At 49.9% G+C, this 141,147-nt stretch overlaps 4 protein-coding genes and 2 long non-coding RNA genes across 10 annotated transcripts; 4 read left to right on the top strand and 2 right to left on the bottom strand.

Moving 5' to 3' along the window:
- Window positions 1-671: 671 nt before the first annotated feature.
- On the top strand, window positions 672-10,025 carry POLR3GL (RNA polymerase III subunit GL). Of its 4 annotated transcripts, none has more exons than XM_050929746.1 (8): window positions 672-741; window positions 3,125-3,302; window positions 4,513-4,642; window positions 5,710-5,778; window positions 6,402-6,458; window positions 7,035-7,108; window positions 7,593-7,706; window positions 8,319-10,025. In XM_050929746.1, the coding sequence occupies exons 2-8, from the start codon at window positions 3,180-3,182 to the stop codon at window positions 8,403-8,405; spliced, it is 654 nt and encodes a 217-aa protein (XP_050785703.1). In that variant the 5' UTR covers window positions 672-741; window positions 3,125-3,179; the 3' UTR covers window positions 8,406-10,025. The 4 variants fall into 4 exon arrangements, with proteins under 4 accessions (XP_050785703.1, XP_050785704.1, XP_050785702.1 ...); XM_050929747.1 differs by lacking the exon at window positions 672-741 and adding an exon at window positions 2,410-2,564; XM_050929745.1 differs by lacking the exon at window positions 672-741 and adding an exon at window positions 2,586-2,750.
- An 11,194-nt stretch (window positions 10,026-21,219) lies between these two features.
- Window positions 21,220-23,449, top strand: LOC127038471 (uncharacterized). Its single transcript, XR_007770658.1, has 2 exons — window positions 21,220-21,293; window positions 22,507-23,449. It is a non-coding gene; the product is annotated as an uncharacterized LOC127038471 (long non-coding RNA).
- Window positions 23,450-52,237: 28,788 nt separating this feature from the next.
- On the top strand, window positions 52,238-61,217 carry LOC127038206 (uncharacterized). The gene is made up of 2 exons (XR_007770602.1): window positions 52,238-52,281; window positions 60,901-61,217. It is a non-coding gene; the product is annotated as an uncharacterized LOC127038206 (long non-coding RNA).
- A 4,371-nt stretch (window positions 61,218-65,588) lies between these two features.
- Window positions 65,589-70,777, bottom strand: TXNIP (thioredoxin interacting protein). The gene is made up of 8 exons (XM_050930703.1): window positions 70,176-70,777; window positions 69,024-69,096; window positions 68,768-68,915; window positions 68,177-68,279; window positions 67,561-67,817; window positions 67,046-67,202; window positions 66,537-66,688; window positions 65,589-66,092 (listed from the first exon to the last, which is right to left on the bottom strand). The coding sequence occupies exons 1-8, from the start codon at window positions 70,423-70,425 to the stop codon at window positions 66,057-66,059; spliced, it is 1,176 nt and encodes a 391-aa protein (XP_050786660.1). The 5' UTR covers window positions 70,426-70,777; the 3' UTR covers window positions 65,589-66,056.
- A 13,165-nt stretch (window positions 70,778-83,942) lies between these two features.
- On the bottom strand, window positions 83,943-108,383 carry HJV (hemojuvelin BMP co-receptor). 2 transcript variants are annotated; one of them, XM_050930702.1, is made up of 4 exons: window positions 108,086-108,383; window positions 91,652-91,811; window positions 89,429-89,931; window positions 83,943-86,242 (listed from the first exon to the last, which is right to left on the bottom strand). In XM_050930702.1, exons 2-4 carry the CDS (start codon window positions 91,743-91,745, stop codon window positions 85,622-85,624), a joined length of 1,218 nt encoding a protein of 405 aa, XP_050786659.1. In that variant the 5' UTR covers window positions 91,746-91,811; window positions 108,086-108,383; the 3' UTR covers window positions 83,943-85,621. The 2 variants fall into 2 exon arrangements, with proteins under 2 accessions (XP_050786659.1, XP_050786658.1); XM_050930701.1 differs by lacking the exon at window positions 108,086-108,383 and adding an exon at window positions 97,977-98,209.
- Window positions 108,384-138,810: 30,427 nt separating this feature from the next.
- On the top strand, window positions 138,811-140,733 carry LOC127038405 (heat shock 70 kDa protein II-like). The gene has a single exon (XM_050930997.1). The coding sequence runs from the start codon at window positions 138,811-138,813 to the stop codon at window positions 140,731-140,733; it is 1,923 nt and encodes a 640-aa protein (XP_050786954.1).
- Window positions 140,734-141,147: the final 414 nt, after the last annotated feature.

The raw sequence follows: 141,147 nt of genomic DNA, 5'->3' as shown, positions 1-141,147 counted from the left end.
GGTAGAAATGCCTAGAGAGCTGGCTCCAGGTCAGACCATGTTGTCAAACCTGCCACTCCAGGGAACCCCAGTTCTAGAGGCCCGACCTCCAGGGTAGGTTTAACAAGGACAGTAGTAACATAACTCCCCAGCCAATAGGGAATCAGGGGATTTCTCCCTTTGGGGCAGTCCCAGCCCAGCACATGGCAGGTCCCTCCATCCACCCTAACCCTCTCCCCATGCTCATGTAATCCTACGCTGCCCCCATGGGGTTCCTGTGCCCCTGGCTAGCAGGGCAGAGCAGTGTGGGGGGAGAAAGCGGGGCAGAAAGAGCGCTGGGGGCTCGAAGACCCTCCTGGACTGTGCAGGGCTCTGCTCCACCTTCTTTGCTCCTTCCACACCCCCCTACACTTCTCTCTCCCTTGTCTCTCTTTCTCATCCATCCATTTTCCCATCCATCTTTTCTTTCTTTCTTTCTTCTCGTCCGCCCATCCGTCCATCCCTCCGTCTTTCTTCCTTATCCATCTTTAGACCCTTCTTTGTCTCTCCTCCAGCAAAAGTCTCAGGCTCCGCCCCTACGCCCGCCGGCTCCGCCCCTACGCCCGCCTCCTCCGCCCCTTGATTGGCCGCGGCGCGCACCACTGAGCGGCGCCTTTGGGCCACGCCCCTTCGGAACGTTGTGTATCCGAGTCGCTTCCGGGCGGAACCCACGTGGAGTCGTCGGGGAGGGCGGTGCGAGCCGGACTCCGTTAGGCGGACCGGGTAAAGCGCCGATTCGGTTCGGTCCGGTCCGGTCCGCGGCGGCCCAATGGGAGGCGGGGAGCGGCTGGCAGCGCCCCGCCCCCACACACCCCTTCCCCGGGCCCGGGAGCATTTTAATGAGCATCGAGCCCTGCTTGTCCTTGGCCCGGTGCGCCCTGGACCTGGCCTCGCGCCCGAGCCCTGCGTCCTGGGCATGGGGCCTGGCCCGGTGTCCTGCTGGGCATTGAGTCCTGCACTGCAGCTCCTGCACCGTGCATTGTGCAGCCTGGGGCCTGGCACTGCAGCTCCTGCACCGTGCATTGTGCAGCCTGGGGCCTGGTACTGCACCTGCTGTCCTGCACTGCAGCTCCTGTACCGCGCATTGTGCAGCCTGGGGCCTGGCACTGCAGCTCCTGTACCGCGCATTGTGCAGCCTGGGGCCTGGCACTGCAGCTCCTGTACCGTGCATTGTGCAGCCTGGGGCCTGGCCTTGTGTCCTGCTAGGCATTGAGTCCTGCACTGCAGCTCCTGCACCGTGCATTGTGCAGCCTGAGGCCTGGCACTGCAGCTCCTGCACCGTGCATTGTGCAGCCTGAGGCCTGGCACTGCAGCTCCTGTACCATGCATTGTGCAGCCTGGGGCCTGGTACTGCACCCGCTGTCCTGCACTGCAGCTTCTGTACCGCGCATTGTGCAGCCTGGGGCCTGGCACTGCAGCTCCTGTACCGCGCATTGTGCAGCCTGGGGCCTGGCACTGCAGCTCCTGTACCGCGCATTGTGCAGCCTGGGGCCTGGCACTGCAGCTCCTGTACCGTGCATTGTGCAGCCTGGGGCCTGGCCTTGTTTCCTGCTGGGCACTGGGTCCTGCACTGCAGCTCCTGCATTGTGCAGCCTGGGGCCTGGCACTGCAGCTCCTGTACCGTGCATTGCGCAGCCTGGGGCATGGCCTTGTGTCCTGCTGGGCACTGGGTCCTGCACTGCAGCTCCTGCATCGTGCATTGTGCAGCCTGGGGCCTGGCACTGCAGCTCCTGTACCGTGCATTGTGCAGCCTGGGGCCTGGCCTTGTGTCCTGCTGGGCATTGAGTCCTGCACTGCAGCTCCTGCACCGTGCATTGTGCAGCCTGGGGCCTGGCACTGCAGCTCCTGCACCGTGCATTGTGCAGCCTGGGGCCTGGCACTGCAGCTTCTGTACTGTGCATTGTGCAGCCTGGGGCCTGGCACTGCAGCTCCTGTACCGTGCATTGTGCAGCCTGGGGTCTGGCCCTGTGTCCTGCTGGGCATTGAGTCCTGCACTGCAGCTCCTGTACCGTGCATTGTGCAGTCTGGGGCCTGGCACTGCAGCTCCTGTACCGTGCATTGTGCAGCCTGGGGCCTGGCACTGCAGCTCCTGTACCATGCATTGTGCAGCCTGGGGCTGGCACTGCACCCGCTGTCCTGCAGTGCAGCTCCTGTACCGTGCATTGTGCAGCCTGGGGCCTGGCACTGCAGCTCCTGTACCGTGCATTGTGCAGCCTGGGGCCTGGCACTGCAGCTCCTGTACCATGCATTGTGCAGCCTGGGGCTGGCACTGCACCCGCTGTCCTGCAGTGCAGCTCCTGTACCGTGCATTGTGCAGCCTGGGGCCTGGCAGTGTGTACCATAGGACCCCCACCCTGCACCACATACTGTCAGTTCTGAGCCCTATCTCACACACACTCTGGGCCCTGTGTTACTTACTGAGCCGCTGGAGCATTGGGCTTGCACTGTCTGGTAGGAGCCATTCATTGAGCGCCATGCACCCTCAGCTTGAGCTCTACCCTAGATACCATACGTGCTGATTTATGAATCCAGCTCCACGTACTCTGGTTCGTGCCTCATCTACCCTCAGCTCTGAGCCCTGGGTCCCGGATTGCGCACCCTTGTTCTGTACCACATCAGGGCAACTTGTGTGGTTGGCTGATGCACAGGTTGGACACTGTTTAACCCCCCTTAACATGCTGCTAGATATTAAGAGGATGGTTGCAGTGAGTTGTAGGCCAAGCAGCAGAAGGGTGAGTACACCTGACAAAATGGAAGGTGTGTTTCCCTATTAGTGTTGGAAGGAGCATAGAGCAGTGGCTAGCATACTGTTCTGGGCTACGGGAGATCTGGGTTTAAGGCCTTATTTCCCCATAGCTGTCTGAGTCTCCATCCCCAAACTGGGGTCAAGCACCGCTCTAGAGGTGCACAGAATAAATCCGTTGAAGACTTTTGAGGTGCTGAGATTAAACTAACTTCCTCCAAGCGAGGTGGCTCTCATGTTATTAAGTGCAGGGTGTTCCTAGCATGGAGCTCTGTCCCAAGGCTTTCTGGGACGGTGGCTTTGGGAAGATGCCATTCTCTAGGTTCCTGAGGATCAGAAAAGGTTCTCCTATCCCCTGTGCAGGTCTCGGCTGTGTTGGATCCCAGCTCTATGTCCACCTCTTCTCGCAGAGGGAGCCATGGCTGGAAGAGGAGGCAGAGGGAGGGGTCGGAGCCAGATGACCTTCAATGTGGAAGCTGTGGGCATTGGTAAAGGTGACTCGCTGCCCCCATCCACCCTCCAGCCCTCACCACTCTTCCCTGTGAGTGTGTCGCGTCGGGGCCCCGTTAAACACACAGTCACTGTGGCATGGGTGAAAGGTGCTGGATTGGCAGCACTGGGGCAGGGAGGCCCCTGTGCACAGAGCAGGGAGATCAGCGGAACAAACATCCCCCGCATGCTGCCCTACCGGTGCCCCTCTCTTGACCTGGGGGGAGTCTACTTGGCCTTTCAGCCCCCTGCTAGCAAGGCGGCCGACTGGTGCCAAAGGGGGATGTGGAAGTGTGTCCTCTGGGAGCTGAGACCCACCAACTCATGGCTCTTCCCCAGCCATCAGGAGGGAGCAGCTTCTGGTTGCTGCCAGCCTGGAATTTAAGTGAATCCAGGCTGTAGATCAGGGGTTCTCAACCTTTTTCCTTCTGAGCCCCCCAACATGCTATACAAACTGCCTGGCTCACAGCTACTGTTTTTCTACATATAAGAGCCAGGGCCAGCATTCGGGGGTAGCAAGCAGGGCTGTTGCCCAGGGCCCTACGCCACTGGGAACTCTGCGATGCTAAGTTGCTCAGGCTTCGGGTGGCGGGCCTTGGGTCACCGGCTTCAGCCCCATGCACTGGGGCTTTGGCTTTCTGCCTTTGGCCCCAACCGGTCTAATTCCAGCCCTGCTTGGCAGAGCCCCTGAAACCTCGCACCTCCCCACAGGGGGCTCCGGACCCCTGGTTGAAAACCACTGCTGAAGAGCACTCCATAAAATCTCCATAGCCCCACCCCCCCCATATCTGTATACACAAACACACGCATCTGTGCCTACACTCACATACAGACGCACACACCAATGCATGTGTACAGGCACACCCATCCGTATGTACGTACCTGTTCACACCCGTGCCTATGTATGTACACACACGTGCACCCACTTGTACGTATATACATAGATAGCCATGCATATGTATGTACATACACACACCCATGCATACATCTCTATACACGGACATACACTTACACATATGTATGTACACACATACACACACAAAGGTACATACACACGAGTATGTTTATACATCAGAGCTGCGCTCAGACCAAAGCCCTGGATCCTAACTCCCTCCCCCAACTTTAAGGGGTTTGAAATCCAGGTCTGGATTTCACAGCTGGGCCCCTTCTCTCATGATGTTGGACCCCTGTGTACGTATCATCAGCTTGGCAGCCCCAGCTTTGAAGCTGATACTTGCTTCTCTCCCGTCCTGTCTCTGTAGCCCATGGAGTACAAGCCAGTCCCTCTGCAGACGGGTGAGGAGGTGGAATACATGCTGGCACTGAAGCAAGAGCTGAGGGGAGCCATGAAGAATCTGCCATATTATGTCAAGCCGGCCGCCCCCAAGAAAGGTACCGGGGGCCAGCTCCAGTTGATTTAGGACCAACATTTTAACTGGTTTTGTTTCCCCCCACCTAAAAAAAGAAAAAAGAAAAAAAAGTACTTTAGGCAGCTTAATGCAAATGAAAACACTGGGCCTGAATTCTCAGTGATGCTAAAGTCCTTTTACACTTGAGGTGGTGGGACCCAGTGGCTGGTGCGCATGGCTAGGACAGATGAGCCCTGGGTTCTATTCCTAGCTCCTTCACTGACCTGCTGGGTTACCGTGGGCAACTCACTTCCCTGCTGTGTGCCTCAGTTTCCCCATATGTAAAATGGACCTACTGGTGATAAGCAATAGTTTTTTTTTTTATTATTATACCAGTCAGCAAGCATAAAGCAGCCTTAAATATAAGTTATACCCATTTTAAAGGCCCTTTATGCTTCCAGATTGGTATAAAGGGGCTTAAACCTGGTCTGTGCTTAAAACTTATACTGGTATAACTCTGTTGGGCAGTGGTGTGATTTTTTTTTGCCAATATCATTATATCAGTGCAACTCCTAGTGCGGACGCAGTTTTATCGGTATAAAGGTGCCTTCTACTGGGCTAGTTTATTCTGGTATAGCTGTACCAGTATAAGCATTTTATATTGTGTCCACACTACAGGGGTTATATGGCTTTACTACACTGGGTTAGTTAAATGTGTAGACAAGGTCTGAGTTTAACTAAGTCCTGGTCTACACGGAGGGGGGAAGGATTGATCTAAGTTACGCAACTTCAGCTACGTGAATAACGTAGCTGAAGTCGACGTACTTAGCTGGACTTACCGTGGTGTCTTCACTGCTGTGAGTCGGCTGCTTCCGCTCCCCCATCAACTCTGCCTGTGCTTCTCACAGTGCTGGAGTACAGGAGTCGAGGGAAGAGGCCTCAGGGGTCGATTTATCGTGTCTAGACTAGACATGATAAATCGATCCCTGCTGGATCGATGGCTGCCCGCCAATCTGGCGGGTAGTATAGGCATGCCCTGAGAATTCAAGCCCATTTATATGCTTATGATAAAACTACAGTTTTGACCTCTGTTTGTATGTTTCTTTTCAGATGTTGAGCGCTACTCGGATAAATATCAGATGTCCGGCCCCATTGATAATGCTATTGATTGGAACCCAGGTATGCATGGGAATATTTTACAGTCTAACCCTTGCTCACCTTTCTCTTCAGAGTTTTATTCCGGGAAAACTGATTCACAGCTGTGGAGAATTGCGAAAGACACGGCTAGATTTATCACCTTTATAACAACACCAGAGACACAACAATATGGCAGGACAGGAGATCCAGTGAAACTGAAAGGCAGCACATAAAGAAGTGGTGAAAGAAATGTTTTTACATAGTCTGTGGAACTCTGTGCCACAGGATATTCCCACAATAAAAAGCATAGAGGAGTTAAAAGAAGTTTAGACGTTTATGTGGATAAGAACATCCACGGTTACATTAGACAGATTGCTAAATTAGAACAAATAATGATAGGTAGTTAGATAAATGTACATGGGAATGGATAGATGAGTGCAGGTGTGGATGCACAGATACATAGATTATAAACCCTCATACTTCAGGGCACAGACCAATCACTAACTAGTAGGAAGGAAGAAACTTTTGTTCTTCCATCATTGTCCACTCAAGGGTTATTGCACCTTCTGAAGTAGCTGGTTCTGGCCACTCTCAGAAATGGGCTATTGGAGTAGACGAACCATGAGTCTGACTCAGTCTGGTGATTTCCTTATTTGTCTTTGCAGATTGGCGGCGCTTACCGCGGGAGCTAAAGATCCGAGTTCGAAAGCTCCGGAAGGAGAGTGAGTATTAAAGAAAATAATGATTGATGCAAGGTCACCCAGCAGAGCAGGGATTAGAACCACAGCTCCTGAGTGCCTAGCCAATGCCTTATCTACCAGGCTACACAGATTTGATAGTGGCTGCATTTTATTCCTAACAGAAGAAAACAAACAATCCTTAGCCTGTGCTTGCTGTTCCCACAAGAGCTCCTATCTGGCGTCCTCCTAGCTCCCTTCTGGTCCTCTCATGCCCAGAATTGGAGGCAATGAGCCCCACCTGGTCTGGTTTCTAGCCTGAGTCAGCAGAATAGCCCTACCTCCTGCCAAAACCCAACAGGGTGACCTCGCACATAACCCAGAAATGTAGCCCAATAATTAACGAGGTGTGTGTGACAGCATCAGGCCAAGTCCTTATCCCAGCAATGGGAGCTTGGCCCGGTGGTGTGTGGCAGGGCTTGGAGCACGTCAGTCGACTGCAGCTTTATCGTGATGCATGAAGGTAATGAAACTAGCTCTCCCACTGCCCATCGCATGCTGTCCCCCAGGAATGCCCCATTATCTGGCTGTGTTCTGACCTCCTCTCTTCTTCTGGGATAGGAACCACCATTCTGATCCCCAAGCACAAACAGCGGCTCCCGGTGGACAAGGAGGAAGCCATTAAGAAACTGGAGGTAACAATGGTTTCCCTCTGATTTCCTGTGTGGGGAATCCTTCTGCGCCACAGCACTGCTGGGCATCAGAAGGGTATTATTTTCATCCTGGATTGCTGAACTACCCCTCTGGCCCCATCCACCCGCCACCACCATTCTGTGGCACACTTATTCAGGTAGCCATGGGGGCAGCGCCGGGGACATCACACTTGCCATTACTCACTGAGGCATGCGGTACCCCAGGATACACGTTGTAGGTGGCTGTCCGTGCCTGGCTGTGCTCTGGGTATTTGGCCAGAAGTAGCTGCATTACAGCATGGGTCGCCGGGGAGCTGAAGTGGGAAGTGTCAGGCTCTCAGCTGATGGCTCTGCAGGGTGGGATGGAGCCAGCGGGACGCCTGGGCGGAGTTCGCTCTCCACCAGCCTGGCTTGATGCAGGGAATGGCACAGGAGCGTTGCTGCTGCTTGATCATCCTCTGGGCTTTTGTTTCTTATTAAATCCCAGACCCTTGAGAAGAAGGAGGAGGAAGTGACATCGGAGGAAGAAGGAGAGAAAGAGGAGGAGGAGGAAGGCAAGGAAGAGGAGGAAGAGGAGTATGACGAGGAGGAGCACGAAGAGGTGAGGCGCCTCTGGAGAGGCCGGCCAGCCACGCTCTCTGTCACTGAAGTCTCTGGACCCCCTCCTGCGCCCGTTGCTCTCAGTGGTGGGAGCTTTGGCTGTGCAAGGGACTGCAGGATCGGGGCCTTTTATTCCCATGGGAAGCAGCTGGCTCAAGGGTTGAGTTGTTCAGGTCTGATCCCAGTTCCCAGCGGGCAGGTGTCCACGTTGCAAACGTCATCGTCCCAGTTGGCTCCAGTCTCGGCAGAGAGGCTGAGCAAGCGGTTCGTTGTCCCCTAGCGCAGGTCCCTCCAGGGCGGGGTGAGGAACGGGGGCAACTTGGGGAAGCCACGGCCTGTTCTGCGAATGCGCCAGTCGCTGGTCCTGTTCCCCAGCATTGTACTGCAGTGTCTTGGCCTAGACCGGCTAGTTCCATCCTACCTCCCTGACTCCCCGTCCTCGTGGCTTCCATGGGACGTGTCCATCCCTTCCACTTCCTGTCCCAAACTGCAGCGTTGCTGCGCGCTGTTAAACAGCCGCCCCTTCCCACCCAGCAGCGGCTGCACTCCCGGCAGGGGAGATGCCATTGCTTGCCCACCTGGGGCCGTTGACCTTTGCCCTCTGGTTCTGTAGGAGACGGATTACATCATGTCCTACTTCGACAACGGGGAGGAGTTTGGGGCCGACAGTGATGACAACATGGACGAGGCGATATACTGAGGGGAGCTGGGTTGCTCGGATACCAGAGTGGCATGGACGGTGCTTGGACACCTGGGGCCGCGAACCCCAGCTGTCTTCCCGCAGCAGGGACGGACGGGTGTGCCACGGTGCTGACGGCCGATCCCTCGGGTGAAGGAGGGGCCTTGTCTGGGCTCGCCGGGGACACCTCCATCCTTCCTCCAGCTCGGTCACCATTTCTGTCCCTGCAGTGGGAGGCTTGGATTCAGATCAGCCGCTGGGACGCGGCCCTTTTCTTCCTGCCTGGCCTCCACCCCCCTTGGAGTGGACCAGCTGGGGGTGCTGATGGGTCCTCACCTTGGAACCCTCCAGAGGATGATCTCGCGCTTCACCCCTAGGTGGTGCTCTTGATCCATTTTCCCAGCAGCTGTTTCTTGCAGGGGGATGGAAACTTGTGCTGGGAGGGATAGAGAATTGAACTAGGATAGAGAATTGAACTCCGGCTGAAATAACCAGCGTGTCCGAGTGACAGACATCCTCTGCCTTCGGACACCCCACCCACGCACCCCCAGCTACCCCAGGGGGTCCGGCTAGCTCAGCTGCGGGAGAAACTGACCAGAACACCATCATCCTGGGATTGTCATGTCCTGTGTTAATCGGCATCTGCCCCGAAGGAGGAGGTGAAACCAGCATTGAAACCCAGCAGGGAGTGGTGAGCGGCTCCCACTCCCACCTCCCCGTCATTCGGCCTGCTTCACTCCCACCTGTCTCCCCCTGCGATCTGGAACTGACCTCCATTCCAGCTGTTTGATCTGGGCACACGGAGTGGGTGTGTTAGTCCAGGGTTTTAATAGGAAATCTCATTGCACCAGCAGGCTCGTAGAGTTCCAAGGGGGAACATGAATGGAGCTGTTCTCCAGACCCACGTCCCTTCCCAGTCCTGGGCCTGATTCTCCAGGGCCTGATGCCTCGTGCAGCCAGCTGCTTTGCACCACTGTGAGCGGCCTGGTGGGGTGCGAATCGGGAGGTTGCACCAGCGTTTTGCATGGGGGGTAAACAACCACACCAAATGCAGGGCCTCGAAGAATCGGGTCTTTTTGGGGGGTGGTTCACAGAGGATCTTAAACTCATTTCAGACCCCGGGCAGCCACTCGATTCCCTGCCTCCCCTTGCCCTGAGGAGTCACCAGCTGCCTTTGAGGGATCCAGCCCCAATCCTGGAGGTGCCCTATACAGGTTTCTCATGTGGCTGGTGTCCTGACATCTCCTGAGGCTCATCTCAGAATGGGGTCCATCCTGCTTCACATCAGTGACTTGGATCTCCCCAGTCTGCAAAGTTTTAATAAATGAGGGTGTTTTTACTGTCACTTGAAAATATTTTAGAGCAGATGGGTTAATGAATGAGGGAACATCTCCCTCCCCCACAATGATTTTATGCTGCTCAGTGGTTGAGGATGGTTGTAATGTATTCTCCCCTTCCACATCCTGCCTAGCTTATAACCCCCAGGCCCTACAGCCCCCCCCTTCCAGAATTGAGCCAGGCTGCAGGGACAGGTGTCTGGGGGAGGGGCAACCCCTTGGTTTGACCCCCTGTTGAAAGAAACTGGTGAATGCCCCCCAAATGTATTTGGATGAGTTTTAAAGAAAGATTCTGCACACAGAATTTGTGTGTGTGTGTGTTGTGTTTGTATACGGGGTGTTTGCACATGTGTTGTGTTTTGTTGTGGCATTTGTGGCATTCTCGCGTGTGAATTTGTTGAGTTTGTGTGTTGTGTGCTCCTTGTGTGTTTCTGCATGTGGTGTTTTTGCATGTTTGTAAGGGTGGGTGTTTGTTGGGGATGGGAGCTGTGTTGTGTATGTGTCGATTGTATGTTGTGTGCTCCATGTGTTTGCGTCTCTGGTATGTGTGTGGCACGGAGGATGTGCGTGTCTGGTGCCTGTGGGCATGGGGGATGTGCATGGGTGTATGTGTGTCGTGCATATGTGGCACAGGGGATGTATGTGGATGTGAGTGTGAATAGGCACGGGGGATGTCCGTGGATGTGTATGGTGTGTGGGTGTCTCTGGTGTGTGGCACGGGGGATGTGCATGGCTGTGTGTGTGTGTGGTACAGGGGATGGGTGTGTACATGTGTATGGTGTATGCGTGTCTGGTGTGTGTGTGTGGCATGCGGGATGTGCATGTGTGCACGGGGGATGTGCGTGGGTGTGTATGGTGTGTGCATGTCTGGTGCGTGTGTGGCACAGAGATGTCCAGTTTTGGGCCCCCACTACAAGAGGGATGTGGAAAAATTGGGAAGAGTCCAGCGGAGGGCAACAAAAATGATTAGGGGGCTGGAGCACATGACTTATGAGGAGAGGATGAGGGAACTGAGATTGTTTAGTCTGCAGAAGAGAAGAATGAGGGAGGATTTGATAGCTGCTTTCAACTACCTGAAAGGGGGTTCCAAAGAGGATGGAGCTAGACTGTTCTCAGTGGTGGCAGATGACAGTACAAGGAGTAACGGTTTCAAATTGCAGTGGGGGAGGTTTAGGTTGGATATTAGGAAAAACTTTTTCACTCAGAGGATGGTGAAGCACTGGAATGGGTTACCTAGGGAGGTGGTGGAATCTCCTTCCTTAGAGGTTTTTAAGGTCAGGCTTGACAAAAGCCCTGGCTGGGATGATTTAGTTGGGAATTGGTTCTGCTTTGAGCAGGGGGTTGGACTAGATGACCTACTGAGATCCCTTCCAACCCTGATATTCTATGATTCTATGTCTACACGGATGTACGTGTCCATGGTGAGTGTGTGGCATGGGGGATGTGCGTGGGTGTGTTTGTGGTGCATGTGTGCCATGGGGATGTGTGTGGGTGTGTATGGTGTGTGCATGTCCATGGTGTGTGTGTGGCATGGGGTTATGCGTGAGTGTGTGTGGCATGGGGATGTGCATGGGAGAGTATGGTTTGTGTGTGTCTGTGGTGCGTGTGTGGCATGGGGATGTGCATGGTGTGTGCATGTCTGGTGCGTGTGTGGCATGGGATGTGCGTAGGTGTGTATGATGTGTGTCTGGTGTGTGTGTGTGGCACGGGGATGTGCATGGGTATGGGGTGTGCGTGTCCGTGGTGTGTGTGTGGCATGGGGGATGTGCGTGGGTGTGTATGGTGTGTGTGGTGCGTGTGTGGCACGGGGGACGTGCGTGGGTGTGTATGTGTGTGCGTGTGTGGCACGGGGTACGTGCGTGGGTGCGTATGGTGCATGGGCATTCCAGGTTTAGACTGAATCCCGGCAGACCAGCCATTGTTCACCCTCGTTCCCTTCAGTGCCCTCCCAGATGACACCCCCTGTGCATCTGATTCCGCAGGGTGGGCCGGTGGCTTTAGGATGGTCATTCCTGAAGGAGCCTGTAGCCCATGGCCAATGCCTTAAACACTGAAGCCCTTGCCAGGGGGCCTGTTAGCTGCGTCCCACCCCTCCTGCAAATGGGCCAAAGAAATTGGTTTTACTGGGAGCTTGGGGGCTAGGATCGGGCAGCGGGAGGCGCTCTGGGTTTTATTAATTTCCAGAGCCCTGAGATCCAGATTCTCGTTTTGGAGCCATAAGTGCAAGTCCATGGAGTTGAAACGAGCAGAATTTGGTCCCTGGGGTTAATTCGAGGGGAAGGGATGGGTTTGGAATGGAAATGACATAAAATGAATGTACCTAGATTGGAAGCTCTTTGGGGCAGGGCCTATCTCTTCGTTCTGTGTTTGTCCAGCACCTGGGGGCCTGGTCCATGACTCCAGTGCTCATAGGCACTGTGCAGTATAGACAGTAGAAATAACAGGGCCTGATTCTGAGCTTACTTATTCTGGCATAAATCAGGAGTCAGTGAAGCCACGTAGGTATCAATCTGGTGTGAGATGAGAGTCTAAATCTTGAAGAAAACAGAGTCACCCAAGAGACTAAACTCTCGCCAAGTCTGAGCTGAAGCCCTTTGAAGTCAATTGAAAGGTTACCACTGATTTCACCGGGCTTCAGATCGGGCCCCCAGAACAGCACAGCCGCCAGAGATAGGAGGAAATCATGTGGATTCCTCTCTGCAAAGCTGTCGTTGAGAAATTCGAAAGCAAGGCTTCTCCTTTGCGTTCCAAGCAGAGCTGTCTGTGTGTGTGTGTGTGTGTGTGTGTGTGTGTGTGTGTGTGTGTGAGAGAGAGAGAGAGAGACTGTTAGGTGTCGACAGAGTTGCAAAAGCAAAACCCACCAAAGTCCACAACAAAACGAAACACACCAGTTGGAAAAAAGCCTTTATGGTACAGGCTCTGCCAGGTGTTTTTAAAGTAGCAGCCTTTGTTGTCTGGACTCGGACGGTAGGTGGTATCACAGTCTGATTGACTTGTTGCAGCTTTTTAACACTGTCTCTTTTTAACCACGTTGGTTGGAATAAAAGGATTTGTCTGTTGCTAGCCCAGCTCGTTCTTTGCGGTCCAAGCTGGTGGGATCTTCCCCCAACCACTGCTGAGTGGGATTTGAATAATGCCTAACCCTATTCCTGGCTTGTGCTGTGGACCCTGGGCAACTTCCCCCTCTCTGTGCCTCAGTTTCCCCTTGCACCTTCAGTCTGTCTTTCTTTACAGGGGTGTCTCCATGCAAAAGGGGAGCTGCTTTAGCGAGTCTAGTTTAATGGGACAGTGAAAGCAGCCCAGTCCCCCTGAGTGTGGGTGCAGTCATACCAGTATAAAGGTGCTCAGACCATCCCGAAAAGGGGAGAAGCTATACTGGGTGGTTGTACCCCTTTAACTATCCCAGAATAGCTACAGTGGAACAGTTTTGTGTCTAGTCCAGGCCCTAGACTGCAAGCATGTCAGGATGAGGATTGTCTCAATCAATGTCTGCTTCTTCTGTAAGCCCATTCGCGAGGGTTTGACAGTGGAGTGTTCCTGGCGGCCCTCCAGTCGCAAACCCTCCTAGCGGAGATCCAGCTTCACTCTTGCTGGTATCGCTTATACCAACTCCCCAATCGAAAGCAGCTGCGTTTACGCTGGGGCTGTGGCCAGCAGAGTCAGGTGGTTCCAGGAGGGTATTTTTTACACTAACCAGCTGATCTATGCAGGCAAAACTTGTAAGTGTAGACCAGGTTTAGGAATAACGGTGTGTTCCTAACTCAAGGTAAAATGCGCGGGAAGACGAGGCAGTTTGCTGTTGTCACATGGTTGGTGGGAAGAGGGAAAACCTACGTTCCCCTGTAGTCTTTAACTCGACCTGCTAACTGGTGGGACAGCTGCAAACTGCCTTCTCTTCCCTCGGACCGGAACGGGCATTGGGAGCGCATCTTTGTCGCTTGGGGATGTATGCGTTCGGACGGGGGATGTAATTTCCAGTGCCAGCTCAGCGTAGCCTGACTATGTACCGAGTAGCTCGCGGTGGCTAGCCGTTAGTGCCAGTGTGCCTACGCTGCTGTGGTGACTGTGCTCGCTGGATCACAGTTCCATGTGGGTACGTCTGCTCCAGCTGGAAAGACTGAGGTGCGGGGCGATTCAGACCCACCCAGGCCCTCCTGGATCTGGCTTCTAGCCCCAAGGCTCAGCTGTGGGACCAAGCATGCGTGTGAAATTCATCCCGGGTTGTTTGTCTCCCTCTCTGAGAACAAGTCCCTGCAGCCGGGCCTGCACTTGATCGACCGCCAAAGGTTGGATTGTCTGGCTGCAGCTGTCGTGTGCGCGCGGGCTCTGGCAAGGCAGGAGCTGGCTCTAGCCAGAGGTGGCAGGTGGGTGGGAAACGGGAGTTGTTTACAGAGCTGCGCATGCCTTTCTCCTGCAGCGCCCGCTGGAATGTCCTCTCAGCCCTGTTTTCCAGCCGCTTTCCAAGAACTCTTGTATTTAGCCACTTCCAAGAAGCAGCCAGGCATGGGTAAGAGCAGAAGAGGGGAACCGCCCCTTTTCCGGGGCTTATTCCACTGTGGAAAAACAGCTGATGATGGGACAGGGAGTGGAAACACAGGGATGAGGCGAGATTTCCACAGGGCACAGAAAGAGTGCAGGGTTCTCTGCCTTTGCCCCAGACCCTCAATTGGCACCAGTGCTATCAGTCACTGATTTACATCAGCACAGGATCTGGGCCCATTTACCAGTGGTTAATTTTGCCCGTTTATCCTCTCTCCCCTCGTTCGTTTTCTCTCTTCCTTTCTCTCCAACTAAATTTCTTTTGCTTCCCTGGTTTTGCTCTCTCAGGTCTTGCCTACACTCAAGCCGTCCCCCTGCGGCTCCTCCAGGCTAGTTAAAGCAGCATAACCCCTAGCACGGCAGCTGTTCTAGTGGTAAGAAAGTGCCTTGGAGCAGTGTAGTTCATTCCCACACAAGAAGGAGCATTGCATGGAGAAAGCCAGTGGGATTTAGGCACCCAAGTCACCTAAGCTCATTTGAAAATGTCGCCGTTTGCCCACTTTGCAGTGGGGTGGGCAGCTGCCCAAGGAGCGAGGCAATGGAAAACGAGGCCTGGGCAGGGTAAACCTTGCACCGTGCTTTGGGTAATATTTATCTTGCCCTTCAGTAGTGCCTTTTGTCTGAGGCTCTCAAAGCCCTTTACAAGCAGAGGGCTGGTTTAATGTGTCTCACATCCATATTACCCCATTGATGTCAATGGAATTACTCCACTTTTACCCCAGCATAGGTGAAAAAAGAATTAGGCCCCTAATGCCTCCCGGTGAGGTCAGTATCATCCTCCCTGTTTTGTAGGTGGGGAAACTGAGGCACGGAGCGGGTCCATGACTTGCCTATGGTCATAGAGCAAAGCAGTGGCAAAGCTGGGAGTGTCCAGGCTCTCTCCTGACAATGTCACGGCTCCTCTGTGACATCCTGTTTGGATCATGCCTCTTTCCAGCACCCTGTCCCTAAATCCAACACAGTCCCTGCTTGTGCTGCTCCACGGCAAAGCCAAAGAGTCTCAGATGTTTTCCATGCAAAGGGCTTGAGGGCTTGGCAGGCGGCAGCTGGAAGGGGCAGGTGTGGGGCAAGGCACCAAGCTGGGATTTTCAGCGGCATGGAATTTTCCTTTGGCCTGCCGTGGCCGGAGAGGGGGAGTTGGGATGACGTCCAGGGACAATGGGCAGCTGTCGAATCTCTGGGTGTGGCACGGTCACTGGGTGACCTGTGGCTATTCAGCAGGTGATTTGGCCTCACCTGGAGATGCACAGCCAAGCAGCGCTCGGAGTAGGACAGCAGGGTAGCCTGCAATTCATTGGATTAAGGGCTGGTCTAACGGTAAATGCAAAGTTGTAGCAGTTTGAGGCCTGGTGGAGCTGACACACAGATTTTTGCCCTAGTCTAACTATGTCAGTTAGGGGTGTGATTTTCACTGACAGTTACACCAGTACAACTGGTGCGGACACAGTGTTGCTGGTATAAAGGTGCCCTATAACATACCAGTATAGCTTAGTCCTCTCCCCCAAGAGCTCTTCTGTTTTGGCCTGGTCTACACTGGGGTGGGGGGATCGATCTAAGATACGCAACTTCAGCTATGAGAATAGCGTAGCTGAAGTCGACGTATCTTAGGTCGACTTACCTCCCGTCCTCACGGTGCGGGATCGACGGCTGCAGCTCCCCCGTCGACTCCGCTTCTGCCTCTCGCGCTGGTAGAGTCCCGGAGTCCACGGGAACGCGATCGGGGCTGGATTTATCCCCGATAGATCGATCGCTACCCACATGTTTATACTAGTACAACTGCACTAACACCGCGGAGGACTGTACAGTACCGCTTTCCTTACACCGAGCTAGCTACACCCTTGTGTGTATAGACCAGGCCTGTAGGCCTGATTCTAAACCCACTGAAGTGAAACCGATGCAACCCTGTGCACGGATGTCTTGAATTGATTTCAGTCTGGCTTGTTGCCATTCAGCTCACCTGGATACATTTACAGACACAAGCTAAAGCTATGCTCTGGTTCAAAAAGGAATTAATTCAGGGAAGGCCTGTGGTAACACAAGGCAGGTAAGATGATTACAGCTGCCCCTCTGGTTTGATAGTCTATGACATGTTACTACGTACCACGCTTATCGACGGAGTCTCTCAGCTCCTTCCAGACGTGCGTTACGCAACGTGACTGCACATCTCTCACGTGTTGTTTGCTCTCTCATCCTCTCCCCAGAGACAGAGAAAGCAAGAGAATCTACGAAACGGAGGGAACGGAGTTTAAATGGCTTGAAATAGCCAGGCACAAATATGCACCCGTTTCAACTGCATGGTTTTTACACTGATTTCAGTTAATTCAGTGCCACCTCCACCTGCAGGAAATAACAGAGAGCCCCTTTCTGTGGAAAGAAATGTGGGAATTGTCTGTGCTCCAGTTAGAAAGTGCTGGATTCCCTGCGTTCGATTACTCCACAGGGCACCAGGCAGTAGTGTAAGCTGCTGCCCTCCTAGTATCGCTCATCTCTGCCCTTGCACGAGAAAGGGGGAGCTCAGCCTCTGTTCGCCATCCAAGAGGCCAGCGAGGGAGGGCAGTTAGTGCGGAGGGTAGTGGTGGTTTTGGGGAAGTGGGAATCCAGCTGAGACATCCCCTGCTCCAAAACTCATCGCAGCTAAGAGGGGGACAGCTTTAAAGCTCCAGCCTCGCTCCTCGCCTTGTCTCTCGGGAGCCTCCTCGGCCCACTCAAGGGACGGGGGAATCTGGCTGCACAGGCCAGACATGCTGCCTTATCCACACAGCAGCTGGCCGTGTTTATGTGCTCTTGTGCTTGCGGCTCAGGGAACAGGGTGAACGTCAGGAGCTGCTCAGACTGGTCGGGTTCATGGAAACCGTCCCGCCCTTCCAGGGCCTGTCGCCGTTGTTTATCCCAGGCTGCTGAGAGGGAACCTACGTGCAGAGTGTTGTCTTCCCAGGCGGGGCACTAGGGAGGGACTAGCGAGAACACGATCTCCTGGCTCACTGTGCACAGCACAGCCTGTTCCCAGTGGGGTTTACGAATTGGAGCCGTCTGCCCCAGGCTTGGGATCTCAGCCCCTGCCCCCTGGGGCCACCTCCTCCCAACTATCTGCCTCGAGATCGCGCACCATCCCTGCCAGGTCACCTCACCTACTCCTGGTCCCAAGCACGCCCAGAACTGGTTTGTTATTGTGAGCACACTCTGGTTGTTATTGTAGGGTCACTTGTGAGCAGTGATCAGCACACTCTGGTTTGTTATTGTAGGGTCACTTGTGAGCACTGATCAGCACTCGCTGGTTTGTTATTGTAGGGTCACTTGTGAGCACGGACACATGGTGGTTTGTTATTGTAGGGTCACTTGTGAGCACTGATCAGCGCACACTAGTTGTTATTGTAGGGTCACTTGTGAGCAATGATCAGCGCACTCTGGTTGTTATGTAGGGTCACTTGTGAGCAGTGATCAGCACACTCTGGTTGTTATTGTAGGGTCACTTGTGAGCAGTGATCAGCACACTGGTTGTTGTTGTAGGGTCACTTGTGAGCAGTGATCAGCACACTCTGGTTGTTATTGTAGGATCACTTGTGAGCAGTGATCAGCACACTCTGGTTGTTATTGTAGGGTCACTTGTGAGCAATGATCAGCACACTCTGGTTGTTATTGTAGGGTCATTTGTGAGCAGTGATCAGCACACTCTGGTTGTTATTGTAGGGTTGCTCATGCTCAATGACCTGCTCCCGCCAGTTGGCTGTAGTGTGAGATGTGATAACACTTCCCAGCATGCTCCAACCCAGCCATTTGCGCTGAAGAGACGCCGCTTTCATTCCTTTCCCCTCAATGCCCATACAGCCAGCCCGGTAATGACACCATCCCCATCCTGCTATCACATCCCTGGTGGCAGGCAGTTTATGGGCATTTGGACCCCTCCCCAATGCTGGAAGCAGGCAGTCGGGGGGATGAGTTCTGTGGCCAGCGGTGTTGGTGCATTGGTGACACCACCGACAATCACTTCCCACAGGACAGGGACAGGAAAAGCCCAGTGACCTCGACCCCCGCGGAGCCGGCTGAGGCCAAGGCAGCACTGTCCATTGAGGGTCGGTTTGGCATCTGCAGCCCGTCTCCCTGGGAGAAGCAGGGCACTGCCCCTTCAGAACCTGCCTGGGGGAGACCAGCTAGGAAACCCCACGGAGGGGCAGGGAAGGGGGTTGTAAGCTCAGCAGGGGGTGCTCTCCCTTCTGGGCCAGTGCTGGTCCCAAGGGGTGCTGTGCAGTAGGGTGGCTGGCTTGAGGCACCCTTGCTCCATCACTGCTGACCTCAGTGCCCCGGCTGGGCCCTAGACGGTTCTGCCTGACAGGTGGCAGCACCTCCCTATGGAAGGCCACAACCCTGCAGTGTCATGACCTTTGACCTTCAGGCTCAGCTGGACCCATGTGCGATTTGAAACCACGTTGGGTCAGAGGCTCCGCTGGCGAAAACAGGAGCTGGGGGAGAGCTGCTGATTGACAGCAGCCGGGGATCCTCTCGTGTGGCTGAGGCTGTTTTCCAGGGTGGAGCGGGCACTGGGGTGTAAATGTGAATGTTTTCACTTGCAATCACGCCCTCAGCTCTGTCCTGGGCATCCCCCTGCCCTGGATGCTAGCGCTGCTTGGGCAGGCCGATCTGTGCTTCACTCGCTCCGGGCTCTCCTTGCCCCAGCTGGACGTGACTCACAAGCACCCAGGGACTGGAAGCTGCTGTCGACAGCAGACGTCTCTTTTGCTCAGGTACTGGGCAGGATGCCCTGCACATGCTGAACCAGGCCAGTCCCACCTTGCTGGCACCAGTGGAGCTGACACCAGCCCCAGGCTGTCTGCAGGTTCTTTTTGTTCGAGTGCTGGGGTGCTAGGAATGAAACCATGTAACAAGAGATTATTATCGGAGGCTCTTGCCCCAGGGGCGGGGGTGTGTGTGTCAGCACTGAAAGGTGGCCGAGGCAATTGGAAAGTGTTTGCACATGGATTACCTTGTCCCTGCGCATGTGGTGCTGCAGTCAGACAGGTGCACTGTGGTATTGGCTTATTTCTGCCAATTAATGGAAGTGTCAGGTGTTAACGGCTTCTGGAAGGCAGGTACCGTGCCAAATGGGACCTCCAGGCTGATCTGATATAGACAGGAAGCAAGGTATGCTGGACTGCATCGGCTACGGGTTTGATCCAGCGGGCTAACCACCGTCGAGTGTTTTTGTAGGCATCTTGGCAAAGACACTAGGCTCTTGGCCGTCTGGAAGCAGAGCCAGAGTGGGCTCAGAGGGGTAGCCACTGGGGATGCAGGGTCTGCCCCAAAGAGATGCCTTGACACCTGGCAACGCTCTGGCCTCTTTGGCCTGTGGAGATATCTGAAGGCCTGTCTACAGACACGTAGGCCCTGTTCACACCAGCCCAGAGCGCTGCACTTGATCAATTCCTTGCCGTTGCGGGGGCCTCGACGGTTGGTTTAACTCGGTCTCCTCCGTTCTCCGCCTGTGGCACACTACAGCTGTGTCTCCTGAGGGCTGTGAGACTTTGATCTCATCCGGGTAGTCTGGCTTGGGTGGTGTCTGGTGGACCATAATGTGGAGGAGGTCAGACTGGACAATCTGACCGCAGACTCTCAGATGATATGACTAAGGGCTACCTGGGGCACAGGGGGAGAGAGGAGGCGTGATGGGGTAGGTACCATTTCTCAGTGGTCCTTGTTATTCCCAGACCAGCTCGCCCCTAGGAGACTAAATGGGGCTGCACCGGCACAGTGCCATGAGGACAGGGGCTTGCAGCCGATTAGGCCAGGATCTCCTAGCCCCTCGCTGTGGGACGGGGCTGTTTGCGGCTGCCTGGCCCTACTGCAGCCTGTTTCAAGTTCCCGAGCCCCAGGCCTCGAGGAACCTGATCTGGTTACAGCCCAAGGATGCTTCCCAGCTGGGATGGCCACGGAGGAAGATCCCATACGGGCCTTCCTGTTAGAGCTGGACAAAAAAAATGAAATAAAAAAAAACGGCAAAAAATCCAGACACGGCGACACTGAAACGTTTCACAAATTGGCACCAGTTTCATCGAATTGTTCATGTAACACCCTCCCCACTTCCAAAAAAAACCCCAACAAAATCAACCTCCCTCCAAAAAAATTCCGAAAGAGGCCGGCCATCTTGATTTTCTTGACTTTCTCTTTGAAATTGATTTCAATTTTATTTTTCAAACATTAAAAAAGCTCCTGGATAGACTCCCAGATTCCGAGGCCAGAAGAGACCACTGTGATCATTTCATCTGCCCTGCTGGCTAACACCCGCCACAGACCTGCCCCGAAAGAATCCCTAAAAACGGCTCAAAACTCAACACGCACCATTTCATTTGGAGTTGTACAAAATGCTTCGTTTGACTTGAAGCTATTTTTCCCCCCAACTTTTCTATTTGCCATAAAAAATTTGGGGAAAAAAAATCTCGTTTTCACATTAACACCAAAGAATTCCACCCCCCTCAATTCCTCCCCCTCCACACTTTTCAGAAGTGCTCGTCAGCTGAAAAAGCAGCTACAGACACAGCTCTTCTTCCAGGGCACCCTGGACCACAATTATAGCCCAGTCCCATGGCGGTGACTTCCAGGAGTGGCGCCAGGGTTTTTGGTGCCCTAGGCGGGGGTCCTTCCGCGCTCCCGGTCAGCAGCAATTCTGCGGTGGGGGGGTCCTTCCGCAGCTCCCGGTCTTCGGGGCACTTTGGCGGCGGGTCCCAGAGCGAGTGAAGGACCCACCGCAGAATAGCTGCCAAAGACCCGGAGCGCGGAAGGACCCCCTGCTGCTGAATTGCCTCCGAGGGTAGCAAAATGCCGACCCCCCAAATCCTGGTGCTCTAGGCGACCCTGGTGACTTCTCTAGTCGACTCCACCACAGAGCCAGCCCCGTTTCTACATGTATTGTTTCCACATGTACTGCTGAGGTGCTTTGCACAGGAAAGAACATGTTGTTCTGGATGGAGCTTTACTTCGCCTTCCGGAGGAAGCCAGCTCTGCAGCACAGGCCAGAAAGTGGCTTGTGGGCTCGTGATGCAAGGTGCTGTGTGGGCAGAAATGGGTTTCTGTGCTGAGATCTGGCATTTCAGATCGCTTGCGTGGAGACTGGGCCACAGGGGAAGAGGGTGGGGAGGCAGAGTGGACGGACCCTATTGTCGTCTTGGCAGATGGACTAATGCCTCTAGTGGTATAGTTAGTTCAGTGACAGATGCCTTGGGGAAAAAATCGTATACAGATATGAAATTAGAGTATTGTGATAGCTAAGTATCTTCCTAAGCATTCATTTGCCTGTCAACCAGAAAAGTTTGAAGGATTAACCCTTTGTTTCTGTGCTGGGGACTGACTGGATACCTATCTATTACTAAGGTCTTAGCATCCATGATCTCCTGTAGCAGAGAGTTCCACAGATTAACTATGTAGCTAAGGTCTTTCCTTGTATCAGTTTTAAGGGTATTGCCTTTTAGTTCCACAGCAGGCTTCCTGGTGAGGATTCAAACCCAGGCTCCAGATGAAGAGAAGCATGACTGGGGGAGAGAGAGTTCTTTCTTCTGGGCCACACCAGTTGGCATCATTTGCCCTGGTTTATACCTCTCACCAGGCCTCTTCCTGGCAAAATAGCCAGAAGGACAGTGACAGGACAAGCTTCACCCACCAAACTTATTTCACACAGGTCACCTAATGGCCTTCAGGTGGGAATGAGGTTACCAGTCGCTTCCAGGTTAATTCCCATCATTACCAACCCAGGCTGGATTTGACTAGCAAGCTGAGGGGCCAGATCCCCAGCCAGGGTAAATCGGCCATAGCTTCATGGAAGTCAGTGGGCAAGATTTTTAGCTGGTGTTAATTGCTAGGACTCCATTGCAGATATGATGAGTTAGATCACCTGGTGGTCAGGCCTCAGGAGATGTGACCTTGAAAAGTCTCTGCAACCCACTAGAAATGACAAGGGCTACGAAAGGCTCCTGATAGACAGCTCCTCCCAGCCCCCATCCATCACCCCACCCCCACAAGAGCTTGGGTTGCACTTGGGACGTTGCTCCCCTTTTATTTGTTACATAATGTAATTGCAGCTCGCCTCCCTCACTAACTTTTGGGGCAACTCCCCCAAGGCAGCAAGGCTGGGTGAAAGTAATGAGCAGTTAGGAGAGTGAAGCAGTGAATGCACACGCACCTACCCCCCGCCCCGAGTCTGGCTGTGCGTACCTGGGGCACCGACTGCTTGTTAACATCACTCGGCTGCTTGTAATTCACAGGCACTTTGACGCCTCTGTGGCTGAGACAGAACATCCTGTGCTGCACCATTTCACCCTCCAGCTACCTCTCCCAGGGCCAAGGAGCAGAGGAGGGGAGCTGGCACAGAGGGCAGGGGCATTTACTCCTGGCAGCCCCTTATCTAATGGAATGGGACAGGTTGGTGCTGGATTCACTCTGGATCAGAACCAGTGCTAGGCATAAGTAGACTCATCAATTGCTTATAGCCCTGACTAACTCTATTAATTATTCGTGTGTGTGGATCCTCAGATATTCCTGCTTCGGCCCCCAAAGGACTAACACCGGCGCTGCTCTGGATCCCTTGTATATTATGATTTTTCTGTTTTCTTTCTTTCTTTCCCATTTGTGAATGCCCATCAGAACCTCAGCATTCCAGTCGGCTAACCCTATTCCACCTTTCCAGAATGCAGATTCATCCTGCTTAGCGTGGAGCTATGACAGGGCTTTCCATCGTCCAAGCCCTCTGCGAGCATTACCCGGCAAAGCCACTCAGCCAGTGTGATCATGCTGTCAGTGCTTCTGCAGAGGATCTCGAAGTGCTGGAGGAACCTGCTTTAATTAGGCCTTGCAATATATCAGTGAGGTGCAGTAGAGGAGTTAACATTGTCCCCAACTTACCGATGGGGAAAGGGCATGAGTGCACGCACGTGTGTGCACGTGGGTATGCATAGGAGTGTGTGTGTATGTGTGTGGGTACACATGTGCATGTTTGTGTGGGGGGAGCGGGGGGCTGTATACATTTTGTTAGGATATAGATATTCAAGCCTGTCTGTAAAGGCCTATACTTTAAGAATTTAGATATATGTTTATCATTTAGCTAGTTATAGAGGTATACCAGAAAGAATCCGTGTAAGAGCCTTCTTTCACTCGATTTAAGCTTGCCGGAAGTTTACCCCAATAAACATTGAATGGTTTGCACCTTCAGACTTCGGGTATTGTTGCTCTCTGTTCATGCGAGAAGGACCAGGGAAGTGAGAGAGCGAAGGAATATGCTCTCTAACACATGTGTGTACATGATTATGCGTGCGTGGGTGGGGCTGTGTGTGTACGTGCATGTGTGTGCACAGGAGCGCATTGGTGCATGTGCACGCCAGTGTGTGTGTGTCTGTGTGTGCGGATACACGTGTGTGCATGTTTATGTGGGTACAGTATGTGCACACGCACGTGTGTGTATGTACGTGCCTGTGTGTGCGTGCGTCTGTGTGTCTGTTTGCACATCCGCAAGCCCCCATGTCATCAGCCTCCCGAGGGCCGAACAGCAAATGTTCCTTGCTGATAACCACTTTCCCAGCTGCACTCAGGAGATCTGGTGGCCCCAGTAAGAGGAACCATTCCAGCCTGGCTGCAAATTCTCAAAGCCACCTGCCGGCCCTTTGTGATGAGGGAGGTGAGGGAGTAATTGCCTGACAGAAATGATCAGGGACAGACACCTGGCTGAGCAGGAAGGCTGGGAAATTGTTCCTCTCCCCAGCGCTGCATGTCCCACTTGTCATCAGTCAGGCAGGCACTGTAATAACCCTTGGGGAGGGAAGCTTTGATACCTCCCAGCCCCCTGGGTGCTGGATTAACCCACAGAGCGCTGGGCTCAGCAGCCTCCAGCCTATTCTGAATCACGTGCTGATACCCATGGCTGGGGTGACCAGACAGCAAATGTGAAAAATCGGGACAGGGGGTGGGGGTAACAGGAGCCTATATAAGAAAAAGACCCAAAAAGCAGGATGGTCCCTATAAAATTGAGACATCTGGTCACCCTACATGGCCCCCCAGGAGCAGAGAATTGTTGCAGCACATGTACTCCAGCCACACCCCAAGCCACCCCCTACACTGGGGGCGGGTGGTGCAGGACCCTTATGCTAATGGATCCACACTGGCTGGGGAGGTGCAGGGGGGATTGTCGGGGGTTGTCTTCACCCGCTCTCAGGGGGCCCCTCACGCCGCCAGAGAAGCCAAGAGGGGCCCGGCTGTGTTTGAGAACAGGGCCCAGAACGTAACCAGAGAATCAGGCTCTGAGGTGTGACTCAGAATCGGGCCCCTTGTGTCTCCAGGGCTGTCCCTGTCACCAGCCTGCGTCTCCCTGCACAAAGACGATGTCCCAGGTAGGCTGCTGGGGTCCCGGTCCCGCTCCTGCCCAGGCCCTGTCTGTTCACGTGCTGCCAGCTGCCCTCCCTCGGAGCCAGTTACATAACCATGGGGTTATTCCCCACCCCTGCTGCGGCATGGATTTCACAGCCTATGACTCAATGCGAAAGGAAAACATTCCTGGGGACTTTCTCCGAAAGACCAACAGGCCAGATTCTGTCTCAGGGGTTTGAGCATTGGCCTACTAAACCCAGGGTTGTGAGTTCAATCCCTGAGGGGGCCATTAAGGGAACTGGGGTAAAAATCTGGGGATTGGTCCTGCTTGGAGCAGGGGGTTGGACTAGATGACCTCCTGAGGTCCCTTCCAACCCTAATAGTCTATGATTCTCCTGCCCTCTTTGCCCACAATGAGGTTTTATTTTCGTTTCACCTGGGGGCTGGAGCTTGTGAAGCAGATCTGGGTGGATGCAGCCCAGTGCAGCTGGGTACGGGGCCATGCCGGGTACCCATGAGGCTGACCCCTTCAGCCCAGCAGGGAGAGCTGGAGGCAGGGACGATGACGGGGGTTGGAATTGGTCAGTCTGTGGCAACTGAAACGTTCTGCACAACGGAGCCGATTGCCATGAAATTCTGCCAGAAAATGGACAGGTTTCTGGTGGAGCCGGTTCCCTGCCTTAGGGTGACCAGATGTCCTGATTTTATAGGGACAGTCCTGATTTTGGGGTCTTTTTCTTATATAGATTCCTATTATCCCCCACCCCCTGTCCCGATTTTTGACACTTGCTGTCTGGTCACGCTACCCTGCCTGCTCCTCTGGCTGGGAACCTGGAGGCCCTGAGAGTACGACTACACAGGATAAAAAACCCCACGGCTGGCCAGCAAGGATGGAGGGTCCCAGAACTCGGGCTCCCAGCCCAAGCCTGAACGTCTACACAGCAATTTTTAGCCCTAGAGCCAGAGTCAGCTGACGCAGGCCAGACATGGCCGTGCTGCGGGTCTTTTATCCCTGTGTAGATGCACCCTGTGAATCCTGGCTCCCAGCTCCTCAAAGTCCCAGACTCCGAGGGCTCCAGTTACCCTGTCTCTGAGGGAACCCGCCATGTGACTGTCCCTGTTCTGTCAGATGGAAGGGCCCACTGCTAGGCGCTTACCTGCCAGCTTACCCTGCAGTCTAACGAGTGCATCTGGGCCCAATTAAGCCTCCAGACTGGCCCAGCTGCCTGACTGGCTGAGGGGATCAGCACACCTGCTCTTAAGAGCAGCAGCAGCAGGGTGCTGGCTGTTTAAAATATTTGTAGCAGCTTCTGGCTTTGGCCAAGTCCTGTTCCTGCCTTCTCAGATTCCAGGTAACCTGGTTTGGCCCCTCTCAGTTCTGATTTCTGGTTCTGGCTTGGCCTTAACCCTTGGTCTTGTTTCCCTGCCCTGGATGCCTGCTCTGACCACTAGGTGAGACCCCCCTCTGCCTCCCAGCCCCTGCTTCCTAGTCAAAATGGGTGAAGAACGTTGAAATTGTTGGTGTTTGTTCCAAATAGGAATGAAACCGAGTTTTGAAATCTCAAAATCTGATGGAATTGCTGTTCCTTACCCAGCTCTAATTCATGTCAGGGGGAGTGAGTTCCATAAATTAACCCCAGTAATCCTCTGCCTCAGTCAGTTCCCCAGGTTAATATCATGACGAGCATGTGGCCAGGAGTTCCATGGGTTGTTTATGCTGTCTCCCCATATCCAGTCATTGTTACTCTCCCCCTAGCTGCTGTCACTGCAGAGTCTGTTCCTCTTCCTGTAACACGGGATTCAAAAGAAGAAGCTGCCGAACCCTGTTGAACCCCTCACTGTCATATTTTTAAACTGCTACTCAGCAGAAAGGGGCTGTTAAAAGTTTCCTCCTCCGCTCTCTGCAGCGAGACATGCTGAGCTAAGTGAAGCTGTAGGATCTGTGTCTGCAAGGGCTCCGCAGAGGGCTTCAGTCTTGTGGTATGACAGGAACACCTGGGAGAAGGGAACACGCTGTTCGCAGCCTCGCAGGCTAAGGAAGTGGTGCTGTGGCCGGTGAACACGCAGCATCAGCTCCTTTAGCAAGGCAGGGGTCGGTGACGCTGGGTTATTTACACCATTTTGGTGAGGACTTTTACAGCGATGGGTCTGAGATGGAGAGCAGGGACGTTTAGAGATTAAAATTGCCTTGCTCTTATGCAGGACCGCCCAGAGGATGCAGGGGGCTTGGGGCAAAGCAAATTCAGTGGCCCTTTCCATAAAAATAAGTTGCAATGTTATAGACTACTATAGTCTCGTGGGGGCCCCTCCAGGGCCTGGGGCAAATTGCCCCACTTGCCCACTCTCTGGGCAGCCCTGCTCTTATGTAGCGTCTTCCCTCTGTACATTTCAAAGCGTTTCACAAAGGAGGGCAGTATCTTATCTCCATTGTGCCCCAAGGGTCGGTCCTGGGGCTGTTTTTTTTTCAATATCTTCATTAATGATCTGGAGGATGGCGTGGATTGCACCCTCAGCAAGTTTGCAGATGACACTAAACTTAGAGGAGTGGTAGATACACTGAAGGGTAGGGATTGGATACAGAGGGACCTAGATAAATTACAGGACTGGGCCAAAAGAAATCTGATGAGGTTCAACAAGGACAAGTGCAGACTCCTGCACGTAGGACAGAAGAATCCCATGCACTGCTAAAGACTAGGGACCGAATGGCTAGGTAGCAGTTCTGCAGAAAAGGACCTAGCGGTTACAGTGGATGAGAAGCTGGATCTGAGTCAACAGTGCGCCCTTGTTGCCAAGAAGGCTAACGGTATTTTGGGCTGTATAAGTAGGGGCATTGCCAGCAGATCGAGGGACGTGATCTTTCCCCTCTATTTGACATTGGTGAGGCCTCATCTGGAGTACTGTGTCCAGTTTTGTGCCCCACACTACAAGAAGGATGTGGAAAAATTGGGAAGAGTCCAGCGGAGGGCAACAAAAATGATTAGGGGGCTGGAGCACATGACTTAGGAGGAGAGGCTGAGGGAACTGGGATTGTTTAGTCTGCAGAAGAGAAGAATGAGGGAGGATTTGATATCTGCTTTAGACTACCTGAAAGGGGGTTCCAAAGAGGATGGATCTAGTCTGTTTTCAGTGGTAGCAGATGACAGAACAAGGAGTAATGGTCTCAAGTTGCAGTTGGTTTAAATTGAATATTAGGAAAAACTTTTTCACTAGGAGCGTGGTGAAGCACTGGAATGGGTTGCTTAGAGAGGTGGTGGAATCTCCTTCCTTAGAGATTTTTAAGGTCAGGCTTGACAAAGCCCTGGCCAGGATGATTTAGTTGGGGATTGGTCCTGCTTTGAGCAGGGGTTGGACTAGATACCTCCTGAGGTCCCTGCCAACCCTGATATTCTATGATTGTACAGATGGGGAAACTGAGGCCACGTCCAGACTAGGAATTAAAATCGATTTTAGATACGCAACTTCAGCTACGAGAATAAAGTAGCTGAAGTCGAATTTCTAAAATCGAGGTACTCACCAGTCTGGACGGCGCGGCATCGATGTCCGCGGCTCTCCGCGTCGATTCCGGAACTCCGTTCGGATTGATGGAGTTCCGGAATCGATGTAAGCGCGCTCGGGGATTGATACACCGCGTCCAGACTAGACGCAATATATCGATCCCCGAGCAATCGATTTTAACCCGCCGATGCCGCGGGTTAGTCTGGACGAGGGCTTAGGCTGAGTGACTGTGGCCAAGTCCCTACCCTGTGCAAGTCAGGGGTCTGAACCGCTACCTGGAGCCGAACAGCTTTTGGGGTGTGTGAAAGCATTATTGCCTTTGCCTTCCCTGTCTTCAGCCCGTTTGCAGAGACGGCAGCTGCTCTGTGTCCCCCAGGGTGGCTGCACCCCATTACAGAGCAGGCGCCTGCACCAGGCTCTTGCCTGGAGACTTGACATTGGTTCCTTTTTTTTTTTTTTTTTACACACCAGGACAAAAGCCTCTCCCCTCCTCCTGGCCAGAGGCCTTGCTGTCTCCTTGCCTGTGGAAACACCAAGTGCCATCAGCCTCCTATAGACTGAATTAGGAGCAGCTTTTGTGTCGCTATCTGAAGAGCAGGAGTTTCCTATCCTGTCATCCTCTCCCTTTCCTCTTCCTTTGCCCAAGGTTTGTTTCAATTCTAGGGAGGCGATTTTCCTCTGCTAGGTGGAGGCTGGGCTGAAATCACATCCTACCCAGCTTCCCCTGCTGGCCTGCTTTCTAAAGGATCATAACCAGCAAGGAAATGTCTGCTCCTTTCCTAGAGGCCTCAGGGCTATTTGGAAATGGATACACTTCTGGGAAGGAGGGTGCTTTATTGTTAGCGCTTGTGGGAACAATGTTGGCTGGACAGAGCAAAGCCCACCAACAGGCAGCATGGCCTAGCGGATAGTGTGTCGTCCTGGGGCTATGGTCTTGTGGCGTCTCTCTCTGCTGGTGGGTGAGCTTAGGGAAGTGAAGTGACTTGCCCATGCCTCAGTTTCCCCATCCGTAAAATGGGACTGATGTCCTGTGTAAAGTGCTCTGAAATCTACTGATGAGAAGTGCTGTGCTATTTATTCATAGGGCAGTTGCAGGGTGAGCTCCCTTCTCCCCCGACATCCCCCTCCATGCTTCATTCAATCACTGGCCTCCCCGCTGAGGCTACTGACCTGGAGGCCTGTCAGTCCCGTGATGGAGTTTGGCCTACTTGGGTCAGCATTTTGGGTGAGCAGTGTACTTGTCACTTGGAAGCTGGGCTGAGACCACCGAACTTACTTGATAGAACAGCCATCAGCCAAGACTGTTTGGAGAGAGGCAGGATTGCCTAATGTTTATAGCGCTTGCCTGTGACTTAGGAAGCAGAAGTTTGATTCCCTACCTGTCAAGTGTTGTCTCTGTGCTTCTGTTCCCCCTCTGTAAATGGTGATCATATCCCTGGTCTACCTCGCAGTGGGACTGAGGCTAAATCTGTGAAGATTGTTAGGTGCTCAGATAACCATGGTAGCTGCAAAGTACTGTCAATAGACCTCCTTTGATCCAGTGATTAAGAGGTGAAAGGCTCCAGGGCCTGTTCTTACCAGGTTTAATGGTTTCCAAGAAAGCCATAAACACAAATCTCTAGCAGGAGTGGGTGTGTTTATGAGCAGTCGACTCCCTCAGTCAAGCATCCCATGCTTCTCCCAGGGACTGATCTCTGCTCCCCTTGCCTTTAAGAGAGAGCGTCTCTCTTCCCTTAGTGACCCGTGACAGATGCACAGTCTTGGATGCACCCACAATTCTCAGTCCTGGGGTTGCTGGGATGGCTCTGGCATTGGAGACCAGGGGGGGCTTCAGCAGTGTGGTGCATCTTTTGCCAATAGAACCTGTGGCGGCAAGGATGCAGTGCACATGACAGCAGCCAGAAATACGTGAACTCTTGTGAGACAGCCATGGCGGGAGAAATTTGCCTAGTAAAACTTTCTAGATGTGACCCCAGCAGGGGGTGGTTCCTATGATGGACAGCAGGGTTGTGTGTGCGTCAGGATATCGAGTTCCTGGGACAAGGACTCTGGTTACTCTGCATTTTAATTGGCAAGGAATATTCAGTCCCCTCGGTCGGTTGCAAGGACCAGTAGATGGTTCTATGGACCCTGCTCAGTGTGGCAAGCTTAGAAGGAGGGTCTTTGAAGATTCCCCACTTCTAGATCCAATCTTGTTGTGAAGAGCTAATTGCGATCAGTCATTGAAGATCAGAGCCGCTGAGAGTTATAGCTGCAAAATTACAGAGAGAATTCAGGTCCTTCTGTTCCATGAGCACTAATTGCAACTGTTTGAGGAGGGCAAAACATGCCGTGCACAGACATGCACACGGGTTGTAAGTGGGTCTCTATCTCCCTTACCCACCTCTGTCTGGAGAGCTGGGCAGAGGTCTGGGGAAGGGATCTGATACTTGCCAGGGCCCCTAATCGCCACAGAGTGGTGGGCGAGTAGGAAAACTGAATGCTGCCTATGAAACGTGTGCCATGCACACCAGGAATGGAGCAAGGGCATCGTGATGGACAAGCACTCGTAAACCAAACCCACAGGGGGCTGCAGCCTTATTCTGGGTCTCCACCCGCCTGGCAAGATGCCCTCCAACCTTTCGTGTTTCCAGCATCCTGGCAGCTAATTTCAATCTCCTTCTTGGTTGGCAGGAGCTCCTGACTCACTTTCTTTCCCACAGGATTCAGTGCCTCACTCCGCCTGCTGGGAGTTTGGAGTCAGGGAGTGAAATAGGAAAACAACTAGTTTTAGTTTTTAAATTAAGAGCTAAATTCAACTACAGAAACAGGCAAGAAAGATTCTGCCCCCGGCTGGAGAATTTCACTTCACCAGCACATCGCCCACCCCAGCAAGGCAGCTGCATGGGGATTGACTAGCAGGTGCTCTGAGTTGGTACTGGACCAATGGAGAAGGGGCAGGACCTGCGGCTGGTGAATCAGAAAGGGGGACTCTTCCCTCTGGGTTGGGGCTGATGCCAATGCCACGCAGCATGGTAAGGGCCCTGCGCTGCAGGGAGTGAGGTGGGTGGCTCAGGAGGGGGCGCTCTCCCCTCTATAGCAGTGTGGACCCCAGGGGTGCCATGCTGCCAGACACACTGCTCTTCAGAAGTGCCATGCAATCACAAAGGATGCTGAAGGAGCAGGAAAAGGCAGAGGGGCACATACCACCTCCTTATCAGATTTGTGGCTCCGAGTGAATGCACAAAACGCCCCATGGGGGAAAAGACTCTTGGCTGAGACTCCCTGGGCTTTAACCTCAGCGAGTCGACTGCTGGCTACGTTTCCAGGCTGGTCGTGAGCTCCATTCTCTAATGGGGAAAACTGCAGCGCACCAGAGGTGGAAGCTTGCCCAGATCAGTGAGAAGATTGTCAACCACCCTGAAAGAACCACGCAGCTCACGTGTCGGCCAATCAGGAATGTGGGAGCCAGCATTCATGCCCTGGATGCCCTCACCTGCATCGTGGGACTGGGGGCTGATGGCGAGGTCCCACCACTACCGACTCCCAAGAAGAAATCACTATTGAGGCTACTTGACAATTCATTGCTATTAACACTCAGTGACATTTCTGACCCTTATTTTTAGGGTGACCAGATGTCCCGATTTTATAGGCACAGTCCTGATTTTGGGGGGCTTTATCTTATATGGGTGCCTATTACCCCCCCACCCCCGTCTCGATTTTTCACACATGCTGTCTGGTCACCCTCATTTCCACCCACCTTTGCCAGCTTTTAAATCTAGCTGCTGGTGCCAGGATAGATCTGGGAGGGGGTTTTAAGAGGGATTCATTAGGTTGGTATTGGGGTGAGGGGCTTTCTTTTATAGCTCACTAGAGGAGATGGGGCAGGGGTAGGGCTAGGTGGAAAATGTTTGGTTTGTTCCCCCCTGTGGAAAATTCTAGTGGAAAGAAATTCACATTTGTCAATTTTCCAGAGATTTTTTTTTAAGTGAAAATTTGAAGGCTGAAATTTCAGCTGAGCCCTGAAATATTTGAGAACAAATATGAGAACTAGGTCAGTTTCCATGTGGGATGCAGAGAAGCAGGAAGAACATGATCAATAGCCGTGGGGTGGAAAGCTGCAGAGGAACTGAGATCTTTTTGTACCTGCCTTCTTTGAGGTTTCTTAGCTGCGGGAGGCCCTGGCCGCTCAGAATCAGAGGTGCACGCTCCTGCTGCAAAATTCAGGCCCAGATTTTGAACACCATGGCGCAGTTTTTGGCTCAGCTGATTAGGATGACAGAGGCTGTTTGCTAAAAGCTCAGACCTGGGATCTAGCAGCAAACAACTCAAAGCTCAGAGGTGGGACTAGGTCCAGGGGGGTTGATCTGGGACTAGCCCTTTTGCAACCCATCTCTAATATAATTACAATGGCACATAGAGGCCCCGACCGAATGTCGGGGACCCTTTGTACTAGGTGCTCTACAAACTCACTGTAAGAGTAATTGGCTCTTGCTTTCCTCTTCTCTGAAGAACTTGCAGTCTAAATAGATGAAAGGCAAAGAGTAGGAGGGGAAGTGTCCAACACGGGGTCACCTACCAGCTCAGTGGCAGAGGGCAGTCTCTTGTGGCCCAGGCCAGTGTGCTAGCCACTAGGCCATGCTGCCATCCTAACCTGGCTGCATCCTATCCTGTTATGACACTTAATTGTCCATAATTCTCTATAGCTCCGGGGCATTGAGCCATTGAGGGCTGATCGTGAGCTGTGGCTACATTTCTGCCCTCTGTTTGTGAGCTCGGAGGCTACAAATAAGTGCTATTTGTCACGGTGATAAAAACATTGTGGATATCTGTGATTTTTCTCTTTGTCTGTATCTCTTGTGCCCATAATTTTTTTAATAAAATCACCTGCAGCAGCAGCTCTTTGCCTGTGGGGCTGGGCCTGGCTCTGAATATTGCGACCTGGGGTGTGGGGTCGCAGCACCTCCCAGGGTTCCCTTCCACCCCCATTATGACAGGGAAAGTGACTTTGCCAAGATCACTGAGCAGATCAGTGGCAGAGATTTTTTTGATTAAAAAAAATGCTGACACAAATCTGCAATCCTACCTGTGTGTAATTAGTTCTTGCTTCCCCATCCTGTATGCTCCTTTTTTCTGGGTTTCTGTTGCCTAATTATCCCTATGGTATGCCAAGGCTTAGTCATAGCTAAACTCCCCTCTACTTTCAGATTTATAATACACCATGATGCATCACTCTCCAGTAGGCTGCTGATTCATCTGGTATCTATAACATAAATCCTCCTGCTGCATAAGTGACCTCTGATCTGCTATTCCAGGAGCAGCCTCTCTCCAGTGAAGAGTTCCAGATGATCTTGTTTGCCAAAGATTTTGAGATTTTTCTTTGTCAAATTGGTAGAATGGCTTTTGGGCAATCGCTCACTTCATCGACAGATCGCCAAAGAGCTTTTCACTAACATAACACCACCGGCGCGGCAGTTACCATGATCCTTAGTTTACAGATTGGGAAACTGAGGCACAGGGCGACTGTATGACTTGCCCCACACTTGTGGCAGAGCAGAGAATAAAACCTAGATCTCTCAGGAACTGCCAGACTGGATCAGACCTGAGGTGCCTCTAGCCTAGTGCCCCATCTTCCACCTTCCTCTGAAGTATCAGAGAGCTCTGTGGTAGCAGGTAGGGAATAATCTTCCACCCTGCATAGGTCATATCCTGATCTCTGATAGAGATTGGCTCAAACCCTGAAACTCAACCTTTAATATCCCTTCCAAAAGTTGCTGCCAGGGAGGCAGTGTAGTCTAGCGGATAGAGCACTGCATTGGGACTGAGAGGGAGCTAGCTTCTCTTCCCGTCTCTGCCACTGGCCTGCTGGCAATTGGTGTCCCTGCTCTGTGCCTCAGTTTCCCCATCTGTAAAATGGGATACAATGATATTGAGATCTACTGAGGAGAAGTACATGTGTGAGCTAGGAATGGTTACTATTTCAGCCCAGAAAGCCAGGCCACTCTTGAAGGGAACATTGCATTGTGGGAATGTAGTTGGAGGACTGATTATACTGGTATACGTAACATGAGTCCACAGTGCCCCGGTGCCAGTGGAATTCTGCCTGCATGGGGCTGAAGTCCCACTGAAACAGGCAATTAGATTTTCTTTGCCACTACAGGAATCTCAGCTTTCATTTAAAAAAGTTCTCACATCAAGTGACTCCAGGAGCTGGGGCTTTAACAGAAAACACAAAATAGTACAGTACTTAGTTTGCAATAACATGGCAACAGCTGGTAGCACTGGGGGTGGAGAGTGTTTGCCTATATGTCATTGCACTCAGCTTATTAATACCTCAGGTGTCAAGGCTTTGGGGCAATTCTGAGGCTTTTTATTATTGATATGCAGAAGACCTGCCCTTTGCAGAACTTCTATGTCCCTAATAGGCTAGGAGGAGTCAGTGTCATGTAGTTCATTCACCGTGAATCCTATAGGCACGCTGCAGTCCATCCCTTTGGGTCATTATAAGTCAGGTGCTATGCTGCTAGCATACAGGAGGCTGCAGTAGCTGTGGTATAAACCAGGCGCTTTATCATTCCCACTAAAAACCCTAGGGACTAATGAGTTGAACTGGATTCAAACTGCAACCCTCTTGAAGTACCCAGGAGGGGTTAGCACTGGGGGCTGGGACCCACTCTATTCTATTTATATTTCAGTGTTTTCTGCGAGCTCCGACTGAGATCGGGGCCCTGAGCTCTGCACAGAGAGTGAGAGACCGTCTCTGCTCTGAAGAGTTTGAGCTAAATAGGTGGAGGGTGGGAGGGGAAACTGAGGCACAGAGCAGGGGAGGGACTTGCCCAGGGTCACCTAGCAGGTCAGTAGCGGGTGGATGGAAGCAGACTGCATAGCAAGCACTGACCTCCAGGAGAAGGCTTCTGACACTCTTCCCCTGCAGCCACCACTGCATTTCTGTTTATTCCTGGACCTTAGCGTGAGACACCCGCAGAGGAAAATGTGCCATCTGATTGTACGCCACAGTCCCATGGAGGCAGAGAGGAATTTTCTTCCTGACTCTTCCAAGACAATTCATTAATACCCTGACACAAAGGGATGAACAGACCTTGCACTAGTTACCCTATCTCCTGGCACTGTAGATGATGCTCATGAATATCAATTTTTTGGTGTGAGCTCGCTAAGAAATCCCCCTCCTCCCCCCCGGCCACATCCTGCAGCAGGGAGTTCCAAAAGTTGCTCTCAATTATACCCTACAGTAGTTAGACCATAGGCTGACCTCAGTAATTTGCAGCAGTGAGAGCACCACATGGAGTGGGTGTGGCTTAGTCCTTCTCTAGTGGTATCTGGGCCACACACACAGCCTGTTGCCACCTTGGGTAACAGGTTGCTCTTTTAACTCAGGAAGTAGCAGTTCATGTTTTGAGATCCAGAGGGCCCAGGTTCAATCCCCACAGCCGATAAAACATCCAAGAACAGAGTGTGACAGCAACATGTTCCATAGATTGTTCCTCGAATACCCCATGCATATAAATTCCACAGCATGACCTTGGTAACATCCTGCAGCTCTGAGTTCTATGGGTTACTCTTGGTAATACCCAGTAGCGTGGAGTTCCACAGGTTATAGCCTGCAGCCGGGCATTCCCCAGGTGGTTTGTAATCCTTGAATCCATCTAATAACCGGGACCTCTCCTTTCACCCTCCCCCCCACCCCCTGTTTTTGTATTATACAGAAAGGGTAAGTAAGGGATTTTAATCACCACTGCTCCTTATGTGTTTTGCAGGCTGCCTATCTCCGCTGGCACCTGGCCAGAGTTCTGGTTGCAATGTGTCTGTTTCAGGGCTGTGGTATTTTTTTTTTCTTCTTGCTCAATAACCCCCAGATCCATATAAGCACAGTTAACATGCAAATAGGGAGGGGACCTGTCATTGGTGACTTTCTTTAAAGTCAACAAGCAGCATGCGGCTGATGCATGGCTGATCATGTGAAGAGAGGGCCCCCTCCAATCAGAGAGCGGCTGGGCTGAGCTTACCTCGCATGTACAGATGTTGGAGAAAGATACTGAATTTTCTTTCTGCACTCAAAATGTTCTGCTTGAGGCGTCCTGCTTTCTAGGGAACAACTCGTTCAGTCTCGGCTCTGGAACCTCAGAGGGTACGATCAGCAGATCTCCACAGCTAAACAGGGACGGGTGTGGTTAGTACCTAGGGTGACCAGGGGTAGTAGGAGCCTATATAAGAGAGACCCAAAAATCGAGACTGTTCCTATAAAATCAGGACCTCTGGTCACCCTATTAGTACCTGAGCTGGAGAGAAAACAAGGTATTGCAGGAACTATTGTTGACTCCAGCTGACTCTGGAGTCGGTCCTGAATCATTGCCCCGAAGGGGATGCTGTGCTGTGGACAGTAGTACTCGGGGCTCAGTAGGGGGTGCTCTTCCAACAGAGCCCATCAAGCTTGACAATCGCTATGGTCTACGAGCAGCTTTCTGAGCCTTTTGGGGCTAATGGGCCATCTTTCCGCTGAGTCATAACACTAAGATCTCAATCCCTTAAAATCCCGTTGCCGCCTTATGCATCCGTAGCACCAGTGTCCTGGCCAAATTCCAGTTAGCGTAACATTTCTGCCACCTTAAATTTGCCCAGTATTTTCAACTGGATATGGTATATTTTGCTTCATAACCTAGACAATCTTCTATTGTTGCTTTGCCCTGTGTTAAACAGCTGCCATATCCCATCCCAGAAGTGGCTGCATTTCACAGGTAGATGACATGACCCCCTGTATGGTTTGCAAAGGGCTTCAGGATTCTTTGGCACAAAATGTGCTGCAGAGTTGTGGTGATTGCATGTGTCAACAGGTGGCGCCATTGTGCACCTTTCAAATTATTTTGCTTCCTGTGCGAGCAAGGTTTTAGATTGGAATAAATACTTGTGTTTGTCAGATTTCGGTTATAAAAAGTTCTGTATAAAGCTCTGATTGGAGCTATTCCTGGAGTCAGGGCTGTTCTCCAGGACCAGGCTTTGGGGTTGGGCTGAGACTCCTGGGGGAATGACTAGCCCTCCATGCTGTTTGACCACCTCTGTCCCAGAACTTGTATATATCAGTAAGACTTCGGAAGTGTCCAGCGTCTGCTCGCTAATTTCTCCTCCACTGAGCAGGTGATGTGCAACACCCTCAATATTTGCTACCACTTGGCAGCGCGGCGATGCTGGTGCAAGAATAGGACGTTACTGCTGGGAAAAGGGGCAATGATATTAGAACCAAGTCCAGGGCCTGCCAGAGGCAGAGGGCTACTGTCTGACATTCCCTAAATTTTCAAATAAAATGAGATGCAGGTCTTGCCACAAGATGTGAGGGGTAAGTGGGCTGGTTCTGTTCTTTCTCCTTGCAGGGAGGGGAATTGCTTGCCCGGGGCTGGAGTGAAAAGCATATTGTGGGGTGTCCAGGCTGACTCGCACCGAGGCAGGGAATGAGCAGCCAGTGTCCCAGGCCTGGTTGTGTTGCGGCAGTGCTCTCGGTGAGTCTACCGCCTAGCTATGCAGAGCTCCTACCTCAGGCTATGCACTCAGGGGACAGTGGCTGACACCTGACTGACTCATCCTGGGATTTGCGTATGTCTCAGCTTTGTGGAGCGAACAGAAGCAGGTTGTGGAAATGCCAGCACCTACCTGGGACTTCAGCATAGTGAACAATCTCTGTTCCTGCCCTGCCTTTCTTGCATCACTCGAGTTGGTGGTGGTATCATCAATCTAGCCTGACTGCAAGAGGTGCTGAGCTTCCCTGGCCCTGTGGGGTACTTAGCACCTCTCTGAAAATCCGGTGCTTCCTCTGGCACCCTCCATGCCAGGGTCTGCAAGTGCAACCTAAACACTGATGATTTGCAGGTCCCAATTCTCTCTACAGCCAGAATCTCACTTGCCCACAAGCGGAACTAGAAATCCAGGGGCCTGATTTTTCCATCCAGTGTCTTAGCCATAAGGGCCACGTTCTCCTTGTTCCCAGAGCAGCCCTTACACTCGGGACCTAGCAGAGACTGGCCCTGGTTACTGGAGTATCTGAGTGCCTCATCCTCCCTGCAAAGCCCCCTTGTGAGGTAGGGCAGCGCTATCAGCGAGGAACTGAGCCACACACAGATCAAGGCATGGGCCTCAAAGGTATTGAGGTGCTGGACTCTCAGAGAAATCAATGGGCATTAGATCCCCAAATACCTTTTAAGGATCTGGGTCTAAGTGATGTGCCTAAGGTCACACAGGGAATCTGTGGCAGAGCAGAAATTGAAGCTGGGTCTTCCCCTATCTGAGGTGAGAGCCCTACCCCATGGACCATGCTATGGAGATGCTGCAAATGGCTCCTGTGGGTGCCTCGTCATCAGCTGCCCCACGCTCTGGTCAATGAAATTCCGTTCTGAAAACTTCAGGAAAGTTCCTCTCTGCATGAAACTTTGCGGCGCTCTCTCGTTCTCAGGCTCTGTTTATATAACTCGGGGTCCTTTCTGCAATCTCAAAGCCCCTTAAGCCCCTGAGTGGGTAGAGATACACCCCCATTTTCCAGAGAGGAGGGAAACTGAGGCACGGGGAAGCTAAGGTCACCCACTGAGTCAGTGACATAGCTGGGAAGAGAACCCAGGAGGCTGGTGCGGGGTCCGCAGCGTGGTGCCCTGAACCCGTTGCACTTCAGCTACCAGGGACCGCTTCTGTTGCAGCATTGGGCCTCTCGCCAAGGCCTGGTTCCTCTCCTGCGTGCGGCTTTCCCAAGGGGTCAGGCAGACACGCACCCACTCCTCCTTTCCCACAGCCGGGCTGGGCTGGGTGCTTCGCTCCATTCACCAGGGCACGCAGGGCAAGAGGATGCCGATTGGCCAGTTGGTGGGATCAGACGCCTGCTGATTGGCCAGGGCCCTTTTTCACATGGGTGCTCACACGTCGGCCGCGTGCTCTGGGCTGGTTCTTCTTCCAGCTTCTGGTCTGGGTGTTTCTCATCCCTACCATGAGTCACAACCCAGAGGGTGGGAGAAGGAGGGGGGGGAATGCAGGCAGCTGGAGAAACTGGTTGAAAGCAATTTTAGTTTTCTTCCCCCCCCCCCCCCAATACGCCTTCCAGGGGAACTTTGACCGAATCCGTAGCAGGATCCCCTCTCTGAAAAGCCCCATCTACGGGCTGATCATAAAAAGAGCTGAAACCCTCCCCTTGGGCTAGGGCTGCCAGTTTTGGTGGGACGTATTCCTGGCGGTTTCATCCCGTGACATAATCTTTAATTGAACATTAATCTCGAATTGCTGGAGACTCCAGGAGAATCCTGGCAGGTTGATGAACTTTTATAGGGGCTGGTATTTGAATGCAGCGGCAGCAAACACCCATTTTTCTCCCATTGGGAGACTGCGGGTTAGGAAGCAAATGCTCCGTTCCTAACACAGCTTGGATCCCCTACCCCCAACCAAGCTCTGTGCTTCGGTTTCCCCATCCCTGCAACAGGGATCACCACACTGCAAAACGCTTTGGGATCTATCCATTATAAGGGCCATCTCTTCTTAGGGCTTGTTTACCCTTGGAAACAGAGCGGAATAGCTATTCTGGCATAAGTGGGTGGCTTGCACTGAAATAACTATTCCAGAAAAGCAATTTTTGGTAAGTTTCCAAATGTAGACAAGCCTGCACTGTTGCGCCCACTCAAACAGTGACAGGGAACTGAACTCCGAATGAGATGCAGGACAAAGTGTGTAAAGCAAAGAGGAAGGGAGTGTTGTCTAGTGGGTAGAGCAGAGGACTCTTGGGTTCTGTTCCCCACTTTGCCCATGACTGGCTGTGTGACCTTGGGCAGATCAAATTGCCTCTCTGTGCCTCAGTTTCCCCCTCTGTAAAAGGGGTGTAATACCACTCAGAAGCTTCCTGGGGGGTGGGGCAGGTGTAGTTAGGAAGCTGCTGATTAAGGTGCTTTGAGGTCCTTGCAATAAGCACCCCATGTTATAAACGCATTTCACTGAGAGAGAGATTGGAACTTCCCTGAAGTTTTTAGAAATGAATTTTGTTGGTCAGCAGGAGTGTGTTAAGCTCCACCCCCCCTTTCTCCCAGCACCCACTCCCACACCCCTCCCCTAGAGGGGCAGTCTCTAGGGGTGAGAGGTCTCCATGGGCCTGTTCAGGCCTTGGACTATCTGCTGAGAGATGCCAAGGACACATTTTCCCCCCACCCCTGCCCCCCAGGCAGGAAAACAGACTCTGCTACCAAAGATTCCCTGCATAGCTGGCTCTGCTGGAGCAGCTCCCTTGGCAGGCATTGCAAAGCTTAGCTCCTAGGGCTGCACAAATCCAGCTCCAGTGGGCAACCCGCTGGGCAGCAGTGAAGGAAGGGAGCCAGGCTGGCTCAGATTCTGTTTGACACAAACCAGGGAGGTAGGAGAGGAAAATGCAGTTAAATGGGGGGCAGGCTGCATATGTGGGGAAAAGAGTCTCAGGCCTGTTCTACACCTAAAACTCAGGCCAACTGTGTTCTGTTGCTCAGGGGTGACCTTAGACGTTGGCTTTACAATGTCTAAGTCCCAGTATAGACATTGCAAGGTCGAGAGAGGAATTCTTCTGTCAGCCTAGCCACCGTCTCTTCGAGAGGTAGGTTTGCTGCAGTTGCTGTCTGAAGTGTCTAGGCTACACCGCTACAGCCAACGACTTCAAGAGGTGTTTGTCTGGAGGAGAGGATGAGCAAAGGGCAGCTGAATTTGGTCCAAAATAACTCCAAAGCTATGTGCTAAGGATGATGGGGATCATTTTATTATGGCCTCAGTGGCATGCTTGATGCTTTACAGCCCAGCCAGATTCCTGTCCCAAAGCGTTGACCATCTAGGTCCACTGATCTAAGGACTTGTGAACACGCTGGACTGGGCCTCAAGAGAACTGGGCTTAGTTCCTGGCTCTGCCACAAACTCCATGGGTGACCTTGGGCAAGTCATTTAGGATGGGATTTTCAAACGAACCAAAGGTACCACAATCACTGAGCCTAAATCCTTTAGGTAACTTTGCAAATCTCACCTGCTCTGTGCCTCAGTTTCCCCATGTGTCAGACAGGGATAACAATCCTTCCTTTGTCTATTTAGACTGTGAGCTTTTCAGGACAGGGCCTGTCTCTCACTCAGTGTCTGTGCAGGCCCCGGCACAATGGGGCACCGATCTCAGATGTGGGCCTCTCAGTGCTACAGTAATAGAAATAGTACTTTGGAGTTTCTTGTACTTTCCCTCTGAAACATCTGGCACTGGACACTGCTGTTGGATGACTATGGTGGGGTTTCTCAAGGGGTGGGTCCCAACCCCAATGGGATTAGGGGGCAAAATCTTGAAAATTGTATTCCAGTTTAAAGCAAAGCGAATCTCATTCCCTGCACGCCCTTCCTCTCCAAGGTCAAGTATTCCCTGTTTCTCTCCGAACATGCAAATCAGTTAGAGCCCCTTAGAGGGAAGTGGTCTGGTCTAGCTGGTTAGCCACTGGACTGGCGGGGGAGACAGGAAACCTGCATCCTAGTCTTGTTGTGCTGCTGGGTGACCTTAGGCAAGTTACTTTGGCTCTCTCTGCCTCAATTTCCCCCACCCATAAAAGGGGGGTAATGATACTGACTTCCTTTGTAAAGCACTTTGTGATCTGTGCAGGAAAAGCACTAAGGATTGTTGTTGTTTAGCTTTCAAAGTGAATGGAAGGAGGCCGTGGAAAACAACCAATTTTTTTTTTTCAAATAAGGGGTCGCCAACCTGAAAAGGTGGAGTAATGCCAGCATAGATGGGCTATGCTTTGGGCCCACTCTGGCAATTTCTGTATTTGTACAGTGCCTAGCACTGGTCTGTGACCGGGGCTTTTAGCACTACCATAATGCCAACAATGAAAATTACCCCTACACCTCTGCACCAGGGGAAACACCAAAACCTAAAGGCGGCGAGAGCTGCTGAGCCTGCCGTCATTCACATTTTTAAGCAGACTGTCCCTTTTGGCTAGTAGATTTCTGAATGTCTTTTGATCATGGGCGGCATAGTGCTGAGAGGCAAACCATCTGAACCCCTCGGGGTGAGGGTATCAGTAAGCCCCTTGTTCTCCTGCCTCTGTGCTTCATGGCACACGGGATGCCTGAAATGTACCCTCGGTTGTGGGTTGCTTAGTGATGCCTCGTCTGTTACGAAACAGGTGTCCAGGATTAAGCCTTGCTACCCAGTAACCCCATGCCACAATCTGTGTTGACTGTGCTGTGAAGAGACAGGGAAAAGGACATACGTACACCCTCGCACATTGCTCTTGCAATGCTTGCAAGGAAAAAGTTTGTAGGCTTGACAACTCCCCACGTACAGGCCCCGCTGTTGAGCAAGATGTCAAGGAGAGGATCTAGTTTTGATCCAAACCACAAGAAAAAAAAGAAACTACAGTACTTCACCACCACCACCACCTCCTCCCCTCCAAAAGAGCATGCAGGCAGTGAGTGCTGTTCACATGCAATGCAGCTTGCACCAATCTCCTTGCAGCTGATCATCCGCCCGCCAATCCGGACAACTTCCCATCCCAGGAGCATGAGATCAGACATAATAACTGTATCTAGCAGAAAGGGAGGAGGAATTCTGACTCATATGTAACTTTGCCTTTCTATTTTTACCACCTGTCTCATTGGGGATTTTTTTTGTTTGTTTGTTTTGGGTTGGGTATTTTTGTCTTCACAAATAAGATTCAGCATTAGCACTAAAGAATTAAGGGCCAGATCTTCAGCTAGATTAAACTGACCTTACTGAAGTTAGCTGAGGATCTTGTCCTGTGTTTTCTTTTTAAAAAATAATAAAATATATAGCAAAGGGGTGTGTGTGTGTGTGTATGTTTGAGGACTGGGGGAGACTTGCTAGAAATCGATCAGGGTTTGACACCAGAGCACCAGCTGTTCTCGGGTTTCATTTCTTTTTGTTTTTCTCAGCTGAATCACACTGTACTACACATCCAAATGCTCTCAGTGTGGTGGAAGGAATAAGAGTCAAGATTCCTGGGTTCTGCTACTCTCCTGCTACAAATAACCCCCTGGAACATGCCAGACCCCTCTTTCCCCTGCCCCCAATTTGTGTGTTAAGAATTTGGGGCAGGGTCTGACACCCTTATTGACATTGAACTGCGCCAGTCAATCTGCTTGATTCCACTCAGTAGCCCCACAGACTCTGTCAGTGCTTAATATCCTTAAGGATTCCACAATCAAGCCCTTCAGACTTTTAGGGGCTAGTGATTTTGGGGGGTCCAGCTTGAGATCTCTAAAAGGGGCCTGATTTTCAGAGGGTAGGAGCTCAGCACTGGCTGTAAATCAGCCCCCTTTAAAGCGCCTCCAGCAAGGTCACTGAAATAATAAACAGCATTTGAAAATCTTGATCTTTTTTTTTTTTATTATTATTTAAGTCCTGATTACTTATCACTTGGATCATGGTAGCACCTAGAATTCCAGTCATGGACCAGAACCCAATGGTCCTTGGTGTTGTACAACCATAAAGCATAAAGCACTCGAGCATAAAGACAAACACAGCTGCACCCTCTAGATCTGAGCAGGAGAGGCTAGGTGGATACAGACAAGGTAACACGAGAAAATGTTGTCACATCTTTCAAAGCTTTTTTCTTTTTTCTTCAATGCCCTAAGGGCCAAAACAGGAGCTTTGGCCTCCTTTTGACATTGGATGGTGACAATCCTGGGAACAGACCGGTTTCTCCACTATTTCAGTGCTAGAAATGGTTCCCTCAGGGCATTAAAAGGAATCCCACATGTTCAGTCCACCCCGCTATAAAACAGGGCTAATAAATATTTACCTCCCTCCTGGGGTGGCTGTGAGCTTTTATTGACCAATGACGGCAAAGAAATTGAGAGGCTCAGAGATGGGCAAGTTGTTACGATTATTAGAAACAGTCCTTGAAGTCCTTAAGATCTCCCTTTGCACTGTTCTTTTCTGTAGCATGATGCCCAGCCAGATGCTGAATAACAGGTGCCTTGTACAGTCAGAGGGTCTGATTTTTGCCTTATATGGTAACAGGGTCTGATATATTTTTTTTTTTCCCCCAGAGAGGCTGAATCTGGCCCTCACCTTACCACCTATTTGGGTGGCATCCTAGCCTGGTGTGGTGGGTAGGGTGCTGAATTTGGTTGTTCTGGGCAAATGACTATCCCCATCTGTGAAATGAATTAGTCTAACACTTAGATGGAAAGCTGCTATGTATAAGCTAAGAAAGGTATTATGAATGCATCATGCCACCCCGTATCTTGCTTGCCTCTGGTTTCACCTGTCCCACTGTGCATCGCTGCATTGTGTCAATACGTCTCTGATGTCCTGTGATAGGAAAGATGATGTCTCCTGCTAGGAGTCCAGAACCATGACAAAACACATCACGTGGGTGGAAAACTGCCCACCTTACATGTGAGCCTCGAGCATAAAGACAATGCACTTGCCTTTTACCCAAATTGGCTTTGGGCAGGGGCGATACAGCAAAATATCTAATATTAACTACCGTCCCGGCATGCAGCATTAGGTCTCCTACCACGTTTCAATCCCTGGCTGCGGAGTGAGCCGCTGGTCGCTAAAAGCAGACGGAGCTGCTTGAGAATGACCTTGCACAGTTGTCTAGCTGGCAAAACCTGGGGGATTAGTGACGGGCATTAGAGGTTCCTGGACACACTTAATTTGCCTCTTTAAAATGATTATTTGTTCAAATGAAGCTAAAATTAAGACTTGAGCAGGTTCATTGCTAAATTAGTGCTAAAGGTTAGAAGGGATAATAGTGTGTGTGTGTGTGTTACAAACCCTCCCTCCCCCAATCCTTACCCATTTTACTAACATCTTCTAAGATTAAATCTGGAAGGATTTAAAAATCTAATTTGCTTCTCACCCAGGTTATGATGCTTGTTGCTTTTTTATTTTAAAGTGGATGATGACACAAGATTGGTCAGTTTCCTTTTGGAGTCCAGTCTGTTTCATTTTCTAGTATGCAAGAACTACCACAAGGTTGCAGTGTTTGGGTTTCCAGCCGTGGCCCCCTCCCTCACCCTCAAGACTCAGTTTTCCTTGAATTACAAAAGGATTCATGAAACGTTTCTGTTCACATTAGGTTTTGTAAGTCTTTTGGAGGAGGGGCGGGGGTTGTGTGATGTAAATTGTTGGGCTTAGCCTATTTAGACAGCGTGTTCCTTAAGAGACCAAACTGATTTGGATTAAGTATGACCTCTGGTGCAATGTACAAGAGAGGCCAGGAAAGACTGAGGGTGAGTGAATCGCACTTAGGCGGTAGATCAGATCTTAATTCTGCCAACACTGTGCTGCAAAGATGATTGCTGTGAGTAGCTCCATTGGCTTCAAACCTCCATGGGATGGTAACCGTGGAGCAGCTAGTTAGAAGCTTCCTTTGTTCCACATAGGCGGGATTGGAATCAAGAACCAACACGACTCTTCAGTGCCACCCCCTGAAAGGAAAAATGGGTGAAACGAATCCATCCTAGTCTAGGGAAAAAATGTCATCAGAGTTTTGCCCAACCAAAAGTGTTGGCGAAATATCTCCTGCCATATGAGCCAAGAGGGTGCAAAATTATACAGTTTCTTTGCCCTGTGTTCTACATCCCCTGGTGCATGTAACCAAGCAAGGCACAGGGCAGGGGAGAACCAGGCCCTGCCTGTTTCGGTCCTGCTGTGTGCATGTGCTCCATAAAGCTCAGACATAGGCACCTTGCTATATGGCGTAGTCCCATTGTCTTGACTGAAGGAGCTCTAAGTGGGGACCCCACAGCTGGGAGGAGAGAGTCTGTACAGAAGGCTGAGTGGGGTCCCCCAGCCCCGCAGGCTGTGGAGTTTGGCTGCATCTGGTCCCTCAATCCACCTCCTTTGGGAGGCCCTTCACTGCCCCATCTCCCCCACCCCGAGCCCTGCAAACCCCAAGGCAGTGTCTTGCTTAGATTTGCCTCAGTTGCTTTTATCTCACTGCCCGTTCTTTGGGTGGGGCAGCCACGTGCAAAGCAGGGAGGACATCCTCATTCACCATAACAGGCAGCACGTGGGGGAGTCTCTAACTCCCCATTAGCTGTCGCACCCTGCACTTGCACAGCGGGAGAGATGCTAGGCAGCTGTCCAGCCAATCCAATACGCAAGGTCGCTGCAGTCTTGCCACCAGCGGAGACATGGACAGCCCGTTGTGGCGGAGGCTGACAGCTGCTGCTGTTTTGACGTCCCGGTCACCTTTGCCCCAGATCAGCTCTTGCAGGAGGAGCAAAGCAAGCGAAAACCAGATGAAACCGCCCTCCAGGAATAGCACCTGGCTGCAAACCCCCAGGTTGGAAAAAACAAGTTCTGTGCCACATTGCACTGGCCAAGGGATTAACGCCTCCTGTGCTGCTTAGCTCTGCAGAGAGCAGAGTGCTGGGGCAGCAAATACCCGCTGCTATATCAAGGCAACTGATTTTCTCTAATTTTTTCCTGAAGTGAGTCCAGAATGGCTTCCACCGGGGTCAGTTGTTCAATCTATATACACATATGACCTTCCTGCAATACTGGCTGAGAAGTCTGCATATGCTGAGGACAGCTGTATGGGCGATCTGGGAAACCACTTCCAGAGGAATGAAGGGGATCCCAGCCCAGACATGGATATTTTGCCCCCTTTCTTCCAGCAATAGAGGTTTATGGTGGCATCTACTGTCCATCTAAGCAACCGCCTTGCCAATCAACCCATCTCACTCCATGCCCAAGGACGTCTCACTGCCATTCCAGTCAATTAAGAACATGAGAACGGCCAGGCTGGGTCAGACCAAAGGTCCATCTAGCCCAGTGTCCTGTTTGCCAACAGTGGCCAGTGCCAGGTGCCCCAGAGGGAATGAACAGAACAGGGAATCATCAAGTGATCCATCCTCTGTCGCCCATTCCCAGCTTCTGGCAAACAGGTTAGGGACACCATCCCTACCCATCCTGGCTAATAGCCAATAAGTAATTAGTAAACAGCCATTCCGGTAATCACTGAGTGATCTCCTGTTGTCCACTCCCAGCTTCTGGCAATCAGACGTTAAATAACATTATTGTTACATATGGGGAGTAAAATTTGGCCGTAGCCTGACATACCAGCCTCACCTGGAACACATGAAAATCTCTTCCCCTACCGCCCTGATATGAAAGCTTTTGGGAGCCTCCTGGGGAGCAGATCCGTCCGTCCTTTGTATGTCTGTATTGGCCCTAGGGTTTGGCCAGATAGCTGCTGCTCTGCAGGCTGCCAAGCTCAGCTACTTTAATTCTATCGGCAGAATTAAGATCTGATCTACCGCCTAAGTTCAATTCACTCATGGCTGTTTGAATTCTCCCCCAACCTCCAGTCTGTGCACGCTCGTGCACTTCGCTCCACCAGACCTTCAAGAGGCCATTCCTGCAAAGTCCTCCTGGAGACCTGTGACCGACTGATGAAACCAACCTATACGGTCTCCAGCTGACTGATGCCCCTTTCTCAGACCAGGAACAACACACTCCCCCCACTCGAAGTCTGCTCATATTCCGGACTCCCTGCTCCTGCAGGCTAGGGTGTGCCCGCACGGTTGATCTCTCAATGCCCCTTTGCTACGGCAGCTCACGAGCTCTTGGATGGGAGCGCTGCTGGCCCTTTACCATGCACAGACAATCAGCACCGCCAGGGAGCCAAAAATTATATCCGTACGGAGTGGAGAAGCCTTGCTGGGAAATAGTTGAACACTCTTAGTACATCCAGGAGTCCCATCATGGACCTTCCTCCTTGTCCACTTGATCATAGAGCCTGGACAGGCTGCTCTCTGGCTGGACTAGGATTGCCTCAGCCACGCACCGGCTTGGCCTGGATTCTTCTCCACACTGTCTGCGACACTGCCCTGCAGTTACAGTTGCCCATGGGGTGGATGAGTGCCCTGCCTGACAGCTGGAGGGTGGTCTACAATGCCTGGCCCCCTTTGACTCAGAGGCCAGTCTTTGGCTCTGGAATCTGGACATTGAGCTTGGACATCTGCATACAGAAGAAGCTTTATTTAAAAGGAGAGGGGTGTGTGTGCGTGTGTGGGGGAATCACTCCATTCCTGCATTTGGGGCAGGGATGGAGGAGACTTTAGCCCCCTTTGTTCTCCCTGTACTCTGGGGCTTACACTAGGGGCCAGGAAAGCCCTTGGAAAGTTAGAGCAGCCCTGAGGTGGCTCTAACTCATGCTCTGTTCCTACTACCATAGTTCAGAGCACTTTGGCCATGCTCCGCTCCACCCTGTATGCCTGGGGCTGGGATCAGGGCTGATGCAGGACCCTTACACGGGCTGGGGACACCCCTTGCCTGGTGGGAGAGAGGCATTCTCAGGGGGCTGTTTCTTTTGCACAGGGATCCACACATTCTCATTTCTCCACCTGGGCCAGCTGACTACAATGAGAGCTGGTTAATTGCCCTCCCTGGCAGTCAATTGTGCCTTAGTCCTCATTTGAATGAGTCTGGCTGTAACTTTCTGCCTTGTTCTACATTTTTTTTCCCATTCGATCACAGGTTCCTGTAGTACCTGGCTGGTTCTTGGCTCACCGATACGTCACCCCACTTAAATTCACAGGCAGCAAGTTTAAAAGAAACAGAAGGAAACACTTCTTCACCCAATGCACAGTCAACCTATGGAACTCCTCGCCAGGGGATGTTGTGAAGGCCAACGCTAACGGGGTTCAAAAAAGAACTAAAGTTCATGGAGGATAAGTCCACCAATGGCTATAGACCAGGGATGTGACCCCCATGCTCTGGATGTTCGTAGCCTCTGTCGTTACCAGAGGCTGGGAGAGGATTACGAGGGCTGGATCACACTATGACTGCCTGTTCTGTTCATTCCCTCTGAAGCACCTGGCTTTGGCCACTGTCAGAAGACAGATTAGATGGACCAATGGTCTGACCCAGTGTAGCTGTTTCTTATGTTCTTTATGATTAAACTAAACCAATGGAGAGACTTAAGGAGCTCACTGCCAGGCATTTTCTCCAGCCCTCAAATACCTTTTGTATGGCTCTTTTCTGCCCCCTCTCCAACTTTTCAACCGCCTTTAAAAAATGCAGATGCCAGAAGTGGCTGCAGTATTCCGGTCTCCGTCTTGCCCATGCTGCCTACGAAATCGCCTCCCCTCGCCTTCTCATACTCCTGTTTATACATCCAAGGATTGTATTGGCCCTGTGTAGTTACTGTGATTGATAGACAGAGGCTATCCCCATAAACATTCATTTGACTGACCGTCAAACCCCCCAGTGTTTGAAGGGTTAATGTGAGCTGTTTTGAATGTCCCCTTGTTTATCTGGGCATGGCGAGGGGACAGGCTCCTGGTTATAGCCACTTTCCCCGGAGTAGCTCAGGCTTGGACCAACAAACACCCTGATCTTAGCAGCAACAATGTGTTGTCCACTTGCTCCTTTGCCTTTGGGGAACAAATTCATGGCCCAGTGTCATGTCGCTGCCGGTGGGGGACCTGGCTCTGTCTCCTTATAGGGAGCGGAGTTGCCCAGACACTTGTCCCCCATCTCGAGCCTCCCTCGGGGGCTGTAAACAGCTTCCTGGAAAAAAAGCTATGTTCTCTCTTGGGTATCTTTAGAATTAAGCTGCCCAAGGACAGCTGGGCTGGCTGGAATGAGTAAACAGGCTGCTCTGGATGGCTGGAGGGAGAGATGGTTGGTGGTTTTTGCTGATTGAACACCTTCAAAAATACCCTCTGTATCTGGGCCAGGGGCTGGATGGCGATGGGGGTTGTCCTTCGCCTCTGGCTGTCCAGTTTGAATCCTGGCTAGAGGACGCTCTGTGGGACTGGAAAGTACAGGATCCTGGTCCATGATGAGGGTTCTTAGGTTCTATGGTAATATAAACATAATCCAATGAAGTGGGTATTCACCCATGAAAGCTCATGCTCCAATACGTCTGTTAATCTATAAGGTGCCACAGGACTCTTTGCTGCTTTAATAATAATTTTAAAAGACTTAATTTGTACCAGTAACCTGTGGAACTCACCGTTACAAGATATCATGGAGGCTAAGATTGTTAGCAGTAGACAGGTATCCAGTAAGTCCCTAGCAGAGGGGCCAAGGGTGAACTGGCACAGGGGCTCAGCCCCCATTTACCCCTCCAGGTCATGGTAAGGCCTATCCGCAGGGTGGCACAGGAAGCTTCCACTGCAGCTGAACCTGCTCTGGAGAAGCCCAGGACTCAGTTCCTTGGGAGCTGGGTGTATCTAACTTCCTGGAGCTCCCCACCCACAATTCTCTGCACCCTGAGCTGCAGCAAGCTGGCTGTGTCCCGGAGCTGCCAGCTGGCCCTGCCTCTCTCTGTATCTCTTACATGCCAGTGACTGAAACGCAAGGGAAAACTGATATAACCAGCAGCCCCCTGAATCCAGATGAGACGGGGAGATTCAAAACAGCTCACATTAACCCCTCAAACACCGGTGGCTTTTTAACTGTCAGGCAATTGAGCAGAGCGTTGAAGATCTGTCTTTCTGGGAGATTCTGCTCAAGGAGGGTCTGTAACGTCAAAGCTACTAGTATCTCTTATCTGGAACAAGGTGGGAGTGCGGTTACTGTAAGCAGAGGGATTAAGAGGCAGGAGGACTCCTGGGTTCTCAGCCACAGATGACTTTCTCTCTCTGGTGGTGTTTATCTGTCCCCATCACCAATCCCAGCACTGCCCACTTTTTAATGTATTTATCCTCTCACCCCTGCCCTGGGAGGTAGGGAAGGGCTGCCCAGACTGCTGGTAGGGAACTAGGGTAAAGGGACACTAAGGGGAACTGGTCTCCACCAACAGACCATGGCAAGCTGAGATGTGAATCCACCCCCCTGCTAGCTTGCCCCCAGCACCGCTCCTGTGCACCCTGATGATGCATGTGAACGGCTCCTTAGAGCGCTTTCATCTAGGCCTTTTTGAAACTGGATTAGCTCAAAGCCTATTAATAAACTGTTAATGCCCATCCACAGGATCTACACTAGCTCAAAGACAGGCCAGCTTCACCGTCCAGTTCCTTGAAGTCTAATTGTGTCTTGCAGTCTAAGGTCATCCAGGGAATCTTCAGCAGAGCAGGGAATTAAACCCAGGTTTTGTGTGTGTGTGTGTGTGTGTGTGACAGAGAGAGAGAGAGTGTGAATGTGTACCCATATCCCATTCCCTGACCTGTGTGTGTACTGCGGGGGGGTAAAACTCCTTGCCTAGCTCTGGCACTGTCCATTTGACATTTCTCTAGTCCAGAGGTTCTCAAACTGGTCCACGGACCACCAAAGCTCCATTCAGGTGGTCTGCTGATAGTTCCCTCTAAGGTGCATGGCTGGGTGGCTGCACATGAGAAAATGAAGAGTCCCTCACCTAATTAGTGGAGCCTTGCAGGCATGGCTCCACTAATTAGGTGCCTGGACCCTCGAGATGACGCATATGTAAGGTGAGGTGGTGGCCTTGGGGGGGGGAATAGAAAGTACGAGGATGGGGCAGTGGGGTGAGAAGAGGGGGTGAGGGAACTTGGGATGTGCAGAGCTGTGGCTTCAGGACAGAGACACCCTCCCCCTCCTTTCCAACCCCAGCTCGGGGGCTGCTGCGGTGGGGAGAGAGGGCACATCCATCGCATTAGAAAGGTAAGACTCATGATATTAAAATGTGAGTTGTGTGCTTTTATTTGCAGAACAAAAAAACGTTAATTATGAAGGGTTTTTTTATATAGCACTTTTTTCCAAAGGGTTTTCAATAGTTAGCTAACAGCACAAACAACATTTGGAAAGATCATTAAGTGGTTGGCCGAGACCCTCAGCAATTTTCAAGTGGTCCGTGGAAAAAAGAAATTTGAGAGCCACTGCTCTAGTCTTTGGCCTTGGCTACACTGGTGCTTTATAGCGCTGCAACTTTCTTGCTCAGGGGTGTGAAAAAAACACCCCCCTGAGCGCTGCAAGATACAGCGCTGCAAAGCGCCAGTGTAAACAGTGCCCCAGCGCTGGGAGCCTGGCTCCCAGCACTGCAAGCTAATCCCCACGGGTAGGTGGAGTACGTGCAGCTCTCCCAGCGCTGGCGCTGCGACCACACTCACACTTCAAAGCGCTGCCGCGGCCGCACTTTGTTGAGTGTAGCCATACCCTTTGTTGAAGGCACCTGATTTTTATTTCGGCCATAACACTGGGCAGGGTGGGGTGACCGTCTCACATGGTGTAATAACAGATGTCGCTCTGCCAGGTGCGGCGATGCCCAGCCACGCCCTGGACCTTGGCCAGTGATGTGAGCTTCTTTCAAAGCGTGAACTCCGGGGATTCCTTAACCAGAGATTTTGCTCTTTGTTGCTCCTAACACCCCCTTTCTCCAGAGAGTTAAAACCTGCTTCCTGGCTGGAAGGTGTTTTCTTTGTTTGCATGGGTCTGCTGGTTTGTTTATGGTAGGGCCTACCATGTGCACTGGACTGCGTGCTGGTTTGCTTCCTGTCATGCCCCAGCAGCCCAGGCCTTGAGATTTCCCCCCTCCATAGGGGTATCAATCTTGACCTGCAGACCCCCCATACTGTTCCCATCCTGGGCTCCCCCCACACAGCTTTTCCCGTGCACCTCAGTCCTGACCTGCGGCCCCCCTGCTCAGTCCTGAGACCGCCCCCCCGTGCAACTCTGCCAATGCACCTCAGCCGTTCGGCTCCCCTGGCTCATCCTGCCCCTGTAGCTTTGCCAATAAAACTCAAGTGCCTGCTAGCTGCTACTCCTATTATTTCACTTGTCACTGCCCCCCTTCCTTGTCACCTGCAGCCCCTCCTACATATTTTACTCCTGCCTGCCACCCCCACCCGATCTCAGCCAGTGTCCCTTACTCCCACCCTGCAGCACCCTCACATATTCCATCCCTACGCTCCCACCGCACAGTTCTCTCAGTGCCCCTCGTTCCTGACCTACAGGTCCCTGCTGTTCCAGTCCTGGGTTCCTCTACCCTTCCACTCAGCCCTGCTGACAGGGCCAGCTCCAGGCACCAGCCGACCAAGCACGTGCTTGGGGCGGCCAATCTTCGGGTTGGGGGGGCCCAGCTCGTGTTGCGTGATGTGTTTTGGTTTGGTGGGGTGGCGCTCGAGGGGTTTTTTTTTTGTTTGTTTCAGCTGGACGGGACTCAGGGGTTGTTTGTTTCGGCTGGGTGGCGCTCGGGGGGGGGTTGTTCAGGCAGGGCAGCGCTCGGGGAGGGAGGGTGTTTCGGCAGGGCAGCCCTTTTTATTTCTTTGGCATGGGACGGCAAAAAAGTTAGAGCCAGCCCTGCCTGCTGATGCCCCTCAATCCCGATCTGCAGTTCCTGCTGCTATTCCAGTTCTGGAGTGCCCTTAGCCTTAAATCCTTGAGCATTGCCCACCACGTAACCATCTCGCCCAGCCATCTACCACAAGCCAGTGCCACTTCCCTTGTCCTAGTGCTGGAGGTGCGCTACAGTTACTAAAACAGTGGCGCATCTTGCTATGACTATCTGATTTGCATTTCAGTAGCACATCCCCCTCTCCTGATCCAGACGGAGGCCCCTTTGTGCTGTCACTCTAGCCCAGGAGTGGCCAACCGTGGCTCTGGAGCCACCTGCGGCTCTTCAGAAGTTAATACGCGGCTCCTTGTATAGGCACCGACTCTGCGGCTCGAGCTACAGGCACCAGTTTTCCAATGTTCCAGGGGGGTGCTCACTGCTCACCTCATGGTTCTGCCCCAGACCCTGCACCCACTCCACCCCTTCCCACCCCTTCCCCTGAGCCTGCTGTGCCCTTACTCCTTCTCCCCCACCAGAGCCTCCTGCACGCCACGAAACAGGTGGTGGGGAGGGAGGGGGAGGTGCTGATTGGCAGGGCTGTTGGTAGGTGGGAGGCGCTAGGAGCAGGGGCGGGGGGTGGCTACTGACGTATTACTGTGGCTCTTTGGCAATGTACATTGGTAAATTCTGGCTCCTTCTCAGGCTCAGGCTGGCCACCCCTGCTCTAGGAGATTTATTGCCACATCTAAGCATATCGCATGCTTTAATATACTCCTGTTCATAACACCCCGGTGAGGCAAGGCACTGCTCTTAGCCCCATTCTACAGATGGGGCAACTGAGGCACAGATCCTCAAAGGTTTTTAAGTGCCTACTTCCCATTGATTTCAATGGGCGTTAAGCACTGGTGTACCTCTGAGAATGAGAGCCAAAGGTCAGACAGGAGTTCTGTAGCAAAGGTAAGAATTGAACCAGGTTTCCTGGTGCCCCAGCCTCTAGACAAGGAATCCATGATTCAGGTCACACGAGTCGATCAGAGTGTTTGATAATCTATGACCAATGCAAGGTGCTATGCAAACTCTTATCTATAAGATGGGGCCCCTTTGTCTGGGAAAGGGGCTGGCTCAGGCAAACAGTAGCGGATCTCTGGTTTGAATGTGGATCGGGGCAATTAGCCAGAAAGGGCCCTATCTTCCGAAGAGCACAGAGCCAGGTTTGCAAGCAGTCACGCCCACCATTAGGGTCAGACTTGTCATGTTGGGAGTGGAACGCTTTGACTCTAGTGCCCAGATTTTTCAGACACACTGCAGGCTCAGTTACATAATGATGCTGATGCACAACGGTCCGCGTGGCAAACATCTTTGCACCCATCGGGTTGGTCATAACACGGCGCGATGCGAAGGCCGGGATTTCAAAGGACTTCCAGAGAATCGGAGACTCTGGTATTCTGGCACTTACTGCCTTAGAAAATCTTGCAATGCCCCAAGGCATAGGTGGGTTTGGCGTAGTAAAGAACTGTTAAATCTGTCTCCGAAGTAACAAGCACAAGTGGTGTGTGTGGGGAGGACTGTGTTGCTCCAGCCGTGTACACACACACACACTACGGGATGTGTGCAAGACGGTGCTCTAATTTTAGCAAGCCTTGATTTGCACCGCTCACTTTTCCTGTCTCCCTGTATGGCCGGACAGCTCCCCTGGCATGTGTCTTAAAGGCAGAGTAACTCAAAGAGGGGAAGAAAGCCTGATTCTATCCATTTTGGGCCATATGTGTCTGTCCAATGCAACCAGCAAAGGGGATGGATGGAGACACACTAGGGAAATTCTGTTTCACTGTCTGCAAAGCAAAGGGAACTGGGAGTGTATCTACTCTGCAGCCACCACAGTCTGATCAGGTTTATGAGCACTGCAGGATCATGTACATTCTGTTTGCCTACAGTTTCCTGCTATAATTTCACAAGCATGTGGGATTTTCCGCCTAAACTGTTACTGTGCCGATGTTGAATGGCTGCGGCTGGGTTCCACCCCAGAGAAGGCTGAATTCAGTGCTAGCTGAGCGATCCCTGTGCAAAGTTGCTGGGCAGCTGCTGTGTTCCAGGCTAGAAGAGGCTGCATTTCATTTCTTGCTGAATTCCTACTCTATATACAGCCCCTTGTAAACACTTCGGGATCCTTGAGGATAAGAGGTGTTACACTAATGTCAGGTCATCGTTGTTACTGTTAGCTGGTCAGAAATTTTCCGATGGGATGTTTTTCCATTGGAAAATGCTGATTTTTGTCAAAAGCTAAATGTTTCGCTTCAATGAGTCAATTTAGACAAACGTTTGTTTCAAAAGAAAAACTGAAGAATGCATTTCCATCTGGCTGGAACGAAGCAGAACATTTTGATCTTTTTGGAATGGAATGCTTTGAATTTTTTCAGTTGCGATGACGTTTCATGACCATTTAGGATATAATTTTAAATATAGACGTTGAAACTGGAAGGAACCGTTTTCATGCCAATTTAAACAAACCATTGCGATCAACCAGAAACAAACAAATCCTTGCAGTTCTGCTTTGTGGCTACCTCGGCGTTCTTTGGCTTTCATTCTGTTCTGGAACAGAAAAGTATTTCATACTTGCAGGATTCTCTGTGAAATGAAAAATCCAGTTCTGGCCCAGCTCTGTTAGACAACATTCCCCTTTACTGGACACAGAAAGAGGCAATGAAGGTGGGATGGGACTCGGAGTAATTCAGTCTTGTCTACTCGGGCATGTCTACACAGTAAGAAAAGAACCCAGGTGAACTGACTTGGGTTTCACGGGGCTGAAAATGGCAGTGTAGACTTTCAGGCTCGGGCTGGTTCCTGAACTTTGAGATCCAACCCCCTCATCGGATTTCAGAGCCTGGGCCGAGCCTGAACATCTAACTGCTATTTTCAGCCCTGCAGTGGGAGCCTTGTGAGCTCATCGGTTGACCCAGGCTTTAAGACTTGCTGCCACGGGTGGGTTTGTGTGTGTGTGGACGTAGCCTCTCTGTGCAGCACGGTGCGGTCCTGATCTCAGCAGAGGACTCTAGATGCAACCGTAATGCACCTAACACAGGGACGACCATCCTCCTGTGGACTTTCTGCGAGTCCTATGAATGCTCCCCAGAGACTCAGCTTTGCACTCAGCACAAATACTAATGGCACCTAGCACCTTTGCCAGGGGCTGGCACAAATCACTGGCCTCTGCGTATCTTGCCCTTTTTCGGCCACTCTTTACTGTCACTGGACAGTATCTTATGTAACTTTACCAGGGTCTCTTATCTAAGCTTGGCTCTGGGCTCAGCTGCTGGGCCAGCTGGCCGTGTGCCTGGGTATTTATAAGGATGTCTGAGCTGGAGGCTTGGGTTGCAGACACTGAGTTCAGAGTGGCAGAGGCGGCAGAGCAAATAGGGAGCTGGGCTTGTAGCTGAAGCCGTGAAGCGGGACTAAAGAGTCCAATGCCTGTCTGTACGGGTCCCTGCTGGAGAAAAGTTACAGGATCAGTGCCAAAGGCTCCAGGCTCTCCTCTCAGGTCAGCATGGCTAGATCCTGCTATGGAGGGACAGAAGAGAGCCTTGGCACCATCCCAGTTCTGTGCTTGGGAGGGAGCTAACCTAGGACTCAGGAGACCAGGGGTCAAGTACTTGCTCTGCCACAGCTTCCCTGAAAAACCTTGGGCAAATCACTTAGGATATGCCTACAGTGTCATTAAATGCCTGCGTCAGAGGCTTCGGGCTCCGGAGCTGTAAAAGTGCAGGGTAGCTGCTCAGGCTGGAGCCCGGGCTCTGGGACCTTCTCTGCTATGCCTCTGCTCCCTGTCTGTAGAATGGGGGTAATACCTCCTCTGTGGATAGAGACCGTAAACCTTTACGGGACAGGGATTCTCTCTCGCTATGTGCGTATGCAGCACCATATGTGGAGGCCTCTGGGGCACTCTGTCCTATAAATTACTGATGTATGTGAACCAGGAGCACAGTGATCCATGGGATGGATGGACCCAGAATCACTCTGGTTGTTTCAATGGGCTCTGAGACCCAGTCCACTGGATGTGGCTGTGAGACCCAGCAACCTTGTTTCACGTTGGCCACCAAACAGCAGCCCAGTGGGATGGCCATTGATTGCTGCCTGGATCCATCCGGGCCCATGAGCTAGTGAGCAAACTCTCCTTTGTTCAGACCAACCCACCCAGGAGCTCCCTAAGAGACCCTGGGTGGATCACAGCTGCCACCCAACCAGACAGAGGGTGACCCGGCGATTAACTTTGCTTTCTGCCCATACTTGGCCACATCCCTGGGCTCACCTTTCCCCTGGTTGGCTGTGGCTGCTGCTGCACCTGTCCCATGAGCTCAGGGGCTCATACAGCTGGTGTGCCAGCCAGGGAGGCATGCCCGCCTGCCACTCATGGGCTGTGCAGGGATATCAGTTGCTATTCATGCCCCCACAAAGCATGTTGTACAAAGTTCACAGCATCCTCCGTTGCGTCTGCTCTCAGATCTGTGGACCACGTCCAGCACCTTGTGGGTAACCTACGGCACTCGAGCATTCACTCATTAAACCTCCCGGCGAGGCAGAGGGGAATCTAAGGTCAAGTGTGCCCAAAGTACCCCACAGCACGGGAACCAGAATCCAGGGGCCTGGAGCAAGCATCACACGAAGTATTGCTTGGAGCTGGTTGAAATGCCCAGGAGATCTCATTGAACGAGGGTAGGATACAGTGATCTTCCCAGCGCTGTCAGGGCAGCTGCAGCAGGTCAGCTGGTCATCCTCACCACATCCCCCCGCCCACGCAGGGTCTTCTGTTTGGAAATGACTCCTAAGCCCCTGCTGTAAGCAATGAGGCTGGGTACGTCAGCCATTCCAGAGTGCCCTGGTGCAGCCTGGGGATATATTGAAATGGATAGTGCGGAAAGAGCAGCAATGATTCACGCCCCACGGAACTGCTGCAAGGCCAAATGATACAACCAGGCAGGGATGCCCAGAAGGATGGGACAAATGGGGCAATTTGCCCAGGGTCCCGCAGGGGCCTCCAAGAGTTTTTTTCAGGGGCCCCTGGAGCGGGGTCCTTCATTCACTCCGGGGGCCCCAGAAAACTGTTGCGGGGCCTGGGCCCCCAGAGCTTCTTCCGCGCCGAATTACCGCTGAAGCGGGTGCCACAGGCTGCTGAAGACCCCAGGCCCCCTGAATCCTCTGGGCGGCCCTACAGCCAGGTCATTGCATGTGATCCAGACAACTATTTCCTTGCCTGGTGTAGATGGATCCCAGCAGTTCTGCCTCCCAGCCGTTTTTCTGTCTACCTGTTGCGTCTATAAGGTCACTTTAGTACCTGAGCACGGCCTCTCCTGTTGTAAGCTGTAGGCTGACGTGAATGATGTGTTGGAGGGAATGGGACTGTTTAGCAGGGGGTGGCTGGCTTGCCTGGCAATTGGATAACTGCGTCAGTGTGTAAATGTTACTAGAAGTCAGTGCCATCAAAGCCCATTTGGTGGCTTACATGCAAGGAGTGCAATAGTCTCTACTAAATGGTGAAAACGGCCACCATAACTGAACATTGGACCTTGCAGTTAGAAGGTGATAAAATTCTGGTGGCGATGTGCAAGTCAGACTAGAAACCAGCTCCCTTTGCCATAGTCGGGATGGTGTTGCACGGCTAAGAACAGGACCAACAGACTTCATTCACTTCAGGATGCAGAGAAGAATCCACCTCACCCCTGAGAGTGGATCTGTTGAGAAAGCAGGTGCTATTTCTACAGAGTCCGTTTTTGGAACAGAACCAGCTCTGACTTGTTTGTGGAGCTGGCTGGGGAAAGGTGTTTGAAACCTATTTTTATAGTGGACATTGTTGGTGAAAATGGATGATTTTTGGTCCTTTGCTGCAGAAAGCCATTTTTCATTGAAAGCGAACGTTTCGATGGAAAATTCCCAACCAGCCCTAAGAGTTTGCTCTTCCCCAAAGCCGGATCCAAGGCGTTCATTGAAAGAAAATCCTTTTCGAAGCTGATTAGTGTATGTTTTAAAACACAGCTGGAGCCAGGTGACTGCAGAGGACTGGTGCAAGTGAAGAACATGTCACTCAGTAACCAAATCAACCCAGCTTATCGTCTGTTGCACAGCCCATACCTATGGGCACCAGTCCAGCCCTGGCAGGAAGTCAAGTGGTGGGATCTAATCCAAGAACAGCTAGAGCTAGGGGAGCTGCAATCACACATTGGGTACTGAGGGCAGTAACTTGCAATCAGAGGGTGACAGAGGCAGCTGGCTCTGTGCTGGTTGGTGTTTGGGGTTGCACTGGTTCCCACGGGGCTGGTGGACGTGTCGGGAAGCTGCTTTTCGACGTCAGCGCTGTGTGCAGCGGAGAGATAAAGAGCGCTTCCCAGAAGAGCTGCCTTTCCAGCTCTCCACTTGGCCCATCTAAGGGTTTGCATGTTCCTTTTGCGTTACTTAATTAGACTCTCTCACAACCTGCCTGGGAGTCGCAGCAGCCTGATTTTACAGATGGGGGAAACTGAGGCACACTGCAGGACTATACTTTGCCCATGACTGTGGAGTGAATCAGTCACAAAACTGGGGATAGAACCGAGGAATCCTGGCTCCCAGTCTCCTGCCCTAACCGCTTAATACTACGCAATGGGTGTGAAGACCCCCAGAGCTACTAAAAGAACCAAGGAGTCCTGACAACTAGTCCCCTCTTTTTACACTAAAAAGAACAGGAGTACTTGTGGCACCTTAGAGACTAACAGATTTATCTGAACATAAGCTTTCGTGGGCTAAAACCCACTTCATGGGATGCATGCAGTGGAAAATACAGTAGGAAGATATATATAATTTTCCACTGCATGCACATATACACTATAACAAGAGTGATCTGTTAAGGTGAGCTATTACCAGCAGGGGTGGAGGGGGAACAAACAAACCCACCTTTTTGTAGTGGTAATCAAAATGGCCCATTTCTTGCAGTTGACAAGAAGGTGTGAGGAGCAGTGGGAGCAGGGAGGAGGGAAATAAACATGGGGAAATAGTTTTATTTTGTGTAATGACCCATCCACTCCCAATCTTTATTCAAGCCTAATCTAATGGTGTCCAGTTTGCGAATTAATTCCAATTCAGCAGTCTCTCGTTGGAGTCTGTTTTTGACGTTTTTTTTGTTGTACTATTGCAACTGACACAGTGGTGATGTGAAGCCCCTCCCTCTGCTTTCTCCCAAACTGTTTCTTTGTCTTTAGAGAAGCATGAACATGGGTGTAGCCTAGTCAAGCGCCTGCCAGTTTTTCTGCATTTGCTTCTGCCTTAAAGAAAAGTTGCTTATTTCAATTTAGCTTCAACCTATTTCTGAGTAACTTAAGCTGCACTGAATTAAGCCTGGCTCAAGCCAGAGTAGGGGCGTCTACAAAGCCATTGGCACCGCTTTAATGAAAGTGCTTGAAAAGCTCCCCTCGCTCCACACTGGATGGAGGAAGCTCCGGCCTTTACTTCCTTAACTAGCAGCATTTGTTGTCCAGGGGCTTTGCCTTGCTAATGAGCAACTGACAGAGAGGGGACTGCAAAGAAACTGACGCCTGAGCTATTTGCCTCTGCAACAAAAACCATTTGCCAAGGTCAAGGCCAACCTCTGAGCAGCTCGTGCTATTTTTCCTTCCCTAGAGGCACCTGGGCCCTGTTCGTATCAAGAAAAACAATCCTGCTGCAGGTAGCAAATACTTGCCACTCACTTTCACCCACATCTCTGGCTGGGCATGAAGCGCTCTCCCATGGGATCCTAACGAGGCGAGGGGGACCTGGAGGAGCGAAGCGGGAATGCTGTGCCTGTGGCAGGGGCCTCGTTGCGATATGGTCGCTCTGGGCAGGTCTCTGCCGCTGTTGATGAACTGTGTGGCTGGGGGAGAGGCTGGCTCCGTAGGCCGTGCTGTGTCACCTGGCGTTTTGCTGCAAGCAGGAATAAAAGGGTCTTCTTCCCCCTCCCCATGCCTGCCTTCTGCTGCTGAGCCCTTTCTCCCCAGGGGCCGACTTCCCAGGGCTCAGAATCAGCCCAGTGCCCTTCCCGCAACCTCCCATGTTCACTACAGCTGTGTGGGCCAGGTTTCCCAGTGGGCAATGCCCTGGCCGGGACTAGGGAAACCTGAGTTCTTTAGAGCCACCAGCGACCTTGGGCAAGTCACTTCTCCTCTGTTTGCCCGCCCAGCTTTACCTAGATTGTAAGCTCGGGGCGCAGGGACGGCCTCTCACTAGGTGTTTGTACAGCACGCAGTTGAGTCTGCTAGGTGCTAGTCTACAACCAGCAGTGACTAACTCTACGCCCATATCTGTCTCGTTCTTAAAGAAACCTGCCCCACACACGAAGCCTGGAAACTGCAAATCAGGGACTCGCTAAAGCCATCAGATTTATGCAACTTTCTAGTACTCACTCACCCTCCCTTGTTCGAGGCCAGCAGCAGTGTTAATGCCCACTTCATCTAGGAAGGTCCCGTGCAGCATTTCAATTGTGACCCTCAGCGTACCTTTCCCAGACCTGAAGATGCGCTCTGAGTAAGCTTGACAGTGTGTCTCTTTGCAAGGGCGCCGAAAGTGGGGGAGGGAGAGGAGTTAGTGGGGGGGTGGGGTCTTGGGGGAAGGGGTGGGGTAGGGGCTCAGGGAGGGGGGGGACAGTTTGGGTGCCGGTGGCCCCCTCCCGCACTATATGAGAGCTTCTGCCGTTTCTGTCTCTTTTGCCAACAGAAGTTGGTCCAATGAAAGATGAGACCTCCCCACTGTGTCTCCAATATCCAGCCTCATGGTGAAATTACCTAGCACGTGGTGGTATGTTGCCACCTGGTAGCACCATGGGGGCCTGTAGTGGGACTATTTCCCCACCAAAGGTTTTTAAAGCCAAGTTCGGTAACTCAGGTAATAGACTCCCCTGACTACTGGGTCCGTAACAGAGCTGTGCTATATTTGAGTGATTAACCACTGGATCTGTCTACCATGGGAAGTGGTGGCATCTCCATCTTTTGATGTCTTCTAAGCCTTTGGATGCCTTTCTGGAAGAGATGTTTTCGTCAAATACAAGTTATTGGGTTCAGTACAGGAGTAACTGGCTGAAATTCTCTGGCCTGTTAGCCTGACCTCCTGGATATGTGCTGTAATGGTCTCTTCTGGCCTTTAAATCTAATCTTTGAATGTAGAAGTGTCAATCATTGCTTCTTGTCCAGTGCTCTGGAATATTCAGCAAGATGAGCTGGTAATTTTTAGGTAGGGGTGAAGTTCCACTTAACTGATGCTTAAATCTTTTCAAACTCATCTCTTTCTTGTCCCTAAATCATTTTGTATCGCCTCCTGCAGCTGTTTTATTCTTCTCTGTGGATAAGCCTTGCAGCATGGATTTCAAATAGACCCCGTCTTGGGTGAGATTTTAAGCCCCTCAGGACAAGGACTGCTTGCACTGTTTTGGCTGAACACATTGCTGGGTACTTGTCTTAAGCAGCCACACAAGCAGGTAGTAAAAATTAGATTGTGGGCAAAAATTGGTTGAAACAAGTAGAATATGGCACTTTCCATCCCAAAGCATTTCAAATGATGGGCCTGATCCATCTCCTATTGATTCCTTAGGCACACAGCACCAGCGATATGCAGTCACTGCTGGGGTAGCACAAAGGCAGATGTTAAGGTTGGGATAGAGAATTTTTTTTTTTTTTATCAAGGGTAATCAATTACTCTTAAGAACAAGCTATGGGACCTTTAGTGGCCACATAAAATAGACAGGAGCTTGGGGATTAAAGTTTCCATCTTAAAATATCCTTACATTTTCCATCACAAATATTTTCTTAAGAGAAAGTGTTATTTTGAATATGTCCTTAACACAGACTTTGCTGGGGGAGGGGAAGGAAACAGTCAGTTTTACAAACCTTGCTATATAGGAACCTTAGTTATGCATACAACTGACGAAAGAACATTCCTTTGATCGTGTATGTGCCTTCTCATTAATTGTAATGTGACCTCTTTAAATTTGCTGCCACCCCTGTTGTAACAGGGTGTAGGTCAATGCTTAAAATGCTGCAAAGCTTCTGTGAAGCCCCTCCCTCTGCTTTCTCCCATCAGCATAGGGAATCCAGCTCCCGGAGAGGTGACAGCTATGTCGACAGAATTCTCCCATTGACGTAGCCATCTCCAGTTGGGGTTAACAATGTTGCTATGGAGTGTGGATTTTTCCACACCTCCTGAGCAATGTCATTATACCAACCTAGTGTAGACCAGGCCAGTATGGGGTGAATTAAGTTGGCTCTCCACAGTATCGACACCAATTTTGGTAAAGATTGCCAACAAATCAAGCACATACAAGCCTCCACATCATCCTAGTATCTGAACACCTTGGTTGCTAAGGGGTTTAGCCTCAATGCTGAATTAGGGGAGTATTATAACAGATTATCTGCAAATCTTTAGGCAAATCTCTTAATCAGTGGCAGAACTGCCTACAGGTCTCAGACCCTTAAACCCCCCCCAAAACTGACCTCCTGTAGAACTTGTATCCTCCCTCCTCTCTGCTTGTGAGAGATCACTAGAGGACCAATGCTCTGTGAAGGTGGTAAGTCTCCATGTTAAAAAGGAGGGGCAGAAGGAAGTATAGGATCAGTGACTTTGCCCTAGGTCACACAGTTGGCTAGCTGACAGCTAGGAATAAAAAGGATGGTCTCTAACCCCAGGACAACCCAGCAATCTTCCCACTGGGTCAAATGGTTCAGCACTTCTAACAGTGCTATCTACAATAGAACTGGACGCAGGCTCCCATTGATGTCACTGGAAATTGGAGGTGCTTTGGCCATTAAAAATTAAAGTCACTGATAAAAGGGACTGTCTCACAGGCACCTATATTTGAAAGTTTTGGCCTTTGTGTTGCAGACTATTAAACCCAAGCAGCTGCTGGTTCTCCTCTCCCAGCAATTTATCCCCCTCGCCTCAGCAGTGGAATTAGTAAGGTGGTAACTTGGCACAACATCCTAACCACACCAGTTTTACAATATGAGCTCCCTCCTCCTTGCCCCACCCCACCCCCAGTAGAGAAGTTTCTACCCAAGAATGATGAAGGCTTTGGTTATTTCAACTGTCTTTATTAAAAATGTCACCCCCCGGGGGTGGATATAACATCTTAAATTGTACAAATATAAAAAACTTTGCAAAAACAAATACAAAAACCAGTAGAAAAATTCAGTACACCCGATTCGTGTCATGACAGGCAAAGGCAGCTGCTAAGGCTCACGCGAGGTTGGCTCTGCCAAATACAGATGAACGAACACTTAGGACATGCAGTGCTGGGTTAATGAATACACAAGAGTGGGGGGAAAAGTGCTTTTTTTGTGTAAGGAGAGAACAGACCCAGTCTGAGGGGAAAGCGGAGAGTTAAGATACTAGTTCTTCTTTCCCCCTGCCCCCACTTCCCCCCCAACCAGAAAACCTTCTAGTCGTATTTTTGTTTTAACTTGACTAAGTTGGGACAGCCTCGCTTTAGGCCATGCGCCTTTTCCCCAGGTGTCGGGACATTGCACAAGATAGTTTGATGGAAGATTCTTCAATTGGTGCCAGAGAGTGGGTCTGGGACCCGCAGGCAAGGGAAAGCGTGAGAAAGTTCTCAGGGTTTGCCTGGGCACAGAGAAGTTTGTTATTTCTTGGGTTGTCCTTGAAGCACAATCCCAGCCAGACTCCTCTGTGCACCTGCTGAGGCCAATTGACCCAATTAGTAGTGATGGTTGGTTTTTTTGGGGGAGGTGCATTGGTTTATCTGCACAAAGGAAGATAAAAATTCAAAACAAAAGCGCATGGAGATAGTGATTCTTCTCAACAGGATCACGGAGTTTAGCTTACACTTGTTTAGCAGATTCAGAAAACTGAGTTGAACAATAAATGCTACCAAAGAAATAAAAACAAGCCATAGGACACTGCTTGGAACTGACTGTATAAAATCTTGGCTTTGGAGACACTTGGACTGGATAACATTTCATTTGCTTGTTAGAAGAACAAAAAAGACAGACATGCATAAATATCCTTTGCATATTAAAACCTTAAGTTCTTCCCCTCAACGACTGCTATTTGATCTCTTCACTTCTACCTATTGCCAAGGCACAGAAGTGTTTCCACCAGCACCCAAAATCCTCAACAGGAGGATTGCAAAGAGCTTTGAGATTTACGGTGCTAGCTCAAGCACAAGTAACAATCCTTACAGAGCAACAAGTTTACAATCATAAGATTGAAGATTTCAATGAAATCTTCAGACACTAAAAAAACAAAAACACTGAGAAATAGATCAGGTGTTCAAACATGACTGATCATCAGTACAGCATACTAACAGATTCGGGGCACGATGATGGTAATTTTTCTGGCACAGAAGCCTTTTTTTTTTTTTAAGTCAGAATCTGCTGGCTTCGTGCCTCTCCCTAACAAATCAACTCTTAAGTGCTCTCCACAGAGCACACACCTTTTCCACCACCCCATGTACTCCCATTACAGTTTCCACACAAGCAACTATTTATTTTCCAGGGAGATTCTTAAGGGCTCTGGAGTGCAGGCAAGGCCCGATAGCCTCTGTGCTCATCACATCAAATCTGTGCACACAGCACATCTTAGAAGAAAGACCTTTACATCTGCCTTCTTCAGTGCTGGCTGGGATTTTTCAGCCTGGCAGAAGCTGCCCTACCCCACGCTTCCTTGGGACGTTTTCTTCCTGCATCAGGGCTTTGAAACCCCGTTCTGAACTTTGGCCAGGTACAATCACTGCAGATTGAAAGTGAGTCCAGGAAAGTAGAAGAAACAGAGGAACGGCTGCTTCTTGGTACTCACTGCACATTGTTGTTAGCGTTGCAGGGATCCACCTGGGGAAAAAAAGTTAGGTCTTTAGATACTTGCTGACTAATACTAACTTGTTAGCCCCAGCCAAGATATACAGTTTCCCCTGACTAGTAAACTGTAGTCATGTGTTTAGGAAACTGACTCGAGAAATAAGCTATAATTCAAAGCTACTCAGCTGAAGTAAGATGCACTATCCCTATTGGGCCACTTTGCACAAGCAGATGCAGTGCAGCTTTATTGCATTCCTGGGCAGATCCGCAACAGTATCACAAGGACCATTAATCTCTTCTAGTCTGTCAGTTTCTGTCTTCCTGACAATACAGAGTAGGAGTCTAGCCACCTCTGAGCATTCTTGATACTGGTATGAATGCAAAGTCTCCTGCCCCAGTTAAATCCTAGGCTTCTCTTTTCCAGCTCTATTTCCTTTGTGGCTAAAACCAGCCAGGCAAGTATTCACCAAATCTCACCTCTGTGTAAGTGGGAGGAGGCATGAACTTGAACTCTGGGGCATACATGAAGATTGGGCTGTCGAAGGAACTGTCGAGATCATCCAGAAGGGGAGTGGTGGGGCTCTCCAGCCGGTGATCTTCAGATACGATGTCCAGGTAGCATGGAGGTGCTGTAAGAGAGGAGAAGCTTGTGAGCCTTACAGGGTATTTGTGTAGGAGAGTGCTTGGTGATGTGATCCCAGTTTTATTCCTAAATCCCAGGCCATTATGATGAAGCAATCCACTCCCCCTCTCTGCTTCCCCCTCTGTCCCTGCCCCACCCCTCCAATCTTTCCTAATACAAGGCTAAGGGCTTGTCTACACTGGCACTTTACAGTGGTGGAACCTTCTCACCTGGGGGGGGGACACCCGAGCCCATGCTTCTCATGGAAGTGGTTTTTTTAGAGCACTGGGAGACACCCACACTGCCCCCTTTGCTAAAGACTAAAGCAAGTATCCCCATAAAAACAGCCTAGCACTCAGCTCACCTTCTGGAGCATCAGGGATATTGAGGTCCACCCAGCTCATTTCAGAGCTAGCCTGGCTAGCCATGCTGGAGCTGCGGCTGGCAAACCCAGATCTGCTACCGATGACGAGAGGCAGCTCCAGAACGATCTTCTTGGAGCCAGGGACGCTGGCGTAGATCTGTACGAACAAGACCAGGATAGAGTTAGTTACCACATCATTACCCTGATACAAGATTAAGAGTCTGTGTCACATCAGAATTCCTAGTGAATCTGCAGTGATGTGGGGAAAGAACTATGGTATCGATTAAGTGTAATCCATCCTTCATTGGTCAAAGTGACATGAGCTAGTGAATCATATGCCTACGTTCCCACATACAACATTAGTCTCGCTGTAAGGACAACCGTACGTGTCCAATTCCCTTATAATGGCATCCCTCATGTTCACTGCAGAAGTGGGCATCCTCTTAAAGCAGTATGCAGCTGGAATCCAAACAGCAGCTAGGAATAAAGGGCTGCTGTGATAGTGAGATCCTTACCTGCAAGAAGTACTCCACACGCAGGATATTGCAGCCCAGGATGGATGGTTTGATCTTCTTGACCCGGAGAGTTTTACCCCGCCAGCTCTCAGACATGCCCGAAATGATGGGGTTGCCTCGGACGCAGGAAAGTTTCTGGGTCAAAACCTTGGTCTGCCCATTTGCCAAGTAGGTATGCTTGGAAACAATGGCTGCTTTGGGTACCACGATCCGGGAGCAGATGTTCTCAAAGTCTGCATTTATGCAGATGTCATCACCTGGAAAGAGAGATATGGAAGCTTAGTTATGGAGAAGATCTAAGGTCTCTTAGCCAGACCAGTGCTGTGCCCTACAATGTATTCAGAGCTAGTTTTTACTAGTTAAACCACACAAGATTCATCTAGTAGAAGTTTCCCTGATTCAGTCTGCTGCCCTTCACTCACACTGCATTACGTACTCCTACTTAGATCCTTCGGGCCACACCCAGTTCCTTTCCCCTCTTGCATTTTCAGACTTCAAATCCTTGTCAGCTGTCTCATCCCTCGGGAGCACTGCTACCTTCATGCACTCTGCTTAGCCCTTCACCCCCTCTCTCCCCTCACCATCCCACTCTCCAAGGAAAGAAACCAGATCTCACCTTCACAGAATCCTTTTCGGTCAATCCTGGCACTGACAGACACATGTCCATCAGGAATGAACATGCAGGACACCTTCTTGTCTTTCTTGGCAGCGACTGGCGACTGGAAGAGATTCACAGGGAGATTGCATTACACAGACGAAGGGGGCACAACAACATCAGTCCACGTCCTCTTGTCCCCCCGCACTGCCAAATGCTGTCTTCACCTACTCGGCTCCCCATTCCTGGAAGTTCTGTGTCTGCCCCCTGCCTGACCTTTCCCCTGTCATCTGTGTTTCAAACCTGCTGCAGTTTAATTTATAACTCCATTTAGGCCCTAACATCCTGCATTAGGGATAGTAGGAGAGACTCTCTGATGCCCAGATGGTTGCCCTTCAGACAGACAGGCTGTCTCATCAAGCAGAGTACTAACCAGCCCTAATTGGATGGACCACAGCCCCAGAACTAAGTATTTAATCTGTACTTTGCAGTAAAGCCAGTTAAAGAGATTCCTCAGGACAGTGTGAACGTCCTTTTCTGAAAGGGCCTGAGTCATCCCATAGTTCCAGCCACTAACACCCACATGCACAGACACAGAGACCTGATAATTACCATTAAGTCCGGAGTGTTGACATCAACAGGATCCATGACCTCAAAGTGCTGCTTTATCTCCTGGGGGTGACAGGAGGGGCGATCCAAGAAAGCCTTAACCCAGTAATCCACACAGCCATACTTCCCTTTGAAGGAGGTCCCCAGAGGCCTGCAATACAAGAGGGCAGAAAAGCCTGTTAGAAAGACACAGGATGACTCGACAGGAAGGACTTAACAAGAGTAGGATTTTTAGTAGCCACTTTTGGCCAATACATACCCCTGGGGAAGCTCAAATCCAAATTTGTATTCGTATTTGTTGCCAGGTCTCAAGATCACAGAACCATCCTCATCTAGAGAGATAAAAGAAAAAGGAATGCATTAAAACACACTGCCGGACTGAGATTTTCGTTAGGCTTGTCCTGTTTCAGTTGTAACAGTCAAGGGAACTGTTGCATTGATACCCCCTAGACAGAAACAACCAGACACTCTGCTGATGCCCTTTTGGAAGGGGAGTAATATTGCAGATCTAGGCTTGACATTACTTTAACAGTTTCATTTTAAGTCAGGCCAGCACCTGACGTGCTTCAACACAGCACTTCCCTTTGCGTTCTCCTTCACCCTCCCATAATCTATCTGCTGCTAGTCTCCTGGTTGGAGGGGTGGGAGCCATTCAAGGCATTTCTCCTCCCCATCACTCTTTCATCTTAGTTTTCTCACCCTCTGTTAAGAAGCTCTGCCAAGTTTGACAACTCTGCCCACTTACAGCTTGCCTGCAGGATTGATGGGGCACGTCCTGTTACAGAGATCCCGGAAATCCATACCCGAGCCAACAATCTAAACTTGCAGTCCCCTATGGTGACACCTGTTCTGCATAGTGTACTTGCTTATCAATACAGCCTGTACCCACATCTCTTCCTAGGAATGAAGGGAAGCCAGCCCTTGCAATTGAATCGAAAGTTAAAAGGACTAATCTGCCATTCTTGGAGGCTACTCCCTACAGGCATATTAACATCTGCAACTGATCTCTGCTGGCTAAAGTAGCCATAAGGCTTATAATTATAAGCCCTTTTCTTCCTTGACAACGTCGTGAGTATTAGTGGCTAGAGTTTTATTACTAAGTTGGAAATTTCTCAACACTAAATTCCCTGCAAGGCTAAATTTTGTTCTTAGCCAGCTTAGGTCTGCCAGGGCTCAAATGAATGAGTAGCACTTCCTATACGCTAGCAAAAGCCAGGAAGATGCAAATAATATTTGAGTCTGCATCTTCTCACCCAAAACCTGTGTCTCTATAATTGTATCAAGAAGCCTTTAAAAAGGCACCAATCCTCAGTTAAGTAAATGCATCCCAGGCCTTTAGTTTTAAGAGCAGATGCTCAGTGGGAAACCCACAACCCACACAACAAAACGACTCTTGAACTAAGGTTCTCACCAGTAGGATGATCATCCAGGGTGAGGACATCTTCATAGCGCAGGTACTCCATCTCCTGCTTGCATTGTTGGGGTCCCTTGATCCAGACCACCCTGGCCTCCCCACAAGCCAGCACTTTAACTGAGCTGACCCGGGTGACTTCGGTCACTTCCACCAGCACACGGCCGGCTACCTTCTCTCCACTGCAGAAGACCTTGTCAGGCTCGCTGAAGACGATCTCGAAGGTCTTGATCTTCTTGAACACCACCATGGTGACTGGTTGCAATGATTGGTCTCTTCCCCCCCCCAAAAAAAAGATTTTTTTTTTTTTAAACCGGAGTGGTTTGGAGTCACGCTCTGGAGGATTTAGGCAACTGTGACTTTTTCAAAAGCTCTAGTTGCAAAACTTCAGGGAGTTTTTGCAAATCAATTCACCCCTTTTTGGGTTAAAAAGTGACTATTTATGGCAATTTTTTTAAAGTTCAGCCCCTTGTTTAAATGATGGAATCCTGGGAGGGGGAACAATAGCAAGACAGGAGCCCCTTGGTAGGCAGCAGCTTCCTTCACTTCTCCAGCACCAGACAACCCCCCTTCTGCTCCTGCCTGCAAAGCTGTGAGCCCGGGGCAAAGCCGGATGCTGCCTTTATACTCCCTCGCCCCTCCCCTCCCGTGTTGATCTCAGCTCTCCATGCTGAAGGCGCGTGGACAGGCGTGCTTGCCGCGTGATCAGCGCTCCCATTGGCCGCCGCGGTCTTGTTTACAGCCCCGCCAGCCAATCGCCGAGCCGACCGCGGAGCGTGGACACCGTGTGTAAGATGTGCCGGCCGGAGTTGCGAGAGGCAGGAGTGGAGGAGAGAGCGACGGGGGAAGGGGCCAAGGAGAGGCAAGAAGGGAGGCGCCGAGAGCCAATCAGGGGCAGAGGGCGGGATATAATGTTCCCGAGGAGCAGGGCGGGGGTGTGAGGGGGTTTCTGCGGTCTGGTTGTTGTTTCGCTCCCAGGCTGATGTCAGTTCCCCCCCCCCGCCTGGCTGGCCCTCGGGGGGGGGGGGGGCAGGAAGGCTCCCCCCTGGATAAACTGTAGGGGGTCAGCTCCCAGCCCCCCCCAGCACTGCTCCTCCGAGCGTGGGGACAGTTCCACAGCCCCCCCTCCCGCTGACCATGGGGGGGTCAATTACACCACCCCACACTGACCATGGGGGGGTCAATTACACCACCCCACACTGACCATGGGGGGGTTAATTCCACAGCCCCCTCTACTCACCCCACACTGACCATGGGGGGGTCAATTACACCACCCCACACTGACCATGGGGGGTTAAGTCCACAGCCCCCCACTCAACCCACACTGACCATGGGGGGGTCAATTTCACAGCCCCCCACTCAACCCACACTGATCATGGGGAAGTCAATTACACACCCCCCACTCTGATGAGGAGGGTTAGTTCCACAGCCCTCCCAGTCACCCCACACTGACCATGGAGAGGGAAATTCTACAGCTCCCTGACAACTCCCCCCACACTGACCATGGGGGCAGTTCCACAGCCCCCCCCCAGCACTGCCCCCCACTGACCATGGGGGGGTCAATTACACAGCCCCCCCACCTCACCCCACATTGACCATAGGGGGCAGTTCTACAGCCCCCTGACAACTCCCCCTCACTGACTATGGGGGCAGTTTCACAGCCCCCCCCAGTACTGCCCCCTCCACATACTGACCATGGGGGTGTTAATTCCACAGCCCCCAGACAAGTCCCCCCATACTGGCTATGTGGGGGGTACTTCTACAGCCTCCTCCACCCCCAACACTGATCATGAGGGGGGCCAATTCCATCTCTGCACCTTCTCTCACATTGACTATAGAGGTTCAGTTCCACAGTCCCCCAGCACCTCCCCAACACTGACCATGGGGGGGCACTTATACAGCCCCCTGACACCACTCCCAACATTGACCATGGCAACCCCCAACACCTCCCCTACACTGATCATGGGGGGCAGTTCCACAGCCCCCCCCCAGCAGCTCCCCACACACTGTTGGGGGCAATTCAACAGTCACCCTACACCTCCTCTCACATACTGACTATACAGCTTGATAGTCCCCTGCAAACCCATGTCACAGATCATAACTGAGGGTGGGGAGATCTCAGCCTTTCCTAACCCTTCCATTGATTATACTTGGAGACAGCTCCCTTACCAAATCCCCCCATTTCCCAAAGAGCCCTCCCAAGTTCCAAAATGTACTTGCCCCACAGCCCCAACCTCACCCCCATCGCTACACACAGATTTCCCCTCAGGAAAAAAAAATCCTCATTTAGCCACACTGAGAATGTTTAAGAGTTGCACAAATTCCACCCCCTCCTCTGACTGTATTAAAGGACATCACATGCAATGGGGCTGACTGCTTGTAATACAGGAAACAAGGTGACTGGGTGAAAAAATAGGAAACAAAGCTGATTTTTCAGGGGCTCAATGTCACAGCTTTTATTCTGGGCGACAAGCCGTGTGTTGGGATCATAGCAGAGTTGCATGATTATACATAGCACCACATCCTTTGCAGAGTTGATGGTTGGAAAACAGGTTTATTGTCAGATCAAGTGCTGACTCCCTGAAGACTCTGACTTCTGGGATATTAGACACCAAATAAGCAGCATCCCCACTCCTCATTTCCCTCTTATTGACCACACGGGGGGCAGTTTCGCACATCTCGCCCTCCTGAGTGTTTGGGGAGCAGGGGGATCTTGGTACAAAGCCACGCACTGACAGTTCTGGGTACATTTCTACACAGCAGCCCTCAAGTTTTCTTTTAGCCGTCATGTTGTCAGGCATTCATCCCATCCCTGACCAACTGTGGCATAGTTTAAAAGTTTAAAAGCTGTTTCTCTAGAGCAGTGTTTCTTAACGACCAGTCCATGGACTGGCGCTGGTCCCTGAGATCTCCGTGACATAATTTAGGAAGGCAGCAAGCTGGTCCCTGGTATCAAAAGGGTTGAGAAATGCTGCTCTAGATCAATACAATTTTCATGCAAGCAAAGCTGTAAACCAGGGGTGGCCAACCCGAGACTGAGAAGGAGCCAGAATTTACCAATGTACATTACCAAAGAGCCTTAGTAATATGTCAGCGCCCCCCATCAGCTCCCCCCCTCCCACCTCCAGTGCCTCCCTGCAGCCCCACCGATCAGTGCCTGCCACAATCAGCTGTTTCACAGTGTGCAGGAGTCTGGGGGGTGGGAGAGTGGGGAGGGAGGAGTGAGCGCATGGCAGGCTCTGAGGAAGGGGCAAGAGCCTTGGGGGAAGGGGTGAAGTGGGGTCAGGACCTGGGGCAGAGCCCAGGGTTGAGCAGTGAGCACCACTGGCACACTGGAAAGTTGGTGCCTGTAGCTCCAGCCCAGAAGTTAGCACCTATTTAAGGAGCCGCGTATTAACTTCTGAAGAGCTTCATGTGACTCTGGAGCCGCAGGTTGGCCACCCCTGCTGTAAACAATGTCGTTAAGCAGCTAAAACAAGATTTTATTAAGGATGGGGGAACAGGGGAATCAGAGACTCTCTTCCTCTTGCTTCTAAAACCTCTGCCCCACCAGCTGGGGAAAGGGATTTTCCCCAGTATAGTCACTTCCCTTCGCTGTCCTTCGCCCCTGAAATGGGGACTGGGAATAGTATGTGTGTTTGTAGTAACTAAGCTCATGTACATTCTCAGATTAGAATTTGGCTTGTGTGTCCCACCCCCAAGTCAATTGTTCCTCACCAGGTAGGATATAAACTGATTATCTGCTGGATCGAAGAAGGAATTTCCTTGCTATGAGAAAGCAATGGGGAAAAGGAGCCCTGGCCGCCTAGGAGTGAAATGAAGGGGCTGCATCTTTTTCTGGAACATCTGCTATCAGCTAGTGTTCGATACGTGGTACTCGTTTAGATACACCACTTGTTTTTGTGGATACAGACTAACACAACTACCCCTCTGATACCACTAGTCTAGTCCAATGTGGTAGGCAGAGGGACACGGAGCTAAAGTGAGACATTGATTTAGTCTAATTTGGCAGGAAGTGGAATACCAGATTAGATGGCCCACTTGTCTGTTCCAGTGTGGCAGAAGATGGGATACTGGATTAGCTGGACCGTCGGTTTTGTTCTGAATGCGGTTCCTTATCAGAACATCTTGCATTCCTTTAGGCGGAGCGTTAAATCCTGCCTCTCTGGTTCCCTTCAGTGCATGTGTCTCCTGAAGGATTATATTCCCTCCGGCTGTACTGCCCTGGCCTGTTCCAAGCTGCAGCCCGTTGTTGTTTTCTCTCAGCCGGTGATAACACACATTCCACGGATGTCTCAGAACATTTATCCCTGAGCCAGGCAGCCTGCCAGAGCTGTGATCCAAGGCACATTCCAAAAATTGAATCCTCTCCAGCCATCTCTCCCTGGCAGGCTGCTTTTGGCCTTTGCCTCGCTGACTTCCTGAAAATGCCTCTCTTCCATCCTGCAGGGGGACCATGATTTGCTCAAGAGGGGACTAGATTATGAATGCTTCCACATGCTGGGCATCGTAAAACGTCTGGGGCAACATGCCAGATTAGACGACAAGGGGAATTTGGAAATACCTGTTTTTGGTTTTTTAAGTAGGGGATTTTTGCTCATAAAACAAAATCTTTAGTTTGTCACATCACTTTCAAAGAGAAGATGCCAGAGATGAGCACCGCTGAACTGTTGTCTCCGTCTCTCTGACCACTTCAGCAGCTCTCGAAGGTGGTTCATTAAAGCCTTGTCTGCTCTTTGCTTTGCTACCTGAACTGGTTCCAAACATGCTTCAGGCTAACTCAGCTCAAACACAGGGGAGGGAATGATGACAGCAAACTGTGTTTAAACCAAATTTACAAACCGTCTTCTAGTCTTGATCTCTTTTGCCTTTGATGATCTGAATTTCCTCTGTACCAAAGATCTGATGCACTGGAAAGTATTGCTAAGCATCTTTATTTCCTGGCCTAAGTTACTTGACATGGATCAGGATAACAAAAAGTTCTCTCTTTCACATGGCAGGAGTCAATCATTCTAGCGTGTCCTTTGTGGCTTGCTCATCCTACCCACAATGAATGATATAACTCCAGTCTCTGAAGGGGGCTGGTTGTGGGCTGCTGTCGCCATGCATAAAACTCCAAATAGTTGTTTACACAAGATGTTCTTTAGCCGTATATGGTTTTCTCCGGAAAGTAGAGACACAATTTCAAACCATTCACAAGGGCCCTACTAAAAGGGACTTGACTGTCATGCAAAGGCTTGACTGTTACGTTACCCACTCCAGCACTGTTATTGCAAAAGCTGTTTCCGCTGGTGGGGGTAGGAGCTGATTAACAGAGGCCTGGAAGAAAGAACTGTATTTTCAGAGTCTAAACAGAGGGTTGTGGTTTGAAAGTCCTCCTGAATGGCCACTCCTATCCCCTACTTTGCTCCTTTCTGCTCATATCTGATCTGGGTTCTCTGTGTTCATCACTCAAATCCTACAAGGATCAGTGGCCAGTGGAAACACTCTACTGCAACAATGGGGTAAAGAGCATTAGCTGCCTATGTTCAAAATTGAGCAGAGAATGGGGTGTTTAATTTTACCTTCAGAAAGGAAGTGAAATGTTTCTAAATTTAAAAAGTGGATGAAGATTTTAGGGGTCAGGGAAACTGGTAACGAGCCATAGGACCTTACACCATGTAGGTCCCTATTTCCAATCTAGCCCAGGTTGGTAGTGACTGGAAATGTTTGCCATCTGATAGATCTTCATGGATCTTTATGACGTGAGTTTGGTGGGTCCCAGTTAAGTTCCTAGCAGAGGTTAGGTGACCTCATCACAGGTGTCCTCTAAAAAATTCCGATGGTGCTTATCAATCTGGTGCATAGATTTCAACTTCTCTGCCACATAGTGGAACCTATCTCTCTCTGATTGTCCCAGCAGCACAGGGTAAGCGCTTATGTTGATTCAGTTTGGAGGTCCCAGGTTGCAAGCTCTTGGCATGAATGCAATTCGCAAAGCTTTTCTAGTTGATGGATTGTTGAGTTAATTGGCCAAGACCATAACAGGGTTCAAAAAAGAACTCGATAAATTTATGGAGGATAGGTCCATCAATGGCTATTAGCCAGGCTGGGCAGGGATGGCGTCTCTAGCCTCTGTTTGCCAGAAGCTGGGAATGGGTGACAGTGGATGGATCACTTGATGATCACCTGTTCTGTTCATTCCCTCTGGGGCACTGGCCACTGTCAGAAGACAGGATACTGGGCTAGATAGACCCTTGGTCTGATCCAGTAGAGCCATTCTTATGTTCTTCTCCATATCCTTCCCAGATAGGGCTTTTATAATGAGTTGAGTAGGAGCTAGAGCTGGTTACACCCAAGTGGTCCGTGACTGGGATCTAATCCAACCACACATACACCAAAAATATATGTAATTTTAGAGTTTGTGAAAGGTCACATCACTAGTACCCATAACAAGCAGTGAGAACAAACTCCATACCCACAGAATGCCTTGTGGGGAGAGAAGGCTGGATTTCATTTGTTTGGCTAGCAGAGACTGACTTCTTCTGGACTCATGCAGTATGACACCACATGCTTCCAGCCTGGAAGTTTGGTGCTTGCCTAGTTTGGTGCCATCCACCTACTCAGCTAGCAGTTGTGCCTTGCAATGTTATTGGGGTTTTTTTTAACCTCATTGCCCAATTACTTTGTGAAACCAACCCAAGGGACCAGCTCTGCCTTTGGCAACAGTTGGGCTGCGTACTATTACTACTGCTACTGTTACTGAATAATAAAAGAAGAAGCTCATATATAGCAAAAGATTTACTGATTGGCAAGAACGATTTCCTTCCCTCAGGGCTGGGTCTGCCATTTGTAAGTCCCCAAACAAGAATGGGACCCCATATTGCTGGAGGCAGCAGGGAAGAGTTTACTCCACTTCTCCTCAGCAATCCAGGTTACCATGAGCACATCGAATCCCTCCCCCTTTCTCATCGGCTGAGTCCAATTCAAGGTTGCAGTCCTTATCTTGGGGGGTGCTCAGTGGGCCCAGCACATTTAAAGGAGACTGAAAGATCCCGGATGGGGACTGTGGTTGACAACTCCACTTCTCAGGCCCAGTGGAACTTTCTGTCATCAGGGTGAAACTCAGCTTTGCAGGAGACAGAGCTTGCTCAGGGGCTGGTCCTAGACTGTAGAGTAAACTCCCGTGGGGACTAAAGACCATCACAAAACTCCCCATCTTCTTCTCCAAGTGCACAGTGCACTTTTTCAACCTGCCTTTGCTAATATAAACACAGAGCTGTGTTGCCATAAAAACCCAATAACAGCTCCCTTTCCCGTTCCCTCCAAGAAAACCAGCCACCAAAAAGAAACCCTATCAAACCCACTCCACTGCAGAAGTATTACAAAGCATCAAGCTAGGTAGAATGGTCCTATATGGTAGCACTTCCTATCTATGAATCTCAATGTGCTTTAACAAAGATAGATGAGCAGCATTATTCCCATTTTCCAGAAGAGGAAACTGAGGCACAGGGAGGGACAGCAACTTAATCCACCTCACACAGAAAGTGCCTATCAGAGCTGGGACTTGAACTCACAGCTTCTCAGCTCTAGTTTAATACCCAGCAGCCACACAGCACAGAGTCTCACTAGAGGAGCTATTGATGGATGCACATCATTGAGGTCTCTGACTTGTATTGGGGGCCATTGCTCCTGTGTCTATTCTTTGCCACTCCCCAATCATGGAGTTAATCAACAAAGAGAAGTATTTCTCCATGGCGCTGCCTGTACTACATGCCACAACTGGTGATGGACACAGGTCAGGGATGCTTTGTGCTCCTACTTCAAGGGGGGAGGGATAGCTCAGTGGTTTGAGCATTGGCCTGCTAACTTCAGAGCTATGAGCTCAATCCTTTAGGGGGCACTTAGGGATCTGGGGCAAAATCAGTACTTGGTCCTGCTAGCAAAGGCAGGGGGGCTAGGCTTGATGGTCCTTCAGGGTTTCCTCCAGTTCTATGAGATAGGTATATTTCCACATATTATTTTTTATGTACTTTGAGGCTAAGGCATGAGAATGAAAAACGTATAGATTTTTGTGTAGGGATTTCCTGATGCTCTTGGTAGGGAAATACATATCTTAGGCAGTGGTTCTCAACCAGGGGCACACAGAGGTCTTCCAGGGGGTACATCAACTCATCTAGATATTTGCCTAGTTTTACAACAGGTTACATAAAAAGCACTCGCAAACTCAGTACAAACTGCAATTTCATACAGACTTGTTTCTACTGCTCTATATACTATACACTGAAATGTAAGTACAAGATTTATATTCCAATCGATTTATTTGATAAGTATATGGTAAAAATGAGAACATCAGCAATTTGTCAGTACTAGTGCACTGAGACATTTTTGTATTTTTATGTCTGATTTTTGTAAGCAAGTAGTTTTTAACTGAGGTGAAACTTCAGGTATGCCAGACAAATCAGCCTCCAGAAAAGGGTACAGTAGTCTTAGGAGCAAGACTGGGTATCAGCCCAGATTCCTTTTGTGCTGTTGATAGCTGGCCCTTATTTCTGAGTGTGCACAGACATCTAGCGGCCTCTCCAGGAACAGCATGACAGCACTGAGCCCCAGAAATGATTCTTCACTCCTTTGCCTGTCTTGACTGGTGTCTCAGAAGTGATTTTGGACCCGTCCACAAAGGGTTCAAGACCATGCTAGCTACGGCCACATTTAAACCCAGCTGGTGCGAGCACATTTCTAGCATGCTGAGCCCTGTTGATAGGATTTTTTTTTTAAGGTGCGCAAGGCTCTCAGACTCTGTGTTGAGTATGCTGGGGTTCTAAGAAGGAGAAGGGCATGGCTTTAAGAAATTGTGCAGACCAGGTTCCAGATGACTGTAATATTTTTAAATGCAGTGTGGCCTAGAGGACTGGGAACGCAAGAAATCTGGGTTCCCTCTCCAGTTCCTCAGCTACTTAGCCTGCTGGCGTGACCTTGGCCATGTCACTTCACCTCTCTCTGCCTTGACTCCCCTCTTCTGTAAAATGGAAATTATGACTGTGATGGGGTATCTACTTCACACTGGCACTAATGGGATTAATGAGAGCTTAATTAAAGCACTGGGAGGCTGGGCCAGGTCTGATTAAAGATGAGTCCCAGCTGGGATTGGAGTTGAGTAGTTAGTTTGAAGTGAAGAGGGCTGGAGCAGACAAGGTTAGCAAGGAGAGTGGGAAGAACTCAGCAGCTGTTTTCTAGTAGATGGCAGAGAGACAGGCATGACCTGCTGGAGAAGGTTGATGGAACTGGCCACAGCTGGGGAATCCTGCTGGGTAGAAGGCTCAGGTGGGGCCCCAAGATAGAGGGGAAGAAGCTGAATCCAAGAGCAGGGTTCCTGGATGCAGGGGCCCTGGAACAATTTGTATAGTGGGGGTGCTGAGAGCCACTGAACCAAACTGTTATCCCTGTACATAATGGAAACCACTTCAATCCAGGGGGTGCTGCACAACCTCTTGTTCCAGCACCTATGCCTGGACACGCTCGGCGTGGAAGGACTCAAAGGCAGAGGGGCCTGGCATATGGAATGCTGCAGGGGGCCGGCTCACCGGAGCCCTGATGTGAGGGTCGCTGTGGACTGGGGACACAGGCAAGGGCGGGACCTGGCTGTCTAGGTAGAAGCTCTCGGTGGCTTTGCTCAGCACAAGAGCCTGGAAAGGGGCTGGGGAGAAATGCCATGGTAGGAAGGAGTTCTGTGGAGGCAGCGGCAAGAAGTTGGATGGAGCAGACCTTGATGGCTGGTTAAAGGGTCTGGGGGCTTGACCCCGTGTGGTGGGGCAGGACAGGTTCCCTTACAGCCACAGCAGAAGTCCAAAGCCTCCCTGAGGGAAAGGGATGAGGACAATTCAAAGCCTGCAGAGAAGGATGTAAGGACACCTGGGGCCAGGATTGATGCCTGAAGACCTGTCGAGGTCTTGGAATTATTATTTGGGCTTGTTTGTTGCCCCTTCTGTTACCCTGGAAGGGGTGGGACTACCTGGCCAGAAGGCTGAGCCATGAGAAGTGGCAGACTGATGCCGGAGTAAAGCGATTGCCAGCAGGAGGTTCTGAAAGAGAGCCATCTACACCACCCCCAGCTGGGAGGCAGGCGTGCCAGGAGTGAGTCCAGCCTTTTACAAATATCTTTTATGTCTTTGCTGAAATACCAGGAGCTCTTCCTATGAAAAATGCTGAGATAAGAACCAAGTATTTAATTTAACGTCAGCATCCAGTTTTATCCTGCATAGATTCTGTTTAGCTAATGCCACACAGTTATTGGTTTCCCATATATTTTTGGGACACATTTAATGCTGGGTGCACCCCTCTGAATATTTGGGAAAATCTGGATCTGAAATTCTGTATCTTGGAGCCTGTCTCTAGTTAATAGCACATGCTGCAGCATTGGCTGCAGCACATATGAAGTCAGGCCAGCCTGTGTGTTACTGGCGCTGAAGGCGCACTGAAGCTACCTGCGTTAAGCTTTTCAAGATTGACTCCTGAGTTGGAGAGCTCTATTTTGGGGTGTCCAGTTGGAGACACCTTGGCCCCGATTTTCATGGCGGAGTACATTGCATCTGAAGTCTCTAGGAGCTGGAGATAGTGAATGCCTCTGAAAATCAGCCCCCTTGAAGTTGTATAATAGCTAATGGAAATTCTGGAAGGGAAGTTAAACTCAATGCAGGGTTTAAGACAATCTCTAATTTTTAGGGATCAGGAGGAGACTTGATGTAGGAGGACAGATTATCTGACTGTGGGGTTCTCTGAAGCATCTGCTGTTGACCATGGTTGGAGTGAGGAAATTGGACTAGATGGACTTTGGGTCCGATCCTGTCTGCCAGTTCCTATGTTTCTATGTCTCAAGTCGGGTGTCCGAAAATGGAGGCTGCCCAGAGTTTGTGGCCATTTTGGAAAACATCGGCCCATGCTCCTGATGTCCTCTCATGCAACATAAGCTAGGAAACCAAGAGCTTGATCCAAAGCTCATTGACATCGATGGAAGGGCTCTCATTGACTTCAATGGGTTTTGGATCAAGGCCTCGGTGCAGCTTCTGGCTGCGGCGTGAAATCTGCTGGCAGTGGACAGGTCTCTTTTCCTCTGGTCACTGACCCAGACATGTCACTGTAGGAGCCTGGTGCCGCTTCCGTTGAAATCGGTGGAAGTGATGACATACGAGCAGGCTTGAAAAGTCCAATCCATTGCTTCCCTCCCTCTTGGAATGATTGCACTTTGCTATGTTCCTGTAGTATCCTCCCATCACCCAGTTCCTCTCCTCCTTCCGTGTAAAATCCTGCTGCTGGGATCGGCTCCTTGACCTGGTCCATTCCTTCCCCCCTTCAACTGCCTCCTGAAAGCTCCCACTTGTCCTGGGGGGGGGAGCCTATCAATCACAGCTGTTCCCATGATGTAATGTTAAAAGGGAAAGACCCAAACAAACACAATAATGAATGTAAGGTGGTCTTCTCACTGCCTATACTGGGCCTAGCACATCAGGGCCCTGCTGCCTGACTCAGACCTCTGGGTGCTACTGTAATACGAAGCAATACTAGTAACTAACAAGGTGCGTGCCCTTCGTCACCACTCAGTCACTTTTGTTTGCCTGTTTCGGTGGCTTTGACATACAGAAAACACATAAAGCAGGTGACTGAGGATCAGGACTCCCTGAGTTCTGTGTTGCGTGCTGGGAGAGATTGTGGTCTAGTGGGTAGATCAGTGGACCAGGACTCCTGGGTTTTATTACCTGCTGTGGGAGGCAGATTGTGACCGAGGGGTCAGGACTCCTGGGTTCATTCTCAACAATGCTACTGACTCCTTGGCTCTCTCTAGGCAGGTCACTGCACCTTGATTTTTACCTCCCTGTGGAATGGGGGTAAAATTTGCTCATCTCTGAGAGATGTGGGGTGGAAGGCTTAAATACCTGCTTTGGATAAATGATGCCGTGTAAACGTGAAGTGCACAATTAAGATGTGACAGGGCGAGGTGATAACCTCTAATGCCACCCCTCTGCCCCTCCCTGCTGAAGATCAGCTCTAAGCTAGGTGAAAATTGGCAGGCGTACTGTATTTTGGAGTGTATTTTAGTACTATGATTGAAAGCTCACTGAAATCGAAGGAAACACTCTCCCCCATCCAGGGCCGGCTCCAGGCACCAGCGAACGAAGCAGGTGCTTGAGGTGGCCCATCGAAGGCGGGGGCACGTCCGGGTCTTCGGCAGCAAGTCCCTCTCAGAGGGAAGGACCGGCTGCTGAATTGCTGCCGAAGAATAAAAGCGGCCCGGTAGAGCAGCTGCTGAAGTGCCGCTGATCGTGGCTTTATTATTTTTTTTTTTCCCTTTCACCCCTTGGGGTGGCAAAAAAGCTGGAGCCAGCCCTGCCTCCACCCCTTCCCCCAGTCAACTCCCGTAGCCTTTGAATCAGTGCTATTTCTTATCAAAAAGTGACCTCTGCTGGTCAAGTAACAGGCCAAAGATCAGGTTTCCGAAAATGGTTTAATTACAGCAGACGTAAACGAAACCAGACCAAGGCACTGGGCGCTGGTGGGCAAGTACTTTGTGCCATCTGGACGTTTGATTGCTCTGTAGTTTGTATCTCTCAGGCAGGGAGGGAAAGGTTGAGATACGCAGCATTGGCATTGGGTATGAGAGTCTCACAAAGCCAGGGGGCTGCAGACTGGGGCAGTATTGGTGCAGTAGCCGGTGCATGGTTTATTCCCTCTCAGTACAGAGCCAATGCCTCAGCGCAGTGCTAAGGGACACAGAGTAGGCCAGACCCTCTGGCATGACTCCCTTGCCATGCCCATGACCAAGGGCAACACAGGGTTACCACTGTTGCTTCTGCATTGGTTGCTGTTCCTAGAAGGCCATTCTACCCCATTATGCCACTGGAGAGGTTCAAAGAGGCCAGAGCTGGGAACTAGATTCCAGTAGGTCTGGAGGAGTCAAGATGTTAAACTGAGGACCTGATCACCTGGGGTCACTGAAAGAGCCATTGTCACTTTCCCCAGTAATAGGTTCATTAGCTGCTGTATCATAGCTCAAATTCTACTGGGTAATTATATTCTGCATCCCTAAAACTGCCCCTGGCACTTCATTTAGATACTGTGTTGTTCTTTGTTTCCAGGCAGTTGGGCAGCATTGCTGTGTGCTGTTAAACAGCTGCTGTGTTCCATTCCAGAGGTGGATGCATTTTAATACTGGGTTAAGTAAATTCCGTATCTATAGGGACCTAATTGGGCTGGGTCACAGTCGCCCAGTGAGCTGATTACAAAATAGAAGACATGATGAAAAGTGTTCCAGAATCTAAATGTTCATTTTAAAATAAATAAAATAAGATTCTGGCCCTTGTCTTTGCAAAGAGAACCTTGAAAATGCAAACCAAATGTTAACCATTGCAGGAATGTCTGCCTGCATTTGCAGAGAGCCTGAAACAACAGTTCTGAGGTGTGAAGGGCCTTCATCCTTTTCTGAGGCATGTTAACACTGGCATGAGTGTTTTACTGGGGGCAAAGAAAAAGAGTAATGATTACATTCTGAAGATCCACACAATCTATTGCAAGTGGTGTCCCCATTTTGGTATCACAAGTGAGCAGAGCTTGGTTGTAGGTGGAGTGTGAGAGTATCCACTGCTATTCTCTCCCACACTCAATGCCCTGTGTGTATATTTAGATCATGAAGTGCTTTGGAATGAAAGGAGCGATGGGGTGGAATACAAGATATAATTATCTTCACCTGTTGCACGCCAACCAGGGAAATAAGAGACAGATGACAGGAAATGAGGACTTCAAAAATAGACACCTTTAATGTCAAATGTTCATGGATCAATGATGCCAGTGTACAAGAAACAGAGAAACTCTTATGGTTGACACCACATGGTGGACAGTGTGTGAGTGAGAAATACTTTTGAAGCTCTTTAGACTATACCTTTTACTGTGACTTTGATCAGAGGAGCCATGAAAAAGCAGGACTAGACAAATAAACCAAATATGGCTTGAAACATGAGCCATAAAAATGAGCCTTGTTTTTTACGGTTTGATAAGCCTTCCCTCACACTATTTTAAAAATTCTTTCACACAACGTTTGCAAATCCTACCAGCCTTCCCCCAATGACTGTTCTCTCCTACGAATGCCATCTTTGTAGGATCAAAGCTCTGTGATTCCTCTCACAGTTCAGCAGGACAAGAATTGCAAAGTTGTTTAGCTGATGAATCCTCTTTTTTTTTTTTTTTTTTTTTTTAAAGTCTTTGTATATGGAAAATATTTGTTAACAAATAGAACTCTATACACTTCTCTTAAAACCTCAAATATATTAAACATTTAACTTCAGTCTCACCGCAATATTTATGTACATTCCTTAATATTTTACCTAGTCAGTGATGCAATCTGATAGCTTTGGCCTTTGCTGCTTCTGGTGTTTATCACATTACTAATCTTACTCTTGAAATCAAGCCAGTGGTTTTGTTGGGTTTTTGTGGGGCTATGGGAGACAGAATAACAGATCAAGCTTGGGCTAAAAAAGGGGAAAATTAGATCAATTTTTCTCTATACTGTATTGTTGAAACTCAACACTGGTCCAAAGTCTGGGACTTGCTGTATTCAGTCCTAGATTAGTGCCAAAAAGAGAGAAATTGCAACGCTGAGATGACAATTTTAAAGTGAAACTTCAGAGATTTGACATTTTTGCAGACAGCTGGGCTACAAGTTAGCATTATACCAACAGTTCCTAGCTCAAGTGGTTCAAGGAATCTCAAACCTTGAACAAGACATTCTGGTTACCATCTTGCTGCTTTCTACTTCATTCCAATGTGGTTCCACAGCAGCTCTCACAAGAATGTCTGAAGCTACAAATCAACAAGTTTTGCCATCCAAAAGCTTTGGCCCCAGCCTGGATTCCAACATTTCTGACTCTAGCAGGTTTCTGAGCAAGAGTCTGTTTACAACTATGTTGGAACTGAAGTGCATGCTGGGTAAAGAAAAAGCAAGAAGGGGTCCTGCAAATTACTTATCCTGTGTGCTACAACTAGCTTGGCAGACGCGCTGCAGAAGCTCAGAGGATCCACGCTCCTGGTTTCAGACACATGATCAGAAAAAAAGCGAGACAATAGAAGTTAAGTCCCTGCATGGCTTTTTCCCATGTGGCAGCAGATTCCCCACTTTTATTTTAAAAAAATAAAGTAATAAAAAATCAGAACCCACGATGGGAAAACTCCATTAACATTCAGGAGCAGAACAAAACTCAACTAATCCAGTCCTCAGAGTGTTTGAGAATGGGAAGAATGAGCTGCTATTTCCAGGCCTTTTCTCTAAGGCCAGGGCCTTTCACCAGTTTGGTTCCACCCCCATGATAGCAGATCCTAGATAGGGCACCATTTCCTTTAGCTGATGTCCACCTCACTCCAGTCTATATGTCACAGAGCAGCTACAGATTCTTGCAGCTCTGGTACCTGATGCACAAGGAGTGTTAAAAGCACAACTGAATAGCCAAGAGGTTAGAGGTGACGATGACAAGGAGGAAGGGTAAGGAGATGAGACAACAGCCCGCCCCAGTCTGGAATATGTGCAGTTTCTCAGCATCTGGGTGGAACATCTTTGCGTCCTCCAGAGCACCATGTGCGGCCAGGGTGAAATTGGCATCGCCTGAGGTTACCACATCAAAGACGCACGACTGGAAGTAGACGTCCTCCACCGGCAGCTTCTCCTTGCACAGCAGTCGCGCCGTCTCAGTGGCAATCCCGGTGTGGCGACACTCACTGCGGGAGATGCGCTGGCTGGGTGGACAGCCACCCACACAGAGTTGCAGGTCCTGCTCTTCGGTGAAGGACCGCGCCACCTCCTCGGCTGCCCGGATGGAGAAGGATAGCTGCCGGCCTGCCTGGCGAACGGCAATGATGGTGCCGATGTAGGCAGCCCGAATCTCCACGTGCTGCCCGGGCGCATGTTCCTGGATGGTCAGGCTGCTCCCCCCTGGCCTCTCACCACCATTCACCGAGCCATCCTCGAAGGCAGCTGGCAGGTTGTCTATTTCGGCCTGGTAGACCTTCTGGTCGATGCATTCCTTCATGTTCTTAAATATGATCGTGAGCTGCAAGGCAAAAAGAAAGAAGCAAGGCTGGATCAGAAGTCCTATGTCCTAGTTCCGGTTAACCGTGATGGGGAGAGGGGAAAGAGGAAGGGATTGTGACCCTCCTGGATACCTGTCAGGAGATCCAACAACCACCCTGCCCTTCCCATATTTTAGATGGGAGGCAGGTCAAGGTACAGAACTATTGGTCCAACATCCAGAGCACTGGACTGAGACTCAGGACTCATGGACTCTAGGACTGGAAGGAACCTCGAGAGATCGTCGAGTCCAGTCCCCTGCCCTCATGGCAGGACCAAATACTGTCTAGACCATCCCTGATAGACATTTATTTAACCTACTCTTAAATATCTCCAGAGATGGAGATTCCACAACCTCCCTAGGCAATTTATTCCAGTGTTTAACTACCCTGACAGTTAGGAACTTTTTCCTAATGTCCAACCTAAATCTCCCTTGCTGCAGTTTAAGCCCATTGCTTCTTGTTCTATCATTGGAGGCTAAGGTGAACAAGTTTTCTCTCTCCTCCTGATGACACCCTTTTAGATACCTGAAAACTGCTATCATGTCCTCTCTCAGTCTTCTCTTTTCCAAACTAAATAAACCCAATTCTTTCAGCCTTCCTTCATAGGTCATGTTCTCAAGACCTTTAATCATTCTTGTTGCTCTTCTCTGGACCCTCTCCAATTTCTCCACATCTTTCTTGAAATGCGGCGCCCAGAACTGGACACTATACTCCAGCTGAGGCCTAACCAGTGCAGAGTAGAGCAGAAGAATGACTTCTCGTGTCTTGTTTACAACACACCTGTTAATGCATCCCAGAATCACGTTTGCTTTTTTTTTTTTTTTTTTTTGCAACAGTATCACACTGTTGACTCATATTTAGCTTGTGGTCCACTATGACCCCTAGATCCCTTTCTGCCGTACTCCTTCCTAGACAGTCTCTTCCCATTCTATATGTGTGAAACTGATTGTTCCTTCCTAAGTGGAGCACTTTGCATTTGTCTTTATTGACCTTCATCCGGTTTACCTCAGACCATTTCTCCAATTTGTCCAGATCATTTTGAATTTTGACCCTGTCCTCCAAAGCAGTTGCAATCCCTCCCAGTTTGGTATCGTCTGCAAACTTAATACGCATACTTTCTATGCCAACATCTAAGTCGTTGATGGAGATATTGAACAGAGCTGGTCGCAAAACAGACCCCTGCGGAACCCCACTTGTTATACCTTTCCAGCAGGATTGGGAGCCATTAACAACTACTCTCTGAGTACGGTTATCCAGCCAGTTATGCTCCCACCTTATAGTAGCCCCATCTAAATTGTATTTGCCTAGTTTATCGATAAGGATACCATGCGAGACCGTATCAAATGCCTTACTAAAGTCTAGGTATACCACATCCACCGCTTCTCCCTTATCCACAAGACTCATTATCCTATCAAAGAAAGCTATCAGATTGGTTTGACACGATTTGTTCTTTACAAATCCATGCTGGCAATTCTCTATCACCTTACCACCCTTCAAGTGTTTGCAGATGATTTCTTTAATTACTTGCTCCATTATCTTCCCCAGCACAGAAGTTAAACTAACTAGTCTGTAGTTTCCTGGGTTGTTTTTATTTCCCTTTTTATAGATGGGCACTATATTTGCCCCTTTCCAGTCTTCTGGAATCTCCCCTGTCTCCCATGACTTTCCAAAGATAATAGCTAGAGGCTCAGATACCTCCTCTATTAACTCCTTGAGTATTCTAGGATGCATTTCATCAGGCCCTGGTGACTTGCAGGCATCTAACTTTTCTAAGTGATTTTTAACTTGCTCTTTTTTTATTTTATCTTCTAAACCTACCCCCTTCCCATAAGCGTTCACTATGTTAGACATTCCTGGGTTCTGTTCCTAGTTCTGCCACTCACCTGCTGCCAGACCTTGGGCAAACTGCTTTCCCTTCCACCCAATGTCCATCTGTCTTGGCTGTTTAGATTGTGAGCTCTTTTGGGGACTAGGAAACTGTGTGTTTCTGTGCACCACCCAGCGCAGTACGGCCCTGCCCTTGGCTGACGTTGTAGTAAGAGATCAGGAAGTTACCTTGCTGCCCGTCATCTTTCTTAGGACTCATGGCAGGTCACTGTACATCACTGCTTCTCAAATGTTGGTACTGGTGACCCCTTTCACACAGCAAGCTCTGTGTGTGCCCCCCTCCTTATAAATTAAACCCACTTTTTATATATATTTAACACCATTATAAATGCTGGAGGTGAAGCAGGGTTTAGGGTGAAGGTTGACAGCCTGCGACCCCCCCCCATGTAATAACCTCGTGACCCCGTGAGAGGTCTCGACCCCCAGTTTGAGAACCCCTGCTGTACATCCAAATACAGCAGGGTTTCTCAAACAGGGGTCGCCGCTTGTGTAGGGAAAGCCCCTGGTGGGCTGGGCTGGTGTGTTTACCTGCCCCATCTGCAGGTCTGGCCGATTGCAGCTCCCACTGGCTGCAGATCGCTGCTCCGGGCCAATGAGAGCTGCTGGAAGCCGCGTGGGCCGAGAGACTTACTGGCCACCGCTTCCAGCAGCTCCCATTGGCCAGAGCAGTGATCTGCGGCCAGTGGGAGCTGCGATCGGCCAGACCTGCGGACAGGGCAGGTAAACAAACCAGCCCGCCCCGCTAGGGGTTTTCCCTACAGAAGAGGCGACCCCTATTTGAGAGACCCTGAAATACAGGGTTTCCACAATCCCAGGCTGGACCCATACCTGGAGCACCTCATAGGGCAGAGTGAGCCCCTCCCACTGTTCACCTGGTGACCGTTGGAAAGATGGTCTCTTGACCCCAAGCGTCACTCCCATTCCTAACTGCATAAGCCCCACCCTTAGGGCTGCCTACCATGTCCTATGTGGCAAGTGAAAAGTCCCACTAGGAAAGTACTTAATATATTTTTCTTAAGGAGCAGGGGCCAGCACCATGTGCACAGCCAGGTGCAGATGGACAAACAGCAAGTGATCCATGGGCCGCCATTTGAGATCTGTTCCTCTAATCTATTCCGCCCCCTTCCCATGTCCAGGAGCAACTGGAGAGCATTTCTGTCATTGCACGAATGGTTCTTACATTTGATTCTGAGCCTCCATCCCTCTCGCACCGCGAATGCAACGGCAGCCGCCCAAAGCCTGGGGAGCCCCCAGTAGCCAATCCCAGGCTGTGACGTTACCTTGCCGGTGGCAGTCGCGTTGGAACTCTTTGCCACCAGGTAGCTAGTTGCCTGCACAAATAAGTAGTTATTGTCCAGGAGAGGCCAGGAGCCCTCCACGCGGCAGGTGTGAAACTCATCTTGGAAGGTGCGGACGTGGGGGTCCCCGAAGGCGGCGCAGTGCTGGTAGGTGGGGGGCTGGCCATGCTTGTAGAGGAAGCTCTTCTCGTAGTTGCAGATGTCCAGGGACTCAAAGCCCTGGTGGTTGGGTGCCGGCGGGCGGGGCCGGGGCGGCGAGGTGGGGCCTTCCTTGGAGCAGTTGTGCTGGATCATGAGGTCCTCGATGCCATGGACGGCAGAATGGTAGACCAGGTCGCCCCGGCAGGTCCGGGCCGTCTTGCGGGTGCAGTGGGAGTAGGAGCGCAGGGCGTTGCAGTAAGCCGCGTCCTTGTTGGAGCCGCGCAGGTTGAGGGTGGCGGCCACGTAGTCGGCATTGCAGCGCAGGATCTTACACTGGCAGCAAGCTGGGTGGCGAGACAGAGTGTACGGCATCACGTCTGATGTCAGTGCTACACCACTCTGCTGAAAGCGGCTAATGGCTTCCATCCAGGAGGCCTTGGATGCCAGGACAGCCGCAGACCTCGTTAAAGTCAATGGCTGTGCCAAGCACTCTCTCTTTGTGCCTCAGTAGAAGGAGCAATTAAGCCCGTTTGTAATGACAGTGACCAACAATGGAGGGACACCCCCACCCAAGGTACATGGTAGGTCAGAGCTAAGGGCATGTCTCCACTTACAGTATCGTTGTAGCATTTAGTGAAGACGCTACCTACAACAATAGGAGAGCTTCTCCTGTCGGTGTAGGCACTCCCCCTCCCCAACAGGCGGTAACTGTGTCAATGGAAGAAGTCCTCCCGGAGACGTAGCGCTGTCCACACCAGGGCTTAGGTTGGTATAACGACGTTGCTCAGGGCAACACAGTTACACTGATATAAGTTTGTAGTGTAGACCAAGCCTGAGCCCTGTGGGTCGAAGGGTTTCCCTGACTGCAAACACAGTACTTAGGATGGTAGTCACCACCTGTGTATGTTAGTGGCTGAAAGCCAGGAGAAGGAGTTGTGGTGTGAGCCTGAGCCCGTGTCTACACTAGAAACACCACAGTGGCTGCAGTAAATCCACCTCTCCAAGAATCGTTAGCCCCACGGAAGAATTTCTTTTGAGCTTCTTGGGCACAGGGCTCGCTAGAGGGGCAGACACGGGGATTTCTGCGCAAGAAAACTGGCTGCTGCGTCTTTCTCCTGTGCTCACAGCACGAAGACTCTCTGTACATTTTTATTTTTATTTTGTAAACAAACAAGATCACACCAAGAATCTCTCCGACTCCTATCACAGATTTCTCGTCCTAATGGAAACAACCCTGAAAGGGCCCAAATCTTGGCTAACTGCTTGGGCTAAAGGGGGTAACAGTGTTATAACATTCTATCCTCCTGTCCCAGGCCATATTACTACACTGCCTTGGAGATCCGTGAGTATGCGAGACCTCCCAAGATATGCAGGGCTGGGCCTGGTTGCGGTGGGAGACCACGTAAGTAACCACTGGGGTGCTGCAGGCAACGGTGTTGGTAATTCAGTAGGGCCACTCTCCCCTGGCTCAGCGTTGCCTCATCGCAGTGTGAGAGATGGCACCGTATTCTCTGGCTGACCATCAGCAATCTGCTGTTCTCTTGGATCTGGAGTTTCCCCAAAGGCTAAAACTTGCACAAGTGAATGGAAAATGGGAGGCAGAGGTGCACTGGGGCATTGCAAAATAAGCCAGATCTCAAGCATGTCTTGAGAGCAGGGAGAGAGCCTCTGGGCAAGGGATTGGAGGAGGGGGAAGATGTCGAAGCTACAGATTCCCAGAGGGGTTGGGAGCAATCCCACACTGGTAAGGGGATGGAGAAAGACTAAGTGCAAAACCCTGGTCCTACTGAATTTGGAGGCAAAGCTCCCAAGATGACCCAGCAGAACCTTTTCATCGCCGATAACCAGGGCATCAGGGAAATGCAGCTAGGCCATTGCTGTTTTTAATGATGCAATGAGCCATCACACTCCTGCCACCACTTTGTATTCTGTATGGGAACTGCTGCTAAGCTAGCAGATGCCCACCCCTGCCTCTGGCAGGTGCATGCTGCTCACATTCCCACTGGAATCCCCACTTCTGGCGTGCAGCTGACCCCTGGCATCTCTGCATGTTCAGCTCCTTACCATGCCTGCAGAAAAGGAGGAGGAAGAGTGCTCTGAGGATGAAGCAGGTGCTTTCCAGTTGCTGTGGGCTCGTACTGCAGGCTGACTTCCCCATTCCAATCCATCCAGAGCCAATGGGGATTAGGCACCCCCTTTTTCTTCTTTTCTTTCACCAGCTCCCCTGGAAGCAAAGCAGAGACAGGGATCTGGGCTAAATAAATTAACATGAGCTGCTGGACAGGATGGCTTGGTGCCATTAGCTTTATGTTTGAAATAGCCAGAATCCCTAGAGCCACAGGTTCAAAATCCAGCAGGCTCAGTTACCCTCTTCATCTTTCCCATGGAGAGAGACACATCTACAAGTTACTTTGTGTGACTCTTTTAGAAGACAGCTTAATAACAGGGTCCTGTCTGCTGTGTGTGAACGTTAGTGACCCTATGGCGCGTGATATGGGATTCCCCTTGGTCCAAACTGCCTTCTCCTCCCCATTCTGGTGTTCTGTGCACTAATGTTCTCTGATGTCCCACCCCAGAAGTGGCTGCATTTATATAGTTCAAAGTGCACTGGGATCCTTCAGCAGAAACTTGCCACTATCAAAGCGCGTGATATAGTTGTCAAGTTGTATTGAAATTCAGATGTTTTCAAACAGAAATATGGTATAGGAGAGAGTTACAGATATGGTGCGTGTGGCAAGAGAGGGCAGAAATGGGCTGGCTGCTATCTAGCATGCATTGGCTAGGCAGCATTAATGTTAATCTGAAGGGACTGGGGCTGAGAGAGGAATTCATTCTCCATAGTCCACTCAGTCTTTGACCTTTATGCCTAGATTAACCTCAACGGGCACCAAAATTGGGCTGCTGACTTTTGTGGTGGGGACAGTGGGCTGCTGGAAATTGGACTGAGACCCGCCAAACTCATTTCTTGTAGGCCCCCAAACTAGACAGCAGACAAGACTGGATCATTAGCAACTTGTGCTGGACTTAATCACTCGGCTCCCAGTCGAAAGGGTAACTGCTCCATTGTCAAGCCCCACAAGACACTGAACCAGATTGTTTGCTGCACCCCTTTCTCACATCCAGAGGACCTCGATCTGCAGACAGCTGTTTGCAGCAGTCCCCATATGCGAAGTTAGGTACAGCCTGTGCCATTTTTGCTGGTGCACAGAGGAATGCGTTACTAACAGCCGTCAGCTGTGACTCCAGCCGGTGAATAGCTCATTGTGAAAACAGAAGGAATGAAGCACAGAGTTGTAGATTTTTTCTTTTTTTTAAGGCCAGAAGAGAACCACTGTGATCAGCTAGTCTGAGCTCCTGAGAACCTCAGCCAGCAACTTCTGCATCAAGGCCCATCGCTTTTGGTTGAGCTATAATGCATCTTTTAGAAAGAAAGACATCTAGTCATGATTTAAAGATCTCAAGCGACAGAGTATCCACCACGTCCCTGGGTACCATTATTCCAATGGCTAAATTAAATGCAGGGATCTATTATGTAAGTTTCACTCTGATGACCTCTACACTAAATTGACTCCAAGTCCGCATAAACAAGCGAGTTAGTATCCAGAACCAGGGGGACTTTCCAGATTCACAGCATTTTGGTCACATGCACACGTGGAAAATTAAGGGGAGAATTTCTCTAGAAACAAAGGGATTTTTTTTCTCCCCTCTCATTTTCTATTCAAATGGAAGCCCTGCAGGTTTGCACTGGTCTGTCTTAGGAAAGAAGCTGGGATTTAGGGTCTACTGTGGGTGGGAACCTGAAATGGATTATGCTGGATGCCAATACAAAAATCTAGATACAGTAGATAGCATTTATAGTCCTGCATTTATGTCTTTGAGTCTGACTTCACCAGGATCTCTCTCTCTCTCTCTCTGATGTAGAGGAATGCACCATGAACACCTCGCTAACAGTCCAACCACATGTCTCATGCATTGGGCTGGGATAAGGAACACTCTAAATTCCATCGGGGTGTGTGTGTGTGTGTTTGGGGGGGGAAGGGGATGCACATGGTATTTTAGCTAACAGCTAGACTCAAAACTAGCAATTTCTCCACCCTGCTGCTAGATTTAAGGAACAGACTGCAGGGTGCCGACCACTGGTGATCATATCTGTGCATCTGTGGGACTGTCAGAAACTGGGATGTGCAAGTGTATGCGGGGTAGTGACAGGCACAAATCCTGCATGTGTAAATAAAGGTTCTTTTACTTTACTTAAAAGAGAGGGTCACACATTTAATTTTGACTGGCCCAGCTGCCTGTGGGAGTTTGAACTCCGCTCCCTTCTGGGAGCAGCTCACACTGGCAGTGTTTGCAAGTTTCTGAAAATGAAGAAAAAGTTTCTGTGAAGGGAAGAGGATTCTGGAGACAGTAGGGTCACAACTGCTAAATGCCAGGCCATTATTTGTGCTGGACGGACCATAGCCATGGCTAGAACATTTCCCACCCCCAGTCATTTTCTGCCAGGAAAAATAAAATTAGACTAATGGCTGGTGGGGAGGAAAGGGGATGGGAGATGGTTTGAATCTGGCCCCAGGAAAAAATAAAACAGCACCTCCTTGGCATTCATTAACAACATACGCTCTGTCCTTTTTGCCAACACCTGTCCTAGAGCAAGAACTATCTAATGGGATTGCAATGGAAGAGGGAGCTGCAGCCTCTCAAGGTATGGAGCACGTGTATACCTAGGATTAGATTTCTATAGGCTTATGCATACTGGGTCTGAAATCCTGTTCTCAATAGGTTTTTATACCATGCTCATTGCTGTAGTATCTGAGCACCTTCCACTAGGACAGGAAGCAATGTGACTACACATCAGTCCTGTAGGATTTGTTCTCTCGCCCTCCCCCCAGGGGGAGAAGCATGTGCAGATACCCATCACTGTGTGTTTGGATTAGAGATGGGCAGGTCCAAGAAATGCACCTTAAATGTAGAGCAGGAGAGAGGTGAGGTTTGTGATAGTCCTGGGTTGCTGAGGGAATTCATAGCACCATCTCAAACCATCTCTGGAGAAAGTTGTCTCCAGTCCTGGACACCTGTAGACTGATTCTAATGTCCATTTCTGGTCATTGTAGGGTGCATGCACCTCCCTGTGAAGTCCTCATCGCTCCGAGAATAGACAGTGGTTTACATCCATCAATCCCACAACTGTTTATGTAGAGGCAGGTATCGCTATCCCTATTTTACAAATGGGGGAGGGGACACAGGCACAGAGGTGCATCAAGCCAACTGCAGACTCAGGAACACAGAACCCAGCTCTCCCGAGTCCTGGTGTGGTATGCTAGTCACACCCTCTCCTTTACTGCTCACGGAGAGCCGCAGGCCACACGCAGCATGGAAGCACAGCAGCAGATTTTCCCCAGACACCAGGTGGTGGAATCTATCTACGCTGCCACCGCCACCATGCTGCTCCGCCAATGGGCCTGGACCCTGAGCGGGAAGGCAGCGGATGAGATGGGAGGTGGCCTTTAGGGAGTACAGTACAGGGGGGCCAGTACCATTCCCAGCTCTAAGAAAAGCCGTCTAGAAGAGTCCGGTGGAATGATCAGGCCTCTGATCAGGTGTGAAAACTGAAGGGAAAAGATCCCTGCTCCCTACGCCTGATCTGGTGGTCTCTGAGCGATCACTGGGTTGATCAGGGCTGCCCAGAGGATTCAGGGGACCTGGGGAAAAGCAGGGGAGCTGCGGCGCTTGTACTGGCCTGGCGATGGTCCACATCTTCAGTGGCATTTCGGTGGCGGGGAGCCCTTCAGTCGCTTCGCGTCTTTGGCAGCACTGAAGGGCCCCCTGCTGCCGAAATGCTGGCCGAAGACCCAGACCGCCGCGGGGCCAGGGCTCGCGGGGCCCCTGTGGGGCCTGGGGTAAATTGCCCCACTTGCCCCCCTCCTCCCCCAGGCGGCCCTGGAGTTGCTTCACTGCCCCAGTTTTCCAACTGGGGCTCGTCTATCGCCCCTACAAAAGTAGGTACGAGTCTCTTTTAGGCATGCTTGTGTGCGCGCATGCGCACGCACACACACACACGCACACTCAATTGCTGCAACAGGATCCCTTCCTGCTAGGATGAGAGACAGGCAGAGCACCACTATCCCGAGAGCTGACAGATTCTCTCAGATCAGCAGCACTGGTCTAGCACCCAGACTCATCATGGCTTGGTTCAGTCAGTGGGCTCTTACATAGTGGTGCTCTTGTCTCACAGCCCTAGGAACTGACCCTGTCATCCCCCTGCCCTGTTCCATTAGAGACACTAACGCTGTCACCTCCCTTTGTACCTCTGTCACTTAGGATGAGCGCTGGGTCCGAAGGAATACGAGCAGATGGTTCGTTCTCCTCTGCCTCCTTCGCTCAACTTGTCCAGCCTTCTGCATTCGCTTTCTCCAGCTCTGCCTGTTGCAACTGTGCTTGAACTTTGGGGTGTTTGACTAAGCCGATAAACAACCCAGGAGCATCTGCCAGCTCCCTCTGGGTTCGCTGCAGGAGCTAATGATCAACCCAGCGCTCCCCACCAAAAAGTAGCCAACCGCCACATGATCAGCCCACGTGATGGGACCCAGGTCTTGCCATCACCCCTCCCCCAAGAACCTCCCAGTAAGAGAAGCTTCTGATTCATAGAGCTGGAGGCCGGAAGATCAGCTAGTGCGACATCCAGGGTATCACACGTCACCCACTTACCCACTGTGGAGCCCAACAGGTTGGGTTAGGCTAAAGCATCTCGACACGGAGACTTCCAGAGATGGAGATCTGATCTCAAGATATGTGAAGTGAGACCATCTTGGCAGGACCTGGGGGCCCGGGAGAATCCAACAGAACGCACATGGCTTGGTGGAGTCTAGTGGTCAGAGCAAGGGGTGGGGATTAGGAGTCAGGACTCTTGGGTTCTCTTCTGAGATCAGGAAGGAATTGGGTCTAGTGGTTAGAGGACAACGAGTGAGAGTTCTATTCCCATGTCTACTACTAATTTGCTTTGTGGCTTCAGGCTAATCGCCTCCACTTCCCCAGCTATAAGAAGGGGATAAGAGACCTCACAGGGCATGTGAGGGTTAGCGTTTCTAGAAGAAGGGCAAAGATCTGTCCCCTCCAAACATCCTTTTCATCATATCAAGTAGCCAGGCTCAGAGGCCTATGATCTCATGAAGAATGGAACTCTTTCCTTTCAAATTTTATTGAGAAGAAAAACACGACCGAGGGGTAACAGAAAGTTTTATGTGTATTCTGTTGATTTTCAAACATCGCTTTCTTTAGCTCCGCTGTGAAACCGGATAAACTTTTATACACATCCCTGCTCGGGCCCTGGGCCTGTGCCCAGTTTGCCTTTGCCTCAAGATGTCACTGGCACCTAGATTGTCCACTTGGAACAGATCTTCCGCAGACTCCCCCAGTTCCAGGTCTCTGATACACACCCCACATGCTCCCCCAGGGCCCCAAGAGATCAGCAGCTTTCACTAGATTTCATTCTCTTGACTCTTCTTTATAAGTTGCGGGAGAGATCGGCTTCACTTTCTCATCACACCCATGTCCCCGCCTTGCTAAAGCCAGGCAGCCTTGGCTGGTGCAGGGGCTCTGGCTGAGCGCACTGGAGCCGGGGACCAGACACACACAGAAGGCTGGCCCTGCGGTTGTCTTCCCCCCACACAGTGCCCCTGGCCAAAGTGCCAGTCTGCTCCCTCTTTCAGAAAGAACTCTAACCACCCCCACGGCCCGCATGCCCACACTTTCCCTTGCGCCCCGCCCCTGCGACATGTTCCCTCCCCTCCCACCTGAGCACAGACCCACGCCCCCCAAATCCACTGCTCCCCCATCTGTCACCAGGCCCTAGCGCAGACCCTGTCTCTCCCCACCCACATCCACGGTAGCTCCGTACCACTTGGCCCTTCCTTTTCCTTTCTGCTTTGAGAATGGAAGGGGAAACCGCCACGCCGAGCTCTCCAGGACCATCTGAGCTCTCAGCTTGCTAGTGAACAGCCCCCTCTCCCAGCTCATCCTAGGAAGCCGTGGGTATAATACAGTGCCCCCCGCCTCGTCCTCCCCAAGCAACCCACTCCCAGCCAGTGCCATTACCAAGCATGGACAGAACACATTCTCTGTGAGATCAACAGGAGAGAGGAGATTTCCTGTCAGGATGACTTGATGGCCGTTCCCTCTCTCCCTCCCTTTGGACCAGCTGCCCCACACTTCAGTTCTGGCACCAATTCCTTTGGGCAAATCCCACGACCTCCGTGGCCGCCCCTCTCCGCCCTGATGATATTTACCTAGCTCACAGGACATAGGGTTTAATTAGCGAGGGTTAATAGCCAAACAGCCACGGTGCAGTCCTCCAGGCAGGTCTGCTTTTCAAAGACCAGCCCGGTGTTCTTACCAGCCAAATCTTTAAGCCAGGCAGCAGCAAAGAGACTCCAGCCAGGCGACCTGTGCCATCCACCTGGGTCTGCAGATCCCGCTGCGTGCTTCCCCGAGGGTACGTTCCAGGAGACAGGGTCAGGAGAAGATGCCGTCTCTCGCAGCGAACGGGGCCATGTTGATTCCATGCACTCCACCATGGGGCCAGGATCCTTGATCTCTCTCCACCCCCCTCGTTGCCATTTTCACACAGCAGCTTCCCCCTCACCCCTCCCGTTTGCAAGACGCACAGAGCAGGGGACAGGCGTCGAAATAGATCGGACTAAATTTAGACCGACTATGACCCAGCCAAGAAAAACAAGCACATGGTGCAGAGAGAGGAGCCCCAGAAATAGTTGTTAACTCCCGGCGGGAGACAGGCAGCACGCTAGCTAGGCGACTTAGCTACCAAGGCTTGCAGGGATTCACCGCGCTGCTTGCTAGGGAGTCGGTGAGCTGGCCTAGCAGGCCACGTGTGCAAATGTCCCCATGAGCATGTGGACTGTCTGTGGCGAGGGTTAAAATTTGACATTTCCTTCTACCTCCCCCCCGGGCAATGCCATGAATCTGCCACACCCACCCTGCCCCTCAACTGGAGAGAGACTGCCCAGGTCCTGGCCACCGGTCCGGGGGGCTCCGCATTTTAATTTAATTTTAAATGAAGCTTCTTAAACATTTTAAAAACCTTATTTACTTTACATACAACAATAGTTTAGTTATATATTATAGACTCATAGAAAGAGACCTTCTAAAAATGTTTAAATGTATTACTGGCACGCGAAACCTTAAATTAGAGTGAATAAATGAAGACTCAACACAGCACTTCTGAAAGGCTGCTGACCCCTGAGCTAGATAATTCCTGCTTTTGTCCAACCTGTTCTGAAAAACCTCTAGTAATGGGGATTCCACAGCCTCCCCACCTTGGTCCAGCAGAGCTCTGATTTGCTGGCCTTTGGAATGCAACACAATGCAATAATATAATAATAATAATAATTAATAGCTCTTCTAAATGACTCTTCATCCATATATCGCAAAGCTCTTTACAAAGGAGGGTCAATAGCATTAGCCCCATTTTACTGGTGGGGAAACTGAGGCACAGGTAGGCAAAGTGACTTGCCCAAGGTTACCCAGCAGGGAAGTGGAAGAGAACCCAGGGCTGCTGAATCCTAGATCAGTGATGTATCTACTAGGCCCCAAGGGGTTTATATGAAGGGATTGACTAGCATATGGCTGGGTTGGTGAAAGGCACTTATTTAGAACTGGTTGGAAATCTGCCATTCATTTTTTGACAAAAAAATGTTGTTTTCATAGAACTCAAACCTTTAGGAAAAAAAACGAAACAAGGTGTTTTGATAATGTCAAAATTTCCTGCTTGGACGTTCTCGGAAGGGAACATTTTGATTTGCCATTTCAGAATGGAATGAATCAGGTTTTCACATATATATGACAAAAAAAAAACACTTTTAAAAAGGTCGATATCGGAACGGAACATTTATATCGCCCTGAAATGACACTTTTTCAGATTTTTGTTTTTGCAGGAAATTAAAAAACAATGTTTTCAGAATGGAAGAAATTTCTAAATTGCAGAATTTCCCTTAAAATTCAGGTCCTGCCCAGTGCTAACCAGCAAGACGCAATGTTATCTATGGCAGGTGGCTCTCAACCTTTCTAGACTCCTGTACCCCTTTCAGGAGTCTGATTTAGCTTGCGTACCTCCAAGTTCCACCTCACTTAAAAACGACTTGCTTACAAAATTCAACCTAAAAATACACAAGCATCACGGCGCACTAGTACTGCAGAATTGCTGACGTTCTCATTTTTACCACATAATTATAAAATAAATTGATTGGACTATAAATATTGCCCTGACATTTTAGTGTATAGCATAGAGAGCAGTATAAACAAGTCTTTGTATGAAATTTTAGTTTGTACTGACTTTGCTGGCGCTTTTTATGCAGCCTGTTGTAAAACCAGGCAAATATCTAGATGAGTTGACATACCTCCTGGAAAACCTCTGTGTCCCCCCCGGGGTATGTGAACCCCTGGTTGAGAACCACGGATCTAGTGGATTGAATACTCAGCTAGAACCAAGAAGAACTTGGGTCTGCTTCTAGTTCTGCCGTTGACTTGGTCTGTGACAATGGACAAGGCCCTTCCCTTCTGTTCCCCCTCCCACCCTTTGCCTGTCTTGGCTATTTAGACTGCAAGTTCTTCCAAGCAGGACGAACGATCAGTGTCTCCTTTGGCACGCTGGGTGCTGCGCACACATGATGGGGCCCTGATCTCAACTGAGGGCCTTCAGAGACTACGGTAATGCAAATAAGTGGTGAATGGACCTTTTCTGGGGTAGGCTGGGAAGGTTTGCAGATGCTGATTCTGGTGAAGTTTTGTAGTAGGTTTTAGACATTTTGTACATTGCCTATGCCTGTGCTAGCTCCTTAATGAACCAAAACAAGACTGGTGATTAGTGGGCATTACAGCATCATGAATAAGGATTTCTCACCATTATTTTCCCTTAAGGAACAAGAGCTAGAGATTCCGTTACATTCACCAGGGAATTTGCTACGGCCAATCTATTTACATGGAAGGTGGCCAGTCGCTCCGGTGATGGGCAGCCATACAAAACCCTAAGATAGCTAGCTAGCCTGGGATAAACACCACATCTCAGGGCTGTAGAAACAAGAGGGGGAAACGTGATTCATTTCTCCATTCAATCAAACAGACTGTCTCATAAGCAAAGAGAGGCAATGCTGTTGGCCAGACACAAACTCCAAATAGGTGGTACTTTACTAGAAAATGTTGTTTTCTCCCCTTATACCTGTTCTACGTCCACGCAGACAGAGTGCCTCCTGACTGCAAAGAGCACAAGCAGGGAATCAGGCCCGTCTCATAAGGCAATGCAGCATCCCAAATGTGTCACTTGAAATGGGTGTGAAAAGACTTGGTAGAACTTTCATCTTCTTTCATGTAAGGTGCTGAGGTACCTTGCAGACAAACAGGGCTACCCCTGATACTAGGTACCTTGCTGTTTGCTACAATATAGTGCTTTCCAATGGCACAGAGATTTGCTCCTGTGAGCAAATGAGCTGTTTCGGGCACAGCGAAAGGGGATGAATTCCATCCATTGCAAGGAAACCATCCCAGCTCTCCCTACAACAAGGCTGCATGACTTTGACAGGGTCCACTGCAACACATCACTGATTCAGATCATTAGTCCAGCAGCTCCAGTCTCCTGTCTTGGCCAGCGCCCAAAGAGGAAGGAGAGGCAAAACAAAGCACCTTACACAGCTGAGATCTCTGATCTTAGGTTGTAACTCCAGCCAAGCCAACAATTTGCGAAAAGATGGTTCTTTAAAAACACCAACCAACCAAAAAAACTCACCAAATATCCCACCTTTGTAGCATTAAAATGGTTAGAACACAGCATTACTAACATTCATGATTTAATCTCATGCTATCTGGTGGGGTGAGGTTTTGCTTAAAGTCTCAGCTCCTAAAGTCAAGTCATTATGAGGGAATCTCATTTTTAAAAAAATGAAAGCTACGTTTCTAGCTTTGTGCTTGCAGAGACAAGTTGAAAAAGTGATCACTGAAAGGCTCCAAAACCAAATAAACTTCCTCCACGTTTCTCACTTAAAACAAAACAAACATGATTTTTCAGGGCCTGATGCATGACTTTCGAATGCTTGGGGTCAGCAACACAAGGGAATGAGTCATTAGACCCTTGTGACGTTATTGATATAAACTGGGATCATATAGAACATTGTTTGCAACCAAGGTCCTGTAGTGGCACCAAATCCTATGTAAAGGGGGTCATATAAGGTGTCTAAGACCAGGTTGTGGGTTACTGGTTATGATTATGCTGTCTGTATGTCTGTATCATTATGTAGTTGAAGTTATATGGCCATGTCTACATCTAAAATTTTGCAGCGCTGGTTGTTACAGCTGTATTAGTACAGCTGTATAGGGCCAGCGCTGCAGAGTGGCCACACTTACAGCAACCAGCGCTGCAAGTGGTGTTAGATGTGGCCACACTGCAGCGCTGTTGGGCGGCTTCAAGGGGGGTTCGGGGAACGAGAGAGCAAACCGGGAAAGGAGACCAGCTTCGCCGCGGTTTGCTCTCGCGTTCCCCGAACCACCCTGCAAACCGCAGGGAAGGAGACCTGCTTGTTCGGGGAAGGCGAGAGCAAACCGCGGCGAAGCTGGTCTCCTTTCCCGGTTTGCTCTCGCGTTCCCCGAACCACCCTGCAAACCGCAGGGAAGGAGACCTGCTTGTTCGGGGGTTCGGGGAACGAGAGAGCAAACCGGGAAAGGAGACCAGCTTCGCCGCGGTTTGCTCTCGCGTTCCCCGAACCACCCTGCAAACCGCAGGGAAGGAGACCTGCTTCCTCGGGGGTTCGAGGAACGAGAGAGCAAACCGGGAAAGGAGACCAGCTTCGCCGCGGTTTGCTCTCGCGTTCCCCGAACCACCCTGCAAACCGCAGGGAAGGAGACCTGCTTGCACGGGGGTTCGGGGAACGCGAGAGCAAACCGGGGAAGGAGACCAGCTTGTTTACCAGAGAGGCTTCCTCAGGTATGCTGGGATACCTGCTTATTCCACGGAGGTCAAGAAAAGCGCTGGTAAGTGTCTATACTTGATTACCAGCACTGGATCACCAGCGCTGGATCCTCTACACCCGAGACAAAACGGGAGTACGGCCAGTGCTGCAAACAGGGAGTTGCAGCGCTGGTGGTGCCCTGCAGATGTGTACACCTCCTAAGTTGCAGCGCTGTAACTCCCTCACCAGCGCTGCAACTTTCTGAGTATTGGCTGTATACTGTCTGTATTTCAAATTGGTGCTGCAGTTCTGGGAAACACCCCAGACAAGTTGGTGTTAGCTCTGCTTGCCCTGCTTGATGGCCCATTAAGGACCATCAGCTACACAATTGATCCATTGAGAGGAGGCAGATACGCCTTGTAACTCAGCAAAGTATGTAGGGACTTGCCCATTTGACTCCAAACTCCATTTTGCTGTAATTTTCCACAGTAAAAACAAAGAAGTGTTCTTACACCTGGAAGTGCCTATATAAGGCTGATGCCTCATCTCCATCTTGTCTTCAATCCTGTTTCCTACCTCTGGAGGGACTTTGCTACAAACTGAAGCTCTACACAAAGGACTGATGACCCATCCCAGCGGGGGATGTTCTCCAGAGACTTGATTTGAACCTGCAGTTTACTCCATCACTGCTACAAGCCTGAACTAAGAACTTTGCCATTACTGTATGGAATTGATTCCATTTAACCAATTCTAGCTCTCATCTCTACCTTTTTCCCGTTATGAATAAACCTTTAGATTTTAGATTCTAAAGGATTGGCAGCAGCGTGATTTGTGGGTAGGATCTGATGTGTATATTGACCTGAGTCTGGGGCTTGGTCCTTTGGGATCAAGAGAACCTTTTTCTTTTAATGGGGTGTTGGTTTTCATAACCATTCATCCCCAGGACGAGTGGCACTGGTGGTGATACTGGGGGACTGGAGTGTCTAAGGAAATTGCATGTGTGACTTGTGGTTAGCCAGTGGGGTGAAACCGAAGTCATTTTTGTCCGGCTGGTTTGGTTTGCCTTAGAGGTGGAAAAACGCCAGCCTATGGCTGTAACTGCCCTGTTTAAGCAATTGGTCCTGAATTGGCACTCTCAGTTGGGCCCCACCAGAACCGCATCGTCACAACCCTATATACTGTCCCATGGTTGCAGGCGGCATGAATTTACAGTTCTGATGTTAAACCCAGCACGTCTGCAGTGCAGACAGATCTAAGGTCCCAGCAGTAGATCAGAGCAAGACAGATTGGTAACTGCTGCATTTGTGCAAAGGGTCTGGCTTTGCAAAGCTCATGCACCAAACTGCGGATTGCTCCCAGTTGCTAAGCCCCCTTTCAAGCTGATTCAGAGCAGAATTGCTTTTTGACTGCTAAATGCAAAGCAATTTATACTGTGGCACAAATTCCCTTCAATGCATTTTCATTTGAACCCTAACTAAAAACCTGAGGCTGGCTGGGTCGGACTTCAAGGAGGAAGCAAAGCATGTGAAAAGAGAGAAAGAGATCCCACACTTTTAATTCCTCCGAATAGAAGCTACTCTCTTCAATCATTTTAGTACCATAATTCACCCAAAAGGGGCTCAGCTTACTATGGTGCTGGGCAGGGCTGGAGAAGCTAAATAGTACACAGAACAGAATAGCTTACCGTAAACTCTGTAGTAGTGCAGCTCTGTGGTGGCCCAGTTTCTCTTTTCAAGCCGGGCAATGCTCAGAAAAATGACCTTGGCTCCCTGCTCAGCAGCTCTGATCCCTTTTCTAACGGCAGCTGTCTCAAGCCCATTGCCTTGCAGGGCCAGTGCAACTGTTAGTGGAACAGGCTTATGTTTATTCTGCCTTGCTCACCAACAGACCCATCTGCTAAGATCCAGTGGCGGAACCTTTATTGCTAGTGATAGTTCTAAGAAGCTAAGGACACCGCTTGGGGTGCCGGATCCCAGTGTAGTTTGCATTGTCAGCTGTTAGAAAAGGAAGAGAAAAGCCTTTTGACGCCTAGGCGGCCCCTGGCTTTTTCTCAAGCTCTAGTGAGGGTGGCCTCCGCAAAGCGTGGCTGTGTCACAAGGTTTCTGACTACCCAGACGTTTTACAACACTCCCCCTGCTTAGTGTTGGTATTTGCATTGCAGTAGCCTGCAGAGGGCCCAGCGGGGATCGGGGCCCTGATGTGCTGGGCGCTGCGCAGACCCAGCCCCTGGATCTGAAATGCTTACAATATAACTCGACATAACAGCTGAAGGATCGTTATCTCCATTTGACCGATGGGGAAACTGAGGCACTGAGTTGGGGGAGAGCGATTTGTCTAATAGTACAGAGGGAGGCAGGGATAGAACCTAGAATGGAGCACTGCTGCGGCACCGACTTACAGAACTCTGTCCCCATTGCCCCTGACCCTTCAAGCGACCTGTCTAGCACTGCAAGCCCCTTCTCTGCACTTCCTGTTATCTGGAGTATCCTCCCCTCTACCTGCCCCTCTCACTGGCTCACCAGCTACACACATCTCTCAGCTTGTGTGCCTTTTAGTTTCTTCTTTCCCCTAAGCTATTTCTTATGCGACTGTCTCTGTTCACCCCAGCACCGTCTAGGGCAGGGCACAGCTTGCATTGCATCTCCGGGTTGCAGTTTTTTCCCCCTCCAAACCCCACCTAGCCGTGACTTGGGCTGCCCAGTATTTGCTCCATCTCTTGATTTCAGCTTCCCTGCCATGAGCTCCAAGCCAGGCCAATGCCCGGATGCCCTGGGTGGGAATCAGTTACACAGAGGGTGGGAGGGGATGCAGGCGGGAATTCTCCAGGTTGCTGCTCAGGGTCTGAGTCTCAAGCAGAGTCTTTCACAGGCCTTGATCAGTGGAAGGTGTTTGGTGCGGGAAGGAACCTGGAGGCCATTTCTTTAACTCTTTAACTGCTGCTCAAGGTACCAAAGGATGCTCAGGCAATAAATACATCTGCTGTGCTGCCCGATGCACCAGACGCACCCAGGTCAGCCTACACTGGCTCCCCTACCCAACCTCCCAGAAACCCCATCGATTTCAGTGTCATAATGGCAGCAAACGGGAGAAGAGAGGAGACCAGCAGGGGAAAGGTGAAACAAGAGAAGGATGTTTTGAAAAAGTCTGCCCTAGAGCCTGGGTTCGCAGAGGTCCACAGCATTGTGACCTGACAGGGCAAGCGGAGGGAAGACAGAGATCATCCAGGTAGCTAAAATCCAGTCCTCCACAGCCATGTCCCCTGTGCAACCTTTACACCAGTCCCTGCTGCCTTCTGACGCGACAGTGTTCCATCCCCACTCTGCACGGGTGGGAATGGGAGGGGGAGGCTGCCTTCACTTTCTCATGCAACTCTGCCCCTCCCAGCATGGACCCAAAGCAAGCTACCCCGTCCAGGAGAAAGTAGGGCCGCTACTTTTTCTACTATGCTAGGTGTGGCTTGGGGTACTACTCTTCCAGCAGCAGCTGTGCCCAGGCACAGAACATGCCCCATCCCATGCAACTGGACTTGGCATGACGCTGGAACCAATGGACAGCTCACGGCTTCCTTCCCAAATCAGCCGGGGTGATTTCCTGTGGCTTGTCTGTGTAGGTACAGTATCAAAGCAGTACCACCCCCTCTAGAGTGGATGTAGTTATATCATATAAAGGTGCTTCTAGCTAGTCCCATGTGGGACAGGGAATGAGCTATTCCGGTAAAAGGCACCTTTATCCCCAGGTAACTGCATCCATCCTAGGGGTGGCCGGCGGGCTGGAACCATTTTTATAGTGGGGGTGCTGAGAGCCAGTGAACCAAACTGTAAATCCCATATAGGATGGAAACCACTTCAAGCCAAGGGGTGAGGCAGCACCCCAGTTCCAGCGCCTGTGAGGGGTGGTATATTGGGAAAGAATCACACGCTGAACTGACACATATTTCATAGAGTTAAGGCCAGAAGTGACCTTTGGATCACCTGGCCTGACCTCCTGTGTATCACCAGTTACTCAGTTTCATCCGGATACCCCTACGTGGAGCGGATGACTTTTGTTAGACAAAAGCACCTCAGCGCCTGGGATTCTAGACTGATGTATGCCACGGGCAGAGCACAGACCGAGATGCCACCAACGCCCCAGGCCCCTGCAAGGGGCAAGGAATTGAGGAGGTGAGAGAATCCCTGCAGGTGACTCACGCCCCATGTTGCAGAGGAAAGTGGAAACCCAACCCCCCCAAGTCCTCCTGGCCAATTTGCTGGGGAGGAAAATGCCTTCATGACTCCAGACCTGACAACCTGGCTCACCTGAAGAAGTGGAGCTGCAGCAGATTTGCCCAGCTGCAAGGTGGATGTGTGTGTTCAGCCCAGAAGGCCGGGAATGGCTTCTGGGCCGGCAGTAAGCACTTGTGCAATTGTTTGGAAGAAGACAGTCATGTGAGCTCCTTCGGCTAACCTCCCTCCCTCGCCCACCTCCAGCCAGGGTTTATTCTGGAATGAAAGAGGTGCCAGGGCACAAGCAATTTTTTCGCATTCATCACTGATGCAGCCAGAGATGGATGAAAGTCTCCTGGAGCCCTGGGACGGAGCAAGGCAGGGCCCACCACTGGAACCATGGGGTCACCCTACTCTTTCCATCTGTGGCCCCATCCCATTCCACCCCCTTCACCGTGGCCCTGCCCCCGTTCTGCCCACAGCCCCACCCCTTCCCCCCTATGGCCTCACCTCCACTCACTCCTTTCCGGACCCCCCTCCCCGTAGCCCCAAGATTGGAGAAGCTCTGTTTCCCTGCCATGGCCCTGGCGGGGGGAGATTTTCCAAGCCCCCCAGATTGGCTGGGGCCCCTTGGCCCAGGCGGTAATGCACTGGATGTGCTAAGCCCAGAGGTGGGGGGCTATGAACTGCCAAGCCTAGAGGTGCCAGGGCTCAGCCTTGGCAAACTGCCCTCAGCCCCACCCGCACTCAAATTGTTTGGAGGTTCAGACGCATTCAGAGACTGATCTGAATGATGCAGAGCTCCCGCAGCTGGGCCGCAGATCACAGCGAGAATCCAGGGTGAGTCCCGCTTCCGTTCACTGGCTTGCAAGTCCCAGGTGGAAGGTGTTGCTGCCTCACATCTGGCGCTGGACAGAGAGTGGGAAGGCAGCAGCAGCCAGGAAAATGATGGGGGAGAGGGGAAGGGAGAAATGGAGGAAAAGGGGATCCAGAGACCCCCCCACAAGGTTTAGTCTGGGTTCCAAGCAAAGATCAGGGCTACAATGAAAGGGAGCACCACGGACTGTGGTGCATCTGCCACGCTGGAGGAGGAAGCCAGGTGGTGAGTTGCAATGACAGATCTTTGCAGGAGACCATGACTATACCAGCAGGGCTGTGTTGGGGGGAGGGCCCCCCCCCCCAGAACTGGAACAGCAGCAAACCAGGGCCAGGGTGCATTGGCAGAACAGCGGAGACCGCAGGAAAGTTTGCTTGGAGCTTGTTTGAACCATAAGCATTAGCCCTTGACATTTACAAACACCGAATTCACCCACGAAACGATCTTACAAGAAATCATTGCTCTGACTTACCTTGGCAAACTTCACACCCACTAGCTACGGCGTCCTTCGTCCAATCCCCTGGCACGCTTCTTGTACCATCTTCCCGGATATTCCTGAGATTTCATCCGCCAGCCGGAAACAGGGGGGTGCAGGGGAGAGGAATCAAGTGTGTTAACGCCCAGGACTGGATAAGGTAGGAGAAGAAAACAGCTGAACTCTCCCACAACCAAATCCCTCCCTGAAAGCCAGAGGAGAAGGTTCTAAGTGGACACTTTAAAAATAGCCACTAGTATTTTTGATCCTGAAAGCAGGATTCTGATGGGAGGAGGGGGGCAGTGAGGGGAATCCACTGGCAGAGGATTTTCTGAGTCGGACGCACTTCCTTATCAGAGTCTATAGCCAAAGCAATCTCCGGTGATATCCAGGAGATCCAATCCGGACCAACACTCGTAAGAGATGCGGCAAACTCCTGCCCATGTTGGAATCCCACTCACTCAGTTCTCAGTGTGACGTGCTCTGGGGCTGAGTTTATGCTGTCCTGAAGAATTGTTTTTAAATCCCTCCACCTCTCCTGGCTACGGAACATCATCCAGGTCTGGAGCTGCTTGCTGATCCCAGGTTGCTGCAAAGAATTCAGGTGGAATCCCCTTGTAAATCGCTCCAGTTACTTGTTTCCGCACAGGAATGGGAAGAACCAAGATGGATTTCAAAGAGAAAGGTCTCAATCTGCTGTCTCTCTCCCTGCTTTACCCAAGGGTTGGCCTGAAACAGATCAATGAAGCTGAAGCCCACCCTTGGCCCATCTGCCAGGCTGAAACCTCAAGTCCTGCTGCTTCCCTCAGGACACAACCTTTCCTAACCCTTATACGATCTCAGATTCCTTTTTTCCCATGCTTCTCCTAAGCCCTAGGAAAGCTGGTGTCACTCCCATCCCATGTCTGGGTAGAGAAGTTCTTGAGAACATCCGAAGGACAAAACTCTCCCTCTTTTTCCTTATGTCCCTCCAGGCACGGGGAGAGGCTGAATGGAAAGGAGAAAAGTCCGAGGGCATATGGACGAGAGGCCCAAACTCCCCCTGTACTTTTCCTGTGAGCCTCTCCAGAATGTGGGCGGCAGATCTGAGAAGAACTGGAGTCCTCTTGATTGCATCGCTGGGGAAAGCAAAGCAGGAAGCCCCCAGTCAGATGTTAATTCATCTGTCCCGCTCCCCTCCCCACCTTTTAGCAGAGCTGGCGGGGGGTTGCAGATTTTCACAGAAGAGCTGCAGGCTGCTGCACAGATAAATCAACAGACAGAAGCACCTGCTCCTGGACTAGCAACTGGGTATGGGAGGCGCTCAGCCCAGCCCTGGGCTGCACCATGTGTTTAAAACGTGAACTGGGGCTGGGGAGGGGGGAACCAGAGAGGGGAGGGTGCAGGGAAAGGCGGGGGGAGGTTGTCTAAAAAAAGATGGAAACAGATGTAGCTGGAGCCAAGCTGCCTCTGATCTGCCCCGTCTGCTGGGGAGCTTACAGTCAGAGATGCTCAGCGAGTGGAAAGAAACCAGCGGGGCTCTGTGGATACACCGGCTGAGGATCTGGCCCTGAGCTCTGCGGGGCTCTTCTGAGTCTGAGGCTGGAATGCTTTGCAGCTATAGCTCCTCTTCTCCATGAGCTCTCGAAATCAGACCTCCCCTCATCTCCTCTTCCCCTGGAGCATCAGTCCTGGCAGCTCCGAAGCCCGAAACCCTGGGGCTAGATAATGAGGTGCAGAATTCTCGTTTGCTACAGCAAGGGTGTCTGGCCTGCCTGGGCACCCCGCAGCATGGCCTGAACTCCCAGAGCCACCCAGCCATCCGTAGTGCGCAGCCATGTGAAATGAGGGTCGAATGGCTGCTGCATCAACTGGGGCATGTTTTACACTCGCTTTGCACCCATGCCATTGGCTATACGGCAAGAGAGAATCGGGCCCCTGGTCTGGAGTCTGAACCCCACGACCACTGCCTCATAGCCTACATCTGTATTTGCAGGGAGGCGTGGCCTAGAGGGCTGAGCACAGAGTGGGCACTCAGGAGACCTGGGTTCTGGTCCTGTCTTTGCTGGGTGACCTGAAGGGGTGAAACTCTGTGCCTCAGTTTCCCCATGTGCCAAATTAGGATTGTGATGCTGCCTTCCATTGTGAAGTTCTTTGCAAGCTACTGAGAAGAGTTTGGTATTACAAGCTGGATGGTTAAGTGGGTAGGACACTGGCCCAGCACTCAGGAGATCTTGGGTCTATTCCTGGCTCTGACATGCTGTCACTTTTCTGTTCCCCGTTCTCCTGGGTTGCCTGTAATAACCTGATTGTCTAGTGTGAACGTTCAGAACAATGCCGTGATCACCGAGGGCGGAGTTTTCTAAACCTCTCCCGACCATCACCCCTCCCCAGTCACAGGAGACAATGATGTGTAGATGGAAAAGACCTAGTGGGGTCTTGGGGTCCCCCCAGGTGGGGTCTGTCCCTCAGTGGCACCTGTGACTTTTTATTCTACTTCAAGTGGGAGGGGAGGGGAAAAGAGCTTTAGTCGAGGAGCAAACCGTAGGGCCACTGTGCTTGTGGTATCCGGGCTTGAATTGCCCTTTGGTCTCCCCGCTGCCCTGCTCCCCCTTCTCACTCTCACATTCCCTCTCCTTTTTTAAAATCGCCCAGGCAAATGGCAGTGGGATGCCATGCTCAGCCCCGGCACTGAGTCCAGCTGTCGTCTCTCGGCAGGCCAGTGCCGATCGGTCAGAAAGCCTGACCCGTGGGCCTTTGCAGGCTGACGCTTTGGGGCTAGTTACCCTCTCCTTGTGCTGGGACCTGAGTTTGAAAGATGGAACCAACTCCCCAAAGGGGCTGTTCACTGGGGCCCTGGCCCTTGGGCTTCAAATAAGGAAGCCAAGGGAGCACACTGGATGCCTTTTAACCCCTTTGGCTACTAATCCGCCCCTCCACATGCTGCTTTTCCTGCTGCCTTGCCCCTCTCTCTCCTGAATTCTATGCAGAGCTTCTGAATCAAACAAAGCCCCGCCCTCCTTGCAATTTCCACCCAAAAGCAGAAATATCCCCCAGGCCCAGACCAAAGGTGATCTCCTGCCTTGCTTGAAATCCAGCTCAGGGATTTCCTGAAATCAGTCCCCAGCCTGTTCTTACCTCGACCCTCTTTAGCTAGGAGGGCAGCATACCTGGCACAGGGATTGGGTTTGCAAGGAGAATAGAGTCATAGAATATCAGGGTTGGAAGGCACCTCAGGAGATCATCTAGCCCGATCTAGGGAAAGCAGCGCTCCTGGTGAGGATGCGAGCCGCCGACAGAAGGAGAGCAGTGTAGACACGAAAGCCATAACATAGCTTGATTTAATTTTGTAGCATAAACATGCCCTGATTCTTGGGCCCAAGAAGCATGCAACGTAGGTAGGGCGAGCAAGCCAGGAGGCCTGTGCAGTGTGTGCAGAGCTCCACCCGGGGGCAGCAACGTCTAAAAAGTGGGGCAGGCTGCTCCGTTTGGCTTCTAAAGACTTTGGAAAAACTCTAGTTTTGCCATTTGTCCCCACGTGTCAGAACCACTCCTGGGGGATCTTTCCATTGGCTGCTGCGCCTTAACAGCCGGGGGTACAAAGCAGCGAGAACCGTCTCTTCCCTGATCACTCAATGACACTGTGCCTATAAGCTGGGGAGATGGAGGGTGCTGGGAAAGTGGGACAGGCCAGCCCCTTACTGGCCATTCTGGGAGAAGTAGGGTGACCAGATATCCCAATTTTATAGGGACAGTCCCAATATTTGGGGCTTTTTTTTAATATGGGCTCCTATTACCCCCTACTTCCTGTCCCGATTTTTCACACTTGCTATCTGGTCACCCTAGGGCAGGGGAAGGCAACCTATGGCACGAGTGCCGAAGGTGGCACACGAGCTGATTTTCTGCGGCATTCACACTGCCTGGGTCCTGGCCACTGGACCGAGGGGCTCTGCATTTTAATTTAATTTTAAATGAAGCTTCTTAAACATTTTAAAAACCTTATTTACTTTACATACAACAATAGTTTAGTTATATATTATAGACTTACAGAAAGAGACCTTTTAAAAACGTTAACATGTATTACTGGCACGCGAAACCTTAAGTTTGAGTGAATAAATGAAGATTCGGCACAGCACTCCTGAAAGGTTGCCGACCCCTGCTCTAGGGAGAAAGTGCGCTGGTCTCTACCTAATCACACTCACCGGCTTGGTGGAAAGAAGCCGGGTCCTGATCCTCCAACGTTCTTAGGTGCTTTACTCCAAAGGGAGTTAGGTGGCTAAAATACCTTCCAGACTGTGAAATCCAGGGCTAGTTTGATGGTGATAGTTTGAAGCCCACAAGACTTTGTCCCTGATTTTTCTGGAGCAGCTGGGTTTTGAAACTCTGGCTACTTTGTTCCTGCGTCTAAAAGCCAAACCCCTCTGAAAATTCAGCCCGGGGAGCTGAGGCTTTCCATACGGGTGTTATATAATCAGAGGTGGGAGTGCACACGACTCTCCTTCAGTCTCCCTTGCCCAGCAGTGGATGATGCACTGATGCATCAGGGCCTCGATTTCCCTTCCCTGTTGTGTGTATTTAACTTGCAAGCTCCTCGGGTCAGGGACTATCTCTCACTATGTGTGTATGCAGTGCCCAGCACAATGGGCTTAGGCCTACTGGGTGTTACCATTTTAATCGTCACCATCAAACTAGCCCTGGATTTCACAGTCTAAACCCATCTGTATGTCCCCAGCTAGCCCTAGACTCAAAGTTTCCTGGAGCCACCTGGTCCCCTCCCCCTTCCCAGCATCGGCTCTTCTGTAAGGGAGGGGAAGCATCTAAGAGGTTTCTCGTGATTGATTGGCAGGTCTCATTCCCAGACCTTTTTGCACAGAATCCTTGTTGCTGATCAAACCCGCCTCATTTGGCCTCTGGGCCACGCAGTGAATTAAGACAAAGCCACCAGGCTGCAATTAGAGATAAGGAACTGTTGATAATTATCCAGAGAGGAGAGGAGAGGAGAAGGATCCAAACTTGGGCACGGAATGGGGGAGAGTAGGCGGGAGTGGACAGTTTGCCCGAGACGTGGAAATTTGCATGAAAATGCACCGAGCTGAATGAGGTTCCATTAATATCAGAATCTCAATGACTCGAATGTCATCTCCCATTATCAGAGGGGTTTTATTCGAATTCTCGCTTTAATTTTTTTAATTTCACTTTGATTGATTTTTCTCTCGCATTCAGCCGATCGGCGTGTACACAGACTGACAGTGCCGATGTGGCCTCTCTTATAACCCCGAGCGGGGAGAGGAAAGAGGATTTGACTGAATAAAAAGAAAACTCCCGGGACTGATTCTCTGCCATCCTGCCCCCTGCATTCGGCTGATGGTGGTGCTTCACATTCACTCTGCGCTGCTGTGAGCACTGGCACTAGGGGCAGAGGGATGGAAAATGGAACCCAATGTGCGTTTTGCTCATGATAGTTACTTTGGCTGACTTAAGAGAGAGAGCATTAGGCTGGGACTCAGGAGACATGGGTGCTAATCCTGGGTCTACTTCTGGCTTTCTGGGTAACCTTGGGCAAGTTATTTCCCCTCTCTCTCTGTGCCCAAATTTACCCATCAGTAAAATGGGGATAATGAAGCCGCCCTCCTTTGTCACGAGTTTTTAATTCTACTGATAAAAAGTGCTATATAAGAGCTGGGGACTATGCTTAAGTGAGATCAGCAGTGTTGGAAACTCTCGATTTTTACCATGAGCCTTCTCATCATTGTTTGTTTTTTCTTAAAGCCCCAGTGGCTCAAATCAAAAGACTGCATGAAAACCTCAACTTTCTTTCAGAAATTTCAGGCTCAGAAATTAGAAGACAGATTAAAACTAACCAAATATTATTTATATTTAAAAAAAAACAACTTAGGATTTTGAAGTCAGTCTCGTGATTTCTGGACGCTTGGGGTTGTTCATGCTGGATCAGAACTAGGCCCACGATGCCCTGCTCCCCTGCCATATTCCTCACTGTCATTGTAACAGTCCTCGCTACTCACAGGACCACATCAGAATGCACCTAAATGCTTCATTAACAGACCCGTGAGAAAGCAGATCCGAAGAATTTTAAATCTTCTCTCCAAGAGAGGACGAGGTACGTGTTGTGGGCAGTTATCCTTCTTCTACTACATTGTCCTGTATAAGCTAGAAATCAACACAGACCAGCCCCTAAAATTAGAGGTGACTTGGAAATTCACAGTCCCACCTGTCCCGAAACAGAGGCCTTGTTTGGTGCTGTTTCAGAAGCCTTGGAGGAGGCATACAGGAGTTCTTCATCTAGCAGCTTATCCTTGGATCAGAATCCAAGCCCATGTAGGGTTTTCTCTCTCTCTTTCTGTAACCCCACTGAGAAAGACTAATGAGGGATGGGTTCAGAGTAGCAGCCATGTTAGTCTGTATCCGCGAAAAGAACAGGAGTACTTGTGGCACCTTAGAGACTAACACATTTATTTGAGCATAAGCTTTCTTGGCCTACAGCCCACTTCATCGGATGCATGCAGTGGAAAATACAGTAGGAAGAGATATATATATACACAGAGAACATGAAACAATGGGTGTTACCATATATACTCTAATGACAGTGATCGGTTAAGGTGAGCTATTACCAGCAGGAGAGAGAATTTTTGTTGTTGCGGTAATCAAAATAGTCCATTTGCAGGAGTTGACAAGAAGGTGTGAGGAACAGTGTGTGTGTGTGTGTGTGTGTTGGGGGAATAAACATGGGGAAATAGTTTTATTTTGTGTAAAGACCCATCCACTCCCAGTCTTTATTCAAGCCTAATCTAATGGTTTCCATTTTGCGAATTAATTCCAATTCAGCAGTCTCTCGTTGGAGTCTGTTTTTGAAGTTTTGTTGTTGTAATATTGCGGCTTTTCGAGGGATGGAATATTCAGGCTTCTGGAGTATCTTTGTCGCTCCCACTTTGACGAGAAAGAAAGATTTAAAGCCAATAAATAAATGAAAGGTCCCCGCCCCGCATGCTCAGACATTAAGTCCCCCATCCAACATCGTCAGACAAACTTGCAAGATTTCCTGGGGCCAGATTTTCCAGGGTTCAACTCCACTTTGAGCACCTAAATAAGAGCCAGATTCTCTAATCTGGCTCTTCAGATGTTTAAGTAGGAGCTCAACTACTTTTAGCACCAGTCCCCCTCGCCAGGTCTCTGAACCTCAGGCACCAACCCAAGCCTGGACGGCTACACCATTAATTTTAGCCCTGCAGCCTGAGCCCTGCAAGCCTGAGTCGGTTGACCTGGGCTCTGAGATGTGTTGCCATGGATCTTTTTCTGCTGTGTAAATGTACTCGGCTGATGGGGACTCGAGAAAACCCACGCACAGCCCGACCTTTCCATCTGCCTATGATACAAGTAAAATGAAGGGGCCTAAGACATTCGCTCCGATTCGGATCTCTGTCTGTACCAGTGTAAGGCCAGAGCAAATCCGCTGGAGGTTTAATTGAGCTACGGACGAGTTACACAAGCGGACATAACAGCAAACAGAATCGGGCCCATCGTGTACAGCATTAATTGGGAAGCTGTTTGTTGGAAAGTTGCTGTAGGCAAAAATAAGAGCCCTGGTTATCAGAGCTGACCCGGCTCCTTGCAAACCTGAAATCAGCACTGTCTGTGCCATACGCTAGGAGTTATGAGAGAATCTTCGACTGTTTTCAGCAAAACGATCCATTGTTGCACAGGGAAGAGGCAGTCCAGGGTTGGAGGGAGAATGGCAATTTTTTTGCTACAGGCATTGGGCTGCCTTTGGGGTCTGCCAAAGGGTGTGTGGGTGGGGGAGGATTCCTCGAAAACCTTGAGCTTTCCTGGGGTCATGTTAGCTCTTGTAGGGGGGAAACTTCCCTTTGTTCAAACTGTGAACAGGACAGAAGGTGGAGCCGTGAACCCCAACCCTTGATTCTAGTGGCTTCGCGCTGGGCAAGGTTGATAGCAGAGATGCCTGGACTATTTCAAACAAAATTCATGGGCCAGAGGGGAGATTTCTCTCTCTCTCTCTCTCTCTCTCTCTCTCACGCACACACACACACACACACACACGACTAGGGAACACTGGACACTCTGAGAAATTCTGAAAAATTCTGAAATCACCCTCGGTACATTTATTTTAATTGTGGTTAAGTGACCCTGGAATCTTCCATGTTTTCCTGGCTGAGCTGACGGGGTGGGCGAATATTTGGCCTTGGAGCTTACAGGAAATTAGTGTTCTCAGCATCACCTGGTTAACAAAACAATGTGAGACTTTGGGAAATAGATTCCTGTTAAGTTTTTTATATATATGCAGAGTGCATGGGTGTATAGATCTAAAAATATAGGCCACAAACTTGCAAATCCACAAACTTGTGGTTAAGTCCCATTAATTTTAGTGCAGTTACCCACATGTTGAAAGCTAAGTATGTGCATAAGCATTTGCAGGATAAGGGCCATAGAGAGACATAGTGGTCTGTAATATTCTTTACTGCCTGCTTTTAAAATTGTAATTCCATCCACCAAGTCATTTTGGGAGATGGAGGTTTGGTCCAAGTGGCTGTGAGGATGAGCGATCTTTCTGAGTTTGCCATATGGAATAAGCTGTATTAAAATATTGCACTAACAGAAGCAGAAATGTGACAAGCTAAGGGAGACACTGGAGCACTGTGCAGGATTTGGGAATAAAGATCTGTCCTGCGAATCCACTTTGCTGTAACTGGAACTGCAAAGTGCACAAAAATCGCCGAAGACATTTCCCTCCCGGAGGCATTTCACTGGCTCTGAGTTCACGGGCAGCAGATAGGAGTAAATACGAATCAGGTCTGTGCCACCAGGAATGCAGCAAAGGAGTGAATTCACTCAGATTAGAGGGTGGGTAGTTTTTTTTTTTTCTCTCCACAATGCCATTCAAGGCCTGGAAAGGCAGTCCCTGTCCCCTTGAACCAGTCCATCTCTGAAGCACAGCTATGCAAATTGGTCATTCCTTTTGCAAGCTACATTAAGACTTCGGTAAGCAGCAACTGCAGGGGTAAGACGCTTGCTTTGGTGTTGTCGGGCTATTTTAAGAGAGAGAGAATTGCTTAATTTCCTTCTTTGGCTACACAAGAATCAGGACAGAGCAGAATGATCTTGATTTTTATCTTCCTGGGGTTTTTTAAATCAAAAAAGGGTTTTGGGGGAAAGTGTTGCTTTTCGGCCTCTGAATATTTCCAACTCGAATTTAGTCAATGTCCAGCTAATATTTAACTTGGGGCTACGAATGCATTTGTTCCAAACCCACATTGCATAGTGCTATAGGGAAGCAAAGCCCTCCAAACTCTGCTACTGTTGTTCCCAAATGAAGCTGGCTTCTGGGGATATGGATATGGCATAACAGATGTATAACACTGTTTCTTCCACTTTCAAAAATAAATCAAATGACAGCATCCTGAGAGATAGAGAGCAGTGATGCAGGCTAGCTAAGCAGCAAATTGAATTCACATGCACTGAATTATAAACATGGCGGGGTGGAGAACGGTGGAAATTACATGATCGGCTTTTGAAAGACACATTTATCAGTTAACAAATCACTCCCTCACAATAGACCTCTTGCAACAATGGGAAGAGTCTGTATCATTCCTGTATTACCATGGTTTCTTTTTGTTGCTGCAACTTTCTGGCTGCCTAGCAAACTTTTAATTGGTGTACTTGGAAGAAATTCTCATCTGCTGTTTTCTGGCTTGTTTTTGTTTCAGTAAAAGCATATGCGACAAACAGATTAAAAAAAAAGAAGCAGCAGGCAACATCCTTTTTTGCACACATTAAAAACTCATCCCTCAGTTCTCATGCTATGAGTTGCTTCTTTGGTACAACTATGCATTAGGACTACAAAGAGTTAATATGCAAATAATCAGGTAGACACAGCACGTCCATCAAATATATATCCCTTCGTGGTGATGGATTTTTTTTTAATTTAATAGGCCTGTCAATCAGATCAAGTTCCTGGGACCTTTAAGCTACAAAATCTTGCAGAACTCTTTCCTTATACGCCAAATTCTGCCTCTCAGACTTTGCTGCATCTTTAAAGCCAGCTCTGAACATAAGATCTATCCACAGGCAGGTTAACAAGAAATATACTCCACAAATGAAATTTACAAGCAAAGAGTATCATATTGCACACTATGGGGACAAATCAGGCTCAATGTTTGTTTTCATGTGTTTATAATTTCTTTTTTACCGATGCATTTGTGAAACTCTTGTATCCAGAGGAGGAAATTTTATTTTAGATAGGTCTAATTTCAAACTCGGGGGGAGGGAGGATTGTCTGTGTTGACATCCCCTGTTTTAAGCATGATGGCAAATTAAAAAAAAAAACTAAACAGAGAGAGAGAGAGAGAGAGAGAGAGAGAGAACACCTGACTGTGAGTGGAATAACATCTGATCCAGGGATTCTAAAACACAGAGGGGCACTGATAGACATGGGAGTCGTTCAGCTTGGAGGGAAATTTTGTAGGCTCTTTCATGAAAAAGATGTACATGTAAATAAGCAACAGGCAACCCTAGGAAGGAAAGGATGCTGGGATGCTGCTTAGCATATTGTAGGAGGCCATGGATTTTGCTGCTTTTTAAAAGACACTGGTGGCAGGGAGAGAGGTGGAAATACCATCTATCTCGAGTTAAACAAACACTGATGTCACTGTTAGAGCATCATGAAAAGGGACCTTGAGGTGACCGGTGGAAAGGTTTATTTGAGTGCAATACAGCACGTTATGCCCATGCAGTGAAAGTGCAACCAGGCAGTGTAAGTCCATGCAATGGGATGTTTAAGTGCGATAATATGATAGATATAGGACATGTACAATGTATGAAGTTTGCAAAATCCAACATGCCCTTTCATCGGGGGAATGATTGTTTTTAACGGGTGAGTAAACAAGACATGTCCCGATGGTGAAAGGGCCGGTGAGCAGCGCTGAGCCTGGAATGATTATTTTTCACTGCAGTGTTGCAAGGCCTCTTTGTTCAGTCAGTGCATGATATGCCCGGATCCTGCAAAGGCTTATTTTTGTGATTAATTTCACAGATGGGCATGTTCTGTGAACTAAAACAGGGCCACTCCCATGTGTAGGTCTTTCAGGATCGTGGTCTCACATATACGGTGATGGCGCTACAAAAACCCCACAGACATCACCAGGTGTGTGTGATGATCCCACAAACGCTACCCCCCAGCTGAGGATCCACACTGAGCTGTACTCACGTGAGCAAAGCTACTCCCGATTTACAGTGTCGAGCCCTAAACTTATCTTTACACCTTCATTCAACGGGATATCCTGTGACTGTCATTTTTTCCTGCACTCTTCAATTGTCCACCTCACCCCGTCGCTGTTTTCAAGGGTCTGCTTTAGACATAATTGAGTTTTCATTTTCCAAAAGAAGCATATTTTTCAGGCTAGAGGAGACAATGCAGAGCATCTGTATCACAGGGCAGATGCATTACAAAGTGATCAAAAAGAGCGACAACATCCTAGGACAGAAATATCCTACTTTCTTCAGAAACACTTACATTCAAACAGGAATATTTCCTTTTACAGTAATGTATCTTTAATGAAACTAAATATACTTGGGAAATATCACTCATGCAACTGATCCTAAAATTGCATCAAATGTACTTATTTTGTTACAATTTTCTTCCAAAATGGAATTTCAGCTTCCTGTAATGTACGACATACCCTAATCACTCTTTTGTATGGAACTCTGCAGAGGTACTTAGCATGAAAGCTGCTAAGCAAAATAAATGATTTTGAACCATGTAGCATCTTTATCGGGAGGGAATGCTTTTCTTTTCAGCTGCTAAAAGGCTTTAATATACAAAAGCTGCTGAAAGAAAAGTGATATTTTAAAATAAGCAAAAACAAATAAGGTGAGTTAATTTCGGATTCATTTTTTTTTTCTGTGAGAGATTCTAATGCAGTCAGTTTGTCAAGATGACACTTGATAATGTAACTTTGCATATATTGTCCTGTGACTGAGGGAAACAAATCCCATTAGAAAAATGGAATGAAAAACCGAAGCGATAAAAAGCAATTTAAAGTGGAATGGAAAATATTGCCCATGGTGCAAACATAAAAAAACAACACCTTTGTCTGCAAAGGGATGAACGGATTCTTACTTAAAACTAGATCGGGTCAGGTCTCAATGTCCCTGATGCTTGGAAAACTTTGAATTTTAGACAGAACTTTGCAGCTGGGGCTCCTGGCTCCTTAAATGAATTGTGAAATCCATTCAAAACGGAAATAAGGGTTTTATTCCTGAATCCCCATGGAAAGAGGGCAGGGGCCTGTTAATTCTCAAAAGTGTCCCAGGACATGAATATGTTTCTAGCCACCCAAGAATTTGTTAGAAAATTAATCATTTTGTTTCTCAAATCCATCTATACTTTGGCTCCTTGCACCTTTCGATTAGGTGTGCCTTGTGCTGTCATTTCATTGTTTTTAACTTATTCTCCTTACTGTAAACACCGATACTGGACATGTCCATCTCAATTGTACCTAACTGTGCTCATTTCAGTCCTAAAAGTATTTACACTCTAGGCCCGTTAATTACCTCCTCACTTTTATCATTGAAAATTATTTAGATCAGAAATCACCAACCACAAAACTGAGGTTTTAAAGAGACGGTTTCTACCAAAGGAAGGCACCTCACAGCATTTAAGGTTTCCTCTCTGCCTAATTTTTTTTCTTAATTTCCCTTCATTTGGAGGGTTGTGTCCCACATCAGCTGTTGAGAGGCATGACTGGCCATGAAAACGTAACAGAATCAAACCCCACACCTAACCCCTTCCTTGACGCAAAACCTTTGGGCACAGAAAATAGCCCTGGTTTCAGAGATGTGGTGCTGTGAGGAACTGACTTGGAAGGTGTTTTCTGCCAGGATCACCTTTACACACTGTCGAATGTCTGGGAGAACTTTACAGAAGGTGTTGCCCAGAAGCGATTGACAGCTAGTGAGTGCAATTTGTAAGGCATGGTCATTTCATCTAGTTACTGAAGGCAAAATTGGTGCATTTTTAAGGGTAGCCGTAGATAGTGAACGTGATCCCTTGAACATGCCAGTCTCTTGATCAAATATGAAGCCATCTGCTTCTCTTCAATCTGCGTTTTGGCTATTTAGGGCCTGATTCACTTTGACCCCCCCTTTACACCACTCGGGCAGCATAACAGGGACTTAAACGAACCCCATTTTAAGGCCTTTTTGCACTGCCCAAGTACTCAAAGAAGCATCAACGGAACTAAGAATCTGGCCCTGCGTTTGTGTTTGCTCGGAGCTGGTTAAACCCGGTTCATTTAAAGGGGCCTGCTCACCGATTCCAGATCCCGCTGCCCGGCCTCCTGTGTGGTCATTTACACCAGGCGTAAGCCGATTTGGTAGCGTTTTACACGGCCTCTGCTTTGCACTGGCGTAAATGACTGCACACAAAGTACGGGGCAAATGGAGAACAAGACCCATAAAGTACAATTTAAATACAAATCCTTCAGCTTTGTTAAAAGACATGCTAAATACCCCAGGCGCGTAAGGGCTTTCCATGGTGTGGAGAATAGAGCTGATTTATTATGTAGGGAATTATCTGGCTTCAATTGCTTTATTTTTTAAATCCTACTTAATAGTTATTTATGTGCAAGTGTCTTTTATGCGCTTTTCCGAGCGAGCTGCATATACATCCAGCTCTGAAGAACTTGGTACTTTTGCCTTCGATAAAGAAGCGAAAGTTGCTTCAACATGTGCAGAAAATACTTTGACAATTGCAAATAGAGAGAGAGAGCTTGGGGGCTATCTAAGGTAATTGTAAATAAAGGGTGACCGCCGTATAAGGATACACGCATGGCAGAGAAAATACAAGCTGCAAAACCTGCTGTGGCAATTGTGATCACGGTACGAAATATATACTAGAGGAAAAAAATACAGCATTTAAAACCTTCTGTAACAATTAAACACAGTTCTTTGTGCTGTGTTTTAAAATCCATTTCTCATGTTCAGTCTTTGTTCCTTTTTAAAAAATAAACACAGCAAGAAGAGTTAAAAGAAATCGGTCTGTCCATTTTTTATGATTGTCTTCTTTTGGTTTGTTTCGTAACATTGTAGAAAAGATTCCTTAGGATAAAAAGATTTCTCCTCTCTGGCATGAGAGGTGTGAAATGGCATGCAGATGAGAATCATTTAGCACTGTGCGGAGTGTTTTAAAATACAAATTAATGAAGTCAAGACTGATGCAATATTGCTGGTTGATGTTTCCTTTCTAAATTGCTTACTCCTTCCTTCTTTTTTCTGCTCGATGCGTGCTGGGTATGAAGAGCTTGAAGAACTATACAGGCTAAAAAGGAGAAAGGTTAACAATTCAGCAAGGTAGTTTTTAATATAATTTCTTACAAACACATAATTTTGGTAAGGCTGGAAAGACTGCGGCATGCAAAGTCCCTAAGATATCAAAAAGAGAAAACGGTTTTTAGGAGGGTGAGGGGAAGATTAAGATTTGTATTCAGGATGAAATTGAGTTGTTTTAGTATGCAAATAAAATTGCTCATAGGGAAACCTAAGTTCTTGACTACACAAACTATCCTGGTCAAAGAGACTTCTCTTTGCTTTGTTTATTCTGTACCTGTGCAGCTGAATTCCCCAAAGACATTGTTAACTTGAAATCTCATCCGTTTCCGAAAATCAGTTAAAAGCAGTTCATGTCTCCCACCTGCCCCTGAAGCCCTATGTCAAAGTTTGAGGTCTTATGAACACATTTTCCTATTTTTAATCTTTTTCCTCTCTCCCACTTTTCTGTGTAAACCCCCCCCTCAACATCCTAACTGACGATTAGGGGAAAAGACACAATGGACAAAGTGCTATCAAATGCACAAATTAAACAAGCAAACAAAAATAACATTTGTTCTCCAATATCTTTTATCTTCAGGGTTACTTTAACAACATCAGGTTAATAATATTCAAACAGAAGTGTAGTTTTTTAAGTTGCTTGTGTCCCTGAGTCATAATTTCCTCTTCTACTAAAAAGCAGCCTTTCATCTGAGGAATGCAAAGTCCTTTATAAACCCTGATCAAATCTTTCTAACCCACCTTAATGAAGCCGTGATTATTTATTGTATTTATTGTACAGAGGTACATAGTAGCCCGCCTGCAAGCCGTTCTCTGCGCTCAGGTCCTCTGGTGGCTTTTATTTAATGTTATTTTTTTAAAAAAATAGTATAAATAAAAAACGGATTTAGCACTCTGATTTATAGCAAGGTGTAAGGATTTGTTGAATCATTTTAAATCAGAACCAGAGAAGGAGGTTTCGTAATGGTATTTAGTTTAATGTTGGATCGAGCCTGAAGGAATTCTAATTCTAAAGAACAATTATTTAAACATTTCCCACAGGACATTGTACCTAGAATAGATCTGGGATCCAGAGACAGATTTACAGAGAAATATAGATATATAAAATCCAGACGTGTCTATCTACAATGGAGAGACAAACTTGCATAAGCAATTGAAACATCAGTTTTTATGACTGTGCATCCAGACCTAAGACCCAGATAGTTATACCAGCGAATAAATAAGGGTGAGTAAGAGAATTTCCTTCACTGTGTTATTTAAAAAAAAAAATTCAGATCTTCCCGATTGTTGTTACTGGTGCCTATATAATGAGGATTAGCTGATCATCCCCTGTAAAATCTCACTTTCTATAGAGTCTACCTTGCTTAGGCAGGTGTTTCATCTACTTGATGTATAGAGGTTGTATTAAATAACTTACTCTAAAGGGAAATTAAATCTATCTGGCTAGGTATTTCTAGTGCAACATTACTGTGGTACCTAGGCAACCAATAATTAAATTATACATCTAATCTAACTATCTATTTAATATGTAGATAGATGCATAGGTATACGCATACATGAGACTATCTATCTGTCTAGCTATCTACAAAGATGCTAAGCAGAATAGTTTGCTTCGGAGTCCTGCATCCCATGCTTCACTCTTTAGCGGGAATATTTGATGGGCAGCAGTCATTTTAAGGTAGCCAAGTGTGAGAACATGGCAAATGGTGTTTCACTGACCATCTTGTCTAATTTTGTTTCTTTACTATTTTGTGGGGTCCTTTTAAAATATCAATTTCTAACACATACCCTGATACAACAGCTAGTAAAAGAACACCAATCCTTCTTGGGTTTAAACCTGGCATTTAACCAATTTGTGCCTATTTTCCAGAAGTTATTAGTCATATTTATACCACGCACAAAAAATGTACTAGGGGCTCGATCTCACTTCTGCTGAAGTCAATGAAAAGATTGCCAGTTGATTTCAATAGGCATTGGATTGAGACCTACATGACATGTGAAACTATTGCCATATTCCCTGTTCAGATACGTTTATAATTTAGTTATTTTTTTAAAATAAATAAAACATAATAGGTAATTTGTAGAGGTGCTAAAGCCAGTTCGATGTTTGTGGCTGGGGAGAATTTTGTAGAAAAATAAATCTTTTGCCCCATTGGTCAACGATTGGATTTTTTGAAATGATCTGATTTTGCAGTGTACTAAAACTAAAAATGCAATTGTTTGTTTGCAACATGAGCTGCAAATACGACTGAAAAATGGGTGTGTGGATGCAGAATGTTTTGCACAAATAAATGTTGCAAATTGTAAATCACATCACATTTGAGTTGCCAAAAAATAGATATGAGGAAAAACTAGGTGTTGCCATATAAAAAGTTACAGCGAGAATTTATTTTTTACACGTGTACAGTCATGGTAACTAGTGCTTCATTTTTGCTGGGGCTTGCCCGAGCTGAGCCCTGGCACCTCTAGGCTTGGCAGTTCATAGCCCGAGCACCCCTGGGCTTGCCGCATCAGTTGTGAAAGTGGAAAAATTGCTTGTGCCCCGGCACCTCTTTCATTACAAATTAAGCACTGATTGTAACCAATGCTGCGCTAACTGTAGTGTGTTTTCTCTCCTTGCATACTGGATAGGAAAACCTCTATTTTACCATGCAGGTACGAAACTAATTTGCATCAACAGCTCTGCTGATCTTAAAAAACAAAATAGCCACTAAACATTGCATGTTGTGTTTTACGAACCGCAAGTGCAAACCCTTGCATTTTAGTATCTAAATTATTGATGCAATAATCAAGTAATTGCCCAGAGTGTTGGCTTTTTGCATAGTTTGGAAGCTTCTGCTGAATTTTGGTCTGTGTTCTAACGCGGCCACCACGTTGGCTCATGTTCCTAATGCTCCTTGCAATTTTGTCCAAACCCAGAAGTCAACAATGCAGATTTTCCTTCACTGACTTAAAAAAAAAATGAATAGAGGAGAATCCTGCTCTTTCAACACACTAGCCCGGGCAATGGTGTTTCTCAAAGGGTGCAGTTTGGTTGGGCAACGACGCATTTATCAAGCTTTCAAAGTACCATTTTACATGAAAACCCATCATTCCAAAAGCACAAAATCGGGGTGCGATCCCGAGAGTATGTCAAAGTGAAAACTTTCAGTGTCTTCCTAAGAAGGGTGGGCTGGTAGGTGGAATATCACAGGTGGGGTTTCTTTCACTATCAAAACTACTCCCGAGAAACAAGTTAATTGCTAGGCCATCAAAACCAAACACATAATAATTGAAATCTACAGGCAGCTGTCTCTTCTTTGGATTCTTTTCCTCAATGATTTAAAAAAAAAAAACAACAACCCAATATGACAGCTTTAAAAAAAACCCACCAAGATCACCTGGAAATCTTTGCAAAATGTTCGACACAGAAATAAACCTCCTCTCTATGCATGTATATTCTCTGCACTTTCCCCCCCGAATAATAGGGGGCATTTTCATGAAAGCAAATATTTTTTTTCCTTAAAGAGTTGCTTTTGCTACTGAGGCCTCTTTTCCCTCCTGATGTCAGAAATCTCCGGTGGTGACATCTTGTGCTCATCTCCACAGCAACTAGTTGGGATCTTATTAAAAAAGAAAAAGAAAAAAGAAAGGGGGGGGGGGAGCAAGGATGAGCTTTGCTAGGGGAATAGATAATAAAGATCCTGTCTTCTTGCAAACTTACCTATCCAATATCCTCTCCGTGACAGAAGCAGTCTGTTTTTCAGTAGCATGGGCTTTATGTAGATGTATGTATTTTATCCCTTGGAACATTGGGGCAGTGCTCCCGAAATGACTTCAGATTAAACATCCTGACCTTTGCCCTGCCTTCCCAGCAGCACTTTCATCTCAGGATCTCAAAGCCGTTTGCAAATATTAATGAAGCTTTGCAATGCAAGAATGTTTATTCTCTCCTTTGATGGACAGGGAAACTGAGGCACAGAGCAGCGCCATGATTCCCCACAGTGTACATGTAAAGAGCTGAGAATAGGATCCTGACTAGAATAGGAGTCCCGGCTCTCATTCCTCCCGTGCTGTAGTTGCTCGGACCGTGCTCAACCACCCTGCACTGTGATCAGTCCCCTTTGGGTAAACCTGGCTGGTGTGAGGGACCTGGAATGGGGAATAATCTGAGTATTTCCCCTTGCTGCATGGACCTGACCTAGGGCCAGCTTCTGCAAGGAGCTAAGCCCCTTCAGCTGTCCATGTAGATCGGGGCAGGCTTTGGATGGCACGAAGAGCCCACCCGATCAATCTTCCCAGTGCCCCTGCTCAGCCCCTCAACCTCATGGATTCCTTGCCTGCTCTACAGGCTGTACGCACACAGACGGGCACCAGGATTGAGGACGTAAAGGGGGAAGAGGGGTGCAGGGACAGGGGTGGGGAAGCAGCTGGTTGCCATTTCACTGTGCGGTGATTAGTGCCTGGGTTTGTTTTGTGGTTACGTGAGCTTTTCCATGGGGCCTTATTCATAAATACTGCTAATAACCTCTGACTCGCGTATAGTGCCTTTCGTCAGGAAACACCAACGCTGTTTTCAAAGGAAGGTCAGTATTACAAGCCTCAATTTACAGAGGGGGAAACTGAGGCATGGGCAGGGGCCATGACTTGCCCATGGTCAGCCAGCAGGCCAAGGGCAGAGTCGGGAATGGAACCCAGGCCTGGCGCTCTATTCACTAGGCGACGCTGTCTCAGGAAGTCATCGCTGGGGATGGCTGGGCGGTGAGATCTTAGCCGTGTGTGGCGTTTCTGGCCTTTCGATGGCAAAGAGCTCGGTTCTCTTGGTGTTTCTGGCCTATTCACAACTCTTCCGCTAAAGGGGAACCAACTGAAATCACTCAGGGCCTGATTTCTACCTGATTTACCCTAAGGCCTCTTTACGCCATTCTGCCAACCTGTCGTCCGCTTCACAGCACCCGAGAGGCTGAGAGAGGCCTGAGCCTGGATTGAATCCCGAACCCCAGAGCCAGAATCCATCACCCTGATCTCATTTCCCAGCGGCTCACTCCTCTGGGGGCCGGTCTACACCTGAAGGACTCCAGAGGCACAGCTGCCCCTCTAGAGTGCTTCTGTGTAGACACTCCCTCTGCCACCGGCGTAGATAATCCACCTCCCTGGAGAATTCGTCCATCGACCTAGCACTGTCTATGCCAGGGGTGAGGTCAGTATGGATTTTTCATGCTCCCGAGAGACCTAGCTGTGCCAAGGACCAGGCCTGGGAGGAGAGGGAGAGCAGGTTTGAAATTCCCCAAAGCTTCCTAGTAAGTTACTTTTCTTCCCCCAGCCCTGAGTGCCGAGACCAGAAACGAACTGGGACGTCAGTTGCAGTTAAAGCCCCTCCTCGGTCAAGGGGAGGAAGAAAAAAAAAAAGAAGCCCCCCCACGCACCAGGCTTTTCTGCTGCGCCATGTGAATGAACTAACTTTGTTTTCCACCAGGCCTTTCCCTTAATACCCTCGCCCCTCCCCCGCGCTTTTGCTGGCGTTTGAGAGTAAGTGAGGCGTGAGAGAGCTTTTGGAATAATGAGGTGTAATTAGCCCTGGCAGCTTTTATCTTCCAAACTCTCCCCCCCTCCCTCTCTTCAATTAGATTGAAATAAAAAAAAAAAGGCGAGAAAGAACTGGGGGAAAGTTTGCATGCCGCCCGCGTGGCCCTTGGTGCATTCCTTGTGGGGAAGCCAGAGCCGTCACCCAAGGCCTGAAATCTGGCACTAACATAGCACTTTGCATCAGTAGCTCTCCATGCTCAGAGCAGGGGTGGATCAGCAACTCCAGCAACCAGGCTTCTATTCCCACTGGCCATAGGCAAGTCACCGCCCTTCTCTGTGCCTCAGTTTCCCTCCCCTTCCGGAGAGCTCAGGGATTGTCTCTTGCGCTGAGCCCATTCAGCACCTGGCACGATGGGTCCCCCATCTGGGTCTTTGCGGCCAGGACTCCCAGTTGACAGACGAGTGCCGCCGGACCACAAGCAATGACTGTGGCCTGGTGCACAAAGCTGAACCAGCTTGTACCTTGTGCTCTCCCCATCCACTTGTGGGAGCCACCTCACCACAGCCGCGGATGGTAAACTCAAACTCGGGAGGGTCTTTGCGCTCTATTTGTGCAGCGCCTGGCACAATGCGGCCCTGAGCCTTGACAGGGCCGATAGATGCTAGAGCCATTCAAACAGTAATGATAATAGAGCTTTAAGTTCTCTGGAAAAGCTTGGAGCTCTGCAGATGAGAGATGCTGCAGAGGTGGGAAGCTTTATTCATTATTATTATTTTATGAATAATCTGACCGGAAAGGCTGGCGGATTCAGGAGAGAGGGCGCAGGCGTAGTGTGGACAGGACGCGGCAAAGAGACAGCTCGTGTGCCTGTCAAGCTGCAGGGCCACTTCCGAGGGAGGGAAAGGGGCACAAGCAACATGGGTTAACTCGACCCTCCGTCCGCATCCCTGACGAACGGGCCGAACATCTTCACGAGAGCCGGGCTGATTTACGCCAGCTGCGGATCTGGCCCTCTGTTATCCAAACACACGGCTGGATGGCCAGGAGCCCGGGCAGGAGTCTGCGCCGGCTGGCTAACCAGGAGGAGGGTAGAAAACACCTTCCAGGCCCAGAAATATTTTTTCCGGCCCCTCTGCCTGACGTTGCCACCTCCCCAAAATCTCCTGAGGCTTTTGCTAGGCAAGGGAGCGTTGCCGCTGGGGGCAGCGAGTGACTTCTCTCACTGGCCTGGTTCTTGCGGGAATAATTCCAAGGCAAAGGACCGCCCAGCCCTGGGGAGGGCAGGTAACATGAGTGCCCCTGGCCCTCCCCAGACTTGATCCCCGCTCTCCGCCTCCGGGCCTGCCAAGTGAAATCAAATAAGTTGTTCTAGACACATGCGTGGCTGTCCTGACCCCTTTCTATTCCCGACTGCCCTCTGATCTTTCTTACCCGTGACCCTGCTCTTCAGCCTGACAGCCTGATGGATGGTCAGCGCCCGGTGATTTATGACGGCCTTTAATATTTGGAAAAACAGACAAGACCCAACGGCGGGGGAGAAAGGAGGCTGCCGAGGGGACGGGGCTGGGTGGATTTTCAAGGGAAGGGGTTGGGGGGGGGATCTGTCAACCTTTTAGACTGGTAGGGGGAGGGGAATAAAGTGCTCCGTCTGTCCTGAGTGATTTATGTGCAATTGCTGTGATTAAATTGGCCTTAGCTAATGATAACTAACTCGTCAGGGGCTGACCTTTCTGTGACAATGGAAAGGGGCCAGGAGGCCGGCTGTGTCTGCGTGTCTCTTCCCTCCCTCTAAACTGGGGAATTTATTTAGCTAAGCCACTGCTCATTCTGCCCCCCCCCCCGCTTTAGAAATCCCCCCCTCCTTTGAAATTTCCATCGGAGTCTTGGGGGAAGAAACTGTCCAGCCGCTTCCCGGGATGAGACTTTAGCTGGAGGCCGGTTTTCCATGGAGTTGGAGTCGGCGGCGGCTGGTTTGGGATCGCTAAGGCCGAACAGGCTTTCCATTTCCAAGGAGGCTTGCTGAGATCGCGAGGCGGGAGGGTCTTGTTGAAAAATAAACGGCTCATTTATTCCAGCGGGTGCTTTGAAAGCTGGATCTGAAGCACTGTTCTGCGGCAGTGTCCACGTCCCGGATGGGCTGTTTCTTCTGTGTCGTACCACGCTGATCATGCTGGTGGGGTTTAAAGACACATTTCCTGGGAGTTAGGCAGTTAAATACCTTTGAGGATCTGGGCCTTAGCCCCTCTGGGCCTTGGGACCTCATCTGTCTAATGGGCTAATGGTCTTCTCCGCTTCACAGGGGTGTTGTGAGGAGAAATACATTAAAGATTGCGAAGCTGTTGGAGATTTACCGATGCAGAGCACTCTGTAAGAAACAGTTGTTGCTATTTTATTATTAATTCTGGGCTTGATTCTCAGCTGCTCTGTAATTTCAGCCACTTTACACTTAGGGTGACCAGATGTCCCGATTTTTTAGGGACAGTCCTGATTTTTGGGTCTTTTTCTTAGATAGGCTCCTATAACCCCCCACCCCATCCCGATTTTTCACATTTGCTGTCTGGGCGCCCTACTTACACTACTTGCTATGAGGAAGGTTTGCCCAGTGGTTAGGGCACTTGCCTAGGAATTTAGAGGCCTAGGTTCAGTTTCCTGCTTTGGCACAGCCTCGACTTGACGGAGTTGCTCCGTGCCTTAGTTTCCCCATCTGCGTAATGGGCATAGTTGCCCTGTGGAAGTTGTGAGACTAGACAAGTTACAGATTGTGAGGTATCAACTATCACAGTGGTGGGGGCCAGACAAGTACCAACTGTTGAAAAATCTGCTTCCAGGAGGGATTTTGGTTTTGACTTTTTAGATTTTATTCATTTGATTTTTTGTTTGTTTGCATTTGGGATGATTTGTTTCAAATCATTGCTATGTTTATTGGGGATGGGGGGGTTGGATAGAAGGGGATGACAGAGCATTGTGAGCATCATTCTTACAATGGAACGGTCTTTTCAAAGGAGACTCCCAAAGTTTGGATTTTGTTCAAAAGAAATGTTACAAGGACTACACAAGAGGCAAGGCAAACGGAGAATCAGGTGCAAGAAACGTACCCAACATCAGGGGCTGGAATTCCAATCTAGGCTAGACTGTTACATCCCAGACCTTCTGACTCTGCGTCTGTTCCTTCCCCAGACATGTGCCCACGCATTCCCTGATGAAATGAGATTTCCATCATCTTTCCTTCAGTCTTTCACACCGATGGCATTTCAAATGCAGTAATTAGTGGAGCTGGTCAGAAAATGTTAATCAAAAGAGTTTTCTGCTGGGGAAAAAGCTGTTTCTCAATCAAACCAACCTTTTTGCAAAATTGTGTCAGTTTTGATGAAATATTGTTTTGAAAAGAATTGGGGGAAAAGCTCATGAACATCAAAATGGAATCTGTCGTTTTGAAACCACTTTTTTGTTTCAAAATTGGCTTGCTTTGGTATAAAAATTTGTTTTTAAAAAGATTAAAATTAAAATGAAATGTTTCCAATTTATCAAAACAAAAAGTTTTGATGGACCCTCATTTTTTGGCAATTTTTTTCCCGAAATTTTGATTTTTCGTCCCAATTCGAGATGAAAAAAAACCTTGAGATTTTTGTGGGAGAGGAAATCTATTTTCCAACCAGCTCTAGTAATTCGCAACATCAAAGAAAGCAGCCTGAACTCCCGTCCCGAGCACGGCTAGCCTTGCATGCTGTGTGAGAACTGAGCAGTGGAAGTGGACGGAGGGAAAGGTGCAGAAAGACCAAAAAGCGATCAGTGTACAGAGCCAACAGAAGCCTGATGTCTGTAAGAAATCCCGTTTCAGGATTTATTTTGCCTTCCATTTGGTCATTTGCGAAAGTAAATCGCTTGAGCAAAGTCTAAGGGTACGTGTGCACAATGGGCCTATGGCAGTGTACAGCCAAATAGTTAATGCTTTCTCTGTCACCATCGATGTAGCTAATCAACATCTCTGAGAGGCATGAGTTCAAATCCTTCTATCCACCCAGCCATGTCTACAGTGGGCATTAGGTCAACTGAACTATGCTGCTCAGGGGGTAACATTTTTCACAGCCTGGAATGACTTACCTGGATCAACCTATGGTTTAGATCTAGACCAGGTCTAATTCTGTTTGCAAAGAGGCAATTCGCTTAGCCCCAGTGAAACCTTCAATGCCCAGGAGGATGTTTGTTCCTGAATCTCTCAGCCAAAGCTTTGCTGATCCTCTCCTTTGCTGCATTGAGAATATAGCTGTGGCACGGAGCGAGTGCCTTTAAAGCAGCAGGAAAGGATACTTTCCCAGAGAAAACTCTGGGTGCCTGACGAAAGATGGCCTTGTTATAAAGACACTTCCCTGGGATTCCAGAGTTGCAGGCTCAGTTCCCTGCTCTGCTACTGCCTCCAATATGACCTCAGGCAAGTCCCTTAGACTGTGGACATGTCCCTTATTATGTGTCCATGTTATGTGGTCCCGATCCCAGTTATAGAAGGAAGATTAATCACAGAGTATGCAGCTTGTTCTGGTGGAGATCATCCTGCCTCCTGGGTTTTATTCTAAGTGCAGATGGGGAGGGGAGTTCTGATCTGCTAAGAACCAACCGGATCTTTCACCCAGAACTTACAGCATCCCTGAAATAGCCTTGAAATAAGAAAACCACCTTTAGGGACCTCAGGATGAAAACTTGGCTCCACTGAAGTAAATGGGAACTTTGCCGCTGACTTCAACGAGTCCCAGATTTCTTCTTGCTTGTCAGGACACTGCCGTGCTTATCAGTTGCTTTGGGAATTAGGCACCAGACTGGGACTCCTGGGTTCTGTTCAGGGCTCTAACAACTCGTTGAGCGGCTGTGGGTGAGTCACTCTGCGACCCTGTGCCTCAGTTTCCCCATTTATAGATTAGAATTGGTTCCTATCCGTTAGTGTTGCTGGAGGCCAACATGGATGCTGTTGCAGAAGCATCCCTGCTGGGAATAACCACTAGCATGATCAGCGCTTTGGATTCTAACCGGGCACAAGAATCTGCTCCAGTTTCTCTAATCATTATTTTGCATTCCTTGGGCTTGCCCTGAGACGATTCCAAAAGCTGAGACACACAAACCCCTGGGAGCTAGGGAAAGGTTAGCCCCCTCTTATGGAGGGGGACAATGGAAGTGCAGAGAGGGGAAGGGACTCACCCCAAGTCCCACAGCAATTCCATATCAGAGTCAGGAACGGCACCCAGCAATCCTGGCCTAGATCCCACTGCTCTAGCCACCAGCACAGACTCCCTGCTGCAGCCAGAGGTAGAACCCAGGAGTCCTAGGTCCCAGTCTGTTCTTCCAGCCACTAAGAACACCCACTCTCCTCAACTCAGAACGCCTGAAGCCCTTGCTCTAACCTCTAGCCCTCACTCCCTTACCAGCGCTGGAAAAACCCCCAGGAATCCTGACTTCCACGTCTCCTGCTCTACTCACCAGGCTACACTCCCCTTCTTCTTGAACTGCATTTGCAGTCCAGCTTTTGATCACCTTATTCCTTGTGTTATGGCAAAAGGTGCCAATGGCCTTGCACAATATCAGTCCCGGGTGGACAAGCAGCCTGGGTGAAACTGTCTGTAGATGGCATTACCGGTGCCATTAAGTGACTGTCCCCAGAGAAGCGTGATGGTGGCTTGCACGGGTTAAAGCACTCTCCGTTGAATGAGAGCTGCATCTGATTCCCTGCTCTGCACCTGACTCTCTGTGTGGCCTGTGACCCGAGCTGCTGAATGTGACCCCCTCCCTGTACATGCTTTAAATAAACTATTCTGCACTAAGCAAACGCCTGTCCCCATGTTGCTGATTTCAGCTCTTAACGGGAGCTGGACCTGCCAGGCGGTGGATCCAGCTGTTGCTCAGCAAAGGAGCAATACTCATTTAGGGTGTGTCTCCCCTGCAATGATGGGATGTGATTGCAGCATGTGTGGACATACCTGACCTAGCTTTGATCTAGCTAGCTCGGGCCCTGGAGCAGTGATGCCACGCCCACAGGGGCTGCAGCATGGGCTAGTTGCTCCGGCAGAAACCTGGCCAGGACCCTGGGTACTGTGGTGCATTGCAAATTACAAGCTCTCCCTTGACGTTTGTAAGGGGCTTCCTGGTTCTGCTCGCAGGCTGGGTGGCTCTGTAGGGAAGCGAGTGACCTGGGTCTAGCTGTAGTCAGTCTGCAGTCATCCATCCTGCAGTGGGGTGAGTTGTACCTCTGTGTGTTTTAAGCAGCAGCCTCCTTGGACTCGCCCCGCTATGGGGATTTTGTGTATGTTAAAGTTCTGGATTCTAGGAATTAAAGCACTATTACGTTGCAGCCTTCCAGAGCTTTGCATTAGCTTCCGTGGGGCCAGGATTTTCAGAAAGAGTGTATTATGTGTGTCTCTAACTTCTCAGTGTATGCCGTGAACAGAACAAGGATGACATTTCCGCCCCAAAATTCCCCCCCGCTCTGCCAGAGACCCAACAAGTGGGAGGAATGTGAGGAGGGAGTTCGCTAGCAAAGTTAGCATCTCTCTGCCCCTGACATCTTGACACGAGCATAATAGCCAGGCTGAAGGGCTGATTTCATGGAGATTAACCTCTCGCGTTGCACTCGGGCTGCCTTGGTGCCTGGCCCTGGTTCGCGAGTGTGTGAAAGGCGGATTACAGATATATTAGTCTATCTGTCTTTTTATGCATGGGGGTTTATCATACGGATGAGAGTGTCTGGTGGCAGCCAAAACAGAGGAAGAGGAGGGTCTTTTCAAGCCCATCTGACCCCAAACATAAGAGGAGACACAGGGTTGGTTTTTTTTAAAGGAGGTGAATTTTGCAGTTGATGGCCAATGCATGTGAGACAGCCCCGAGGCCTGGAGTCCTGCGTCTAGCCACAGAGCGGATACAGCAGGGCCAGCTTCCTCCACATCCACACTGCCCTGCAAACGAGTCCCAACTTGGGCCCAGAATCAGTGGTGCAATTCGGGTGACCAGCTGTCCTGATTTTATAGGGACACTCCTGATATTCGGGGCTTTGTCTTATATAGGCACCTAAGACACCTGCACACCGCATCCTGATTTTTCACCCTAGGTGCAATTCTACGCATATTCAGAGTTGCATAGGCCAGAGAGCCTGGGAGCCATGGCCCAACCACTTGTAAGCATCAGCCTCTGTCCAGGCTGAGGGGCCACTGAGCCCCATGGTGTTGTGACCTGGTGCACGGCAGAGTCTGCTGAGAACTCAACTCCTGGCAGCACTGTCTCAGTCACTGTGAGGATAAGAGAGGGGAGCCTCCCTGACTGAGGGAGACGCAGCGTCTCTGGAAGGTGAGGGCGAATGGGATCGGAATAGGGTCCCAGCTCGTGTAGGGGGGGAGGGACTTGAATTTGCCCCTTCTTCCTCCCCCTCTCGCCCAGTCCCCCAGAAATATCTGAACTGATGCCACTGCCTGGAATGATCCCCCCTCCAGGGATAAGAAGGGAGTTTAGTTTCCATCGTTTAGATGCCGTTCTTCACCCTTTGCTAGTATCAGTGGTTGCAGGCCTTCAGAGAGCCCAGAGCAACATTCCTTTCCGAGCACTTAAAGGAGAGTGCTGCAGAGGGGGCTGGTGTGGGAAAGGGGCCTGGCCGAAGACTCTTCTCCACTGGGATTTTAGCCGAGGGTGAAGCTGCACCAGTGCCCTGGTATAGACACAACTGACTTGCACTGGGGTGAATCCTGCTGCGCTGGGGCGAATCACGTCTGGGCTAAGATCCCATAGGAGGCAGGGCTTGGGAGAAAGGTGCATCCCCCTGTCCACTCATTCCAGCTACCCTTTAAAAACCACCTGGAATAAACTGACAATCTTTCTCCTAACACACATAGACACACACACACACACACCCAGAGCTTGCCTGGTGCTTTAGAAAAGTCCAGTGTCAGCAAAACCCAGGGGCCATAGCTGATAAGTTGCAAGTGGAAAGGTGTCCCTCTGCTGAAGTGGGTATCATGAGATGAGACCGGGAATGCCCAGATTTTCAGCTCCGATCGGCTGGGGAGGTGTTTACGCAGAGCTGGTGACTTTCTCCCGACAGCCTGGCTGGAGCTTCCCAGAGGACGGTGGGGGGTGGATGGAATGGGGTGGGGTGGGCGGGCCTGGGGCCGTGCCAGCTCTCTGTGCCGCTTGTCACGAACCGAGCCTTGAAAAGGTTAAAGTGGGGCCCGAGCGAGCGAGAAAGTGCGAGCGAAAACGCTGAACAGGGGCCGTTTTAATTACATTCCATTAAACCTCCCTTTCGGGGCTGCGTTTCTCGACCATGTGCTGCACATTCTCATGGTAATTATGGGACATCTGTATAGAGGCTCCTTTCTCATCAAAGATGGCTCTCATCAAAGACGCTCCTGGGAAACCCTTCACCTTTGACCCCCGGGGTCACCGCCGAAACAGTGGCTCTATAGTTCGCGCTACTGTAAAGCTATAGTATCCTTTTTCCTTCTCCAACCTGACCCGGTCTTGAGACTTTAATGCAACCCATGTTTGGGCGGGGGGGAAGCTTGTTGTTCATGTCAGCTTGGGGAGGGCGTGGGGGCGGGGAGGACGTGCGGAGAAAAGGGGGCCTTTCTTCCCCCCCCAGCATCAACAGTTTCCCTTTAATGCCCCCCCAGTCCTCCTTCATGCTCCCCCGCCACCCGAAGCCTGGGTACGGGCGAGTTAATATGTCTCTTAACTCGCCAGCGACCCAGTGCAGGTTGACGGGGAAGGCAGATCAAAGTGCAAAGACAAGCAGTTTTAATTAGATTGACTGGAGCTGTGGATTTCCTCATTCATGCTAGAGAAGGGGAGGGCACGGGAATCCACCCTCTCACCGCCCCCCTCTCCGCAGTGTTGAAATCAGCTCCACTCTGGGAACTCACATCAACCCCACGACACCCTGCATGTTTTCAGAACTACCCTTCGTGGGATGAAGCCACAACGGGGGGGATCTGGGATCAGTAACGCCTTTGATGGGGAAGAGCTGGGGCATGCATGGGGTGGCCCAGCTCGAGTGCTTTAAATATCAGGAGTCAGCCGCCCCTCCCCCATCCCCCCAAAGTCACATAAAAATCATGAGATTTTTCAAACTGCAAAACACTGGGTTCTTTGCTTTTCGATTTCGGAGCTTCTAGGGGGTCACATTTCCTAGCTTTTCTCTGCAGCTGCGGGGGGAGGGGATGGTTAACTGAAAGCCGAGATTTCCCCATAATAACAAGACTCCAGGAACTGGGCATTCAAACATCAAATATGGAGAGTCTTGCAATAACCTCGTGAGAGTTGGCAGCACTGAGAAAGGCCTTGGGAGGAAGGTTCCTCAGCTGCTATTCTCAGGGGTAGCAAACTATCTATCCTGTCTTTTCTCTGTCAGCCCATTCCTTTGGTCTCTGTCCATCCATCCTCTCTTACCAATCTGTCTCTCTCTCCTGCATCTCTACAATGTCCATCCCCTAGAATCTAGGTGCTCGTACCCAACTGGGATTGGCTCAAAAAGCCACCCAAAGTAGGCACTAACTATTTCCAATTTGCTACAACTGCTTCCTGCGTGTCAGTAGCCATGAATGGCTCTTCCTACAGCCGGGAGAAAGAGAGTCGCCTAGTGGATAAAGCACTGACTTGGCATTCAGGAGACCTGGGTTCTTGGCCTGGCTCTGCTGCTGGAGGACTGTGAGCGTGTCATGTCGCTCTTGTGTGCCTCAGTTTCCCCATATATAAAATGAGGATACCGGTACTGCCTTCCCTTTTAAAGCACGTTGAGAGCTAGGGCTAGAAAGCATTATGTGAGAGCTGGCTGGGTTCATATCCTGATTGTCAGGCGTTTGTCTATAATAATATAAATAACAAGGCTTGGAAGGATCAGCTTTTTATCGGTAGACATTGATTTCACTGCACACACACAAACCAACATCAAAAACTATTTCCTTCAATAATCATCGAAATATACAGATACAAAAAGTAAGAAAAACGCTGCTTGATAATTTATTAGCGTTAAAATCCAGTGATTCAGACTTTTGAATTAGGCTGGTTACAAATGGACTCACGAATGAATAGTAAAAACGGGTACAATCTGTTGATTGCAGGATATTTACTTTGTATATTTTGACATGCGACGTTGATCGTTTGTGTTAACGGGGTATAAAGCTTTTAACTTTTTCATTCTCCGCGTCTACTGTCATTAAATCATTGTCTGACATCCCCTCCCCTCCCCATCCCCCCCAGCTCCCAGCATTTTCCACAACTGTGAACATTTAAATGGGTAAAAAGGGAAAAATATGCTCACAACCCAAATTTCACACAAGGGTGACGTTTCAATGGCTGCGAATCGAAAAAAATATAGATCTGAAAGAAACCGATATCAGCTGTTGAAGTTATAAAAATATCAAAATTGAATTCTGCCAAGCCTACATATGACCCAAGGTCCCCTCTTTCTGTTCGTGTCCCCCGTGATGCCCCAATGCGCCCCGCCTCCTCTCACATTCACTCCCATGCCGCCTCCTGCCCCCCCAGCACAGTCACTCTTTAGTAGGACGTGGGAATACTCCATTTCCAGAGCTGCCAATAACACCCATAGGGTTGCAAGCCATAATGGAGAGCGGGATGCAGCAGCAGGCTGGTGGCTTGACCCTATTGTGACACGTGTCGTGGTAAAGACAGTCAGGTCTCTAGGGGAGCTGAGGTGGGGAAGCTCCTGCCTCCCGGCTGGGGGCAGAGACAATATTAATAGATTGTCCAGGAGAACAAGGCCCATGGAAGTCAATTTACCAACCAACTGAGGTGGGGGCAAGGGGCAGGGAACAACTCATGGGAGCAGTTCTGCGTCTCCAGAAAGCCCTAGGAGCAGATCTCTTTTTGTACTGCAGCCTCGCCCCCGACCATGCGTGGGGCCAAGGGACCGGCCGTGGGGATAGACCTAGGCACGACCTACTCCTGCGTGGGGGTCTGCCAGCACGGCAAGGTGGAGATCATCGCCAACGACCAAGGCAACCGGACCACGCCCAGCTATGTGGCTTTCACAGACACGGAGCGCCTGGTGGGGGACCCAGCCAAGAGCCAGGCAGCCCTCAACCCCCAGAACACCATCTTTGATGCCAAGCGGCTGATTGGCCGGACGGTTGAGGACCCCATGGTTCAGCTGGACATGAGGCACTGGCCCTTTCAGGTGGTGAGCGATACCGGGAAGCTCAAGGTGCAGGTGTCCTTCAAGGGGAAGGAAAAGGCCTTCTGCCCTGAGGAGATCTCCGCCATAGTGCTCACCAAGATGAAGCAGACGGCTGAGGCCTACCTAGGCTGCTCCATCACCCAGGCCGTCATCACGGTGCCAGCCTATTTCAATGACTCCCAGCGCCGGGCCACCATAGATGCTGGGACGATCGCTGGCCTCCACGTCCTGAAGATCCTCAACGAGCCCACGGCAGCGGCCATTGCCTGTGGCCTGGAGGCCAGCCGCAAAGGGGAAGGAAAGCGCAACATCCTCATCTTTGACCTGGGCGGCGGCACCTTCGACGTGTCCATCCTCAGGATGGACGACGGCATCTTCGAGGTGAAGGCCACGGCAGGGGACACCCACCTAGGCGGGGAGGATTTCGACAACCGGCTGGTGGATCATTTAGTGCGGGAGTTCAGGAGGAAACACAAGGAGGACCTCAGCCAGGACAAGAAGGCCATGCAGAGGCTAAGGACGGCTTGCGAGAGGGCCAAGCGCACGCTCTCTTCCGGCACCGCTGCCGCCATCTCCGTTGACTCCCTGTACAAGGGGGTGGATTTCCACACCACTGTCACCCGGGCTCGCTTCGAGGACCTGTGCTCCGACCTCTTCCAGGCCACCTTAAAGCCCTTAGGGAAGGCGCTGCGGGACGCCAACATGAACAAGGATCAGATCCACGACATCGTGCTGGTGGGAGGCTCAACCCGCATCCCCAGGGTCCAGACGCTGCTGCAGGAGTTCTTCAGTGGGCGGGAACTGAGCAAGAAGTTCAACCCAGACGAGGCCGTGGCCTACGGGGCAGCTGTGCAGGCGGCCATCTTGACAGGCAACAGGTCCCAGGGTCTGCAAAACGTGCTCCTCCTGGACGTGACCCCACTGTCTCTGGGGATTGACACGGTAGGAGGGGTGATGGCCACCGTGATCAAACGCAATTCTCCGATCCCAACCCAGGAAACCATGGAATTCACCACGGCGGAAGACGACCAAGAGATGGTTGTGTTCGAGGTCTACGAAGGGGAAAGACCCATGAGCAAAAACAACCACCTGCTGGGCACCTTCATCCTAAGCGGCCTTCCTCTGGCACTGCGCGGAGAGCCCATCATCCAGGTCAGCTTCTCCATCGACAGCAACAACATCCTGACCGTGTCGGCGAGGGACACGGATACTGGCAACACCAGCCAGCTCACCATCACCGACACCAGGGGCCGGCTGGACAGAGAGGAAGTGGAGCGGATGGTGCGGGAGGCCGAGGAGCACAGGGCACAAGACGAGGCACAGCAGGAGAAGATCGCAGCCATGAACTCCTTGGAGTCGTGCGCTCTTCACCTGAAGAGGGCTGCGGAGGGAGGCCAGGCCCTTGATGTTCGGGCCAAGAAGAGGGTGTTGGAGCTGTGTGAGGAGGCCACCTCCTGGCTGGAAGGAAACCAGCTGGCGGAGAAGGAGGTGTACGAGGAGCGGTGGAGAGAGCTGGAGGAGGCGTGGGACTCGGTCTTCTCCGACCTCAGCCAAGGTCGGGGGGTGGAAGGGGAGTCCAGGGGCGAAGAAGATGGGGTGGAGGCTGCTGTTGCCCAGCACGGTGAGGAAGTGGATTGAATATGGACCGCACTGCACTGTGCCTAAAGGATGCATTAAAAAAAAAACAAGGGACCCGAAGCATTTTGCCTCCTTCGTGCATCTACTTAGCAAAGCAACAGATGGCTGCACAGAGCTTTCTGCTCCCAGGCCCCCCTGCCCTGTGCCTAAATCAATGACTGGTGCCCTGAACCATTTCACCTTCCCCCTGCATTCCTGATAGGTCAGTATCATCACTCCCATTTTACAGATGGGGAAAACTGAGGCATAGGGAGATGTGACTTGCCCAAGGTCACCCAGCAGTGAGTGGCAGAGACAGGAATAGAACCAAGGCTTCCTGACTCCCAGTCCCCTGCTCTAATCACTAAACCCCACTGCCTCAAAGAACTAGGAAGTTTGGACTCCCAGTCCCTAAACCATCAGACCATTTACCCC

The sequence above is a fragment of the Gopherus flavomarginatus genome, chromosome 20 (assembly GCF_025201925.1).
Source record: "Gopherus flavomarginatus isolate rGopFla2 chromosome 20, rGopFla2.mat.asm, whole genome shotgun sequence".
Classification (NCBI taxonomy): domain Eukaryota; kingdom Metazoa; phylum Chordata; order Testudines; family Testudinidae; genus Gopherus; species Gopherus flavomarginatus.
Note: the sequence above shows the minus strand (reverse complement) of the source record. Positions and strands in the feature narration are given on the sequence as shown.

Excerpts from the sequence above, each read along its gene's own strand:
- POLR3GL (XM_050929746.1), top strand. The coding sequence starts at position 3,180 with ATGGCTGGAAGAGGAGGCAGAGGGAGGGGTCGGAGCCAGATGACCTTC. Across the intron at positions 5,779-6,401 it reads TGCTATTGATTGGAACCCAG|ATTGGCGGCGCTTACCGCGG; the intron begins GTATGCATGGGA and ends TTGTCTTTGCAG. Across the intron at positions 7,707-8,318 it reads ACGAGGAGGAGCACGAAGAG|GAGACGGATTACATCATGTC; the intron begins GTGAGGCGCCTC and ends CTGGTTCTGTAG.
- TXNIP (XM_050930703.1), bottom strand. The coding sequence starts at position 70,425 with ATGGTGGTGTTCAAGAAGATCAAGACCTTCGAGATCGTCTTCAGCGAG. Across the intron at positions 68,280-68,767 it reads TCAACACTCCGGACTTAATG|TCGCCAGTCGCTGCCAAGAA; the intron begins GTAATTATCAGG and ends AATCTCTTCCAG. Across the intron at positions 67,818-68,176 it reads CCGAAAAGGATTCTGTGAAG|GTGATGACATCTGCATAAAT; the intron begins GTGAGATCTGGT and ends CTCTCTTTCCAG.
- HJV (XM_050930702.1), bottom strand. The coding sequence starts at position 91,745 with ATGGGGAAGTCAGCCTGCAGTACGAGCCCACAGCAACTGGAAAGCACC. Across the intron at positions 89,932-91,651 it reads CCTCCTTTTCTGCAGGCATG|CTTGCTGCCAGTGTAAGATC; the intron begins GTAAGGAGCTGA and ends CTCGCCACCCAG. Across the intron at positions 86,243-89,428 it reads ACGCGACTGCCACCGGCAAG|CTCACGATCATATTTAAGAA; the intron begins GTAACGTCACAG and ends TTTGCCTTGCAG.
- LOC127038405 (XM_050930997.1), top strand. The coding sequence starts at position 138,811 with ATGCGTGGGGCCAAGGGACCGGCCGTGGGGATAGACCTAGGCACGACC.